Source organism: Anolis sagrei, chromosome 3, assembly GCF_037176765.1.
Source record: "Anolis sagrei isolate rAnoSag1 chromosome 3, rAnoSag1.mat, whole genome shotgun sequence".
Lineage (NCBI taxonomy): Eukaryota > Metazoa > Chordata > Lepidosauria > Squamata > Dactyloidae > Anolis > Anolis sagrei.
This window is the reverse complement of record NC_090023.1, coordinates 61179313-61323491: the sequence shown is the minus strand read 5'-3', so window position 1 is coordinate 61323491 and position 144179 is coordinate 61179313. Positions and strand designations below refer to the sequence as shown.

The 144179-nt window shown below is 39.4% G+C and overlaps 1 protein-coding gene across 5 annotated transcripts; it reads left to right on the top strand.

Moving 5' to 3' along the window:
* Positions 1–29448: 29448 nt before the first annotated feature.
* Positions 29449–137138, top strand: SAMSN1 (SAM domain, SH3 domain and nuclear localization signals 1). 5 transcript variants are annotated; one of them, XM_060770506.2, is made up of 16 exons: positions 29449–29661; positions 39421–39558; positions 54754–54794; positions 57347–57384; positions 59771–59857; positions 61969–62045; positions 67262–67324; positions 75047–75173; positions 75694–76073; positions 111716–111787; positions 112640–112795; positions 118066–118204; positions 121761–121912; positions 124952–125158; positions 126895–127045; positions 135705–137138. In XM_060770506.2, exons 1-16 carry the CDS (start codon positions 29470–29472, stop codon positions 135902–135904), a joined length of 2220 nt encoding a protein of 739 aa, XP_060626489.2. In that variant the 5' UTR covers positions 29449–29469; the 3' UTR covers positions 135905–137138. The 5 variants fall into 5 exon arrangements, with proteins under 5 accessions (XP_060626489.2, XP_060626490.2, XP_060626491.2 ...); XM_060770507.2 differs by lacking the exon at positions 59771–59857 and having other exon boundaries at positions 29451–29661; XM_060770508.2 differs by lacking the exons at positions 29449–29661; positions 54754–54794; positions 57347–57384; positions 59771–59857 and having other exon boundaries at positions 39518–39558.
* Positions 137139–144179: the final 7041 nt, after the last annotated feature.

The following is a 144179-nucleotide window of genomic DNA, read 5'->3' as shown; positions in this document are numbered from 1 at the left end:
ATTTAGAAAAACAGTTTAGGCATTCAAAGAAAAAGTGAAGACAATATTACCAAGGGATAATGATCACAAAGAATAAGTGTTGTAGGGTGAACAAATAGCCCCCAGTGGCACAGTGGGTCAAACTGCTGAGATGTTGAACTTGGGGACCAAAAGGTTAGCAGTTCAAATCTGGGGAGCAGAGTGAGCTCCTGCTGTAAGCCTCAGCTTCTGCCAACCTAGCAGTTTGAAAACATGCAAATATTAGTAGATCAATAGGTACTGCTTCAGTGGGAAGGTAACGGTGCTCCATGTAGTCATGCTGGCCACATGAACTTGGAGGCATCTATAGACAACGCTGACTCTTCGGCTTAGAAATGGAGATGAGCACCACCTCCCAGAGACAGATACAACTAGACTTAATGTCAGGAGAAAAACTTTATCTTAGGGGTAAACAAATTTCACTGTTTTACTCTCATACAATACTAAAAACCTGAGAATTCCAGAAAAATGTGGAGTGAAGAATTTTTATTTTGAAGACAATATTTTCATTCACCTTTGCCATGGCTATATTCCTGCATTTCACTAATTCCACCTATGGCGTTATGCTCACATAAACTTTGCACAGTCACAGGAGATGGTTGCAGAATTTCTCAAGAAGCAGTTATGCAATCAATTGCAGAACCAGTTTTGAAGCTGGAGTCTGCCTTGGGATCACCAGGACAAATGTGCTACCATTTGCACAGCTGGGAAAACCAACAGAATTAAGCCAGTTCACAAATGATTCACTGCATGTAGGCCCAAGAGTAAAAAAAAAAAAAAAAGCTAATGCCAAAAACTTAGGAGTTTCTAAGATGCCAAAAGAATGTCACAAGTTATTTTGTCATGGGCTAAATATGTAAATGTCTCAGGTGTAGCTGTATATCCAAAAAAGTGCTTTGTCCAGATTATATCTGATTAGAAGTAAATGAAAAAGGAATTCATTTCATAGGTGAGTAACTCAAGCCATTTTTTTTCATTCCACTCAAGTGTGTAGGAAAAATGAAAATTTAAAACTGCTGATCAAAGGTTTATATGGGGTGAGGCAAACACTGGTGAATGATGGAACAGTAATGGCACAGAAGTGTGGGAGGGTAAAAAAATATATAGCTTGTTTTACAGGATCTCCATGAAACAATGAACTAATGTATCTCAGAGAAATCCAGCTATGAATATGACTGATTAATTGCATTTATCTCATGCACTCAGCAGCTTTTAAACTAGAGAACTTTAAAATAATGAACCCTATATTTTGCTTTCGAAACAGAATATTATATAAATAAAGGGGCACAGCAGACTGGATCTCCTAAAAACTGATAAATGCAGAGTGAAGATGGGAATCATGTAGACAAGGAATACTCCATTCTATAATGTGAAGAGACAGACCTTAGAAAAAAATGTATCATGAATTTTGAACCCATCAACCAGCCCAGCAAGTGACCAATGGCCCAATCTTGTTTTCCTATGTTTCCCCAGTTTTATTTATCTCTAAGGTTCTCCTGTCTCCATGGATCCATTCATGATGCTCAGTTATATCTCTATGGTTCAGATGTAACTCTCATGGCAACACCCTATGGAAAGTTTAATTCTGCAGTTTGCTGAGGCACTAGACCTCTCTAGGCAGAGAATTCACAGCACCCTATCCTAAATTACAAATCTCAATATTTCATAAGGTGAAAGCATGGCAGCTAAAGTCAAATTATAGTGCTACAATTGTGTGGTACTAAAAGCTCCCTTCCCCACCCACCCACTTTCCAGATACTGGCATTTTTATTGAGTTCATCTGCATTGTTTCCATGTTAGCAAATATAAGTTGAGTTTCCTTTATCCAAAATGCTTGGGACCAGAAGTATTTTGGATTTCAGATTTTTTCAGATGTATATTTGCTTACATGTACATAATGAGTCCTCTTGGAGAAGAGACTCAAATATAAACACAAAATTATTTATGATTTAGGTATATCCTAAACACATAGTCTGAATGTGTGTGTGTGTGTGTGTGTAGAGAGGGATGGGGGGATGTGAAACAAAGTCTGTGGATATTACACCATCAGAAAGCTAAGGTGTTAGCATCATAGGATGCTTTCACCTCAGTTGAGCCATATAGCCCCATGCCACCCATCAGATGATGCAGGCATAATTTTAGTAGGGCTCCGTGGCTCAACTGGGATGCAAGCATCTTACAAGGCTTCACCAGGGACACAGGATATTTCCCATGTTCCATTGCAAATGACAGGGCCGCAGGGGGAAGCCGCTTGGCAACGCTTTCACACATGTGATGGGGAATTGTTGCTGTGGGAGAGGCGGGACCCGTGGTGCTGCGTTTGCCCCTCTGCCATGCTGATTTGCCACAGAGACTGGTGAACTGCCTCAAGGGACCTCATTAAGGTGATATGGTCCAATATCAGCCACCTATCTGAACTATTTTGGATTTCAGAGTATTATGGATTTTAGAATGATAAAACTTTGCTCATCACTAAAAGGGGGCAGAATGTTGCCATTCCCAGTAATCATACTCTTGCAGCCTCTCCTGTCTTGCATATTCTTCCTCAGTAATAGCGTTTGCCATTTTAAGCCACATTGTGATCTTGCTTAGACACACATGTCCTGGTTTTGATCTGTGAAATCTTGTAGGATATACTTTAATAGCATGAGAACACTTGTATGTTGCTATCAAGAAACATTATAGGAAGAAGCTGAGTTGTGATGGCTTCCAAATTCTAAATTTAACACCAAAAAGAATACAACCATAGAAGGACTCGTGAAAGATCAGAGGGCATTAACTAATTACTTAGGAATGCCAGCAGAATTTCACTGGTTCACATTTCTGAAGCTGTTTTATACAGAAGTGCAAGATAATCCATAAATGTTTTTTTGAAATTTCATCCAGTATCTAATAAAACATCCTGTTGAAGTACAAGGTTCTTCCACCTCTGGCCTTAGATGAGTTGCAGAGGTCTTAGAATACCTGAAGAAGAAGAAACATTAAACTGCCCTCAGAAATTTAGTTTGGACAATCTCCAATTTTTTGACCTCGCTGTCACCGCATAATTTTATACCATAAAGCATTTGTCCTTGTACTTGAATTTTAATAACAAGGAGCACAAATGGGGTTGAAGTTTTGCGCCATGCTTTCATACAGCTCAAAATGTTGGTACAGAATATGAAGAACATTTGTTCTGCTATAGTTGGGGAAATATTTTCCCTCAAGACTACAACTAGAGTTGACCTCTTCACATATTAGGTGCATAAAAGATGTTATAGAATTGTCAGAAATCAAAGTTGCAGTCAGGATGCAGTAATTCACTTTCTGAAGCACAACATAGATTTAGGAAAATGGAAATTTAAAATGAAGTGGGACCCTACGTTATAAGGGATCCAGCTCTCGCGGCAACCAGTTCATGTACTACAACCATGTATATAGGCTTCATCTTCTTTCAGACATCCATGCAGCAAAATGTGAATTAGACTGACTGTCTTAATCAGGCCCATAGCCAGGATTTCGATTCGGGGGGGGGGGGCTGAGATTTTTTTCAGGGGGGGTTGGGGGGGCTGAGTTTCGGGGGGGGGCTGAGTCTGAGTGAAAGAGGGTCTACCCTAGCAAACCTTTGGTATCATTACCCCAATACCCCCATGCATATGGGATATATTGAGTATTGTGATCAGATCATGATATGAAGAAACACAACAGTTTAAATAATGCACCAGTAAGGCCTTTTCGCGAACCACCATGAGAATTTGGGGGGGGGGGGGCTGAAGCCCCTCAAGCCCCCCCCCCCCCCCGCAGCTATATGCCTGGTCTTAATTGACTATTTCTGCATTTGACTCAGTTTAATGTAGAAGTTTGTGAATAAAATATTGGTGTATCACATAATTGGGACCATGCAACAAAATACTGCATGTGTTATTTGAATCTTCTGGTCAAAAAGAATGAGAATACAGACAGACCCTGTTATAATTTGAAAGTGAAAACATTAATGGTTTAAATCCAACTTTTCATCTCAACTAGACCCACTAAACCAAGGGGAATGTGATAAATCAGCATATGTGTAATTTTAATGCAATTAATATGTCTGCTATAGTAAGAAAAAACTATTGGATTTAGACCTCTGTGTATCTGTGGTTCTAAATATAATTTGAAAAGAAACAAAATGATAACCATGGTTTCTTGATGCAAGTTAATGACACAAGCTGATTCTTCATACTAGAATTTGTCCTTGAATGTAACCTAATACAACAATTTGAATAAACATTTGTGGATATATGGTTTCATCAAGGACAGTTAGGTTAAATGATATCCTAATATTTTAGTTTCATGTACAGAAAAAGTAATTTTATTTCCTTTGTAGATGTGGTTCCATCGAAAGTCATACATTAAGATTGTGTTTAAAAGATGTGTTCAACTTATTTTAATAGAATATTATCAAGAGACCATGGAAAAGTTTGCACTGAGTGAGGGATCCTGCTAGTCTCAGGGCCCTATCATACTATACTTTGGTAGCAGTATCGTCCTACTTTAACTGACATGGCAACATCTTGTAGTATTCCGGCGTTTATAGTTTAGTCAGGCCCAAGAGTTTTCTGGATGATAATTTTAAATGCTCCTCCCTAAATTACAAATCCCAGAATTCTAAAGGATATTGCTATGACAGTTAAAGTGGAATGATGCTGCTAGAATAGTGTAGTGTGATATGATCATTAGGGGCATGTCTCCACAGATCACTTATGTCAGTTTGGAACTGGTTTGGGAGGGACAGTTAGATTGACACTGGTTTAAGAAAGCTCATTACATTAACCACAGAACCTGGCCCCAAATTGCTCTGCAGGATCTATTCCCCATTTCAGGAAATGTAAAGATATGCGTCAGTGCTCCAGAGGTCTAGGAGATGGAAAAAAATTGGGAAAGTGAAAGTTAGGAGTGGAGGCAATTAATTAGTCCTCCCAATGGGTTAATTAGCCCCTGCTAGCCAGCCTTTCCCTTAGGGCACTTTTTGGCAGTTCCCTTATGAAAGGCACTGCAGACTACTCCAACCAGAGAAATCAGCCATAGCAGAGCACCTGATGAACCAACCAGGACACAGCATTTTATTTGAGAACACAAAAATGCTGGACCACTCTCACAACCACCATGTCAGACTACACAGAGAAGCTATTGAAATCCACAAACATGTGGACAATTTCAACAGAAAGGAAGAAACCATGAAAATGAACAAAATCTGGCTACCAGTATTAAAAAATTCTAAAATTGCAACAGCAAAAACAGCAGAGAGAAAAACAGGCAGGGACATCTAATCACCTTTCAAGAAGAGTTTGCTCCAGGCACAGTCAGCCCATTGTATGCTAATCAAGGTGGTCAGTTGAAAGATTCACACCTAGCCCAACTTACAAAAGCCTTTTGTCTCACCCTGGTCATTCCACAGATATATAAACCCCTTTTTTCCCAGCTCCAGCAGACCTCACCTCTGAGGAAGCTTGCCATAGATGCAGGCGAAACGTCAGGAGAAATGCCTCTAGAACATGGCCATATAGCCCGAAAAAAACCCACAAGAACTGAGTTCCCTTATTGTTGTATTCTACATTCTACAAAGTGCTTAAGTGAAGGTGGGTGTCTACAATGCACTCTGCATTTTGTAGAGCTGATTATGCTCTGTGATCTGGAATATATTGGAATCTTCTGTATGAAAGGGCTTATCTCGGACGTTCCTATGACTATTTAGTACACTGTTACTTTTTTATCCATGGATTAGTGGCATGTATTGTAAAGCCACCACCGTTTTAAGTAGTCTGGAAACTGGTGACCTTATCAGAAAGGCCAGATGAAGCAGCACACTTCATTCGGCTTCTGGTGGGGAAAGAGGGAGCAGCAGGGTTAATCTGTCACTTCGTGCACTGCTCACTCTCGCGACACTTTACCCATCACATGGGAAAAGCATTACTCTCATGTGGAAGCCCTGTGCTGGTTCCATTGGAGCCAGCACAACACGAGAAGCTTTCCGTGTTGGGGTGAAAGCATCACCCATTTGGGGGTTGAGCCTACTCCAGAAGTCACACAATGTCGTGTGATGTCCTGTGTCAGCCTCTGTCCTCCAGGTGGGGTGAAAGTGTCATAGGACGCTGATTTCACCCTGTCTGATGAGGTTGTGAATTAAGTCACAAATACATCATATGCCTCACCTATGGTATTCGTGATATTTTTATCACAAATTGTTGGTTTTTGCAACACACACTCTTCCAGTTGGCCTGCCTTTATTCTGGAATTTTCTCTAACTCTCCTCCACATTTGAGGAATACATGTTACATGATATTTCACCATGAAATGTTATGAAAGCATTAGTATCAATAAGAAAACCTAACAGGAGTGGGACATTTTTTCCACATACATCCTCAAAATCAACTACAGGCTATACCACACATGTGGAAGCTGGAAATGGGGGGAAAGGAAAAGAGAAAGGGAAAATGGAACTGGAAGTTGCCATGGAAAACTGTTTTATTTTTTATTTTTATTTTTATTTTGGTGATGTTTGGGGAAAAAGAAAGTTCAATAAATATTGCACTTTTGTTTTAAGGAGAACCATCACTTCTAGTAGCTTACAGGAGTAGACAAAACAATTGTATGAAAAAAAATAATTTGTGTGTGGGGTGTGTGTGTGAAGATGGTACAAAGATGCTCTGGATCTACAAAATAAGACTATAAGTTCCATGTATCCTTCAGAGAGTAAATTGTCCACCACAGCATAATGGTGTGATTCTCCAATCAAACACACTTGCCAGCAGCATCATGAGTTTTTGTATATTGTTCAACAAGTATTTGAAATTAGATGGAAAGAAAATGCCCCAGTTTCATAGTTGACTGGAGGTGTCAGCCAGGTATGAGTGGTCAGAATCTTTCCTTGAAATCCTATACACATTTACTCTAAAGGAAGTCCCACTGTGCATACCTTCAAAAGTATGCACAGTTTTAAAGTGCAATTAAAAGATTCCCTCCAGCTGCATTTCTTGGCATTAACAAAGTAGTTTCCAAATAATGAATGATTATCTCTGAGTTTGCAACGTGGGTTTTCTGAAAACAAAGTGATTAGTTTGGCTTAGCGTTGCCTTCCAATCAATGTTTATGATGCCCCATTTTCTCGAAAGCTTCCATCTATCTCTTGACTACAACAGTTTTATTTGCTTAGGCTTTCTTAAGCATTTTACCTTTTTGCAATATATTAAATATATACAGTGGTGTTAAATTATTGAGGCTTTAAAATATGAAATTATGCCCACAAGTGTACTGTGGCATGTAGTAATTCACTGCGCTGGGCTCAGGAGCACAGATGGGAATGTGCAGAAAGAGGATTAAAGCTGCTTTCCATATCCTAAATGTTATCAGGGATAACAGAGGAAACTGTGTCATTCATTACTGCCCCAGGAGTTGTCAAGTGTTAACAATTTATCTTGCTTATACATTATAGAAGATGGAAAGTGAGGAACATTTTTTATTAGCAATAATAGACTATAGCTAAAATGAAAGTAAATTGTTACATTGCCAGTATTTTGCTAATACAAATCAAGTCAAACATCATGAACTAGTCTACTGCAAATGAAACTGTAACTTCTAATGCAACTGCTGGTCCTGAAAGATTTTGGAACGGAGCAGACATTTTAGGGTAAAGCTCCTTTAAAAGATAATTTATGCTTCACCATTTTGATTTATCTGGGTGTTTATGCCAGTTTTACAGCATAAAAAATAATGAACACATCATTTCCCATCAACCTGACTTTCACTTATAATGTGTTCAGTGAGAGTTAGGGTTGCATCAGGTCACACACTGCTGAACAATTCAAAAATACTTCAAAGCACAGAAATGACCAGTTAAGGTGAAAGTCACCTTCACTCCTCTCTTCATTTTGCCCAGGGTGCTCTCACTTAAATACCTAATCAGTTCCAAGCTGATCCACCAGCCAGTCCTGTCAAAACAACATGGGTATTAGTTGATTTGGAACCACTGGACTGTATTGGAAGCCCAGTTCTATCAGTTTCTTATTCTACCCCTGAAGGCATTTGCATTGGTTATTCTCCTTGGAGCTTCCATAGCCCCTTATGTGTAATATGAAAGGCAGCTTTCTCCCTATAAGTCCCTTCTTTATTTTGCAATTGTACTTTTCAAAAAAGGTAAATGAAGATGTAGGAAATTCATTGGATATAGTGACAAATGGAGGTTCATCCTGAACATGGAGCCTCCCGTGGCACAATGGGTTAAACCCTTGTGCTGGCAGTACTGAAGACTGACAGGTCGCAGGTTCATGGATGAGCTCCCTCTGTCAGCTCCAGCTCTCCATACGGTGACATGAGAGAAGCCTCCCACAAGGATAGTAAAACATCAAAACATCTGGGCGTCCCTGGGCTACATCCTTGCAGACGGCCAATTCTCTCACAACAGAAATGACTTGCAGTTTCTCAAGTCACTCCTGACATGAAAAAAAATCCTGACATGATTCCTGAGTGGACTCACTAGCCTCCCATGCACATTATGCTCCGTTCCTGCTCACTGCATTATGGCACTAAGCACTGATGCATTGACACTCTTGCTGGTGCCCTTGCTAGAGTTACTCCTTTCGTATTGTTATTGGGTGCTTTCAATTAATTTCAAGCTTCTAGCCACTCTATCACAAGGTTTTCTTGGGAATATTTAGAGTAGGGTTATCTTTCCCTTTCTTTGAGGCTCGAAGAAAGTTACTTACCCATGGTCACCCACTGGATGTCCTTGGCTGAGCAGAATTGATCCCTGGTCTCCAGAGTTGTGATTCAACATTCAAACTATTACACCATCCTGTCTCCCCTAAGATACAGGAAGGAAAATTCAGTGTTGTAATTCATTGATTCCAAGAATGCTATCAGCAGTACCATGTTCTGGGATGCAGTTTTTTTAAAATAGAAGTCTATCAAAATGAAGAATATGGAATACTGGGTGTAGGACCAACCCTGAGAAAACCTGCAGAACTAAGCATCTTACCAAAACTTTCTGTGGAAGAGGTTCACAAGAATTCTGTTCCTGCATCACTGCAACATTCAAACCTCAGTAGATTGCCCTTCTGACTCTGCAGAAGGGCAATCTCAGGCTGTTTTACAATGTGGTAAAGTACCCTTCTGAACCACAGCACATCTCGAGACCACTATAGCCAGTACATGAGGGTTAGATTATATAGGAAACATAATATATTCAAAATAGAACTAAGCTTTAGACTGAGTAGCCTATCAATAGGGTGGGTTTCAATAATTAAAGCCATGACTGATAATCCAGACTTTGCCTTCTGGATCCAATGTGCTTCTGTAAACTGCTCCAGAGCAAGGGGGCTACAATTCTCTCTCTCTGTGGCTGGAACTAATGTAGACCTCAATTTAGCCTTTTATTGGATCCAGTTTAGGAACAGATAGTCTATGTATTCTATCTTTTAAAGGTAAATAGATTTTTCAGGCTTGTTGTGTATGCTGATTTGTGCTGCATCATTTAATGCTGCTGCTTGATGCTTCTTGTCACCACTTGTCATTTCCCTGTCCAAACACTTGATTTTTAAAAGAAAAAAAAAACCCTGATACTAAATACAGCACCATTCAGGTCATTTGTGGGAGTGCTTTTGAAGTGAGTTGTGATGTAGGAAATTCTCCTGCCCTTAACTCTCACCATTTTGTGTCTAGATGTGCTTCCACTCTGTGGTCCTCATTCTTTTCTTTCTGCTTGATATGTGTTGCTTCAGTGAAAGGTGAAACATAGGGAAGTGGGCTTTGTGTATGAAAATATGTACATATGGATGGATAGGCACATACAGATTTTGCCAGATAGTTGTTTCCTTAGACACTATATACTAAGTATATACATATATATACTATATATATATATACTATATACTATATATATACTATATACTAAGTATATACATATATATACTATATACTAAGTATGTCATATAATATGACAACATCATATTAACTGCAGTTACAGCAACAATCATATCATCAACACCGTCATTTGATGCATATTTGAATCACCCCTCTATATCTATGGAATGCATGCACAGATGCATGACTTGAAAGTATTCCCACCCAACACCCATGTCTTTTTTTGCTATATTATTATATGTAATGGGACTTGAGAGCCCAGAGATTTGATGTCCACATGTGTGTATGTGTGTGTTCCTGAAACCAAATCCCAGTGGATACTAAAGGACCATTGTTTCTTCAGTTCTTTAAAACTCAGGCTTCATTTGCATTTTATAGCAAGCCATTTATTGAATTGTTGAAGGAATAAGAGGGATGCAATGTACTTATAAGTTCACTTTGGGGTATGGTGACTCTATATTAGGGGTTTCTTGGCAAGATTTATTTAGTGGAAGTTTTCTATTGCCCCCCCCCCCCTTTGAGAGAATAAGATTTGCCCAAAGTCACACAGTGAGGGTCTATAGCTGACAGAGGATTAGCACCCTGGTTTTCTGTGGTCATAGTCCAACATTCTAACATTATGCTATGCTGGCCCTGGATAATAGTAGAAAAAAATGTTCTTGTTGTCCTTCCTCTAGTCAACTCTGAGTAAAAGTGCTATGAAGCTGATCCATACCAAGAAAAGAGAGCACCATGAGAAATTGTCTTTGTAGCTTTCCTCATGGGCATTCCCTTCCTCTGTGATTTGCACGGGGGGGGGGGGGGGTTGCCAATGAGCCTGTGCAGTTGATGATTTTTTTCTTCTGCCCTACTATCTTTCCAGCTCCTGCCTCATGCTTTCCTTCTAGTGGACTAAAGTCATAGAATCATTGGGAGAGACCCATTTTAGTCCAACCCCCTGCCATGCAGGAAAATTCCGTAAGAATCTTTCTCTTCAGCGCCAAAGTATTACAGTACTTTATAGCTAAAACACTAAGGAAGTTAAAACATAGCTTTTTAAAATAAACTTGGTGGGAGATACTAGCAAAGGACTGTAAAGTAGAAATATACCAAGTTTACAATGGAAAGCAGGGAGCAGGGTCAGGCAGAGCCACAAACACCATTTAAACTCACATTACAAACACAGCCGCTACTGACCTAAATGGTGCTAGTTTAATATCTTTGAAAATAAAACCTTAGCTTTTTGATAGGTACTGTCCATCCTTCCCTCCCTATATTCTTTGCTCCTCACTCCATATCAAAGGAAAATAGAGAATTTGGCTGGAATTATCCCACAATTATTAAAATGTTGTTGGCATCTCAAAAAGCTTTGATCCTTTAGCAACAAAACTACGATGTTGCAATATATTGGTCCAGCCTGGATGAGGCCTAAGATGTATATATTGATGTGTATTTCTATTACCTGTATGGTCTATAAACACCTATTTCAAATAAGCAGGTATTTATATGGTGGGAAGCCACATTAATCACATTTGTTTCTATGTTTAACCTCAACTGGAATTTCAGTGCAGTCATATTTAACCACTAAATATGACTGTTCTGAGAAATGTGTAGAAGACCTCTGCTTCACAAAGCTAAAATGGATGTGTTCCTTATGCCCTTCTAAAATGATCGTTGAGAGTTATTTATGGACATCTCTCTCTGCTTGAACTGGTATTTTCTTTGTTACATTTAAACTACATAGGTTTGGGGTCACATATTGATTTCATAGAGTTGAGAAAAATGTTGGCAGTTTTTGGTTATCCAGGATAAAAAATGTCATATTATTCCAATGAGCTCAGCTTTGAAGGCTTATGGCAAAATAAGAGTAAAGGGAGAGGGGGGTCACCCTTTGATGTAAAGTCTTTGATCTAATGTGCCTTAGCTGTCTACTGCTTTTAAAGATCTCAGTAATCTTGTCCCACTTCTCCCTCCAGAGCTGTTTTTCTCTTTCTTTTTTCTGAGTTTAGGTTGGAGCATTATGGTACAAGACACTATGGAAATCTGCTGGGTACATTTTTAATTCACGAATGGACTTAACTACTTTTAACTCCATGTTGGACTGTGGCCAAGAAACACATTTTCCTTGACTTGTGCAGTGAACTTTTGTCACCCAAAGCCTGACAATGCACTGCTTTTATTATGCTAACGTTATTTTAGTGTGAAGGTTCCAAAGTGTTTTACTAAGGAGACCTATCCATGAACCTTTGACATTGAGGTAATTCACACAACCATTTTGTGCATGTTGTTTTCTTCCAATAAGTGTTGCCTGTCATAAAGAGTAACTTTTTAAAAAAACATATTTAATATTTAGAATGGACTGAAGATAAATTTGCAGATAATGCTACTACAGACAGTCACGGTGTAGACGCACTTGGAATAGTTTGTACAATTCTGCTTATCCCATCTTATCCCATCTTAAAAACTATATACTATTTGAAGGGCAACTGACTGTGCCTGGAAGAAAAAGAATAAGTTTGTGCCAGACTTTTGTGCCAGAAACAAGCCTGTGTTGCTGGAAGTGAACCTAGGGAGACCACTGAGCATTTCATCAGGGACTGCCCTTCAGCCAAAGAAACCTGGCAAAATGTGGTCATCATCTTTGACTGGCTGGACTTGGAACTCCAACCTTGGGAGTCAGTCCAGATACATACATTTATCACCTGTTATCATTTTATTCAGCTAATTGACTCTTATTGTAATGTGAGAAATGTCACTCCCAGGGAGGGAAAACCAGAACTTTCATGTCTTCAAGTCCTGCAAACAAGGACATACCCATAAAGCTCTAACCTATTTAGAGGTATATATAAGCCTTATATGATGAGGGAAGAGAAGTAAGCCTTCTTGCAAAGTAGATTGGAATACCTCCAAACACCTTTCAAATTTCTGTTTTTAAACACTTTCTCAAGACCTGGCTAAATACTGGATTAAAATGACAGGTGCCTGTTGTCTAATCTCAGCTGTGGCTGCGAGTGGGTGTTTTAGGGGGTTATTAAACTGATGCTCTTGATGGTTTCATTCAAAAAGTAAAGCATGTTATTACCAATAAGAAAAAAGCTTGCATATACGAAGGTGGCAAATTTCTTGCATCAAATGTTTGCAAAACTGTCTGGCTCTTTGAGGTCTGGCAGCCCATTACTGAACAGAAATGCATGAACTATGTGATTAAGAGAATGCTAAGTAGTAAGTGCAGAAATCAATTCTGTTTAGTGAGGATGCAAATCCCCTTGAGGCTTTAAAATGTTTTTTAAGGTCTGATGAGGTGGGGAGTTGACATGTCTTCTATAAATGCCCAGAATTACTGAGCACAGGGGATTTATTTAACCAGGAAACTTGCATTATTGAGATTAGACATCTCGTTTTCAAGGTGCTCCTGGAAGATAATGATGGCTATACCCATAATTCATGGCAGACATCAGTTTTGTCAGGTAATATATAAATAGGACCGAAGATGGAACTTAGCCACTTTCACTCTGTATTGAAAAACAAAATGATGGGCCAAATTCCATGGCATTTCACGATACCAGCAGAGAAAAAGTGATTTTATGACTTTAATAGTTTATGTTTTTAATACTTTTTAATTTTGTATGTGTGCATGCCTTCAGGTTTATGACTTATGGAAATCCTAAGGCAAACTTGTCATGAAGTTTACTTGGGAAGATTAGTGGGAGGCAGGATGTTCCATTATTTTCCTCTGAGGCTGAGAAAGTGTGACTTGTCCAAGGTCACTCAGTGCTTTCCATAATTAACTGGCAAATCAAACCTTGGTTTCCCAGAAGACCAGGTCAGCATTCATACCTCTATACCACACTGATTTTAATTTTATTGTGGTTTCGATGATTTTTACAGCTTTGTATACTGTTATTTTTAACTATGGAAAGTTTTCTTGAATTCCAAATTGGGGAAAAGGCAGGATTTTGTTGTTTGCACAGAGTGTGTTCTAACATGCCTGCTTTTCATTAATTTGATTATAAAAAATGAACACACTGTGCTTGGGATTTTTCTAGTTTTTTCCAGTATTTGAACTGAGACCCCTCCCCCAGTGTGTGTGTGTCCCACTTTTAAAGGGGCAGGCAACTGTGGCCTTTCTTTTACTTTCCTAGCTAGTGACGATTGGACATATAATCAAATAAAATTACTGCCCACCCTTGCATTAATGGGCTATTTTGTTTAGAAGTTACATGTCAATGTTATTTATTTTGTTGATATTTAATATTGTCCATATATTATATATTTAAAAACACAGTACCTCTGTCCCTTTAAGATGTGAAAACATTAAATATTGCCCAGTTTAGTCTTCTCCCTCATTATAATTTTATGATGTTGATGAAGATGGCAAAATCTTGGAAAATAGGTCAGTAGCAAAAAGCCTCAAAAATCTGCTTCAGGCTTTGGTTTTAAAGGATCAATAGAATGAATGAAGAGGAAAGGTCAGAAGATGCCCACAAGGCCTAACTATGATAGAGCCATGATGAAGAAAGACTCCACAGTTAGACATGAGAAAATGCTATAAAGCTTTAAAAATTTCAAGTTATGTCAAACATGTACAAGGTATTCTGAGCCGTGTTCCTAAACATCTTGACACGTTCTGCTGATAATGATACCAGATGGAACTCCTATGAGATAAACAAAAAAAGTGTCATGTCTAATTTGGAAATGGTGCTTGCTCATGATTGGTGAAGATGTAGCCTTTTGTTGTTCAATTTCTGTCACTACATGATTTTGTGAGAATTCGGTATAAAGTTTGGACCTCATCTACATGGGCTGTTTAATCAGTGGTCGGTCCAGACCAAAAATGCTCTGTACTGACTCCAGAGGTGGCCATACACACTATCCTGAGCAATGATGGGACACAGTCCATATGAGAAAAGCTCAATGGCCATCAAAGCTCCTGGCCATCAAAGGCATTCAGAAAAGGTGCAGAAGACGGAGGAGGAAATCTATCCTCTTTTCCTGCACTAATGATGGTGGTTAGCCATGTAAAGAATAGACCAGTACACATCTGACCTGATCCTGATGTCCACTCCATAATGAAGCTGTGGAGTTGCTCTGGAGTTTCAGCCAAGTTCCACAGTATCACCTGATTTTTCTAAATATGAAACTAAAGGTGAGTTAATCCTGTGATAAGTGCTGGAAGTTGGAGAACATCACAGGGCTATCAAGTGAATATGGGTTATTAAACTTGTGTAGATGAAGCCTTGGTGCAACTGCCTGGTAGTTAGTGAACCAGTGTATGTCTATAAGACTCTGCTTAGTGCAGCACCCACTTAAATAAATTTCTAACCTACAACTGTTGTGGTCCATATCCTTGAACTTTGAGGGGTTAATTTTTCACAACAATTGAATGAATCATGTGGAAGTTCTTTTTTGGTCTCTGTTCCCAACACACACATTGATAGGAGAACTTTAAACATTACTTTTCTTAAAATGATACTCTCAGGCCCCTTCCACCCAACTGAATAAAATCTCACATTATCTGCTTTGAACTGGAATATATGGCAGTGTAGACTGAGATAACCCAGTTGAAAGCTCAGGCATTGGCAGTAGCTGCGAGTGCCTTTGCACAATTGAAGCTCATGCGCCAGCTGCGACCATACCTCATAAAGTCGGATTTGACCATGGTGGTCCACACCTTAGTTACCTCTAGATTGAAGTATTGCAATGCACTCTATGTGGGACTGCCCTTGAAGATGGCCCAGAAATTCCAACAGGTCCAACGAGTGGCAGCCAGACTACTAACTGGTGCGAGTTACAGGGAGCAGCCAACCCCCTGTTTAAGGACTTCCACTGGCTGCCATTTATTTTCCGGTCCCAATTCAAGGTCCAGGTTTTGACCTACAAAGCCCTAAAAGGTTTGGGACCCGCCTACCTGCGCAACTGCATTTCCATCTATGAACCCACACAACCTCTTTGATCTTCCGGAGAGGCCCTTCTCTTGCTCCCGCCCTCATTGCAAGTGCAACTTGTGGGAATGAGAGAGAGGGCCTTCTCTGTGGTGGCCCCTCAGCTCTGGAATTCGCTCCCCAGAGATATTAGGCAAGCTCCCACCCTGGAAATTTTTAGGAGAAGCCTGAAAACATGGTTGTTCCAATGTGCCTTCAATGACTGAATGTATGATAATCCCTGACCAAACTCTGCATAAAATGTCCTCAGAAGCACTTTATTCTCTGGTTTGTGCAATGAAGTCCTTCTTTATCCCCTGGATCCCCTTCCTGATATTTTTACACTGCCCTATCTCCCAGTGTTTTAAAATTTTAATCTTTGAATTTGGCCCTGCCCACTGTGATCATTTTTAGTGTTTTAATGTTTTGATTTTATATTGTTGTGTTGCCTATTTACATTGGTTTTGCATTTTATGTTATTTTATTTTCTGATTTTCTGTTGTGTTTTTGCGTTATATTTTGTTTTCTGTATTGATGGGTGTGGCCTCATGTAAGCTGCCCCGAGTCTCCACGGGGAGATGGTGGCGGGGTATAAATAAAGTTTTATTATTATTATATTTTGGAATTTTCTGCCTTGATATTATGGGTTATATGGCTGTGCAGAAGGGCCTTTAAGAGTCTCGAGGCCAGCATAGTTGCTGGCTATGCTTCATGGAAGTATCTCAAAGTTGAAGTCCAAGACAGCAACTTTCCCATGCCTTGTCTTATTAATCTCTATATCATAAAGCATACAACTGGTTCTTGCATGTCAGTTTGGAAATTATTTGGTTTCTCAAGATCTCACACAGAAACAATATGCCTCTGCTTCTGCATTAAAATCTCTATCTGTACCTGATAGTAATTGAAATTCAGGACAAGTAAGTTAATTCTCTGGTCACCAGAAAATGTCTGACCTAAGAAACTGACAAAATTACTATCTGCCAGCTTACTGGGATCTCCACGCATTATTCACCGATGCATCACACAGTCCTAGACACTTGGGAAGTGTCCGACCTGTGATCCAATACAACAGCCAGCAGAGTGAACTTGTTTGCTGTTGACTCATCTTGTTGTGTTTCAAATAAATAAATAATAATAATAATAATAATAATAATAATAATAATAATAATAATAATGGGTAATATGTGCTATAGTCAAAAGAAGACAATAACAAACCACCCCCGAATAGATCTTGTCTAAGAGGAAACTGTTGAATTCATGGGGTCACTAAAAGTTGTCATATGATTTGAAGACATAAGCTATAACCATAGCTGAATGCTCATAATATTTTTTTCCCCAAAAGTGTCAAATTGATCACAGCAACAATTCAGTGAGTGTCTTCTACCATGGCAAAAATAATTTCCTGCATAAGGAAAATTTCAGCAAAGCAGCTACTCAAACCTGGGGTCAAGTGACAGGAGGAAAAACAACACATACATAAATCTCTTGCAGAATAGTAACTACATGAATTTTCTTAGATTGTTTCATCTTGTGAAATTATGCCTTTGTTTAAACTGAAGAAGTAGCATGGCTTTTTTTCAATTAACTAGTAGCTGTCCTAGGATGGAGACACAGAAAACATCTATTAGCAGAACTGTAAACTATTTAAATGCTATGTGAAATATTTTCAGAAAGAAGTTATTGAAATGGTCCTGAAGTATGCTGAGTAGGAGAAGGATTCTTTTTTTTTTTAAAAAAAACCCCTGTTTAAATGGAAATAGATGCTTTCAACAACAAAAATCAATAGCATTTAAGACGTATACTTTTGTGAGTCCTTTCCAAATGATATAGCACTGTGTAACTCATGGCAGCCGACTGTTCACTTGTACTCTGGAACAAAATGTTCCAAAACCTCTGACCTTATACTTTCAATTCCAGAAGTGGAAATGGACTAATATAATAACCTAGGCATTGATTATTGGGTGTCCCATACACTGAGTGATCAGTGCAAGAGAGAAACATAAGTTTGTGCTTCAGATGTCAAAATTCCTTCTAAAACTGTGCTGCCAGAAACCATGAAGATTATAAATATAGCATTATAAATTACAGGTGCCAGATCTCTAAAACATATGTGTGTTTGCCCCTTGGTTACTCTGAATTTGTTGGTCATGTTGAGTGCCAGTACCGACTATACTGAAACTATATAGAAACGTAAGTTGCCAATGTTCCCCTAAACCATTACAAGCATTGTATGTTTGTCATGGCAAAAAAAAAAAAAAGAAGTTCCCCAGCGTTTTGATGTAGCTCTTATAATTTTTAAGGATGCCATTATATTTTTTAAAGTTTCTTTAAACTTTCTGTCAACCCCCCAAAAGAAGACACAAGACAACAGTTATGGGTTTAAATTTGGGCAACTTTATTAACTGTTACCTAATTAAAGCTAAACTTATAGACCATATTCAGAAATAGCATGAAGGTGTTGTCCATAAAGCCGAGGTTGTGTCCCAACCCGTACTACACCTCGGCTGGAAGGGCGAAGCACCCAGGTTCCCGGGTGACATAATCCAGGGTAACCTTAAATAGCCTAAATGTGTTGGAGGCATCTTCCTCAAGGATATTGAGGTAAGACCCTCCCCATTTTAAGCCATTTATCTTATACACTTGGTACAGTGTAAGAACCATCGATGTTTTATATTAATGGCCTTTTCCCCAACAAGGGGGTGCCTTGGGTGCACACCAAATCTGTATTTTTTCTAGCTGTTTTCCGCTGACCCTATTTAACATACCACTGATCTGATCTGCCCTCTAGTAACAGTATAGAGTAGGCGAAAAAACCCTCTTAGATGTTTAGAGGGGAAAAAATTCCTACCCGGCTCTCTAAAGCAACCTTGAATATACTGTTAACGGGCGGGTTGTGGTGGGTCGACGTCAGGAGAAGACTGAACTGGAGGAAGGCTAGTCATCTCCAGGCTCCTCCCCCCAAAGTAGTTCCGGCCGGAACTACTTTGGGATGTTTTCTTCTTTGTGAGGAGAAGGCAATGCCCTTTCACCTCTCCATCTGCGATTGGATCGGGGAAAGGTGATTGCCTGTCAACCCCCAAAAGAAGACACAAGACAACAGTTATGGGTTTAAATTTGGGCAACTTTATTAACTGTTACCTAATTAAAGCTAAACTTATAGACCATATTCAGAAATAGCATGAAGGTGTTGTCCATAAAGCCGAGGTTGTGTCCCAACCCGTACTACACCTCGGCTGGAAGGGTGAAGCACCCAGGTTCCCGGGTGACATAATCCAGGGTAACCTTAAATAGCCTAAATGTGTTGGAGGCATCTTCCTCAAGGATATTGAGGTAAGACCCTCCCCATTTTAAGCCATTTATCTTATACACTTGGTACAGTGTAAGAACCGTCGATGTTTTATATTAATGGCCTTTTCCCCAACAAGGGGGTGCCTTGGGTGCACACCAAATCTGTATTTTTTCTAGCTGTTTTCCGCCACAGGATGCGGACAAGTGTCTACTTAGTCCCATCCCCCCACACCTAAAACAGCTTGTATTAACCTGCTAACCTGTAGTCCCAAAAGTTGCCCAACGCGTGAATATAATTGTTCTAATGTGCGTGACAATATGTTCTTGATTTATTATTAATGCATAGCAGAAGCAAGGTGCCGGCAACATAATGGCATAGATTGTATTTGATCAACAGCCTTTGGTCAATAGCATTGTACAAGTGTATAGGTTTATCACTGAGCCGAGGCTGGGGTTAACCTCAGTCCTTGACCGATAGTATTTCACATCACACAGTGGACTGTACATAACGTCCTTGCCACATCAGTTTGCGACAAGCTTCGACCCTTTGTCATCGGATCTGCCATAGCATGAGCCTGATCAACCTCCTCGTTGATGGCGATGTATGCGGCTGAAACGTTGCACAGCCTCCCAGCCATGTCTCCATTGTTTGTCCCCGCGACTGGGGGTCGCTGCACCACGTGTTAAACCGGCTGGGGCTGTCAACTCAAACAGAAAGATAGAAAAACACACAGGGAAGGGGGTGCCACACCCCTCTTCCCCAAAAAGCTGTATATCGAACGGCGGGACCCCCTGATAATTGACCCCACGATACCTTGTCATCAGGGCCCCCCATCGTGATTCACATGGCACTCCGTTGCGGCGTTTCAACAGATCGCATCTGGGTAACGTGTATGCTAGGGTGCTGTTGCTATCACCTCATCGTAATTGTATGATGATGGTAACCTCTGTCCGTGGCCTTATAAACTATCTATCGTGGTTGCAAATGGTAGGTTGTGATAACACTAGGCACCCTAGTCCCTGGTTATATTAACTAGTCTTGTTGTAAACATTTATCATTTATTCTTTTATTTATTTATTTATTATATATATATACATACACACACACACACACACACACACACACACACACACACATATATATATATATATATATATATATATATATAATATACATATATATGGGGGCTGCATGTCCCACTGTTGGGGAGAGGTGGTTCCAAATGTACCCCCCTTGTAATTGGCCGGAGGTTTGAACTGGGTGACCTGCAGTCTCTTTTTATCCTTTGCTTGTATTGTTTTCAATTGCAAGCTGTTGTTGGCGCTAGATGGTCTAATAAGGCTGGGTTAATGTTTAGGATAGTGCGTGGAAACTTTTGAGTCTGGTTACCGTCCCAACTTTAGCATTAATGCCCGTAAAATGTAAAGCTAAGAATATCTTGTTTGGCAATAACTTGTTAACATTTTATTATGGTATAACAATTTTTTTTTTTACATTTTGTAATATTTCAACATTATGTGGCGCACAGATCCTTGTGGCCCGTCGAGAATAAGCCACTTTAACTAATAACATGAACAGCACTATCAAGTGAATAGAAACCTAGATCTAAATAATCCCATGGTTATGTAATGATTAACGTAAGGGTGTATATGTGTGACATGATTAATCTGTCATGTTGCCTGTGCATGGCCCGTCAATGAACCTTGTAAGGCTGAGAAAACTGTATGAACTTAAACTTATCTTAAGGTTTGACAACCTTGATATAATGTGGGGCCATAGCTTCTCTAGTTCCGCTTTAAGCTTTGTTTGAGGTGAATCTTGTATTTAGAAATCAAACCCTGTTGGTATCAGGCCTCGGGATTCGTCCTTAGGGCTGTGGGATTCGTGGAACGGGCTTTGATATTTTAGCTTGGGCCGACATCGAAATCAGCCCCCCCCTCTCTCTTTTTTTTTTTTGTCTCTAACCTTATAAGAACATTGTTGTGTATAGGCATCCCCATACGCCCCAGACCAGTCTAAGGGTATTGGGTAGCATGGTCTGATGCCTCTCAGGCAACCCTTGGAGTAACCCGGTAAAGGGGGAAGGAGAAAACTTGGAAATGATGCCCCCTGTGAACTTAGGGAAAAAACAGGGAGGGGCAGGGGATGTGCCCTTATATAGCAAGTCTTGAATCTGTCTTAACCCCTCTCAGAATTATAGCCATCGTTCTATTGGCCTATTCCTCATTTGTCGGCCAATAATGGTATAGTAAGGTCTCTTCCTTGTCCCTGATGTTGAAGCTCACTGAATTTCCCCTGTTTTAAATGTATGGCAAAGAACCCCCCTTTCCATATACATATACATATGGATACCCACACACAAACATATCTATCTATATGTATATACACATATATATATCATTATTATCGTTAAATAACTATAATGGCCCAAGTGTTAACCTGGGCTAATCGGGACGGTTGTAACCTTGTGGGTTGATTCTATTTCCATGTTGGCTGGGGTTCCGTCTGGGAACAAAAATTAACGAACTGAAGCCTGCAACTCTCCCATTGGAGCATGGTGATCGACTAGTGTCGCTGCATGGCAGTTGGCCAAGGAATGTGACCATGTCTACCGAGCCCAATTTAACTCAACCTAGGGCTGTAATAGTAACCAGTTGGAGCCAGGTTTGGGACACAAAACCACCTTTAAACATTAACGCTCAACTTTAACTTTATATAGTCACATTTAAGGATGGGTGTTAACTGGGAAAGGGGGAGGGGCTTGTATTGATTGATTTGTCCCCCTATCTCTTAATTAAAGTCTGGTCTTGGTGGTAACTTAAACTGGTTTGAGATAGTGATGTGAGCTGGCGGGAAACTGGCTAACTTTTTCCTGCGCAGGCTAAACCTCAGGAGAGGTGTTATTGTCCCTTTGGCCGATATATGGGGATATCGCCAGCCTCCAAAGTTGACCATCTATCAGATCCCAGCGCAATGCGGGGTCCATTGACGCCTTTTGATGGAACAGTTTATCATATCGAATCCAAGCGTCACCTGGAAAACTAAAGTATGCCTCCCGAATGATATCAAGGTATTTAAAGAGCGAAAGAGCCCGTGTCGGGTACTGGTGTATTAACACGCTAGCGTAAATCATGAAGCAGCTGAACCAGTTGGCCCAGCAGGGATCTATCCCTCCAAAATGTGCGATTGTTCGCAGTGGCTCCTCACTATCACCATGGGTGCCCCTCTGACGCCCAGCATATAACGTAAATAGTTCCACGTATTCATTGCTCAGAATGGAACGCACCGTCTCTCGTGACAGGTGTGAACCCAGAGGTGAAGGGGAAATCGGCCCTGTCGGAGCAGTTAAATTTGTAGGTCCCCCAACAGCTTGATCAATGGCAGCACTGGCCAGAGCCATATTGTTTATTGTAGCTGGCCTCTGAGAGTCTCTAGGTAACCCATACGGGCAAGTGATTGCTAAGTGTCTTCCCTTAGACTCCCAGCCTTTTTGGTTTGTTTGTTGTGTTGACGTGCCCTCTCCGGGGCCTGTCGGCAAGACGGGGTTACCTGGCGAGGCAATTGTGGTGCTGGCGACCTCTGATCTCCTCCGAGCCCCGTCGACCGTACTGGTCTCAGCGACCGCCGATGAATGTGACGCTGGTAGCGCTGATTCTTCCTGGGAATGTATCTGGTCGCTATCCATCTGTAATGGTTCGGCATAGTGTTCAGGTTCCCCCTCATCTATGAATGTTAGAGAGAAATCACAGGAAAAGGGGGGCTCAGGCAGAGGAGCCTCGCTCGTGCCTTCGGTTAGGTGTGAGGCACGCACTGGAGGCAAATCGTAAATCTCTGCTTCTACTGCCTCGATGCGTGCCAGGATGGTATGGAATACTTCCTGAGATAGATTGTCATCTGGAGCTGGGGTGGTGTGTGACCGATGGCGCCTAGACGGCCTAACTCTGGCTGGGCCCTTGCCTTTCCGGCCTCCAATATTCTTTCTAGGTAACATTCTGTGAACAAAATATTAGTAGCATATTAGCATCACAAACATATTCTGTTGAACTGTTTTCTCGATTTGGGTAGGGGATTTTATCGCTAATCATTTGGCCGTTCGTTTGTATGGAGTCTGTGGTTGGTAATAAGACATCGCCGTAAATATGTCCTCAACGTATTTCTGTAACTATGAATAAGCTCTCTTCTCATATGCTTACGTATGTGTATAAAACAGCCCCATAGTTATGTTTTATTGTGTGTAATAGCTGTTGAATTTGTCTAGCTATTTGTCACAATCTTAGGGCTAATTGTCATGGCAACTCTCACGTTTAGCCTGGATGGGACTGATCTATCGTACCACGATATCACAGAAAGTGAAGAATGATTAGTGTATCGATATCTTGTATTCCTGGACTGTAAGTCCGCATGGTTGGCTCAGTCTAGACCCTTAAACTGGCTCTAGTCTAAATAATTAATTGATGTTGGTGTTGTTGTTTATATCTATCTATCTATCTATCTATCCATCTATATAGATATATCCCTATCCGTATATATATTAGGGCATATAGGGTTAACAAAGGTGGGTGTGAGTTCTTATTCTTTTTTATTATTATTATTATTATTATTATTATTATTATTTATATTTATATATCTCTGAGGGGAGCTGGAACTGATGGAGGGGGGCTCACCGCGCTCTGTCTGGTGTGAAACCGAGCCCTGGGGCCCCACAACCACTACTGGAAATAATGTCCATATATATATCCGATGGTAATAAGTCTAATAAACGCCCCTCCTTGTTTTTTTTTTAATTATTTTATATATATATATATATATATATATATATGTATGTATGTATATGTATATATGCATGCATGAATGCATACATATATCTGATTTTGTGCATATGAATGCTTTGAATGAAGTGTATATATAAAACACACATATCTATATGCATCGACATGTGACTCATATGCGAAAACCGGATGAGCTCTCTGAGAAGAGTGGAAATGGCCGCCCGACTCTCAACAAGCATGGCTGTAAGCGCCCACAAAATGGCGCCGGCCACGAGGAGAAATGAAAATGGCTGCCACCTTGTATCCTCGTGACCATCTACATTTGATTGTTGTAATGGAAAGAGAGAACGATCCTTGCGGCAAAAAACCATTACACAAAACCCAATCGCTACGTTGATGCAGCGTAAGAATGCTGGGGAAATTGCACTATGGCTATCAGTTTAAATCTTTAAAATTAAATCCCATGGTAAAAATGGAGGGGGGGATGTGAAGAAGAAAAACTCGCGCCATCCCACCACACACCTAAGCAGATCGATAAAGCGCTGTAGGTCCTGGTGTGTCTCCGGGCGGGAAAAAACGACTATTTTATGAATTTCCGACACATTGAAAAATTATAATAGCAGCACCTAAAGGATATCTCCCCCAGTTTCCGCTAGGAATGACTGTTTTCCGAGCGAAGGCTGTCCCTAATCGCCTAACAACCCGATTATTGTTATTATTAATATTATTATTAGCATTATTATGTTATAAATCTCTATATGTACATGTATATATACACATATATAAATATATATAGATATATACACACACACCACATACAGACACATAAATATACAAAGAAGGAGAACCAGGGGGGAATGGAGACCTAATCCGCAAAGCGCCAATCCGTCCCCCGCAACTCGCCGGACCAAGCGCTCCGGGCAGAAGCGAAGCTCCGAGAGCCGCTCTAACGCCCGCAACAAACTTCGGCCTCCGATGGTGGGTAATCAGGCCCGGCGTCGAGGCAGGGGCAAGGCCCCGCCGCCAGGCCCAGACTCACCGTACCGACCTGTGGTGTGCTGTAAGTCCGACCTCCTCGACGTCAGGAGAAGACTGAACTGGAGGAAGGCTAGTCATCTCCAGGCTCCTCCCCCCAAAGTAGTTCCGGCCGGAACTACTTTGGGATGTTTTCTTCTTTGTGAGGAGAAGGCAATGCCCTTTCACCTCTCCATCTGCGATTGGATCGGGGAAAGATGATTATATTTTTTAAAGTTTCTTTACTTTGAAAAGATACACATGAACAGCATGTTATTGGTAGCTATTTTTAAAAAATGTAATTAAGAATACCCAAACTGGGCTGCAAATTATTCGCCAAGCAAAGCCTTATAGTAGGATTGTGTGTGGAACTGTTTTTCTTCATTTCATCCATTCTTTTGTTGCCTTCAGGAACACATAACAGGAAGGCCCCTCCTGGTACAAAAATCACACAAAAGCAAGCAAGAGCCAATCCTGGATCCTCATCTGCTTTTCATAAGCAGCCTCCTTGCCTTGGAAAAAGTGTGTGTGTGGCATACAGGCAGGGCCGGCCCTAGGTAATTTTCAATGGTAAGCAAACATTATTTTGGCGCCCCCCCCCCCCCCCAAAAAAAACCAATCACTGGAAAAAAAAGGTAGAGGTGAATAAAGAGTTACCTTAAAACCAGAAGGTTACTTACATTATGTTCATATAGTTACATTACATAGAATTAACACAAATTAATGTTTTTTAAATGCAAATATTTTTGTTATTTTTGATCTACAAGTACGACACAAAGGTTTCACAGAAAATACAAGATCTTTGCATTATGACAATTCCGCTGAGACAATTGAAGACAGAACAGCCCTTAATACATATACATACATATACATACACACATACATGCACACAGACACACACACATATATATTATTTTATTTGGAATTGCAAATTGCAATACATTCCATCACACACACATTTAAATAAATATTGTGTGTTTACGGAACGAACGGCTTCCTTTCTGCAAGGACTTCTTCTAGAATGCATAGCAATTCCAAAGAAAATAAAATATTTTGGACTACAACAAGTAAGTCCACTGAGATGACTAAAGATAGAATAACCTTATCTATATAAATAAAAATATAATGTTCGTTTGTGGGATTAACATAACTCAAAACCCGCTGGACAAATTGGCACCAAATTTGGCAGCAAAACACATACTAATCCAATCTATGTCTGTCAAACAAACAAAAAATCTCTGGCTGCTTCTCATTACTTTATTTTGCATACCACCACACTACCCCAGGGTGCTGCTGCTATTATTATTATTATTATTATTATTATTATTGAGAGTCTAAATGGCCATCTATCAGGAGTGTTTTAATTGTGCTTTTCGCTTATGCCAGAAGGAAGTTGGATTGGATGGACCTTGGAGGTCTCCCTACTTTATGATTCTATTACTATTATTAATAATAGTATTATTATTAAGCAGAGTCTCTATGGCCATCTGTTAGGAGTGCTTGGATTGTGTTTTTCCCTTATGGCAGAAGGAGGTTGGACTGGATGGCCCTTGGAGGTCTCCCTACTTTATGATTCTATTACTTTTATTAATAATAGTATTATTATTAAGCAGAGTCTCTATGGCCATCTGTTAGGAGTGCTTGGATTGTGTTTTTCCCTTATGGCAGAAGGAGGTTGGACTGGATGGCCCTTGGAGGTCTCTTGTAACAATAGGATCCTATTACTGTGAATTCCTCCCAAACCCCTCCAGTGTTTTCTGCTGGTCATGGAGGTTCTGTGTGCCAAGTTTGGTTCAGATCTGTCATTAATGGGAGTTTTAATGGTCTGTGGAAGTCTGAGCTGAATCAGTTAAAGGTACTCCAAATCCCATCAGCTTGATTAGCATTCAATGGCCTTGCAGACAAGAGTCAATCAAGGCCAGCTAATACGTCTCAACAATGGATTCCCCCGGGCAGGAAGCAGCCAGGCTTTGAAGCTGCAAGGTTATTTGCTGCATCAGAAGCAAACCAAGGGTAAATTTGTAATGTATATAGAAAACACAGTTTAAAAACTTGGCATCCAGCTGCAAGGTCATTCAGTGCTAATCAAGGTGGCCAATGTCAACACTCACACTTGCCTCAAGCAGGCAAGAATTCTTCCCACCTTGGACATCATTCCACAGGGATATATATAAACCCCACTTGCCTAGTTTCCAACAGAGTTCCCAACCTCTGAAGATGTCTGCCATTTATAACACATAACAATCTAATAAATATAAATAATTCATGATAAAAATAATAACATAATAATTGTAAATAGAATAATAAATATAATAAAATATAATAATAATAGTAATAATTCCAAAGCTGAGAAGGAAATGGGGGAGAGTCAGTTTCCAACAGACCTCCCAATCTCTGATGTGGGTGAAACGTCAGGAGAGAATGCTGCTGGCACATTTTGAGCCTTCCAGGCGAAGCAGAGGCTTCAAAGGGCAGAGAGAAGAGCACGGAGTGGGGCAACAGCAGCAGCGAGGTCTTCCCCCCTTCTCCTCCAGGGTCTTCCTCCTCCTCCTCTCCATTTGGAGGTGTCTAAACGGAGAGGAGGAGGAAGAAGAGCCCAGAGGAGAAGGAGATGGCCAAGCCTCGCTGCTGTCCCACACTCCTCTCGCCGCTCTACAAGGTGCACGGGGCATGAGGGGAGGGAAAGGCGTGCATCTTTCTCTTCTCCCTCGCACGCCTTTCCTGCCTCTGCCGCCAAGAAAAGCACATGCAGGGCGAGAGGGGAAGGACAGAGGCACGCGCCTTTCCCTTCCCCCATGCCGCATGCGCGGCTTTTCTGCTTCCTCCCGCTGCTGCCCCCGCCACCGGCGCTGCTCATGGGACGAGGCCCAATTGGAGGGAGGGGCATTTAAGGAGGCGCGTGAGCACCCCTGGGACAAACAAAGTATTCCGCGGTCGCTTACTTCGCGTAATGGAAACGCCGCCCCTGCATACAGGCCCAGAAAGTGTGCATGCCTGCCTGTAGCTGAGAGCCTCCTCTGAAACAGAACTTGCCTCCTTGCCTTGAAAAGAGTGTGTGTGTGTGGTGTGCGTACAGGCCCAGAAAGCATGTGTACCTTCCTGCAGCCGAGCACCTCTTCTAGAGTAAGAATGAAATGGAACTTGTCTCCTTACCTTGGAAAGAGTGTGCGCTGGCCCAAAAAGCACACGCACCCACCTGCAGCTGATCAACTCAACTAGAGTAAGAAACAGAACTTTTCTCCTTGCCTTGGAAAGTGTATGTGTGTGGCGTGCAGGCCCAGAAAGCACACATGTGCTTGTCTGCAGCCGACCGCCTGTTCTCTGGAGCAGAGAAACAGGTAAGAAGTCTTCTTAAAACATGCACCTGCATGCAGTTGAGCACCTCTATTCTCAAGTAGAGAAACAGGTAAGAAGCCTCCTTAAAGCACGCATTAGCCTGCATTTGCATGCCTCTCCTCTGGAGTAAAAACACTACCAGCTTAAATGCCTGAAATGAAAGATAGGGGAGTCTGGTGATCCCCTCCCCCACAATGGGCTGATAGAAAATGAAAAAAACCAAATATCTGCCCTCCCAATTTTGGAAGGCTCCCCAAAAACCAGGACACAAAGCAAGTCAAGGTTTACTTGGATTGCACAACTGTACCTTATAGTAATGGGTAATATTACTTCTTATTAGAACACTTACAATAGCAATACTCTTCCTTATATTAAAGAGAGAAGAGGAAATAATGAGTAATGGCTAACTGTATTTACAACAAATTATTTGAACTATGGATGAAATAAAGGGCATTCCTTTTCCCACCAGAGACATTAGACTGGGACAGATTTTAAGAGCTGCTTCAGATCTGTCTCAAATTTATAGCAATCACCTATTTAATGTAGATCAGATGTCTTCCAAATGTTTTCAGTGTCAGCTCCTATGATTCCCCATAATTGCCCACATTAACTGGACCAATGGAAGTCATAGGGTAAAATATATGAGTCACCAAGGTTACAGAATATGAATAAGTCCAATCCTTTTATATGCAGTATTTTTTCAATACTGATTAGCATCTTTCCTCAGCAGAATTGCTTCTCCATTTGATTTAAATTATAAGGCATGCAAAAACAACAATAGATGCCAGTTTCCATAGCATGAATGTACATTTATATTTACATTTGCATTACATTATTTCTATCCCGCCCATATCAGCCCGAAGGCCACGCAGGGTGGCATATACAGTCAGCACAATTCGATGCCATAAAAAATACATATATTGGTAAAGCAAAAAAAGAAACATTATAGTACATTTAAACATAAAGACAGTGCATAATAACAATTTAAAAAACATATGACATATGTAGAATGTTTGTCTTATTTGAACCCCTCTTAAAGGAAAGGCAACACATTTAAAATGTATCTATTGGTCATGGCATTGTAGCACACTCAACAGAGCTAAATCCGACTTACTTATGAATTACGAACTGTACCATTTGGAGAAAATAAAAAAAAGACCAGACTTTTGTTAGCTTCCCTTTATGGTCTGCTCTTGTTGGTGAGCATTATTCATTAATTTAGGGAACTGCCTGTGCTGGCCCAGGCAATCCTGTGTCTCATTTGATAATGGGCTGGGAATCCAGTGGATTATTGCAGGGATTTTATCTTGCCCTAATCTCTTGGGAGAAATGTTCAAACAGCTGGGAAGGACAAGAAGGAGCTGCATTCAGTGACCGGAATTCCTTGAAACAGGATAATATTCATAAATGCCGTAGAATTTGCCTTTACAGCAAAATGAATCTTTTCTGTTTTTCACTGGTAAGTTTTTCTTTAGTCTTCCAGACTGTTACTGAGTTTGTAAATGTAAGCTTCAGTCAGGTGACAGAGATTAAAGGGGTTAGAAAAAGAACAGCAAGGATACAGTGTGAAACCGTCTATCTGGACTAGTGAAGGAGGCAGCAATAAGTCTTAAAAGCTATAAAGGAAGCAGGTCATTGGGAAAAAAATAAAACTGGTGGGGGTTTGTTGGACGGATATCATGTAGTGCTTATGAACTGCTGTTTTATTGATAAGGTGGAGTCCTTTTTCTTCGTCATCATGATTTATCTTTGTAGCATGTATAAAGAGAAGAATTTGAATTCAGTTTCTTACACAATGTTTTGGAAATATTGACATTTATATGTTTGCATCATGATTGAGTAAAACCTTTCTTAGTGTTCATTATATTCATCTCATAAGCTTTTAAAACCCAGATTGGACACTTACACTCTGAAATGTAATGAAGCCCTTGCCTTGGATATCTTTCATTCTATGCTCAGTTTATGGTTGAAAGACTGCATGCATTTTGATATGCAGAAAGTAAAATGAAATTATTTAAAAAAGAATGAATGCTCTTTTGTCTTTATGCAAAATCATATTACTACCCTGTCAGTGTTTATTGAATATGTGGTCTTTATTGAAAAATACAGAAAGTCAGTAGTGTTTTGATTTAGTGCAAGACATCCAAGTATTTTGTTGCTCTTTATTTTTAGGTATATCATCAGCTATTCAGCTCTCAAAGTGTCTCTTACCATAAATAAATATAAACAGCAACGACAAGAGCATTTAACAAGGCAATAGTCCATTAAGAATACAAAGAAGTCAGATCAACAATCAGGTCATACACATTAACATGGCTTCTAACCCTCAAAATCCTGTGGATGAGATCGGTGTTAATGATTTTTTTAAAAAATCTATCAAGAACTTTGATGCAGTTCCCCTGACTGTAATATTATAAAGAAAGCATTGCAGAAAGCTTGACATTGCATATGTGAGAAATTATATAATTATAAAAGAGGTGTATGCAATTGTAATATTGGGGACAATACTACAGGCCATTTCTGCCAGTGGCTGTACATACATGACCCACGTGTTGTATAAGCCATATTTTGTAAACCATTTGTTCCTTTTCTATCATCCTATTTTATTTTGGAAAAGGGATTAGAGGTTCAGACAAACTGAATGACCAAAATCTCTGTGTTTAAATGAGTCATCCTCTTTAAATAAAGCATTCGTCTCATCTTAGCTTGCATTTTTTATTTTGTCCAGAAATTTAATTTTAAGAGGAACGAATACAGAAGCTGTTTATGACTGAGAAGTGGTAAAAGGATGGTATTGATTCTGTGATTGATGGTTTCAGCATATAATTATATATATTGTTCTCAAAAGTAACTTTTCTAAGTCCTGATTTTTAAACAAAAAATCCCCCTGATCCTTTGCCGTTATCTGTATGTATACTGCCCCAGGACAGAGGCAAACAAGTGGAAGAAAAATTAAAATTTAAAAAATGCAAAATTGCACATGCATTTGCAATTCAAGTCTTCCATTACACTATGTGACACTGCAAGCCACTGTAGTTTACACATCATTTGGGACACGTGCTGCTTTGCTGGTATCCCCAAAATAATATTGCCCAAACTGGGAATCCCTAGGCCATTTTTCTTCCTTTTTTAATTTCTATCCCACCTTTCTCCCAAAATCAGGATGCAAAGCACCTTACAATTTAAAAAAAGATAAACAGGCAGCATTAAAATAGGATTAAATTGTTGTCAATATTACAATTATTTAAAATTAAACTTAAAAAGACAAAATATCATTAAAATAGCAATTAAAGTAGATTTGTCTAAAAAAACAATACAGTATTCTAAATCCATTGTTTAAAAACTTTCCATTTTTTAATTTTTATTCTATTGGACAGTACTTATACACTGCTCATTGAGCCCCCAGGGGTGCAATGAGTTAAACCACCGAGCTACTGAACTTGCTGACCAAAAGTTAGCTGGTTTGAATTCAGGGAGCAGGCTGAGCTCCCACTGTCAGCCCCAGCTTCTGCCAACCTAGCAGTTCAAAAACATGCAAATGTGAATAGATCATTAGGTACTGCTCCAGTGGGAAGGTAACAGCGTTCCATGCAGTCATGACCTTGGAGGTGTCTTCGGACAACACTGGCTCTTTGACTTAGAAATGTAGATGAGCACCAGCCCCCAGAGTCAGGCATGAATGCACTTAATGTCAGAAGAAATCTTTACCTTTACCTATATACTACTCAGCAGAATAAAGTCACATTTAAAACAGTAGAAAAAGAAAATAGGACATTAAGTATAGCAGTGTCAGAATCCAGAAAAACCTTATGTAAATAAATGTGTATTAATGCTTTCCACATTGTTTGTCTGTTAAACCATCTGTGAAAGGATAGTCCAGATGACCCACTGCTGTTGAGGCCTCAATTCAGGAGAAATACATGGCCACAACCTAGCAAGGACTCAGTTGAAGGTTGATTGGGTATCTCAAGGGGATAGTGGCAAGCTAGGTACGCCTGTCCCATCTCATTGGGACTTGAAATGTCAATAAGATAAGGCTATAATATGTAAACAACTCATGAGATGAAATGATGGAAAAGATGATAATGCTGAGTAAGTAAGTTAAAGAAGAAGACCACAACACAAATCAAAAGACTCAGGGCCCGTCCAGACAGGCCCATATCCTGAGACCTGTCTTGGTTTTACCGGAGTTTTTAAACTAATTCTCCAGTAGAAAAGCATTAATTCAGAACAAACCAAGGTTTCCCTTGTTTGTTCACAATTGATTTGATGCCCCATTAGATCCAGGCCTTCCTGAAAGACCGGAATCTAATGGGGTATTGGGCCTGTGATGACTCATGTGTAATCCTGGGACTACCCAAGGGTGAGTGCCCATTGGTATCTCTCACCTTTTGGGCTCTTGTAGCCCAAAGGTGTGGGATGGTACCCACCCTCTCCCCCAGGCCCCAAATATCCCCTAAAAGTAAAGTAAAAAAAATACCTGGCTGCCATAAGATTTCTCCTTTCACCTTCCTGGTGCAACAAAATGATGTGCCAGGAGAGGTGTCTATGCCAAAGTTTTTCAGATTGCCTTTAAGCCCATCTTTAAATCTCTTTTCCAGTCCAGTAACATTCCGTTTTCCATTCTTGACTTGGGAGTATAGTAACTGCTTTGGGAGATGGTGATTGGGCATTCAGACAACATGGCCAGTCCAGCAGAATTGATGGCATAGGAGCATCACTTCAATGCTGGTGGTCTTTGCTTCTTCCAGCATGCTGACATTTGTGCGCCTGTCTTCCCAAGAGGTTTTCAGGATTTTTCAGAGGCAACACTAATGGAATTGTTCCAGGAGTTGCATGTGATGTCTGTAGACAGTCCACATTTAGCAGGTGTATAGCATAGTTGGGAGGACAGTAGCTTTATAAACAAGCACCTTGGTATCCTTACAGATGTCCCGGTTCTCAAACACTCTCTGCTTCATTCAGAAAAATACTGCACTCGCAGAGCTCAGGCAGTATTGTATTTCAGTGTCAATGTTGACTTTTGTAGAGGGGTGGCTGTCAAGATAGTTGAAATGATCAACATTTTCTAATTTTACATCATTAAGCTATATTTCTGGCATTGCAGAGGGATTGGCTGGTGACTGCTGGAAGAGCACTTTGGTTTTCTCAATGTTCAATGAGGCCAAGCTTTTCCTATGCTTCTGCAAAGGTGTTTAGAGTGGCTTGTGGGTCTTCTTCTGAATGCGCACAGACAATTTTATCATCAGCATATTGGAGTTCTATAACAGAAATTGTTGTGACCTTGGCTTTGGCTTTCAGTCTGCTGAGGTTAAATAGCTTGCCATCTGTCCGATGGATGATTTCTATTCCAGTGGGATGCTTTCCATCAACAAGATTAAGCATCATCGCGATAAAAATGGATAATAAGGTTGGGGCAATAACACATCCCTGTTTCACACCTGATTCCACCTTAAATGGGACACTTTGGGAGCCATTGCTCTCCAAAAAAGAATACATACATAAAAGATGCACAAAGGAAATGTGCATATTTCAAATTTACACATGCTACAGAAGAAGAAGAAGAAGAAGAAGAAGAAGAAGAAGAAGAAGAAGAAGAAGAAGAAGAAGAAGAAGAAGAAGAATGGATTATTGATGTCGCCATACCTGGTGACAGTCGCATTGAGGAAAAACAACAGGAAAATCTCAGCCGTTATCAGGGCCTCAAAATCGAACTGCAAGGCTCTGGCATAAACCAGGACAGGTGGTTGCAGTGGTCATCGGTACACTGGGTCCCGTGCCAAAAGACCTCAGACAATTTTGGAAACAATAAACATTGACAAAATCACAATCTGTCAACTGCAAAAGGCCACCTTACTTGGATCTGCGTGCATCATTCAAAAATACATCACACAGTCCTAGACGCTTGGGAAATGTTCAACTTGTGATTTTGTAATATGAAATCCAGCATATATATCTCATTTGCTGTGATAGTGGAAGAATAAAAATGCAGTATGAACACAATAAAAACTAATGATACACTTTCTAGACATTAGGAGAAATGTACTCAGTCAATCATGCATACAAACATAGACACATTAGAAAAACTAAGCAATAATAATAACAATAATAATCAAATACTGAAATGGATTTTCTCACAAGGGCATAGTGATAAAACTGGGTGAAGCCTGGAAATGGACATGGGACAAAATGTCAAGAATGGATATGGACTTTACACGTGTGCATATCCCTTTCAGGAACACAAAGCTGATTTTTTGGTGGTTGAGATGCAGGATGTTGGTCAATCCTATTGCCCTTAAACAGTCAAGGTTTCCGTAGGATGGTTAAACAATATACAATTATACATCCATGTAAAAAATGTGAAGCACAGTGAAGGCTTCACAGTACATCTGATATAAAAATATTATTCAAGGACAAAAATGGGGTGCATCACTGTAGAATTAATGCAGTTTGACACCACTTTTTTGTAGTTTGTAGTTTGATGAGGGATGTACCCTTTTTGGCAGAGAAACTTAAAACCTTGTAAAAGTACAGTTCCCATAGCATTGAGCCATGGCAGTTAAAGTAGTGTCATACTGCATTTACTCTACAGTGTAGATGTACCCACGGTAATATTATTCACACTATAGCAAACTGTGTTTATAGCTTGTTTAAACCTGAAGAGAGGGATGTTCTTTTTAAGTCCTACAGAAAAGATACACAGTCTGTTTTCATCATCTGGAAACTGGAAAGAATTAACCCAAATAAGATTTCTTTCATTTCTCCATATGTTAGCTCTTAATTTTACTGGTAAATCCTAATATTAAATACAGTGTGGCAGCTTAATCGTCTTAGTGACTTTCTGAGACATTGAGCCACTTTTGCATTTTATCAGTACTGTGTTTGGTCCAGCAAATCTGGAGGGGGTAATAACAACGTCCAAAAATATTCTTGCACTTTATAATAATTTTAAATTAAAGCAACAATGTTACTAAAAAGTAAGTGACTCACGGTAAAATGGAATGCTTGATCATTGTGTCTTGTATAATGTTATAGGAAATTTTATTTTTGGTTAGGATTAAGCCAAGGGTTCGCAAACTTTTTAAACAGAGGACTGGAACATAGTCCATCAGACTTGGGGGGGGGGGGGCTTAGTAGTATTTCAATTGGAAGTGCGTACCTGCTTTTGATGATAGTCAAGTTAATTAGCATTATTGTTATTTTGTGCTTTCAAGTCACTTCAGACTTAAGGCAACTTAAGTCTAAAGCTTAGGGCAGGGACTAGATAAATGACCTTGGAGGGCCACAGCTGGCCTGTGAACCTTAGTTTTGGGATCCCTGCATTAGGAGTATCTTCATTTGTTTCCATTTGTTCAAAATATCAACCAATATCTGCAGGTTGAAATGAGACTGTCTGCTTCAGTATCTCAAACTTATGTCAGTCTGTTCTGCTCCATGTAGAAGCTGGACCAGGCTCTAAGTTAGATACCAGAATTGAATTCCCATTCTGAAATAAAGAGACCAGATATAAGAACATAGAGCTAAAGGGCCATTTTTATTTATTTATTTCCTAGAAAGGAGGAAAAAACTGTAAACTAGGTTAACCTGTCAGAGAAAAGAACTTGTAAGTTACAACCATTTTGTTGTCAGCCATCTGGTGGGAAACATCCTTCAGCCAGATGTCACTTCCATTGATCACCCCCAAAGAATATCCTTGTACTAGCCCCATAGATCCCGAGGGCCATTCCAAATTTTCTTGCTGCACACCTCGGCAGATCTTAAGTAGAACACCATCTTGAGGGTGCTCTTCCCCAAACCTCAGAGTTTTTGAAGAGTGAGACATCCTCATTCCAGCTCCAATGGAACCCACTATTCACAGCCCTCAAGCCACAGAACCTAGAGAGACTTTTAAGGTAATCAACCTTTCACCCCCAAAGGTGGGTGCCATGGTATCTTCCAGGATTCTGAAGCCAAAGGGGACAGGCATCCGCCTAGTTCCTTTTACCCACCAGACTGGCCATTATATCCTTGAATCCTTCCTAAATACTCCAAGAACAACTAATTTCCTTCCTCTGATAAATATGTTTTGGTTTTTGGATTATTTTGGATTCTGGAATACCTGAATATACCATAACGAGATCTCTTGGGGATTGGAACCAAATGTAATCATGATATTTATTGATTTTTCATATACACCTAACACCATACAACTCTTCCTCTCCCCTTCTGTCACTGAGCCAATTACATGAAACACATCTACTTCCAGCTGGACTCTGTCGTGAAAGGGGAGAATAAGCAACATGAGAAGCTTCCCTTGTTGCCCTTGAAACAATGGGGGGAAGCCAGGCAGTGGACACTTCTACCCTTGGGATGTGGCCAGTGGTGATTCGGGCGATGCAAGACATGGGACATGTTCTCCATGCCCCCCGCTGATGTGTGGTAAATGCAATAGCCAATGAGATAAGGTCCTTATACACAAAGCCTAAAGGCAATTTTATGCATAATATTTACTTTTGTGTATGAAACAAAACAAATTTTGATTTTGTAAATCCAGATAAGGGATACTCAATCTGCATTAAACCTTTACCTCTCATATGTTAGTTTACTAGAGATCTCCAAACTTTGGACTACAACTCCTACTTCCCAGCCAGGGTGTATGTCTATTATCTGGGGATTATGAGAGTGATAGTTTAACACACAAGATGTGTGTCAGGCTGAAAAATGTTACCTTACTCCAGAGTTTGAAGGAGTAGTGTCCAGGGTGCTGGGACTTCCATCCAATTCTTCATTCTGGATCATGTAGAGTATGCAGTGTTTGGGGTGTCAGCTGGAGAAGATTTGCTGGACCAAATATTTTGCTCCCTCCCTGATGAGATTCAGAGATTACTAGGTGTGTGAATGTTTGTGTGAGAGAAGGAATGAGCTCAATAAAACCTGCTACCATTCTCTTGGAACCAGCAGCAAAATTACTTTTTCTCAGTAATCAGACCCATCAGTCTCCACTGAGTATCAGGAGCAGACATGGATTATATAACTGGTGAACAGGTTTATCTAAAGGCTCTTTGCTATTGTTTTCTCTAGAGCAGTTACTGTTTTGTTTTGGGCTACAATTTCCTGACATCTTCCATGCTGGCTCATGGATTTTGAGAGCTTTAAAAGTAGCCGTCAATGTTTTGGTTTTCTCTTATCTCCCTTTAGCTCCCAGGTATTCAAAGTAGCAAAAAGGGCAGGCAAAATTCATCATGTTCAGGGATAACAGTCAGGAAGTTCCTCTACAGATACAAAATGAAAATATTGATTTTAGTTAACATGGCCATGTATTTCTCTCTAAAACTAATATATTTGTCCACATTCATAACTTAAATTATGTATATATACATTTCTGTTTTTCTGAAGAACCCACATACCCAAAATGCACATTATTTTGGCATTTCATTAATATTAAATAACATGAAAGACTATCAATCTCTCAAATATGAAAATCTCATAATAAAGAACATATGTAAGGGACAAACTTTCTGGCATTCAAATAAGGGACAACCCTTATAGCAAGAAACTAATGTCAACTCTACCTCACTTCAACTTCTGCTGTGTTTGAAGGAGAGGGTGAAAACCAGTAATTTTCCTGTTCTTCCTGCCTCTTTTTGTGATATTCTATAGGAAATTTATTGGGAGCCCAGGGATCATTGCTAATAAAATTGTCTGAAGTGTTTTCTTTTGCTATTGCCTTTTGTAACCTTTTTAGAGCTTATAAAGTTTTCTTTGATTTAATGGGATAGACATTATAATGCCTGAAATAATGCTGAGGAATATTTGTGATCTTATCAAATTTTCATTTAGCAATTACCATTGCTGTTTGCCACCTAAAGAATATTTTGCATGCAGCGTAGATCAGATCCACCTTAGACATTTGAAGCTTTGCTTTTGATAGCAAGACTGAAGTTTGCATGGTCATGTAATAGAACTGTAAAGGACGGTGTCACTGGAGGTCAAGACCAAACAAAAACAAATGCTGTGCATGCCATTCATCCCATTCTTTCTATGCCAGTCTCAATCTATACCATTCAAGAATTTAAGTTTGCTAGTATGGCTCATCCTATAAGGTTAGAAATAGAAAGCTCACTTGATGAACCAAGGATTATTTCATTGCCGTAAGAGAAAACTGTGTCAATAGCAGGGGAAGAGAGAAATAATGGTGACTGAGAGACAACACTATAAAAATATAGGATACTTCTGAAATTAAATAATGAAGTTACAAACACCCTACACATGGGTAGAAGATGTAAACTAATGAAGACACAGATTGATAGTGGTTTACCATAGCATACCTTTCCAGTCAAAATGGCTTTTTGCTTTAATGTCCCAGACCTGCTTCAAAAGGCCCTTTGTAGGTTTTGAATTACCCAAATTCTCATACACTGGAATCTCAGAATCAGTTCTGATTCATATCATATTTGATTCATATGCACATGTCACCTTTTCAGCAATCCAAAAATTATTATATCCTTCATAAACCAAATAAATAAAAATAACTAGCTAATCTGAACTGCCTGATAACTGTTTCCAGGATCTCAGGTGTCCTCTTTCTTATGACCTGCTACCTGATTGTTTTAACAGGATGTTCTTGGGATTGAACTTGAGACCTTAACACACATAAGAAATGCACTCCACTCTTGAACTATAGTTCTTCCCCTTGATGTACACAGATATAATTTCATTATGAAGAAATCCTTTAAAGAAATGCAGAAATGTTCATATTCAATACAGATTTATAAAATACTTCTGTGCATAGCCAAATGTTGAAAAACAAAAATAGCTAGAAAATGAAACCACTGCACAGGGAATGATACCTTCTACATAACAACCTTCTTTCTTTGATATCATACAAAGTTAATGGAAGAACACTCTCATGCCTACCTCTTTTGTGTCTTGTCCCTGGGCTAAGGCCTTGTTGTGAGTGTGATATACAAACTAGATGAATGGAATATACCAGTGAGAATGCTGTGAATGGCCTTGACTGTGGTCCAAAATGAGAAGGTAAGTCTCTTAGAAAGATGCCGCAGTTTCAAAACACGAATTGCAACATTTCCCTAGAAATGTCATTGAAGACCTTTGATGGAATAACTACTTGGAGTGCTATTTCTTGAACTAGAAATTTTATAGAAAGAGCTGACTCATTTCCTCCATCAGAAATGTGACAGAGTCCTGTGTGGTTAACAGAAATGTTCTTGTATTTCAGGAGGGCTCTATGGACAGCTTATATGAACCAGTTAAGGAAAATCAAGACCCACAAGAAAGAATTTGCCTAACTAGCAGGGCTAACACCCCAGTAAGTGTTGCTACGAAATTTGGACCACCAGAAAGATCTCAGTCTTTGGTGAGTGATACTAAATCATTGTTGTCATTTCATATATCAAGTGCAATATATTTGTTTGGATTATTGTTAAGTGAAATAATTTTAACTGGATTAAAGGTAAAACAAATCTATTTATTTTAAACTTTTTGGCCATCCCAATGTCTTTTGGGATGGCCAAAGCAGAAACAAGTTATGGCCAATGACAAAGAACTGTGGTAGTTATTCTACAGGTCTAAAGATTTCACTTTCCTGCTTTATAACTCTGAAAACAGAAAGAGTAGCATGTTTATACATGACAAGACATTCTGTTGTCTCTTAAGAAATGAATCAATTCCAACATAAAATGTCCTTGCTGAAAAGTCAACAGATGTGGCCATAACTTGTTTCTGCTTGAAACGCATTTTCTATTTAACTTCTGCACCTAGGAATCTTTCACACTACACAATCATCACACTGCAGGATTGCCTACGTGGAAGAAAAACCTCTGGACTCATCTTGAATCCAGTGCTGACTGTCTATACAATGTGCAGGACTTCCAGTGAGTATCCTAGGTTTTCTGCCTTTAACCCAACTTTGCCCTGTTTTGGTCAAAGTTTAAGGGTACTTTGGAGTTTGCAGAAAATTCAGGAGTATTTAGGGCCTTGCAACTACCTGAAGAGTTGATTTGGTTCATTTCAGCCCAAAGCACTGCCCAGATGGACACTGCTGCCATCACCCTTTTCATGCTCTGATCAGCACAGGGAAAGGGCTCATCACCATGTCACCTCTATTGCTACTCCTCACTGGCTATAAAGTTCCCTGTGAGTACCCGGCCTTCATGATTACACCTACTGATGTCAGAAAGGGCGACTGCATGACAAGCAAGGAGGAAGTTGCTCTATCATCTTCTTGCTGATTGCACAAGTGCTCTATTCTGGCAACAGCAGATTTTGATAGGTGATGGTCAGGCATTTGCAGGGATTTCTGTGACTGGATGACAGAAGCAATGGCAGCATGAGGACAAAGGGATGGGTTGTACTGTCTGGACACTGGTCCTGCATTCAGCAGGTACCTGGTGGATTGGGGATATCTCTGGGGCAGAAATATCCAGGAGTACCCTGCCTGGTGTAGACACATCCTCTGATTCCACTTTGATTGCAATGATTATATCCTATGAAATGATGGGACTGGCAGTTTATAAATAATTAGAATTCTCAGTCAGAGAATTATACTTCCTTACCAAACTACAAACAATAAGTTTCCACAGGAAGTCACCTAAGTTACAGTGGAATCATAGTGTTATAACTATCAAGGAATTCTTAGAGTAGTGATGTCCTGACTTTAGGGCACCCTGTGGACACAAATGGATGTATATAATTTAATCAGAAACTGCATAGTTCCAATTCTGTTCTAATACATTCTTCAAGTTAATGTAAAACAAAAATAATCCCCAAATATATGTCATTTGCAGTCACAGATCAGTTGTGCTTTTTAATCATTTCTTCTAAGCTTTGATAAGAGCATTAGAGATTTTTTTCTACTTTTTGATTCAGGTGTTTTCTGATAATGGGTAGGATTATAAAAATCGTTATATTATTGATGTGTGCAATAATATGTGCAGCTCTGTAAATCACTTTCAACAAATCTTAATGTTAGGATTGGATGTAATGGTGAAATTTCTACTCATGCACCTTTTGAATGGGAGAATGGACAATGAGTATGAATGGATTATGCAGGGAAAAGATACTTGCTGTCCCATTATGTTGCTGTTAACCATCCAAACATGAGATTTTGTCTGTGGTTATAAACATGTTTATACTACGGAATAAGCTCTATTGAACACAATATAATATGTTTCTGTGTAATCATCTATGAGGTTACACTATTGATTTGTTGGTCCCATAGAAAATGGAGCAAGTTTGACTGTATCTTTTTCTGTTCTAGGAATTGTCTGTGAAATACATGACATATAATTAGACTACTCAGTTGTATATGTTTTCATTTTACAGCAAATGCTCTGCCGTCACTTTTTCCTGACTGTCAAAAATGACAGCTTTCTGTTTCTTTTGACTAAACGTGGAGTGCAGAGAGGCAGCCGCCTGCCCACATGGAGTTTTTCTATGAGACCTGCCTATTGAGCCAATCAGAACAGACGAAAGTCATGATGTGTCTTTTAGAGAAGCTGGGCTTCCATTTTTCTGTTGCAAGCAGGCTTTGAGAGAGACAGATCAGTGCTCTAAATTCTCAGTGCCATTTGCAGCTCTGCATGGCTTGGCTTGCTTTTTGACTCAAATAGCTATAAACCAGCAGTTTACTTTCTACACACTTAAGAAACTGCCACTGATGGTGCCCTTCACATGCGGCAAGCTTCAAATGTGGGATAGAGGGTGTATCTTACCATTTCTAAAGCTGCCATAAAATGAGCAGGTAATTTATATCACTTTTTAAGAATGGCTAATGCTCCTTCAGGTGGTGTGGCTCCCACTGAAATAAGTAATTAAAAAGGATGCCTCTCTTAATTCAGCTTCATTGAAATGATGTTGATTGAGGACAAAAGATTCCAAAAAGGATGGTTTCTTACAACAGCTTAAAGAGGCTTCCACCCATGTGATGAGGGGGAAGCTGGGATGGTGTGAGCTGCCTCTGGCAATATGAAACCCAAGCTGAGGAATGAGGAGAGTGTGGAGGGAGAAATATCCAAGTTTCCCTTAAAACCTGAATCCAGCCGGCATGAGGCTTAAAGAAAGAAATAGCCAGGTCTCCCTTAAAACCTGAACCCAGGGTTCTTCCACACAGCCACATAACCCAGAATATGGTTTCCGGTTCCGGTTATGGCGGTCAGCAGCGGCAACGCTGAGCTGCGCTAACGAAGGAACAAAATCCTAGGAAATCCTAGGGAATCCCCCCTCCTCGGACCACCAAATTAAGGAGGGTGAGATCAACACCCAGCACGGGTGCGTTGAGCCCGAAAGTCGAAAAAACTGGAGAACCAAGGAGCCGAGAAGAGGGGACCAAGAGGAGGAGGCGAAGGTAGGAAGGGAGTGCCGCCATTGCAACGCGGCTGGTTTCCCTTTAAGAAAACCTACCAGCAGTGCTGACCCTCCGGCGAGGACTGGCCGACTGTCTGGTCGAGCTGCCGTGTCCAGCTCTGGCGCTGGGCCTCCGCAGCCACCTGGGTCACCGCCGCCGGCCGGCCGGGCCTATGCGAGATCCGTCGCGGCCGCCATCTTGCCGAGCTGCTTGGACCCTGCCGTCTTGCTGTTGCGGCTGAGGGGAGACGCACCGCGGGGGAGACGCGCTGCGGGAGATGCGCAGCAGCCGGTTTCCCCCCTGAGAAAGGACTCCCCAGCATTGTGAACCCTCCAGGGAGTACTTGGTCGGCTGCCTGGCTGGGCCTCCGTTGCCGCCTGGGCCGCCGCCGCCGGCCGACCGAGCCGAGGCGAGACTTGCCGCGACCACCATCTTGCAGCGCTGCTCGGGCCCCGCCGCTTGCTGTTGCAGCCGAGGGGGAGACGCGCCGTGGAGGAGTCACGCCGCGAGAGACGCGCCGCGGCCGCCATCTTGCCGTGCTGGTTGGTCCCTGCCGCTTGCAGTTGCTGTGGCATAGGAAGGCTGCTGGAGGAGGCCGCTGGCGCAAGAAGCAGCTGGGAGACCAAGAGGCGAGGAGGCCGACATTCTACAGCCGCGGAGGAGTGAGTTGGGACCCTGCAGTGGCCGGAGCCGCGAATTGTTCGTCGGGCTGGGCCTCCATTGCGGGGACCCCGCCGGGTGGACCGCCACACTGCGGGAGCTGCACGGGCCAGGCCCTGGCCATTAGGCCTTACGACCCCAACATCTGGGCCTGTTTCTTCCCTCCCTCCCATCGCTGGGCCGCTGGCCTTCGTTGTTAGACCCTGGTCTTCTAGGCCTTGCGACCCTATCATCTGTGCCTGCTCTTTCCCCTGCCTCGCTGCTGGGCCGGCTAGACTTCGGCCACCTAGGCCCATTAAACAACCTCACCGCCAGGCCCAACCCCGCCTGAGCCTTCACCAACCTCGCCTATCCGCCTAGGCCTTACTTCCTTCATCATCTGGGCCCTCACCATCGGGCAAGCCGCGGATAGCTCTTCTCTGGTGCTGACTTTTATTGTGTTGTTGTGTAGACCTTGTGTTGATCGATATTGTGCAGACCGATATTGTGTAGATCTTGTTGTGTAGACCGCTTTTTGTGTTGACCGACAGTGTGTTGCCTATTGTGCAACTTAACTGGACATAGACCAACTGGGCTGACCGCCGCCGTGTTGACCATCTCCGGAGGACTAAGTGATCCATCCGCTATCTTGACATCAGTCGTCTATAGTTTACATCTGAATCACAGCATTTTTACCAACCGCTAATCTCTTTCATTACTGTGTTTACATACTGCGAACATTGCACGTTACAGTTCCTTCTTTACCTTTGCTGCTAATTGGTAATAAGAGCGTAATATAGCACTTAAGGCGCCTGCCTCTGCTGCTAACTGTTTTGCACTTGCCCCTTCCCCGATCCCTCCTGCCGCACTTTAGTAGTATTGAGGGCCAGTTTCTAGGTTTTTGTCGCACTTTAAGATCCTGCACCTTATGAATCGCCCTAGTGGCCCATAGTCGTGAAGTTTACTATTGTTGCACTTTAAGACTCTAGCACTTTAGGTATCATCCTACTTTCGTGGCTAAACGTTTACTACTGTATCACTACCATCCTACTGAAGGGTACTGTTTTCACCCATGTGGTCCCCCACTCTCCTATGCATACTGTCTCTGATATTGCTGACTAGTGAAAGGGGCAAGGGAGGAAGTGGGCTGGAGCCCGTGAAGAACAATGAGGAGGGGAGGGGGGATAAAGAAAATCAAGGTAATTGGCAAGAAAAAATGCCAACAATACAAACAACTAACAAAACAGAGGTTAAGACCTTGGCCATGGACTGCGGCACGGAGGAAGGGAGGTGTTCCACTAGCCGAGGGGCCCCCATAGAGGTCGTGGTGGGAAGGAGGAGATGCGGAAGAAGGAGACCTCAAATTCGGCTTAATTCGGACCGTTCATCTACATTAACAATTCCAAACTGGTCTCCTAGGGTAAATTGGTGTAACCAGGTTGGTGGGCCCTCCAGATTGAAGGTGGTGCTGCTGAACGCCAGATCTGTCAACGGAAAAACGACCTTTATCCAGGACTTAATCCTGGATGAGCGGGCAGATCTGGCGTGCATCACGGAGACCTGGCTGGATGAAGCCGGAGGAGTAAATCTGACCCAGCTTTGTCCTCCAGGCTTCTCCGTGCAACACCAACCGAGATCTGGAGGTCGGGGAGGCGGGGTCGCAGTGGTCTATAGAGATTCCATCCATCTGACCAGGTGCCCCATCCCGCAGACCACAAATATTGAATGCGTCTACCTGAGGGTGGGTGACCGGGACAGAATAGGGATTCTGTTAGTGTACCGTCCACCTCGCTGCACTACAATCTCCCTACCTGAGCTAGCGGGGGTGGTCTCGAGCCTGGCGTTGGAGTCTCAACAGCTTCTTGTGCTGGGAGACTTCAATATCCATGCCGAGGCGACCCTCACAGGTGCGGCTCAGGACTTCATGTCTGCCATGGCAACCATGGGGCTGTCCCAACAAATATCTGGCCCCACTCACTGTGCTGGACACACATTGGACTTGGTTTTCTGCCAGGGATGGGAACAGGGTGGCGGTGTGGAGGAGTTGTCTATCTCTCCGTTGCCATGGACCGACCACTTCCTGATCAGATTTAGGCTCACTGCGCCCCGTAACCTCTGCAAAGGTGGAGGACCCATTAAGATGTTCCGCCCCAGGAGGCTGATGGATCCGAATGGATTCCTGAGGGCTCTTGGGGATTTTCCCGCCACCTCGGTAGGTGACCATGTCGAGGCCTTGGTCGCTCTCTGGAATGGGGAGATGGCCAGGGCAATTGACATGATCGCTCCGGAGCGTCCCCTCTCAAGTAGCCGAGCTAAACCAGCTCCTTGGTCTACTGAGGAGCTGGCAGTGATGAAGCGAAGGAAAAGGGAACTAGAGAGCGTGTGGCGTTCTGATCCGAGCGAGTCAAATCGAGCACGGTTTGTGTCCTTTCTTAGGGCATATGCCGCGGCAATAAAAGCCGCAAAGAAAACTTTCTTTGCGGCCACTATTGCGTCTGCAAAGAACCGTCCGGCGGAGTTGTTTCGGATTGTCAGAGGTCTTTTAACTCCTGCCACCTCAGGCGGGAGCCCTGACAATTCGGTCACACGCTGTGAAGCATTTGCTCGGTTCTTTGCAGACAAAGTCGCCTTGATCCGTTCTGAGCTGGACGCCGCGTTAAATGCAGTCTCTGAGGATGTAACAAGAGCACCTGCTTGTCCTATTTTGATGGATTCTTTTCAGTTTGTGAAACCCGAGGATGTGGACAAGATACTTGGAGGAATGAGGCCCACCACGTCCATCCTAGACCCCTGCCCATCCTGGCTTCTGAGGGAGGCCAGAGGGGGATTGGCTGAGTGGGTAACAGTGGTGGTTAATGCCTCCCTTCGGGAAGGCAAGATTCCAGCGAGCCTAAAACAGGCTATTATAAAGCCGCTGTTGAAGAAACCATCACTAGACCCCACTAAATTGGACAACTTTCGGCCTGTTTCCAATCTCCCCTTTTTGGGCAAAGTCATGGAAAGCGTGGTGGCCTCACAACTCCAGGTATTCTTGAGAGACACGGATAATCTGGATTCGGCACAGTCTGGCTTCAGACCGGGACATGGTACCGAGACGGTCTTGGTCGCCTTAGTGGATGATCTGCGCCGGGAGCTAGACAGGGGGAGTGTGTCCCTGTTGGTGCTCCTGGACCTCTCAGCGGCCTTCGATACCGTCGACCACGGTATCCTTCTGGGGCGCCTTGCGGAAATGGGCCTTGGGGGCACTGCTTTGCAGTGGCTCCAGTCATTCCTGGAGGGCCGCACCCAGAAGGTGTTATTGGGGGACTCCTGTTCTACACCACAACCTTTGTCTTGTGGGGTTCCACAGGGTTCCATACTGTCCCCCATGCTGTTTAATATCTACATGAAGCCGCTGGGTGAGATCATCCGGAGTTTCGGGGTGCGGTGTCATCTGTACGCAGATGATGTCCAACTCTGTCACTCCTTTCCACCTGCTACTAAGGAGGCTGTCGAGGTCCTGAACCGGTGTCTGGCCACTGTAACGGTCTGGATGAGGGCGAACAAACTGAAACTAAATCCAGACAAGACAGAGGTACTCCTAGTCAGTCGCAAGGCCGAACGGGGTATAGGGTTACAGCCTGTGCTGGATGGGGTCGCACTCCCCTTGAAGGCACAGGTTCGCAGCTTGGGTGTGACCCTGGACTCATCGTTGAGCCTGGATCTCCAGGTTTCAGCGGTGACCAGGGGAGCATTTGCACAGCTCAGGCTCGTGCGCCAGCTGTGCCCGTATCTCGGGAAGTCTGACTTGGCCACGGTGGTACACGCTCTGGTCACATCCCGTCTTGACTACTGCAACGCTCTCTACGTGGGGCTGCCCTTGAAGACGGCCCGGAAGCTTCAGCTGGTTCAGTGTGCGGCAGCCATGTTACTAACTGGAGCGGGATGCACGGAGCACACAACACCCTTGTTGTCCCAGCTCCACTGGCTGCCGATCTGCTACCGGGCCCAATTTAAGGTGCTGGTTTTGGCCTACAAAGCCCTAAATGGCTCCGGCCCAAAATACCTTTCGAACCGCATCTTGGCCTATGAGCCCACGAGGACCTTGAGATCGTCTGGGGAGGCCCTTCTCTCGATCCCGCCTGCCTCACAGGCACATCTGACGGGGACGAGAGAGAGGGCCTTCTCGGTGGTGGCCCCCCGGCTGTGGAACACTCTCCCTGCAGACATCAGACAGGCGCCCTCCCTCATGTCCTTCCGAAAAAGCCTTAAGACGTGGCTGTTCGAGAAGGCATTTAATTAAGCGCTAATAATGTGGTAAAGATGACTGGAATGGAACAAGGAATATGAGATTGGTTATGATTCCACTATGAGACGAAGCGGATTATTTAGTGTAACTTTATAATTGTTGTATTGTTAATATGTTGTTCTGTAATTGCCTTTTGTAAATTGCCTTTTTATGTATGTTGTACACCGCCATGAGTCGCCCTAAAGGGCTGAGAATGGCGGTTAACAAATGCACCAAATAAATAAATAAATAAATAAATAATATCAAGGCAGAAAATCCTACAATATCTGCTTTGAACTAAGTTATCTGAGTCCACACTGCCATATAGTCCAGTTCAAAGCAGATAATCTGGGATTCCGGTTTAAAGCAGAAAATGTGGGATTTTATTCAACTTTGTGGAAGGGGCCCCAGTCAGCTTGAGGCTTGAAGCAGCTTAGGAAAGAAGGGTGAGTGAAGGAGAAATAGCCGGGACTCCCTTTTTAAAGCCTGAACCCAGCTGGCTTGTTGAGGCTTAAGCTTCCCTCCATGGATAAGGGTGAAGCCTGCATGGTGTGGGGTGCAGGGTGTGGGACGCAGGGCGGGCACCACCGATGGCACATGTGAAGATGTCCAAGAAGAAATTGGAGCCTTGTAAATTCCCCATTGCTTCCAATGGGCCAGATCTTTCTGGATCTTTTGGTTGCCGGAATGAAAAACTGATTTTTTTCCTGATCAAATTTGGGAGGCTCCTGAAAAATGGATCTGGGGGTCCACCAAAATCCGGATACCAAAAACAGAATGGGATTTAAATGAATTGCACACGTCTAGTACCCAGACAATGGCATGGTTTCTTGTGACCCCCCCCCCCTCCATTAGTTGAATCCCATAAAGGCCTTGAATGTATCTTAACTTGAAAGATAAGAACCATAAGGAGATGATAAAATAGTTAAGGAAAAAGGAAAGGAGTGAATGATTTCATTGTAGTCATTTACAGCAAACCAGAATATGCATCCCAAGTAACATCAAAAGCCTGGACAGGTGGGCTGAGATGATTAACACAGTATAGATGTGTTTCCAGATCAGTTGTACACACAAAAGCATTCTGCTCCTAAAGGTGTCAGCTCTGTGTGCAAAATGTTTGCTAGATTGGGCCAATAATCTCAACAATAAAACTAGGAAAAAAAATGGACAAAGATGCAAGCATCAGGAGGAGGGGAAATCAATATTAATTCCATAATTTAGTCCCATTCATGTTTGTCATTGAAGATATTTCTATCTAATTTTGATAAAACCTTAACTCCAAGCCATCTGTGCAATCTTTAGCAGCAATATTGTTTTAAAGAAAAAGAGGATGCAAGATCTTAGTTGAAGACAGTATGAATCAACAGATGTTATTTTCAAATACAGGGTGGTATTACTATGAACCTATTTCAGTTATCTCTTGGAAATCAGGTCACCATGTTAATGTATGTTGCTAAAATTAAAATCGTAGCATAAGAGACAGTCAAATAGTCACAAAGGGCAGCCAGATATGACAGACTGCTTAGAGTAGATTTAGATTTGCTGCAGTTTTCTGAATGAGCTTTTATCAAGCACTGTTTATCATGGAAGAACAACCGTAGAACACCAACTTTAAACTAGGATGCTAAAAGGGCAATACACAAGGGTCATGTATATCCCATCTTAATAAAAATCAGTTACCTTAAATCCAGATTGGTATTTTGCTTCTTGTCCTTTCTTCTTTCTTATTTTGTGTGTGTGCTATATCTTTAGAGATCATATAGACTGGTGATTTATGCCACACTGCTGCACAATTTAATGTAGTCTGTTGACACTTATTGTCTCTCTATTAATATTTTCTTCATTTTTTTTAAAAAAAAACTTAATGAAAAGCCATTATTGCATGTCTTGCTTTGCAAAGTTAGATGATGGTGTGCCTAAAGCCCTCACATCTCTATTTTATTCTTATCGCCTCATCACATTGGGGGTTTTTTTGGGCCCTTTTCCCTCTTCTGGACAGGGTTGGCTGAGCACCTTTAGATGATGCTGGTTTTACCCCACCCCCATTCCTCCTGAAGTGGAGGGGAAGCATCACAAGACGCTTCCTCTACCACGGTGGAGAGGTAAGTGTGTTTTGGGTAACTCCAATGGAGCTACCCACAATCTTTTGCCCTTTTCTCCATCTGATAGGGACAGGGTGGCAACACGTTTTGTCCCATTCCCACCATGGGATGGGGGAAAGAACGAGGGTGCACAGGACACCACAAGGTGAAACGACAGGCCCCAGGGGCTGTGTGAAAAAATCCGTAGATTTGTTTGCAAATGTGTTACCATCTTGACACATTTTCCTTTGTCTCCTATGTATCAATATTTTTTTAAATATTGTAATGCTTTAGAATTTTCTATACACTATGTATTGTTATTTTACCCATTCCAGAACTTCAGCAGCACTGCTATAATCATCTATTGCTGTGTTCTTTGATTCCCTTAATTCACAATGTATAAGAATTATCCATTACACCTCTCATATTCTGTCATTTGCAGTCGCTCTCTCTTACATTCATGCCTTATCCTGCTTTGAAGCTCTTGCTTCAGATTTCTTTTCTGACTCTAAAATGATTCTGCTGAAATAACAAATACTGAGGGGGTTTTATGTTCACACTCAAGTTTTCATCTTTGACCTTTTGGACTTCTTTAGATCCCTTCTCTGTACCTACATCCTTCATAATTTCGTTATGCACTACATCCTGGCTGGAATTTCCACAGCAGTCTTGTTAGGCAATATATTCAAGCTTAATCTAAAGTATAAGCATACTTATTTGGAATTAAGTTGGATTTAAAGAGAAAAAAATTCTAAATAAATGTAATTGGAAATTTGGCTGCTGTATTTGATCATCATAAAAATCTGGTTAAACAATCCACCTTTAAAACTCTATAGTATATATTTTCTTGTACTCTTATTGTGGTTTCTTTGATGTGCAAATCCAATGATGGTGTAAGGCCTTTCCCTGTTAGGAGAAGGTCTCACCCTGCAACCAGAGAATATTTTCAACTATGCCAAACATAGAATGTGAAACCAGCATGGAAAAAACTATATATTTTTACCACAGATTTAAAGCTCCTTCTTTGTTTCATGTCAATTGGCATGAACCAAGGGTGAACAAAGTACATTCTTGGGATCACAAAAAAACCCCATATAACCCCCACCAGGCTGTGGTAACTACTATGTATGCAAAAATGGGGGCCCTGGCTCACTAAGTAAGATTTGTGACCTCCAAATGAAAGCCAGAGCTTGAGTCTAGTCAAACACCACAGAAACAAAATAGAGTGAGCTGAACATTTTATAAAACGATAAGTACAATATGAAAAAACAGTGAATAGTTTAAATCTTTTATCAATGGAAGTCTGCAAAATCTTGAGGATTTCTTGTTCTTATTTTTTCTTGTTTTTATTTTTCATTGTCATCTTCTGTTTCCTGCATTGATTAATATAATAGCCCTCCATGTCCCTGCTCACTGGTCAGTGAACAGTAACCTGAGTGCAAATAGTTGTCAAAGGCATTTTAAAAAAACTTCTGTGAGCCACTCCTCCTCCCTCCTGGTCTGATTGATCAGGAAGGCAGGCAGTGAAAGGGCCTACCATTGAAGAGGAAGCCCTGTCTCTTCACCAGCATTGCACCGTTTTCATGGGACGTCCAAGCTGGGTTGAAGAAAGGGAAAAAATACTGTGGATCGACATTGAATAATAGAGATTTCCCTAGAAGCCGAGCTAACTAAACTGCAATTATCATAGTATTTATCATGAGAGAAAATATTAAGTAATGTGTAAGGCAGCAGGACAAGAAGAAGTCTGCATTCCAGTTGGAGAGACTCAATCGAGGGAGCAAAGTCCCTGACTCTGCAAGTCAGAAGCAGGGCTATTGATGATATAGTGAGTTGGATCTCTTTCATTCATTGGTTTGCAATGTGATGGCAGTTAAAAACATCATTGATTAATACCATGCAAAAACTTACAAGATCTTTTTGATGTTTCTTGTTTAGTTGTGAAGTGTCTAACTTTTGCTAGACAGACATAAATCTTTGTGTTCAAAGAATCTCCCGACTGTCCAGCCATGTTGCTATAAATCTGGCACCCAACTTTTAATTAAAGATAGATGCTTTGGCTTTAAAAGTGCAGAGAAAAGTGTGATGAAACAAAGAGCAAGAACTTATAACAATATACATCATAATAATAAAACATATTTGCATGAAAGTAAAAAAAAGTAAAAAGCAAATCTAAACATTATTCTCATTCGCTAGTGGAGCTATAACATTGATGTACAACAAAAAACAAAATAATAAAATGTTATTAGTCTTTTAACACAAAACATTTTAAAATAAGGTTTGACTGCTGTATTTATTCCATGTTATTCTATAGTGAGAGAGACAATTAAGACAGAAACACTCAGTTTTGGAGTAGGGCTTGAATATTTTCCAGTGCAGGTGTTGTCTTAATTTCAGAAAAATTTCATTAGCCCATCTGTAAAGTAGTGACATGTTCTTCTGTGGCTGTCTTCCAATCTTATGTCCTATATTTCATCCTGAAAGCAGGCTCTGTCCTCTGTGTTCAGCATAATGGTAGAGATCCATCATGTGTTTGCTAACCAAAGTTTTCTGGGCCACATTGTTTCCTCACTTGATATGGTCAGCCTTTAGGCCTCAATTTTTGTTTTCATGGGTCTGGGTCATAGAACGTATAGTTTCATTCATTTCCTTCTGGTAGATTGTCCATTGGAATTGGTTGATCATAAAGTAGATTGAGAGATTGAACTAAAGAGGTCTGTAGTGTTACTCTTCATTGATTTCCCCCCCCCCCTCTTTATATATATATGTGTGTGTGTGTGTGTGTGTGTGTGTGTGTGTGTAAAAATTAGTCCAAAGAACTAGCACATGTGAGAGTACACAATTTATGCCAATCTTCACCCCATACCTCCTTCAGCACACCACATAATTTCTCAATTGTTTGTCTAGGAATGTCCCAGCAATTTTCAGGACCTCATCTCATGAGGGTGTTATGTTCTGTTGTGCTAGAATACACATTGTAACATTTCCAGGATTCATCACACATTGTTTCTTGCCTTTTCAGATTTATCACACAAGCGAGTGCTTGGGGGCATTTTTTTTTTATTTTAGGGGATTTAATGGGGGAGTTCATCCTTCCAAGATCTCTTGAGTATTAGTGGTCCACAGTTCCCATCCCAGCCTTAACACCTCACTGCTTTCCCCATCTTCTCAGTTGGCCAGAGTGAAAACTGGACAGGATTCATGTATATTTAATGGTTATGCAGAACAAGAAATTTCAACATACACTCCATGTTACCTGACTGGAAGGCAACTAACTCATCTTGAATTATAGCCCTTTACAAAACCATAAAATGTATAGGAGAGCTCTCCAGTTTTCAGCCTGGCAATCCTAAGAGATTCCTATCATTTGAGGGTACTTTCACACTCCACAATTGTAGCACTGTATTCAACTTTAACTGCCATTATGGCATCCCATGGAATCTCAGGATTTGCAATCTTGTGAGGTACTAGATCTAGAAAATCCTAAATGGTAAATTCCAGGGTTCCACAGGATGTTGTCATGGAAACTATAGTAGAATCATAGTATTATAATTATGTAGTGCAGATGAATCCTGAGTTAGCTGACTTGTTCTGCTGATACCAGCAGTTTGAATCCACGGTACCCCCTATGAGACCATCTGTGATCATTTAAGTGCACTCTGCATCAGTAACAGAAGGATGTCAAATTAAGATTAAAGTTGTTTCATTATTTTAGCACAGAGTTGTGATTTAACTTTGTGTAGCACACAGTTCCCTGTCAGGTTTTATTTTTAATTGGGGCCAATGAAGGGGGCAAGTGACAGTTTATCCTTATCAGACACCTGGACAACTTGATCTGGAAAATAGCATTATAGCTTTCCAGTTTTTCAACGCTACAGAAGGAAATTTCCTAGAACAACACATACACACACTATAGAAATGTGCAGTAGTAAACAAAGCAATTCATCACTTCATTTCTCATTCATTGTTACCACACACTTCATGCCAGTGAAAATGATTTTTTTCTTTATAATGTTGATCTTTCTCTTTTTTTCAAAAAAGGCAAATGTATCACTAATTAAAACTTTTCTTCAGTTTTCTTTAAGGCATGCTAAATTAATTAAACTGCCTGCCTTCAACCAGTTTTAATGAGATATATCTTTCTGGATCTCTGTATTTTTGTTTTAAGGAATGTTTAGTATATTAGTTAACTAATAATAACGGCTCAATGCTGTGTCACACTGTAGCTGCAGAATCAATATGGTTATTTATAAAATAGTCCCTAGAAATGGAAAACAAGATTAGTGGTGACGTCTCAGCAATGCAGCCTGTGGAAAAATGCTACTTGGGCCAGAGCAAAATGTGTAATCTCCTCTCTGCTATTTCCAGTCTGAGAGATATTCGGCCTGCAACTTATATGCAGCCCTAAGCTTATTAGTCAGGCCTACTTGTACTCATTTTGAATGTTCTCAGTAGCCATCTGAACATTGTCACTTCATGCTTTCCAGGGCGTCCAAATGTACTGGAAAAGAAACAGGGGACTTGCCTACCTGGTCAAAATAAATCGTGTTCATCTTGTAGCTGACTTGATCCAGACATGGGACCCCTTTAACAGTGAAAGCACTTCTTCAGGCTTTGTGCCAAAACTCACTTCTTGTTCCACAGTTGCAAGGAAGATCCAGTTTGTTGCTGTGTTTTGCTAAATGCATACAATCCAGATTGGGGTGGTTTTGGAGGAAGAGGATAGGACAAATCATTAGGTGGCAAGTGTTGCTCTTTTTTGTACAGGTCCAATGCTACTTGCTGGGATGTATGCTTTCTGACATTAAATATCTATTTACTTTTGCACTGGGAAGTGGTGGAGTGGGAGGGAGACAATAGCAAACAACTTCATTCAAAGAGATTTGCCATTGCCTTCCTCTATTTATTTTTTTTGTTAGGAAGCAATTAAGAGGGGGAAGGGAGATACCTAAGTACTCCCTTCTGATCAGGTCCACCACTGCCACTGCTTTCCTGGTGAGACAATATCCTGGCAGAGCTCTACTTGTTGTTTGCTCAGAGTGAGGTGTCCAGTCCAGTGTCCTTCAGATTTGACAGTTGCCCGAAGTAGGGCATTTTTGAATGGAGTGCAAGGGCAAGTGACCTCTATGCCCCATTTCACACTTGTAAATAACTAGAAATATGCTTATCTTTTTTTCAAGAAGTGAAAATAACCTGTTTTCCTCTTTTTGTTCCCCAAAGGAATTTTCTGATATTGAAAATACATTAATGAAAAAAAGAAAGTAAGTGTAAATCTTTAAGCTTTCACCTGTGTACTGTTCCTATTTTTTATCTTTTAACAGGTTTTTGCCGAAAGTTAGGCATCTTTTATCTGAAATTTCAAAATACTCAAAAATCCAAAATAGTCCACATGGTTAGCTGAAATAGTGAGACCTTCGTTTTCCAACTGTTCAATGTACACAATTTTTTTTCATGCACCAAATTACTTGATATACTGTATAAGATTACCTTCAAGGTCAGCATATAAGATTTGTATGAAACATAAATGATTTTTGTGTTAAGACTTGAGTCCCATCTCTGAAATATCTCATTATGTATTCCAAAATCTCTCTCCCTCTCCTCTCTCTTAAATACTTCTGGCCCAAAACATTTGGGACAAAGGATACTTAACCTGTATTATCCGTGTACTGTACTTGTCCCATGAACGGAAGGCTGAAAGTATAGTCCAAATATAAAACACGTGTAAACTTAATTCCTTCAATTTTATTCACCATTTTGTTTATAGTAGCAAGCATTTCTCTCTGCATAACTAAAGGAGAGACATCAAAAGTCAGATGTAGCTACTGACCATTAATCTGTGCTTGGTTTAACCATATGTGCATCTTTCTGAAAGACTGAAACGGTAACCTATTTCAGAACATGTTTGTACCATTGACCTGATAATCTTCTGGTAAGTTTTTCACACACACACACACACACACACCCCTCTTTATCCCAATACAAATTAGTTTGCAAAATGATTGGGATTAACTCAGCCACAGTGCATTTTATCTTTCCTGTGACAGCAGTTTAGTTGCACTAAGATGCATGTGAGTCAATCTAGTGTTGATTGACCAGTAACATTCCCTTTTTTCAAGAGAGGAATTAGATCAAAAGAGTGTGATCAATATTTTTTTGTGTGTGACACTTTTATAGAATCATAGAATCATAGAATCAAAGAGTTGGAAGAGACCTCATGGGCCATCCAGTCCAACCCCCTGCCAAGAAGCAGGAATATTGCATTCAATTTTGTCTTTTTCCACTCTATTCTTGTTCTGAAATGTGATCCAGTGGATGATCAAAAGCAGATCATGACCTAATTGTAACCATAGTTCCAACTAGAATAAAGCAATTTAATCAATCATATTTATATATGTGTTGCCTTACCATTCAACAGTTAGTTCAGTGGGGCAACTCAGGCTGGGATTAACCAACAGGATTTATGTCACTCTCTGTTTATTATTCATTTACTACGTTTCTGGTCCACTTTTCTTTCATAAGACACCCAAAGTGTCTCAAACCCTATATTAATATAATGCAACTGAAAAAAATCCAAAATGTTATCATTAAGAAAGCATTAAATAGAAATCTCTTAAAACATTTGTTTAAAACAATTAAAAGCACTTTTTTTGCATGTCAGGAGCAACTTGAGAAACTGCAAGTTGCTTCTGGTGAGAGAGAATTGGCTTTCTGCAGGGACATTGCCCAGGGGACACCCGGATGTTTGTTGATGTTTTACCATCTTTGTGGGAGGCTTCTCTCATGTCCCCAGATTTGAGAGCTGGAGCTGACAGAGGGAGCTCACCCACACTCTTCCTGGATTCGAACCTGTGACCTGTCGGTGTTCAGTTCTGCCAGTACAAGGGTTTAAACCATTGCTCCACCAGGGGCGCACTCACCCAACCAGTTAAAAACTGAAGGCCTGTTTAAATAAGATAGTTTTGGCTTACTGATCAATCCTCCCTTGATAAAGAGTTCCACAGCCTGAGAGCAGCCACTGAGAAGGCTGTCCCCCAGGTCTTTCCCAGATGTACCCGTGAAGGTGGTAAGACAAAGAGAAAGACCCCCAACTGAATTCTAACAAAGGAAGCAGACAGGACATCTAATCAATAGCACTGGCGTCATGGGCATTGGAGAAAAGTTCATGGAATGCTTCAACAAGGGATTAGATTGTTTATACAGAAACACAGAAGAAAAATAGAGCTATTGCTCCCATAGAATCCTAAAACAAGCATTCAGTTTCACTACCGCTGACACCATCTTGTGCTGGTAGGAAAAATCATCTCAAAGAAGTGAGAGAGATTTTGATGGATACAGAAAGGTCATCCTCACCTCATACAGTGGAGTGCTTTTTCAGCAATCAAAATCCTTTGGATTTGTACATTTAATAATTGACTTCGATGACCATGCACTCATCACATATCATGAATAATGTAAGTCAATTATTTGTGAATGATGTAGAACCTAAATGAGCCCCCTTCCCTCTGCGCACAACTATTTGGTAAATGCTTAGCAATGAATAATAGATGGGAAGAAAATTAGACTCTTGCTGAAAATAATTCACTCATCCAAAGTAAGGTCAGCTTTACAACAATGAGCTTTGGCACACCAAAGCAAATTTTGCTATGCATTTTTCTAAGGAAGAGCTTATTTTCTCACAAAGTTCTGTGATGGTAAGAGAGTGTACAAGTGCCATTTAAAGATAGCATTTGAAAATTCTTGTTCAGTCTTTGGAAGAATAAGGAACAAATTATTATTAATGGATTATACTCTGCATTCCTTTATCTTTTCCTAGATCCATCCAGAAGTCAATGTCAGAAAGTGAAGCATTTGGTTAGTAATTTAAATTATGATTCATTTTGGCTATTGTAAGGTTTCTTATCATGCAAATATAAATATAATAGATCATGAGTTCTTTTTTGGGGGGGGGAGCAAAACCAATAATTATGAAAACATCTCATATTTCATGGAAGGTAATACTTTTTGCACTGATTAGAATAAATTATAAATTTTCTTTGTTGGTTTATCCATTTATATGATGTTTACTTTCTTTTTGTTAAAATAGCCATTTTCTCTGGTTTTCCCAAGCTACAGACTGAATATAAGCAGTTTTCTGTTATGAAATTTCTGGAACTCTTGATAAAAGTTAATTGTTTCAACATTTTGCGGTGGTAGTCAAAATATCCTAATCTGAACAATTCAATTTTTTTTAAAATAAAATAACTATTTCTATCTATGCCAAATTGTATAACTGATTTATCCATAATTTATATATATATATATATATATATATATATATATATATATATAGTTTTGGTTGAATATGAAAATAAACAAAAACATACCAATCCATCATAAAGAACTTATCGACTTCTCAGTAGATTTTGCAATTCAGCGGCATTTGCATTCATTTATATTCACAGATACAATGATAGTGGATAGCATTTACATTAGTGATGTCTTCCAAAGGTACAATTAGGATGTACACATTTCATTATACCGTGTTGGTATATATATATATATATATATATATATATATATAGTCATAATGTCTCAAAACCAATTTCTGTTATGTTTCTAAAAACCAATAATAACAAAAACAGCAACAGCAACAGCAACAACTTTATTCTTGTATCCCGCCACCATCTCCCCAAAGGGTCTTGGGGTGGCATACACATGGTACAAGATGCCCAAAAACAGAACATAAAATGAAACACAATATAAAAATACAACTGAATAAAACATATAGGCATATAAAACAACAACTTAAGACTCAGTTTAAAACAACACTCATCAACCAATGGCGGTAAACTTCTGTAAACGTGGCCAAGCATTTAATACAATGCAAAAAAAAAAAAAGCCCCAAATAAACCTAAATCAAACTTTACAATTGTTTATAAGAAGATTCCAAAAACTATAATTTTGACTCCACAATAGAGATGAAGCCATATTTCTACAAGTGTGGTTCTATTTCCAGTAGAGAGCTTGATGTTTCCATGTGATATACTTAACACAAACCAATGGATAATTCACCTCACAGAATTCCCTGGGGATGTTCAAGTTGACATGTGGTCAATGGGAGTGAACTGCATCCTAGCTTCTAGCCCAGACCAAGTCAGTATTTAAATATGTTTGCCAGTTTTACAGATTTAGCGTATAAGGTAGGGCACCCCTTTCTAGGTCAGATGCTCCCATATCAGTTCCTAACCAATTACTCATAGGAAATAAGGCACACAAGTCTTTGCAAGCAGATCATAAAAATGTGCATACATCTCATTCAACTTGTGGCTGATGGCTTCCATCTGTGGCCCCTTCTACATGTCATATAATCCAGATTATCAAAACAGATAATCCACATTATCTGCTTTGAACTGGATTATATGAGTGTACACTACCATATAATCCAGTTCAAAGCAGATAATCTGGATTTTATATTGCAGTGTAGAAGGGGCCTGTGTGGATTTTAGGTTTTGAACTTTAATGGAGTTGTCCAGGGTAATGAGACTATTAGAGGGACAAGTTCCAATATTTTGCTTGGCTCCTTTAAAGTTTACACTAAACTCAAACTGGATTCACTATTTCATTGAGATAGAAACCAACAGGTTGGCACTGCATTTCACCCCTCTATCCTATGTACATGTTTTAAATATTCAGTAGAATTGTTTATGCATTATTTATGCAACAGGATGATTTGCTAGTAGGCCTCAACATTTCCAGTTTATCCTTTTTGCCTGACCTCCCACCTTCCATGCAAGACAACAACAAATCCAAAATACAGTGCCAGATACAGTCAGATTTGGTATAGTGTCCTGGTCAAGCAGGCTCCTAAATCATATAAATTTCTAATCATGCGTAGGACAGATTCCTGCAAACTGCTTTACTGGGTATCACCTGCATGAGAGATAGAGGTCCATTCTTTTTAAATACATTTTTTCACATATTGGTGGTGGTGTACAAGCATGGTGTAGAGCCACGTTAGACCCCTTGGAATGCACAAATACCCCATAGTCAAAATGTATTTGCAATAGAAATCTGAGTATTGGGCTGTAACTATTGTGCTAGTTGGTCAAAACATTTTTCTACTCTGAAAGCTTTCTCAAGGAAATTACCCATTCAAATTGGTTGATATGCATTCCCAATGCTAATTATGTAAAGTTTTCAGTTTCTTCCCTAATTGGATATGAATGCAGAAAACTGAATTTCTATGCTTCACGTTTAGATAGAAAAAATGTGAATGGCACATTTGGGCAGATTCCCAAGAAGCAGGAAAATGATTTGTACCTCGGAAGGCACTGTCAGTCTGAAGGTAATTGCAAAATGCATTTCAGCTGATTTTGCATTTTCCACAAAACATTTTAAAGGGCATCGAGGAAAACAGTGAAATAATTTGTCAAGGCCTCTTGTGGGGAGGGTTGACTCTTCCCCAAGGGAGAAATAGGCACTTTAAATAAAAAGGAAAGTTGAAGTAAGGAATTGCAGTGCTTGTATTAAATGCTCCCTGTAGCTTATAGATCAGTAGAAGACTCATGTGTGGCTGCTGGGTTATTGAGCCATAATGGTCGATTAGTATGGTGCTGCCTGTCATATATTGGCAACACAGCAGATGTTAGGTGAAGGCATAGAGAGACTGTTTTCTAAGAGGAACATTCCAGTAGATAAAAGGAAAAATCCACCATAGTGCTGAGCATTTCTGTCACTCTAGATGAAAGTCTCAATAATACCCTTTAGCCTTACTTCTGGTTTTGCATTTTTGGGAACTAATCACATCACCATCTTTATAGGTAAACTCATGCCTCTTTCATTGCTTTGTAAGGGGAAAATAACCTAAAACCACATAAAGCAGGACTGGGAATAATGTTTCCTCCAGGTCTTGTACCACTGCAGTTCTCCACATCCTTAACCACTCACCATGCTGAGTTGTAGTTCAACAACATCTGGATAAAACTGACCCATGGAATTAATTTCTAGCTTGGCTCATAAGTTGTGTGTAAGTTCCAGGGAAACTTTATTAGAGATGAATGTTGTTTCTGTTCCTATAAATCTCTTATACACTCCTTTCAGGCTTCCTTCCATCTTTTAAAAAAACTTTTAGTGAGATCTAAAGGAACATTTTGGAGTTACCACAGTCTATCAGAAAGACAAATAAATGACTGAAAATTAGGCATGGATACTCCCTAGAAGTCAAAATTACCACACTAAAGCTATCATACTTTGGCTGTATCATGAGATGACATGTAAGAAAATGTGGTCAAGCTTTCTAAAGTGGAGGACAGTAAGAAAAGAGGAAGAATATCCTGCAGGTTGAAAGATTCTTTCAAGGAAGTCAAGCTTGGCCTTGACCTTGTAAAGCCTTTGCAGAGCTGCTGGTGAGTGGGTGTCTTGGAGGACTCTTGTGCATAGGGTTTTCATAAGTCAAAACCAAGTTGACAATAATTTAAAGCAACAGAAAGAGAGCCAATATGAAACACAAGCCCTCTCCTTGTGGGCACAACCAAGTAGCTTGAAAAAAAAACACCAGCTGATTTTTTTTATGATATTTCCCAAAATCTAGCTTATGTAGTTTAGGTGAGGCAGTTGACAAAAGATCATGGCAAGTCTTGTCTCATAATGCAACAAAAAATCCTAATTACTTTGAACACACTGGGAAGTGGAGCAAGCTCCCCCTTTTCTCCCTTTTCTTTCCTTGGCCTTCTTTTTCAAAGACAATTGGTGTGAGGATTAAGTGCCTGACCCCACAGAACACTAGAACCTGATGAATGAAACCTTAAACCATAAGCTTAACATTAAGCCCCCTAAAGCCATCGATTTTAAATAGGCTATTCAAGAGCTTATTTTTAGCTTTCAACATTTCCTTAACTATTTCATTGCCCATGGAACACAGGAAAAGAAGTCTGTTCTGCTCATGACTGGAGTATTGGTAGACGAAGTTGCAGCACCACTTGTTGGGTGGAAGGGGTTGAAGCATCATCCACACAAGCCCCAATCTCCAGCAGAATGGACCTTCTCTCAGAGCAGCTGATGCCCAGTAAAGTACATTGCAAGGATCTGGCTGGGGTGTGTTACTTAGTTACACAAATGTAATTAAGGGTGTATTAAAGTGTAGAATTAGTGCAATTTGTCACTGCTTTACCTGCCATGGCTTAATGTTATGGAAAACTGGAATATATAGTTAGTGAGGCACTAGCAGTCTTTGCCAAAAAGGGCTAAAGGACTTGTGAAACTACAACTCCCATGATTCCATGGCATTGAGCCATAGTATTTAAAATGGTGTAAAACTGCATTAATTCTACAGTGTAGATTTACTCTAAGAAATCATGTCAAATATCAGGCCTATTGTTTTAATGTTTAAAACAATCTGGTTTAATCATGACAGTAATAACTGTAATTTTCTAATCCATGTTCTTCATTATTGTACAGAAATAAATGAAGATATTGTCATTGGTGAAAGGTTCCATTTGCTACAAGAAACAAGAATAGAAGAAACAACATGTCAGGTAATTTTGACTGTAATCCTTGAAAGTTTAAAGTAATACATTTCTTCATTGTTGAAATGCCACAAGGCTTCATGTGGCTGCTACAGCAGACCAACATGGCTACTTCTGGTGCATTGAAACCGTAGTCCAAGTAAGGCAGTAGCACCATGTGTCTTAGGGTCCATCCAGACAGTACCTTTATCCCAGGAGCTTCAGCAAACAGGAGGGTGATCAGAAGCCATTCCAATCAAACATAGAAGCAATAGCTACATAAGGCAAAAACCACATGTTATCCAGGTGCAGGAATATCACAGTTTTGAGCTGAATAGCCTCATCTTTGAATGTCTATATGTCCCTGCAATCGAAATTCACGGGATTTTTTTAAATCTAGGTTTGTTCCTGAGTTTTAGATGTTTGTTCCTGATTGGTTGGTTCCCAAAAAGGTGACACTTGAGTAGAAGGCAAAACTTTTTTTGTGTGCCAGAAACTTCATGAAACATATGGAGGGCACAGTTTTATTGGCCAAGACAAAGAATGGAACTTTTGCAATGATCCTCGTATCCAGATCTCCACCTATCTGCATATACACACCTCAGGGATTTTTAAAAAAAACCTGCCAAGGTTTCTGGCAGAAGTCCTATGGTGGCCATCTTGGGAGCCTCTAAATCTTGCAGCAAAACATCAAGTCTGGACAACAGAGGAAGAAATTCAGGAACCAACAGATCTGTATGTGGACCTCTTCTGAAGTCCTGGGATTTTTTGCCCCTGTTTAACACCCGTGATTTAGTGCTGTCTGGAAGTGCCCCCAGATTCATAGATTGAGATGTTCATATAACTTTCCATTTTATGAGTTGGCTGTTATTTCCATTATCACTATGCTAGAAGACTTCACAAAATTATATCAGTTTTACACTGTTTGACTACCATAGTTCCATCCTACATTACCTTGGAGTGTGGAGTTTGGTGTTGCTGGCAAACTCTTGTGCTGTAATACAGAGTCCTAATTGTTTCACCCAGGTAGGATTCTGTAGGAAGGAGCCATGGCCATTAAACTACTATGCAGTGTACCTACATTTTTCACAAGAGAAATGGATCAGTAAGAAGGTTGCATTGTTGTCGTTTACCTATGTTGTGGAGACAAGTAATGTTCCCAAAGCCAGAAGTCCACTTAAAATGGGGATAGGACAGAGACATATGCATCAAATTGTACTGAGAAATGTAGTGGGCTATTCCTGGATGCACAGAACTAACACTGTACTTCTAGCACCCTATTCTGAGTCAGTCAATAGCATTCTTGGTTTGTGAGGAAGCAAAGTTACCCATTACCATTGCAAAAATAGAAGATGGAGAACTATTTGCATAAGACTGTTTCAGAAGTTTCCTTCCATGCACTCTGAAAATGTACTACTGCTTGCACAACCAGTGCTAGTGTGCATGTGCTGCCACCACTGGATGCTAATCATTTTGTATTTTGCAAAGCATCTTAAGTATTTTATCTTTTTTAATTAACTTGTTCTTATTTAGCAAGATACCACCTTTCTTCTGTGTGACCACATGCACTGAATACTTTGTAGCTCTCTCTCTCTCTCTCTCTCTCTCTCTCTCTATATATATATATATATATATATTGTGTGTGTGCCATTGAATTAGGATGTTGGGAATCTATCTGACACAAGCCTGTATTAAGTGCTCTAATCAATATAGAAACTTCAGCTTTGGCATATGTGTCCAGAATACTTCTCAATTTTATAAACATATACGATGTCTCCAGGTAGTCCTCTACAGAAGACTACATTAATTAACCCACTAACATGAGCAATTAAGGAAGCCTGACCTTTGGGCCTGTGCATAATAATATAAAAGTAATTAATGATTCATCAGTTGCTGAATATCCAGGAATAGGAAGACACAGCAGAAATAGGTGTTGCTAATCACGCTGTGGTTATTGATGACTCTGAAATCAGTGGCAGGATTTTTTTTAAAATGAAGATGATGTTCCTCTTTCTCATCAATGTTTGTCTTTTCTTAAGCCAAGAGTTGGTCTGTTATATATTGCCTTAACAATATTGGAAGTGAAGATTTCCTTCATTGAATAATTCCTTTGTGATATTTAGGAGGGTCCCTGTTCAAACCTTTGGAGCCATCTCTTTCCCATATCATAGTCATAGAATTATAGAGTTGGAAGAGGCCACAAGGAACATCGAGTTCAACCCTACCATGCAGGGACATACAATCAAGGCGCTTCTGACAGATAGCAACCTAACATCTGTTTGAAAACATGTCATTTTAGTCCTCAGTAGTGATGGCTCTTCCTCCTTAGGACTCCTGGCTGCTCATTTGCCATAAGAAATGGTGGGTCTCCTGTCAGGACTAGTAGCTTCTCTTTTTTCCTGCTACTACCATTCCTCTGCTGTGCAACTCTTTGGACAAGAAGGAAAGGGTGGATGAATGAGCAAGTGTAAACAATGACAAGTGGTTCCAGGCTGCTTTGTGCAGTAGACACCTTCAAATTTAGGGGCTGTGCACAGGCAGGAAGTACTCAACCATGATCACACCTTTCATTCTCTCACTTCGATCCCTGAACTACAAAATTTGCTGCAAAATGTTTTATGGTTTGTATTTATATTGGAATATTTGAAATTGCAAAAGACCACGTGTGATGCTGTAGTTTACTCTGGGAAACTAGGGTTCAAGTCCCTGGCCAGCCATAGAAATCCACTGAGTGACCTCATATAAATCATACTCTTTCAGTCTCAGAGGAAGGCAATGGGAAACTTCCTTTGATTAAAGCAAAATGCAGATAGCAACAAAGGTAAAATAACTCCAAAAGTGACTACACTTTGCTGTATATTGTACAGTGGGGCCATTTGACCTCCTCGTGGATACCAAAGTCCTATTATGTACTATGGATTAATAAGATAGCATGCCTTATATATAATGACAACTCAATTGAGTGCCAGAAAGTGAATGAGAATGTCGCAACACAGACGCCTTAAAGAGCCACACACAGTAAAAGTTCCAAAGTAAAGTTTATTGCAGCACAAATAAAAGCTCAGAAAACACTTAACTTCAGTGCTTCTGCCCCAAAAACTCAAAAGTAACCAACTTTGGTTAAAAAAGGAGCAAAACAGAATATAATCCAGATTAACCAGAGAAAAAACCCAGATTAAAATGCAGTACTCAAGCAGCGAGCAAACAATGCAGCACACAAACAGTTAACAGCAAGCAGGAAGTGCCAAGTGTGTAAACAAAGCCAGTCAAAGTCCAGGAGCCGAAGTAGAAGTAGAAGCGGTTTTCAAAAGCGTCCTCACAAAGTCCGTCAAACCGCCACCGCGGCTTCCAAACAATCCAAGATTCAGGAAGGGAGAAGTCCACACTCACGAGAAGTCAGTCCAAGTAGAATCACAAAGGAACTCCAGGCTGCAGAACCCGAACCCAAGCCCAACAGGAAAACAGGCAGAGACAAACCCACAGGATACACGAACGTAGTCGACACTTTGCCTTCTGCAAAGGTCTCCCATTTCAGAGCCCACTTATATCTTTATTATCTATACATCATCATCCGAAGATGAACTAGCCTCCGCCCTGTCATTAGTTCTTACAGCTGTTCTTGTCCTCACACGTGAACCTGTGTTACCATTCCTCCAGTTCCTCCATCTTCTGTCAAGACTTAGATCTCCCCAAGACTCAGACGTGTTACCTGTTTGCCAATCCTCATTACCAGAGAAACCCATGAACGTGTCACTAGACGTTGGCTCTGCACACACATCTTGCACCTCCTTAACCTTTGTCCAGTTTAGTGTGTCCTCCTCCTCCCGATCACTTACAGACCCATCACTTCCCGAGAAACCCATAAATGATTCTTCATCTGTGGGAGCATTAAGTATATCACGGATCCTCTTCCTTTCACGCTTCTCATCCGATTCCTGCTCCCGAGTAGACCTTTTCAAACCTCTATTCCCATCCACAGTATCTCCTTCCTCCCCCTCACTCATTGACCCTTCGTCACCAGAAAACTCCTCGAACGTGTCTTCGGCAGTAGGATCCATAAGTATCTCCCAGATCCTCTTCCTTTGTTGTTCTTCATCGGACTCCCTTCTGACCCTCTTACTAACACTTGCAACATTACTTACAGGCTCCACTGTAATAGAGAATATGTGAAATTATAAGAAGATACAGTAGAATATATCTGTATCAAGGTGTTCTTTTTGGAATTTTTGGGAATATTTTCAAGCGGTTATTAGTTGAATCTATGGATGCAGAGTTCATGGATAAGAAGGGCTCACTGTGATATATAGATTAAATGTAGGCATAGAACTAAGTACAGAAATTCAGGAAAATAATTACTTTTCATTTCCTAACATGGAGGGGGGGGGGGGGCAGCTGACTATTGCAGACACAGAAAAGTTTAACAGTTTAGTTTAAGTGAGGAAATATACTAGGACAAATTTGCAGGGAAATTCAAAGTACTCAGATACAGAAAAAGGATTGCTTCCATGGGGTATGTTCTAAAATGGTAAATTTTCAGTGATTTAAAAGCTGCTTAGCTTAGTGTAAATGTGTATGCCTCCGAAGGCCACTCAAGTTACTACTGAATAAATCCTTAAGATTTTGTCTATTGTTAATGATGTACTACAGCACACATTTAAGAAAGATTACATATATAAGGGCTGTTGACATTTCTTATTTAAACTAGACTTGTAGCAGCCTTGTGTTAGATCAACTCATAAACCTAAACAAGTAATAATAGCCTGTGGGGAAATACTTGAGGCAGAGAATTTTAATTTTGGCTTCCTTGTTCTTTCTTGTAGTTCTCTACAAGTCCTTAACCTGACAATTCAGTTATTGTGCAGAATGTAGGAGAAATTATATTGTGTCCTTGAAAGGCAATTCAGGAAACATAAAAGAGTACTCTAGATATATTTTTTTGCCTTTCTAATTTATTTTCAGTCTTACCATTCTTTGTAAAGTTTCTTCAGTGTTTATATCTTTAGATGTATAAATAACAACAGATTTGAGTAAGGTTCTTAGCATCAAAGAAACTGATAAGACTAAACAAATTCGTATAATCGGTGTATTTTAATTGAATTCTACATAGCCCAATTAATTTTACAATACATACCCTCACTGGTCTTCTTTACCTCTTTCCTACCTTTCTTCCTCTTTTCTCTTTTCTTTTTCTCACATTTAAAAACTGATATTCCTTATACATTTTGTTTACTCTTTTGTGGTTCAAGGTAATGACTTTTGGACAATGGATTCCACCGCAGAATCATACTCCAAAGACATCCAGTGATATGGTAAGATATTACATCTTAAATTCTTTTTAATTTTTCTTCTACACATTTTTGTATGGTAGCCTTCCCCAATCGGCTGCCCTTCAAATGATTTGGGAAGGCTGATGTTAAATTGCATCTCTGTATTAGGCTTGTGCACAGATTAGGAGTGGTTGGTTCCCTTTGGCCAATCTGGCTTGTTTGGCTTGGTCAGATGGGTGTAATGGCAAGAACCCAGCCATCACATTTTCCCATCCAAAATGAGACCATATGGCAGGCAATCACACCCCCCCCCCCCCCAAAAAAAAATTTGGCATACAGTTGCATCCTGATTTCAGTAAATTTTTTGGCTCAGCTTCTGGCTTGGCCTCTTTCTTGAATCTTTTTGATTTTCCTTTATTTTCTTGATTTTTTTCAAAATCAAGATGGGTGTGTGTGGTACGTGTGTGCATTTGGGGCCTTGGAGAGTCACCCTTTTATCTTCTTTTTCTCCTTCCCTCCTCTCCTTCAGAAAATACTTTTAAAAGATAATAATAATTAATAATAGTAATTCCAGAAAACAAAAAGAAAAGCTTCCTTCTCAAAAAAAGTAGAAACAGTTTTAAGGAAGCATTAAGGCCAAAGCAGAAAGGCATGAGGGGGGAAAAGGTACCACTCCAGGAAGGGCCTGCAGTGCCTAGGGTAGGATAGCTCCAGGTCATTGTTCTTCCTTCCCTGGGAAGAACTGGGAAGCCTCCTTAAAATGCCTTGGAAAGCTGCATGCAGGGAGAGAGTGTGCATGCCCGCAGCTCATGTAAGCACCTGTCTCCTCTCAAGTAGAAACAGCTTTAACAAAGCATTAAATCCAAGTCTCCCCTACAGACCAAAAAGAAAGGATAGCAGAAAGAATGGTATTCTAAGCCCTTTCTTTAAACCCCGGTGTCTTCTACAGACTAAAGGGGAAAGGATTGCAGAAACAGTGATATCTTAACTCTGATACTTTTTAATCCAGAAAAACAAAAGGACAAACAATGCCATTGCCTAAAAATGGCGGCAAGAGGAACCTGGAGAGGTTCCCCAATTGCCGCCAATGAGTCAGATCTAGTCATATTTTCCAGGTGCAGTACAAAAATGCTTATCTGGCTACCCGCCTGCTTTTGGGATGTGTGCGAAAAAGGATATGGGGGGAGGGTCTACTGGTATTCAACCAGCATAAATTGATCGAGGTTTAGCTAAAATGCACAAGTCTACTTTGTAGAGCACCACATCGTGGAAACTTACCATGTAATTTATGAGAGTCAATGCACTGAAGTCTACCTATCCTGAGTTCAACACACAGGATCTGAAATTCATTCCTCCATCCTATGAAATCCACAATCTTATGCACATTGAACAAGTCCCACACAGTGGACCATATGACAGAGAAGATATGCATAAGATTGTATTGTCAAACAAAAGGTGGCAATAACATTCAGGTTAGACTAATATTTTATTTGTTGACCATTTCATGATTTGATCTGTTTTCTTCCTTGGGACATTGTGAAGCTCTATTTTTTTTCTTTTTTGCACAAGATTGTTCATTTGGTCAAGCTTCATGGAAACTTGGCAGTATTTGCATATGAAAGTTATCAGAGTTTTCCTTGTAATTTATTTATGCAAACTATATTGCTGCATTTATTATTTTGCGTCTCACTTTGGCTCAACACAAAATTTACCTCCTCTGCACATGAATTGCTTTTAAAACAAAGAGGATTACCCATCATCCATTAGTAAAATTGGTTGAGTAGATTATATGTTGTTCTACTTTCAGATGCCCTCTCAATTAAAATACAAGTTCAGACCTCTATGACCAAAATTCATGAGTATGGTACTCCCCATTAATAATTGCAGCTATGCTATTTGACTGTTAAACATTACCTAATTGGATTCCTAGCATTTACAATCACTTGATGCATATTTTGCAAAACTGATTTCACAGGCATCACACCCGGGGAAAATCATTGTCCATATGTCTAAAGTCATCCAAATAAAAGTCCCCTATCTTCATTTGGGATCAAGGTTGGAAGGCAAGAGTATTAACAATTTGAATATCATCAAAGTGGCTTTGTGCATATGTTTTGATGCACTATATGTGTTATTTTGGCAGGGTTGTTTCGAGCTATAATATGTTGATATTTACATCTGCATGTCTTGAAAAATCTCAATTTACATTATTACCAATTTACAAATTTCACATTTAAAATATTTCTTTAGCAATTTATTTATTTATTTATTTATTTATTTATTCATTGTGTCAGGGCAGCCAGTGAATTATATTACATTTCTAACAGAACAAAGCAAACAAACAGAGAAAATACAAAATGTGTGAGTTTGGTAGTTGATTAAATGTCCTTTGACCAGTATCTGGCCACTTGGAGTGCTTCTGGTGTTGCTGCAAGAAGGTCCTCCATTGTGCATGTGGCTGGGCTCAGGTTGCATTGCAGAAGGTGGTCTGTGGTTTGCTCCTCTCCACACTCGCATGTCGAGGATTCCATTTTGTAGCCCCATTTCTGAAGGTTGGCTCTGCATCTCGTGGTGCCAGAGCGCAGTCTGTTCAGTGCCTTCCAAGTCGCCCAGTTCTCTGTGTGCCCAGGGGGGAGTCTCTCATTTGGTATCAGCCATTGGTTGAGGTTCTGGGTTTGAGCCTGCCACTTTTGGACTCTTGCTAGCTGAGGTGTTCCAGCAAGTGTGTCTCTGTAGATCTTAGAAAACTATGTCTGGATTTAGCAATATATGAAATCCCAGGACACTATATAGCCTTTTGTCTAAGTAGTTAAGCAAGGTAAAAGAACAGAAAGTGAGGATGATGAGTTGAGCTGATGTTTTGTATAATAAATGCTGATGGAACAAGTTTTCTTTTATCTGACTAAAAAGGTAAAGGTAGTCCCCTGACAATAAGTCCAGTCATGTCTGACTCTGGGGGGTGGTGCTCATCTCCATTTCTAAGCTGAAGAGCCAGCGTTGTCCGTATACACCTCCAAGGTCATGTGGCCGGCATGACTGCATGGAGCGCCGTTACCTTCCCGCCAGAGCGGTACCTATTGATCTACTCACATTTGCATGTTTTCTAACTGCTAGGTTGGCAGAAGCTAGGGCTGACAGCGGAAGCTCACGCCGCTCCCCAGAATTGAACCTGTGACCTTTCGATCAACAAGCTCAGTCTAAGTCTAGAAAATGTGAAAGGAACAAAAATGACTGTGGTCTTGGCATTGCTAGAAGAAGAGGTTTTCTGTCTGCCGGTACTTCTACTCTTATATAGGAATTGTGAAAGATTGTATTATCGAAGGCTTTCATGGCTGGAATCACTCAGTTCTTGTGGGTTTTTTCGGGCTATATGGCCATGTTCTAGAGGCATTTCTCCTGACGTTTCGCCTGCATCTATGGCAAGCATCCTCAGAGGTGAGGTCTGCTGGAACTGGGAAAAAGGGCGTTTATATATCTGTGGAATGACCAGGGTGAGAAAAAGGGCTTTTGTAAGTTGGGCTAGGTGTGAATCTTTCAACTGACCACCTTGATTAGCATACAATGGGCTGACTGTGCCTGGAGCAAACTCTTCTTGAAAGGTGATTAGATGTCCCTGCCTGTTTTTCTCTCTGCTGTTTTTGCTGTTGCAATTTTAGAATTTTTTAATACTGGTAGCCAGATTTTGTTCATTTTCATGGTTTCTTCCTTTCTGTTGAAATTGTCCACATGTTTGTGGATTTCAATGGCTTCTCTGTGTAGTCTGACATGGTGGTTGTGAGAGTGGTCCAGCATTTTTGTGTTCTCAAATAAAATGCTGTGTCCAGGTTGGTTCATCAGGTGCTCTGCTATGGCTGATTTCTCTGGTTGGAGTAGTCTGCAGTGCCTTTCATGTTCCTGGATTCTTGTTTGGGCGCTGCGTTTGGTGGTCCCTATGTAGACTTGTCCACAGCTGCATGGTATACGGTAGATTCCTGCAGAACACCTTTCCTCTGGATGGATCTTCATCTTGACTCTCGTGGCTTGTTCTTGGTCTTGCAGCTCTTCTGATGTTTGAGGTGGAATATCCATTGGCCTGTAGAGCCCAGTTGAGGTGGTTCAGTTCATCTTGGAGGAGGTGGGGTTCATAGATTCTTTTTGCACGGTCTGCCAAGGCTTTAATGGTGCTTCTTTTTTGACTTGGGTGATGGTTGGAGTTTTTATGTAGATATCTATCTCTGTGTGTGGGTTTTCTGTAAACGGTGTGACCCAATTGTTGAACTGGTTTACGGATGACTAGGACATCTAGGCAAGGCAGTCTTCCTTCCTTTTCTTTTTCCATAGTGAACTGGATGTTTGGGTGGATGCTGTTAAGATGTTCCAGGAACCTGTTGAGTTCTTCTTCTCCATGGCTCCAAATGGTGAAAGTGTCATCCACATGTCTGAACCATATAGTGGGCTTTTTGGTTGCTGTTTCAAGAGCTTGTTTTTCAAAGTGTTCCATGTAGAAGTTAGCTATGACTGGGCTGAGAGGGCTCCCCATAGCTACTCCATCTTTCTGTTGTGAAAGATTATTGCCAATGGATTCAAGAACAGAAGCAGATTTCATTTATAGAGGGGAAATCTTCCCATTCACATTGAACCTTCTGTTCAAAGAATGGTATTAAAATTTGACACATGCCTCACCCAGAATCATAGAATAATAGAGTTGGAAGAGACCACATGGGCCATCTAGCCCAACCCCCTGCCATGCAGGAGGAACACAATCAAAACACACCCTACAGATTGCCATTCCCTCCCTAGGGATATTAGATCAGCTACCTCCCTCCTGACCTTGCATAAAAGAGTAAAAATGTAGCTTTTTGATCAAGTCATTGGAGATCGTGTGAAATAGATAAATATGGATTTATGTGCAATGACAATTGGAATGGTCCAGACTTTAGATATTGTGGTTAACAGTGAAGGCATTGTTTTATATATTTAAATGTTTTAAGATATTTTATAATTCTATTTAAATGTTTATCTTAACTAGTGTAAATTGCTTTTGAAGGCATCAAATAGTTGCCTAAGTGTAAGCCACCTTGAGTCTGTAGTTTATTCTGAGGGACCATTTGTTTCACAATTCTTACATCTTACAGATAACCAATAATAATAATAATAATAATAATAATAATAATAATAATAATAATAACAACAACAACAACAACAACAACTTTATTTTGTAACCCCCACCATCTCCCCAAAGGGACACAAGCCCAGACAAAGAGAGATTGAACTATAACACCATAAAATTGCAGAGACAAACATCATGAAACATAAACCATCAAGAACAGGGCCATTTCTGTGGTGGACCCACCCCCCCCCCCACCTCTGGAACACCCTCCCCAAAGATCTTAGACAGGCCCCTACTGTTGGGGTTCAGCCTGAGTTTGAACTTGAACCTAATTCTCTGTTTGTTCCTCCTGATGCTAATGAAAGTATATTTACTGATGCTAGTGGAAATGTACCTTTTGATGCCAATGCTCCTGAAATTAGTGAGGAAGAAACTGCTGTAGGTTTGGAAAATGCCAATGTTCCTGAAATTAGTGAGGAAGGAACTTCTGTAGATTTGGAAAATGAAAGTACCAGTGTTCCTGAGAATGTTTCAGAGGGAGACCTTGAACTTTCCCTCCCTTCTGCACCTGTTAACTGTAATGACAACAGAAGGGGCCAAATTTGGGAAGACAGAAGTAAAACACTCAGTTTGCGTCGATCCTCCCGAATTCAAGAATTAAAAACATTGGCTTCAAAACAGAAGGGCGGTTCACGGAACCGATTCTTGAGTTTTAATTGCAATATGCCAGGCTGATTGCCTCAGTTCAGGCATCGTTTCAGAATTGATGAAGACCTTGGCAGTTCTCCCGGTTCCCTGGTCATAGTTTGGGAAGATTTCTAGGATATCAAGTACGGTTAGTGGATTGCTAACAGATTCCAGTATTTTCCCAGTGAGGCTTTTGGTTTTGCTTTGTCCATTTAAATTCATGTTTGCTGATTTTTCTGTAGCTTTTGACTTGCATTTTTCCTTTATTTTGTAACCATTTTTCTTCAATAAAAAAGGATTGTTTTTCACAGCCAAGTGTGGTGGATAGTTATCTTAGGGCTTCGTTCCCTGCTCTGGATTGCAACACCTACATTGGCAGTCTTTAGAAAGAACTTGAAAACCTGGCTGTTCTGATGTGCCATCCCAGAATAGGAAAACTCCATAATAAGTCCCAAAGTCACTTTAGTAGAATTAAGATTGCTGAACACTGCACACTGCACTTACCCTATAATCCTTACATATCACCTGTCACATCAGCACTTTTAAATCTGTACCCATTACTCTGGCCCGGCCCAGTTTTATTGTGTCTTGGTGTATTGTTTATTGCTTGTTGTTTAATATTGCTTTAATTGTTTTTAATTTGCTTTAGGTTTCTGTATCGTTATGTTGTGTTTTGAGGCCTTGGCCTTTGTAAGCCGTATCGAGTCCTTCAGGAGATGCTAGCGGGGTACAAATAAAGTAAATAACAACAACAACAACAACCAGCAACCGAACATAGTGGCCACATACTAACTAGAGGCAAGGCAGGGACTTGTGCAATACAACTGCAAGGACAAGGTTGATTTAAAAAGTGCAGAAGCCAGATGATAAGTTTGGGCTAGAAGGGCCAAGTCAATTAGTGCAGTACAACTGTAGGGGAAGGGACAATGGTAAAGTGCAAGAGCTAGATATTAAATTATGGCTAGAAAGGCCAGCATTATCTAGTGAACTGAATTAATTTTAAAAAACCATTGGAACATCCATGTTTTTAGATCTTTGCAGAAATAGTACAGGCTGGGTGCTAATCTAACCTCCCAGGGGAGAAAGTTCCAGAGTCAGGGGGCCACCATCTATAAGGTCCTTTCCCTCGTCCCCACCAACCACGCTTATGATGGAGATGGGAGCATTACTATCATATCCATCTTCTGAACTTCAGTGAGACACCAGGTAGATAGTAGGAGAGGAAAAGATACAGTAATAAATATTATAAGTCCAATTTTTTTTGTTTCCAATTCTGGGCATCACAGAGATAATGACAAGCTGGAAGGTGTCCAGAAGAGGGTGACTAAAATGATCAAAGCCCTATGAGGAGCATCTTAAAGAACTGAGTTTGTTTAGCCTGCAGAAGAGAAGATTGAGAGAAGACATGATAACCATGTATAAATATTTGAAAGGACGTCACAAGGAAGAGGGAGCAGGTTCCTTATGTCGTTAGATCATTATTTGCAGTGAAATAAATGTGCTGCAAGTAGTAGAGCATTCTTCCACATTTTTCTTTATCTAAATCACCTGCTCAAGATCCTTCTAAGCTGACAATACCTTCTCTGGGACAAAGGTTGAGCATCCCCTATGCTTATCATTGATCCTTTTTCAAAGCCATACTTGAAAATTAGGGTGTTATGCTGTTTGAAATGTGATAAGAGTCTGTAGCCAAACCATGCACATCCCTAGTGGAAGCTTTCACAGTAGTGAATCACTATGATGTTCAGAAGGCCAGAAGAATGCACATAAACTTATAGAATCTCTAACTTTTCCCATGTCATGTTGCTCTTTGAGAAGTATTGTTTTCCACAATCCTGTTGCTATTACAACAGTGAGCATGCTGCTTTAATTAATAATTTGTGAAGCCTCTCTGATCATCTGATAAATAAAACTATGTTTTCTTTCTCTCAAAACAATGGAAAATACTCCCCCCATGTTTATTTTTATCCTATTCTTTGTTACTTTAGGTTACAGAGTCAAATGAAAGCAAAGCTGAAACAATGGGAACTTTAAAGCGTTTGCAAAAATTAGTCCAAACTAAGAAGGCCAGTGTACATAGCTTAGACGACATCAAGCATGTTTTGGTACCCCTCAGTAAGTAAACCTTATTTTAATCTGTATTATGTGTGCAAATTATTTAATATTTCAGCATAGGTTCAGAGTAAATATATATGTATTGTAATTCTACAGCAAAAATAACACTGTTTTATATAGTACTTATACAAATATGCACCAGCTAATCTATAGTATCCTCCAAGTAAGCTTAAAGAACACATGAATGTTAAAATCCACAAACACAACATTCTGCTTTAACTGAATAATATATGTGAAATAGTTCAGACTAGACAAGGTCATTTTTTGGATTATACTTCCCACAGTCTCCCACATGTGGCCAATTTTTGCTAATTCTTGTTCAGACAAAGGATGATACAGTCATTTCCTTCCACTGTATAGAGAAGACCTACCTCCCTTGCCTCCAATGTCCTCAGCCACCAATTGTAAATACATAAAATCTCAAGGTAGTCACATATACATCAACCATAATTTTGCATACTTGTGTTTTGGGGAGGAAATACTTCATTATTTTAAACAATCTTTCAAAATCTTTTTAAAGGTCCAGCACCACAAGATGTTTTTCTCTCTGAAGATGAAGATGAAGCACCAACATCGTGTATGAAACTAACCAAATCTCAGGACAAAAAAGGTTCAAAAGAAAACACAAGACGAAAGGAAGAAACTGACAATAGAACAGACCTTATCTCTGCTTCCTTGGGCAGATCCTATACTACTAGGTTGAACAATATAGGCAATATTTCTATCCGTTCAGAAACTGAATATCAGCTGTGGAGTGATTGGAAGCCTTTTCCAGATAACCAACTATGCCCTTGCGATTTTTTGATCACAAAGATAGAAGAATGGGAAAAATGTCCTTGTTGCTCTCACGAGCCACGTCTTACTGGTTCTCTCACAGATGTGGATCTCCCAAGTTCATGGGTAAGCTACTTTTTTCCTGGCTAAACTGCTTAGATATTGACATTTCTTTAGATTCCATTTTCCCTCCCTCCCTCTTCTTTCTTTCTTTCTTTCTTTCTTTCTTTCTTTCTTTCATGACTAGCACTATCCAAATTCACTAGTCAGTCCACTAGAGAATTCTCAGTATTCTTGTTAGAAACAGGCAATTTTTTTTCAAGCGCTAGATGATTTCATCCATTCAGGCTTTACACATACACATACTAGACCAGAGGTCAGTCCACTACATCACCAGTGGAACCTCACTCTGTGAAGACTGTGTGTTGATCAGTTGTGCACTGACCTCCACACATTAAAAAAACCCACGCACAGGCGTCTTCCAAGAAAAAAAACAAACCAACCAAAGCCCCATGGCGATCAGCGAGTGGCGACGGGGGCAGGACTGTGAAATCTGGAAGCCCCTAGTCACAGACTGGCACATGGGCGGTGGGTACGGACTCAGTCGTTCTACCTCAAGGTCCGAGGCAGTTGAGTAGTTCGGCAGCTGTATCCGCGACTGAGCAGCCCTTTTGAGGACCCACTCTGCTCACCCCACATGGGGAGGGGGCTAGAAAAGGTGCCCTAAACATAGTCTGCCTCACTCATCCCTGACTGGACTGCCGCGTCCAGTGGGGTCACCACCCTGCGGCCAAAAAAGGAAAATGAACTTCGGTACGTGGAACGTACGGACTCTGATGGACAACAGTGGCAGTGAACGCCCCGAACGCAGAACTGCCATCATTGCAAGGGAGCTGGGACGCTTCAACATCGACATAGCAGCCCTTCAGGAGACCCGGAGAGCAGGAGAGGGACAGCTGAAGGAAGAAAAAGGAGGCTACACCTTCTTCTGGAAGGGACTGCCCGAAGAAGACCAAAGACTGCACGGAGTTGGCTTTGCTATCAGGAATGATCTGGTGAAACATCTGACCGAAGCGCCCACTGGCATCAACGAACGACTCTCAACCCTCCGAATCGATCTTGCCAAAAACCAACGGGCAACCATCATAAGTGCCTATGCACCAACACTAGATGCTGACGAAGACATCAAGGAGAAATTCTACTGTCAGCTGGACACCGTCCTATCGGGGATACCTAAGGAGGACAAAATCATCCTCCTGGGGGACTTCAATGCAAGAGTCGGGCGAGACTTCGACCTGTGGCCAGGCACCATAGGAAAAGATGGGGTTGGAAACAGCAACTCAAATGGCATCCTGCTTCTCACCAAATGTGCGGAGCACAACCTTGTCATCACCAACACGCTCTTCCGCCAGAAAAACAAGTTCAAGACATCATGGAAGCACTCCCGGTCAAAGCATTGGCACCTCTTAGACTATGTAATTACACGCGCCAGAGACCGCCGTGACGTGCTCCTCACAAGAGCCATGACAGGTGCTGACGACTGCTGGACTGACCACAGGCTAATTCGATCCTCGATGGCTATCAAGATCGCTCCCAAGCGCAGACTCCAAGGAAGGAAGGCAAGGCGCAAAATGAACACCCAAGCCCTTCAGGAACCCTCCAGGCGAGCCCATCTCCAAACAGCACTCAAGAACCATCTACCCACAGTACACCCCAAAAATGTCGAGGAACATTGGAACAAACTGAAGACCTCCATCATTCAAGCCTGCGAAGAAACTATTGGATACCAAGCCAAGAAACATCAAGACTGGTTTGATGAAAATGACATCAAGATCCAACAGCTAATTGACAAGAAAAGGAAAGCCTTCCAAGCATGGCAGAGAGACATCAACTGTGCTGCTAAGAAAAAGATCTATGCCAGTGCAAAAGCTGAGGTCCAAAGAAGGACAAGAGAACTCAAGAACATCTGGTGGACAAAGAAGGCTGAAGAAATCCAACACCTGGCAGATACCCATAATGCTCAGGGATTTTTCAAAGCCACAAAGGTCATCTACGGACCAAGAAACCATGGCATACAGCCTCTACGCTCATCAGATGGAACCAAACTCCTGAAGGACCAAAACTCAATTGCACTACGTTGGAAAGAACACTACCAAAGCCTCCTGAACCGCAGCTCCAATGTGGCCGAAGAGGTCCTCTCACAAATCCCACAACAACAAACCAGGGATGAGCTTGCAGCACTGCCTAGTTTGGAAGAAGTGAGCAATGCCATCAACCAACAAAAGAATAACAAAGCCAGTGGACCAGATGGGATCCCTGCTGAAATCTTTAAAGAGGGAGGACCTGAGCTGACACACCAACTCCACCAGCTCATAGAAAAAGTGTGGGTGACCGAGAAAATCCCAGCAGACTTCAAGGATGCCACCATCATCACCCTCTTCAAAAAAGGGGAAAGAACAGATTGCGGAAACTATCGAGGTATCTCCCTTCTAACCTCCGCTGGGAAAATCCTCGCAAGAATCCTTGCAAACCGCCTTCTGCCCCTCTCAGAAGACACCCTCCCAGAATCCCAGAATGGCTTCCGCCCCTCCAGAGGAACAGTGGACATGATCTTCACTGCACGACAGCTCCAAGAAAAATGCAGAGAACAAAACCAACCTCTGTACATGGCATTCATCGACCTTGCAAAGGCATTCGACACAGTGAATCGCAGCGCTCTCTGGACCATCCTCCACAAAATCGGGTGCCCAAACAAATTTGTGAACATCCTGCGGCTCCTCCATGATGACATGATGGCAACAGTCTTGGACAGCAGTGGCTCCCAAAGTGACCCATTTAAGGTGGAATCCGGTGTCAAACAGGGATGTGTTATTGCCCCAACTCTATTCTCCATCTTCATCGCTATGATACTTCACCTTGTTGACGGGAGGCTTCCCACCGGAGTGGAAATAATCTATCGGACAGATGGCAAGCTATTCAACCTCAGCAGACTGAAAGCCAAAACCAAGGTTACAACAACAGCTGTTATAGAACTCCAGTATGCTGATGACAATGTCGTCTTTGCGCATTCAGAAGAAGATCTACAAGCCACTCTAAACACCTTCGCAGAAGCATATGAGAAGCTCGGCCTGTCACTGAACATTGAGAAAACCAAGGTGCTGTTCCAGCAGTCACCAGCCCATCCCTCTCCAATGCCAGTAATACAGCTTAATGGTGTAACATTAGAAAATGTGGACCATTTCCGCTACCTTGGCAGCCACCTCTCCACCAAAGTCAACATCGACACTGAAATACAACACCGCCTGAGCTCTGCAAGTGCAGCATTTTCCAGAATGAAGCAGAGAGTGTTTGAGGACCGGGACATCCGTAGGGAGACCAAGGTGCTTGTCTATAAAGCTATTGTCCTCCCAACCCTGCTCTATGCCTGTGAGACGTGGACTGTCTACAGACGTCACATGCAGCTCCTGGAACGTTTCCATCAGCGCTGCCTCCGGAAAATCCTGCAAATCTCCTGGGAAGACAAGCGGACAAACGTCAGTGTGCTGGAAGAAGCAAAGACCACCAGCATTGAAGCGATGGTCCTCCAACATCAACTCCGCTGGGCCGGCCACGTTGTCCGGATGCCTGACCACCGTCTCCCAAAGCAGTTGCTCTACTCCGAACTTAAGAACGGAAAACGGAACGTTGGTGGACAGGAAAAGAGATTTAAAGATGGGCTCAAAGCCAACCTTAAAAACTCTGGCATAGACACTGAGAACTGGGAAGCCCTGGCCCTTGAGCGCTCCAGCTGGAGGACAGCTGTGACCAGCAGTGCTGCAGAATTTGAGGAGGCACGAGTGGAGGGTGAAAGAGAGAAACGTGCCAGGAGGAAAGCGCGTCAAGCCAACCCCGACCGGGACCGCCTTCCACCTGGAAACCAATGCCCTCGCTGCGGAAGAAGATGCAGAGCAAGAATAGGGCTCCACAGCCACATACGGACCCACAAGGAAACCCATGATGGAAGACCATCTTACTCGTCCAACGAGGGATCGCCTAAGTGAAGTGAGACCAGAGGTCCTCAAACTAAGGACCGGGGGCTGGATACGGCCCTCCAAGGTCATTTACCCGGCCCTCCCTCAGGGTCAACCTAAGTCTGAAATGACTTGAAAGCACACCACAACAACAATCCTATCTCAACAGCCAAAAGCAGGCCTACACTTCCCTTTGGAATACTAATAAGTTTATATTTGTTAAAATTGTTCTTCATTTTAATTATTGTATTGTTTTTAAGTGTTTTTTGCACTACAAATAAGATATGTGCAGTGTGCATAGAAATTCATTCATTTTTTTTTCAAATTATAATCCGGCCCTCCAACAGTTTGAGGGACTGTGACCGGGCCTTCTGTTTAAAAAGTTTGTGGACCCCTGTACTAGACCATAGGAATTGCCTTTGTCATTCTGCTGGCTACATCTCCTTCACCAAGTGGACAGAACAGGAACATAAGTTAGAGGCTCTACACCAGTGGTTCTCAACCTGTGGGTCCCCAGATGTTTTGGCCTTCAACTCCCATAAATCCTAACAGCTGGTAAACTCCCTTATTGCCTGACCATGTGTCCCAGTTTTTATTGTGGAAAGTTGGATTGACTGGCTGCTCTATGGTTGGGCTTCCAAATTAATACAACATGTGTTCTATTGTCCCTCCATCTCTTTTTTTTCTCACTCTGCTCTCTGTTTTCAATATGGCAGGGTAGAGTTGTAGAAGTGAATGATAAGGAAACTGTAACTAGGCCAGGTTTGTAGAGGATTTGAAACATGAGCATTTCATGTCCATGTTGAAACAGAAAACAGAAGATAGGATAGGATAAGATAGACAGAAGAAAAACTACAGGCCTCATTAAACGGTTGTGCATACTTATGATGACTCCAGCCTGAAAGCCCTATTTCTAGCAGTAGGCTACACAGAGTTTAGACTTGAGTGCATATGTTCTTCTAAGGCAGCATTTCTCAACCTGGGGATCGGGACCCCTGGGGGGGGGGGGTCATGAGGGGATGTCAAAGGAGTAATCAAAAACCATCAAAAACACAGTATTTTCTGTTGGTCATGGGGTTCTGTGTGGGAAGTTTGGCCCAATTCTATTGTTGGTGGGGTTTAGAATGCTCTTTGATTGTAGGTGAACTATAAATCCCAGCAACTACAACTCCCAAATGTCAAATCTATCCAGCCAATCCAAACAAGACGAATTGGCCAAAGGGAACTGACCACTCTGAATCCATGCACAAGTCTAATATCCATCATGGAGACATGTCACATAAATGTTAACCAACTCAGTGGATAGCTGGATTGGGTTACAAAACAGTACTTGGTGTTTTTGAAACCAGAAACAGATCTGGCAAAATGAGCCAGGCAATGTTTCCTTCATGTGTTTAAACCTTGTTTATGACTGTTTATGATCTAGTATGCCCACATCAATTTTCACTTGTTCTTAACTTATTATCCTTGATATGGCATTTTGCTTATGTATTGCTTAGCTTTCATGAGGATAAAATTCATTTGACTTCAATAACAAAATTTCTCATTTTTTCACTTAACAAGTCAAACCCCCTCTAAAAAGATCTTGCTACCCCCCCCCCCCCAACCCCCAGTGTTGTTTTAAGATCACCATAATTCAGAAATGACTTAAAGGCACATAACAGCAAATGGTGTTTCTACTTCTTATGCATTTTCTGCTACATTAAAACCACAAAGTATTTTAGCTGATTCATCAAATCTAGAAATAGCTAAAATATATTTCATATTGAAACTAGAATCAGAAGACTGCTATTTTTATACATTCTGTTTTATCACAAACATTTTTAAAACATATAAAACAGGCTCAGGAAGCCTTAAAACCTTTCATTTTATAATTAAGGGTACATTTCTTACCTCCCTTAAATGCATTTTCAAATAGTTTTGTTGCTCTTGGCATTGGAGTGTCCACAAAACATTTAGAAAAACATTGTTACATATATACAAGGAACTTGGCAACTGATACTTTAGAAATAATAATTAAAATAATTAAAATAACTAGCAAAAAAGCAGAAAAATACCCCTAAAGTTGTAATGTATATGCTTATTTAAAGCAGTATGAGAGAAAGCGGTGGTAAATTCCTAGCATTAAAACACCAATCAATATTAAAACTGTGACGGTTCACCAATGTGACACACACTGACATGAAGAAATAAATTCAATATACAATATTTACAAGTAGAAGGTGGCTGTGGTAGAAGAGAGATTCCTAATAGCAAAAATGTTTTAACGTTTATCAGAATAGACAATTGTTCATCTTGTTTTCAATCAGAGATATGCAGACAAGTGCTTTCACACTTGCAACATGAAAAACCATCTAATACATATTCGTGATCCGTAGAGTAGTTTTTCAAAAGAATGAAGCCTTTTAGTTCTAGACCTTCCACCTCACCTCCACAAGAAAGTGCATTGAGCATGTTGTCGATTCTATGAGAACAGAGGGCTTTGTTTATCTTCTCATTAAATATTGTTGTCTCAGCTTGTAGAAACATTTTTCACCATCTGATCTTTTCCTAAAAGCTTTTGAGAACAAATCTTGTATTTAAAGGTCCCCAAGTGCTGAGGTGACTGAGTGGCATTCTACACATGCAGTAAAACCTGAAATATCCGGGGGGGGGGGGGGTGGTGGTGGTTAGACATTTGGGAAAAATGCGGGTGGAATTGGGTTAACAGCTGAAAAGCACATGTTAAAAAGGTGTGCTTTAAACCCTATTCTGTCCAAAAAAAAATGTGCACTTTCTCATGACTGTATATCTCTGCGGTCATGGAAAACACGTGACTTCCTTCATATCCCCCTGTGTGGACTGCTCCAGTGCACATGCACATTTTAAAAGCAAAAAAACAACTAATTGGGCTGCCAAAATGGAGCCATGGACACAGCGGTGGCTAAAGAGAAATACAATTAGAACTCTCTGCAACCAATACTTACTTTCTTATAATTTTAAATAGAATTTTAATTAACACTTGAGTGAAGAGAGAGATAAGAAATCTGCTTGTATTTACATTGGGATCTCCACATGTACACATTTGTGGTCCGGTGCATCTTAGAGATAATTTAAAAAATTCCTGCGGGTATCCCACATCCACCCTCCATCTTGATCTGCTCCAAAGGAAGATGTGAGGATGGCGGGGGACTATTTCCTGGGACTGAGATGTTTGTGTGTGAACTTGCCTTAAGATCCTGGCATTATTTTGCCCCACTTTTAAAACCTGCAGTTTAACGCTTTCTAGAAGTGCGCTGGGATATGAGGTATGTGTGCACACTTGTGAACATTTTGTCCTTAGCATTTCAAATGTGAGGATGGGCAAAACTTTGACCTAACTCTAGTCAGAGAAAAATATATTGACACTGTGAACCACTGGTCTAATTTGATAGTGGGCTCTTTCATACAATGCAGTGCCTGAATCAAAAGTTTTAATTTAAGGTGAAGACAGCTGCATTGATCATATATGCTTGGTGATCTCTTTTGAAGCCATTTTATGGGTGATTGTATTTATTTATTTATTTATTTATTTACTGTATTTGTATACCACCTTTCTCAGCCAATTGGCAACTCAAGGCGGTTTCCAACAAATCAGTATACATAAACATAATAGATAAAAAAACATTAAACAGTATAAGACATCACAAAATGTCTTGATTAAGACATATTGCAGATAAATATCCATATCATATTTACTCAAGTCTAATACACCACTGAATCTAAAATGTACCTCAATTTTCTAAACCCTGAAAACAAAAAAAGTATTTGCTGGCAAATGTAATGCACATAGTGATGGGAAGGCATGGTGAAAAATGGAAAAATTTAGGGAAAATGGGGAAGAACTGAAAAATGGGGGGAACCCTATTTTCCACTCCTTTTTCTGTTTTTTCTTCTTCTAGGCCTTCTTATCTCTAAATGCACAGCAGCAAAAAGTGTACTCCTTGTAATTTGGTGAAAAAAGGTGCACATTAGGGGTGCCATTTTTCACAACGGGGTCTGGATAATCTGGCATTTTGGGGTGCTGATTTATCTGTAGAAGCATTTTTTCAGCTGCAATAAAACATGCGGCAGCTGATAATGGCTGCTTTTGATTTCTTTCGGCCACACATGAAGTACAGAGTGGCAGCCACGAATACACACAGGTTTTCCCTGTGAGCCCTGCTGCATGAGCCAATCAGAAGAAGACAGCCCAGCTGCTGCTCCTATCCTGTCACTGTGGAGAAATTTCAGGGGATACTCTTTGGGTTTGTTTTAAAGGACATTTTGTTTCTAGAATCTTTTAGAATTTCCTAAACATTAGTGGATGAGTGAAACATTCTGAATCTTGGGGAGCTTGCAGTGGTAAATGTGTCCTCCAAGAGTGCCCACTTTCATCTTGATAGCACTAAAATTATGGAAAAGGGACCCTGGGAAGTCACCCCTTTGCTACCAATGGCAGGATCACAACCGGAAGTTATGGCTGCTAGCCCCAAAAAATGGCATTTTGCCTCTCCCAATATTGGGGAGTTCCCAGAAAACAGAATGGGGGTCTTCCAAAAAATGGCACCAAAATTTAGAAGGATTTTTTTTCTGAATTGCACGCCCCATTGGCTGCCTGATTAGAATTCCTTCTTTGAAAAGTGTTTAAAAAATGAAGCTTCCAGAAAAGGAAAAGGAAACCTTGCAGTACAACTATGCTGTAGAATGACCTTGATTATGATTGCAGATAGCGTGGTTTTATAGTAACTGTAATGTTTTAAAAATGTATTAATGTATTTCAATTTTGATCTTAATTTAATTTAAATGTTTGTTTTAATTGTACAATGCTGTTAAGGCATTGAATTGTTGCCTATCTGTAAGCCACCTTGAGTCCCCCTCAGGGTCGAAAAAGGTGGAATATAAATATGGTAAAATAGAATGAATCTACTTTTACTCTTCCACTTTTGCTTTGGCTCAGCACTAAGGTTACCATATTAATGAATCTAATGTGTACCCTAATTTTAGAAAGGTATTTAGCCAAAAAAGATGAGCGTTAGATTCGAGTAAATATGGTATTGGGGGGGGGGGGGGTTGCTTGCTTCTTTGCTTACTTAACTGATTTATTGGTTGAATGATTACCCGCCCCCTTCTTCTAGGAGTTGAGATATAAAGCCACGTATAGAAACAACATGTCTTAATAAGATGAAATATGTAATCTTCCCTCACAATGAATGCTATTACTGACATATAGCAACGAGACCATTCTGAGTCATTTCAGCTGTGATGGTGTTTTCACCAGTCTAGGCCACCACTCAGTCTTAATTGCAGAATAGTGACTGTGCATGTGTAGCTTTGCATGTAGGATGTTTGCTGCAGCATGCAAAAATTCAGATTCTGTTAATGGTATGCTTATCCCAATAGGAGTTGGGAAGATGAACTAAAGGCAGAATTCTTTGGGAGCAGTGAGACTCATGAGAATGTACAGATACAATGGAAACTGTGCCCATACAAAGCTAAAATTAACTTTTTTTCAATAAGCTAAACAGAACACAGTGCTCTATGAAGTTTTCCTTTGTAAAACCAAATCATAAAAAGGAATTTGACAGTGTAGCATATAGTTCAATGAGCCCTGGTATATGTCCAACTGTGATCAGGTATTTGACGAGCCGGGACATTGCGTGCTTCATAGTCCCTATAGATTGTACATGAAAGAGAAAAAGTGTAGTTGCATAGCCGTAAGTAGGTCGTTGTGAGATGGGATACATTTGCCTCCCTGGTTGTAAATCTTTGATATAAAAACCTGCTTAAGCATTAACAATTATAGTATTTGTAAAACTACCACCACTAAATCTCTTTAGATTTATTACACGTTGGATTTTGCTTTCTTAATTTCACAGTTTTGAAAACTACTTAGTACAAAATCTTCTTTCAAGAAGTTGTGATTATGAAGTCAGCACCTGTTCGCTTGATTCTGGGGAACACTTGTGATTTTCAGCCAATATGTGCTCATTTCCAACAGTGCTCTGATGGAATAAACCAAGCCTGCACCTGCCAATTGCCACCTGCTGAGCAGCTTTAGCTCCCAGTTATCATCTCTTGAAAAGCTGATGTTGTATTTGGATGCTTGAAACCAATGTGTGATGCACATGGTTGCTGGCAAGCGGATGGTTGGCAGCATGACTGGAAGCCAGTATAAATGAAACCAGATCAGAGTCAGATCCTGGACAGCACCAGGAAATGTTCAGAATAATGTTATTAAGCACAAAGAATTGGTGGGTAATGAGACAATTTTTCAGGAACTTCCAGTTGAAATTGTATATTGTAATTCATTAACCATATCTCAAATCTCTATCTCATAAGCCTTTGATATTGCCAAAATACTGTTAGGCATATACTCATGTAAAAATGGTTTCAGAATTGGTTATGCATCCTGAGAATTTATGTCAGTGCAGTCCATTGTGGGTGCTAATTATTTCCTAGTACACACATCCCTCCCTGCACTTACCTTTGACTTGGTGGATGAAAGTTAATTGACTGTACTGAAACATGTAAACTCACCACCATGACACTTGCTTAACAATGGGTTGTGTATATCAGAATCCAGCAGAATTACACTGGTGTATATTAACTTGTGCCAAGGTGTCGAAGATCTTGTGAGAATATGGTAGTCTATATAATGCAACTATATTGTGCAACTGACTGTTGCTGTAAATTATAGGTCACTGTATTGTATATAATCTGGTATAATACAACTACACAACAGCCAGTGTGTTGTCTTCACATATTGGTCACATTTCTCTTGATTCATTTTTTGGTAGACAGACCACATATTGTCTGAAAGTCCTGGTGCCACACAGAAGGATGGCTTTATAATGACCTCCAGAATTGTGTGTGTACTAAGTTTTAGCATATATATTTTTCTGTGTGTCAGCTCCTGGACACTGGAACTTTCATCTGCCAATCTTACCTGGTAATCAAGTGCCTCATCTTTTTTACTGAATGACATACTGAATGGTTTAGCTGTGCCGTTTAATGAACATAGACCAGAACATTATATATGCAATGCACATACAGCTTTGTATTGGTTGGAAGGCTCAAGAGAAAAATATGTTGCAACATTCTAGGATTCAGAAGCCCCTTGAACAAGCCAGTCCATGTATGCTTTAAGCAACCAATTTATATGTGTGTGTGTATATACACATACACATATGCAAAGTCACTTCAAATAAACACAAATTGGTGTTTTGGCTACTAAAATGACTTCTAATACAGGTGATATTTATGGAATCTGAAATCAGCATTCTTGCTCTGTCGTGGTGCTATTTCCACCTAACTGAATCCTACTTGCATGGGGTCTTGGTATAGAGCTTTTCCAGTGAATCCAACTTAGCAGCTAATCTACATAAGGATTCTGGCATAGATAAACTATGTACACAAAGAAAGGAAGAGAAGAAAAAGAAGGAAGAACATTGGAACTTTGTTGACTCAGGTTGAAATTCAGTGTTACCATGCAATGTCTAACATCCCACATCTCTTCAAAATATTTATCAAAAGCTAAAAAAAATTACTGGTGGCTTATTTTTAAGTCTTCACCACCTCACCTATGAATATTAGTGATCTATAGAAAATGAAAGCCATTTCAACTTGATTATATAGTCTAAAGATACACATGGATCTAACGTAATGGAGTGGTGCAGAGGAAAAAATCTCACATATAGGTCAATAAATCCCTTATCAAATATGGCATTCCCTATTCAGATTACTTGTATGAACAGGAAGGAATTCTGTAGCATTAATTATATGCTTGTTAAAGAATGAAAAAGCAACTGTGAGGGATGTTCATGTCATTTACAATCAGTCATTAAATCTGTTTTCACATACAATCATACACATAGACACACACACACACTCACATGCTCCCTATTCTCTGACCAATGCTGCACATTCAATTCTTCATATTAAAAACCATTTGAGAATTAAAAAGATAAAAATCTCAGACTACATTAGCTCTCCAGACATTAGCATTCATCCAAGACTCCTACTTAACTAAATTATGTGCTTGTAATGTTACTGATGTCAGTCTTTTCCTCTGTTTGGTATTTTCTATAACTAGTGCTAGGGTCAAACTTTCAAGGACAAAGAGATAATCAGGTCAGCCTTCAAGCCACTATAATTTTTCTGATGCATGAAGAGAGGAAATAGATATGGGTGGGCACTATATCTCCTGAAATGGTCTCTTTCTTCCTGTTTAACGATAAATATTCCAGTGAAAGGAAGCTCATATATTACCCTACATATGCATTCTCTTTTTATTAATCACACAGACGTTAACAGTGGGCAGAAAAGGGATTAATATTTGAATTATCAGGATGGTTTCATTTCTTCTTAAAGGTCTATGTTCTGCTTTTAGGGTAGCAGGAATGGGCTGTAACAAATTTATAACTGGATGAATTGGTGTTGTAATTACTGTAAAGCACAGAATGTGCCTCACCAGATTATGTGATAGATGTGTAACTGGGTAGATTGTGTTCTTGTATTTGTCCTCATATAATTTCATTGTTAGTTGGGTCAGATTTCTACATTGACATTTCAGTTACCATCATCAGCTGCATGAGGATGAAGTGATTTGCCCTTCCATGTATTTCATTGTTGACCTCATTTCAAGAATACAGGACATGTTATCATCACTGATTTAACACAAGTCAAACTACTCAAAAACCTACTCAAAACTTTGTTGAGTATAGGGTCCAATCCACAGGGAACATCTTTAGATAATGTCCCAAATATTTAGATAATATTTTGATTAACAAGCTGATTAAATGTAGAATAGATGAGAACACTGTCAAATGGATCCATAATTGGTTGAAGAATAATGCTCAAAGAGTTTTTGTCAATGGCTGCACTTCAAACTGAAAGGAGATGTCAACTCAAGTATCTCAGGGTTCTGTCCTAGGACTATTATCCTTCATCATTTCAATCAATAGCATATGGTGGGAATTTGCAGATTACACAAAACTGGGAGCAGTAGCTAACACACTGGAGGACAGAAACAGAATTCCAAAGAACCTAGTTAAACTAGAACACTAGAAAGAATTCAATACACTGATATTCATTAGAGAAAAAAAAAACAAATGTCTACATTTTTGCCAGAAAACCCAAATGCCCAGGAATAGGATAGAGAAAATATGTGGCTCAGCAGTACTACATTCGAAAATGATCTTGGGGTTATTGGTCATAAATTGAACATGAGTCAGCAGTGTGGTGCTGCAACAAAGAAGGTGATTACTATTCTTGCATTAATAGAAGCAAAGTTGCCAGAGTGAGAGAAGTAATATGTTCTGAGCTATTTATTTATCATATAAGGAGCGAACCAACGGTACAATTTGTGATGTATTTGAGAAAACACAAAGTTTAACACAAAACATTCTATTAAATGTCCTTTGACCAGTAGCTGGCCACTTGGAGTGCCTTTGGTATTCCTATTTAAAAAGTCCTTGATTGTGCATGTGGCAGGGCTCAGGCTGCATTGTAATATGTGATCTGTGGTTTTCTCTTCTACACACTCACATGTCGTGGACCCCACTTTGTGGCCCCATTTCTTAAGGTTGGCTCTGCATCTCATGGTGCCAGAGTGCAGACTGTTCAGTGCCTTCCAAGTTGCCCAGTCTTCTATGTGCCCAGGAGGGAGTCTCTCATTTGGTATCAGCTATGGATTGAGGTGCTGGGTTTTAGCTTGCCAATTTTGTACTCTCGCTTGCTGAGATGTTCCTGAGAGGATCTCTGTAGATCTTAGAAAACTATTTCTTGATTTAAGGCATTGGCATGCTGGCTGGTATCTGAAGAGGGGATGGGCCAGAGATGTCACTTCCTTGGTCCTTTCATTATTGGCTGCTACTTCCCAGCAGATGTCAGGTGGTGAAATACCAGCTAAACAGTATACTTTATCCAGTGGTGTAGGACGTAGACATCCTGTAGCAATGCGACGTGTCTCATTAAGAGCCACATCCACTGTTTTAGCATGGTGAGATGTGTTCCACACTGGGCATGTGTACACAACAGCAGAATAGCAAAGTGCAAGGGCAGATGTCTTCACTGTATCTGGTTGTGATCCCCAGGTTGTGCCAGTCAAGTTTCGTATTATATTGTTTCTAGCACACACCTTTTGCTTGGCAGTGCTTTTTGTAGGTCAGAGAACATTCCAGGATAACTCGCAGGTATTTGGGTGTGCAGCAATGCTACAGCGGGATTCCTTCCCAGGTAATCCTCAGAGCTTGAGATGCTTGTCTGTTCTTAAGATGAACAGCATATGTCTGTGTTTTAGATGGATTAGGAATCAGCTGGTTTTGCCTGTAATAGGCAGTAAGAGCACCTAAAGCTTTGGGGAACTTCTGTTCAACCATCTCAAAGCTATACAAATTTTGGAGCAGGTTCAAAGAAGAGCAACAAAAATGATAAGAAGCATGGAAATTTGAACATATGGACAAAAGTAGAAGGAGCTTAGTGTACTCAGCTTGGTGAAGAGAAGGTGAAACCAATTGTTTAGAGATGTAGTGAGGTGTCCTCTAGATATCTTTAAAAAAAGTCTGGACAGCTACTTGGTGGTAATGCTTTAGTTAAAGATCCTGCACTGAGCAAGGGGTGGGCCCTATGGCCTATTTAGCTGCTTCTGATTTTATGATTCTATGAAAGAAATGGAATTGTACTTGGGGCACTGGTCCCATTTTTTATATATACAGCAGGTTGCATTCTCACTGAATTGTAACCATAAATGCCTTCTTAAAAACTTATCCAAGCATCTGACAGAAAATAGTTGCAAGACCTTTATAAATGACTGATGTTGCCTCTACAACCTTTCTTTGTTGGGCAGCCAACCCATTTTACTCATAATCTCTGAACATAATATTGCTTCTTGAGATTTGCATAAATATATGTAGTGACTAGAATAATAAAATTAGAAAGGTAACTCATCTCAACAGTGATGTATAGGCATCAAACACCTTACTCTGGAATATTTATTGCTAACTCCAGAAAGGTAGAGGCCATTTCCAAAGATATAGTACTTATCTATTCTTCCTCCTTCATGCATCACAGGGGGTGGGGGTGAGGGGATAAAAAAAGATTGTACATAATAAGGAAAGTTGTTATATTTTTGTCATTTTTGCCCATTTTTTAAATTTCTCCTTTAGTTATAAAATATAATATCATGAGTTAAGCAATGTGCATAACTAATGTGCACTGGACAAACAGATTTGTCTGCTTGGTTCGGTTCTAGTGTTCCCTAAGGCAAAGCATGCTTCCCTCCAAACATATCCAACTTGGAAACAGACTTTCCTTGGAATTTCAGGGAACAAACAAAGCAAAACTTTGCCTTTTAGAATTCATACAGTAGGGTAGGGAGAAAGAGAAGGAGTCACTGAAAGGTCCATGTTCTAAATCTGGGGCAGATTTGACAAGGATCCTTCAACTGAATTTTGGGAGAAAGAGTGATCAGTTCATAAGCATACAAGTTATTTCCCCTTTTTCAGCTGCTGAATTGTTCTGTAATAACCAATGCATGTTTCAAATGTTCAAATTTCTAAGGTGGAGAGGTTTGCGTTATTTCAAATTACTTCCTCTTTATAATTTCATCAAATTCTTTTCTCATCAATATAAAAGTTTGATTGACCAGTATAGGCATAACTCTTTGGTAGGTTTAGATGGATGTAGCTACATTGCCGGTATGGCTACCCCTGAATGTGCTTCCTGGATTTGAAAAGACTTATTTAGCTGCAACAGGGAAATCTTAAAGAAGAGGAAGCTCAAGAGTAGAATTTAATTCTTTTGGTTTCTACTTTCTATAAATGTAAAACTTTTTCATTTAGACTATAATTGGCAAGTTTTACATTAAAGCTTTACCAGATGCAGCACTACACAGACTTTTCTAAAAATTCAAGCTTTTCTGCCTAAGAACCATGACTACACAGAAACTGGAAATAGCCTGGATCCCATGAGAAGTTACTTTACTGCAGCTAATAGAGTTTAAATTTTACTGTCCTTTGTCTCAGTTCATGACCAAGAAGTAGGGTGTTCTCATCTTGAATTGAGACCCCTTTAGAAAAATGAAACATGAACAAAACAATATCTGATATAAAATCTAGACTTGTGATCTCATCAGACGATCTTTGGGCTTAGGAAGAGGAACCTCACAAAGTCTCACAGAGGCCATCAATCGACATGGGGGCACTTCTAGTGGAACTCTGCGGAACTCTACTTCCTAGTCACATGGAAACATAGCCCAAAGACTGTTTTCAGGAGTTGGGTATTACCTTACTCCAAGCAGCAGAATGCAGGAAGAAGTATGGGAGAGACAGGGGAAAGTGCAGTAAACATATGTGTCTGATGAGGTCCTATATCAACCTCTCTGAAGAGGGTGTTCCACAAATCTGATGACAGCCCAAAAAAGGTTCTCTTCTTTGTTTGAGTAACTTGAGGAAGGTCCTTGAATAATGATAAATAAAATCCTGTTTTGGGTAAGGCTTTTAAATGTTCAAACCAACACTTGAGTTTGGCTCTGAAATGGGCTTGTAGCTAATTCATTTTTTAGGCATTGGAATGATACAATCTCAGCACTGTTTCTTTGAAAGCTACCTTGAAATAAATGTAAAGGAGAAAATTAAAGTAGTGCTTGATGAGTTATACCCAGAGCTTCCTTTCTTTTCTTTTTTTGGGCCAGTTTTTTCTCTTTTCTTTACGTCTTCCTTCCTCTGTATATTTCAGTGAGATTTAGCAGAGAGATAGTGAAGTCACATCCTTAGCAGAATAAGGAAGTTTTAGTTTGCTGATGTGAGCTCTGTGTATCATTTACTGTTACATGTTGGCTGAGAAAAACTGAAAAATTCTGTCTTGTAAGGCTAGTTCTAAAGTATTCTGAATTACAATATGCTGAAACGAAAACCCTCCAATGCTTCGGAGAAGGAAAAATCACAAAAACCAAAGGTAAGAAAAGTTAACATTTTAAAATTACTTTTAAGACGAATAAGCAGCAAAATCTTGTTGTTTAAAAGCAATCTAGGCTATTCAGCAACAAATTTATAGGATTAACTTTTTCAGCCCACTTGACTTAGTTTATTAGAACTGAGGACCACTTGATATGCTAATTGCTGAAACTCTCTATGGCAGTAATTTTTCACAAACAGCCTTTTGTATTAAAATGTAAAGCCCTGTGTAAACATTATTGCCCCCAATGCAGAGCTGTCCTCTACCCATATTCAGCAGGAAAAAATGTGTTCTTAAAACAGTTTTCAACATGCTATCCTAAGCAATTTCCAGGTGCAGTTTAAGGAAATTCCATCTCCTTAATCCCTATAATCATACCCTATAATTCACAGAGATATGTGTATTCTGATTGGCTTAACTCAATACCTATAGTAATAGAAGATATGGTTAAATATTTTCCACAAAAATTTGGGTTGCAAGAAAATGGCTGTGCAAAGAAATTAAATAACCTATGTTAGGATAGTTTGTGTAAATTAGCTATAATTTATCCAGGAGCATTGCAATTACAGCAGATCTAGCTTGTGTGTTTGTGTGTGTCTTCAAGTCATCTCTCAATTTATAGAGATCTCATGAATTTCATAGGGCTTTGTTAGGCAAGGGATCCTCTGAGGCAGGCATGTAGCCGGGGGGGGGGGGGGGTTGAGGGGCTTCACACCCCCCCCCCCCCGAAATTCTCATTGTGGTTCGTGAAAAGGCCTTACTGGTGCATTATTTAAACTGTTATATTTATTCATATCGTGATCTGATCACCATATTCAATATATCCCATATGCATGGGGGTATTGGGGTAACGATACAAAAGGTTTGCTAGGGTAGACCCTCTTTCACTCAGACTCAGCCCCCCCCCCCCGGAACAAACTCACCCCCCCCCCCCCCCGGAATCGAAATCCTGGCTACGGGCCTGCTTTGAGGTGGTCTTCTCATTTCTTTCCTCTGTAATATACCCTCCATCACCTGGCATTTGTTGATGGCCTCCTTTCCAAATACTAATTAAGACCGACTCTGTTTACTTCCCAAGATCAGTCAGGCCATTACCTGATTATTTGTCTATAAACTCAGTAATGTTTCTACATATTTTAAAAGAAACATTTGTAAGAATCTGGAAAGTAGGTTTCCCCCCGAGAAATAATACTGTGAGTTTTTTTTTTTGTTTTCTTAACATAACTAGATTATGGATATCTTAAATCTGAATTGGCAAGCAGTTTTTATTGGTATATCTTTGCTGGTAGATTCTGTTTCTCATATGGCTTTGTATCACTGGCTTTCAACCTTCATATATTATGATAAAAAGACTTGCATTGAATATTTATGTTTGTTTATTATGGTCGATGACCAGCACAAAAAAATAAACAAATGCCAGAATAGGGACAGACTTGCATTGTATGGTTTATGGAGTATTTCTAATCTCCATGAGAATTCCACTGTATAAAAATGCCCCATGTCCAAGCAGTACTTTGTCCAGAACCAGGTATAATGCTGTTCAACCACATAGAAGACACAAGTCAGAATAAATATAAAATAAATTCAGATAAAACAATATGTATACTTGGGATATTTCCTAACTCTGCTGAATTCTAACAACTTTCCTCCCTTTACTTGAATGGCACCATCTTACTGTTTCACTGTCTCATGATCCACCAAAAAGAGCATGGAGCCTTTTTATATTGCTTGGGACAAAAAATCGCCCATTGTGAACATTCACTAGATTTACTTCAAAGAAGTTTTATCCCAGTCTTTTTATGTGTCAGGAGCAAAATGGCGAAAGAAGGTGGTTCCTTTTATACAAATTACCAATGTACATGTTTTGTTTTCATTTATAAGGTAACCTAAGTTAGGTTAGGCCCAATGAATGTAGTCAAATATTTGTCTGTCATTTTGGGGATGGAAAAATCCTAAGATATTCTGGTGTATGCTAACTAGTACCAAGTTTCTCTCTTCATGGTTTTAATGGTCTCACACTATTTTTACATCAGTTTTGATGTTATTTGTATGCCTTCAAATTGTCTCCAAGTTATAGCAACACTGGGCCATTTTTTTCTGGGCAACATTTGTTCACAAGGGGCTTGTCATTGCCCATCTCTGAGACTGAGAGAGCATGATTTGCCCAAGAGAATTTCCATGGTTGAGTGGGATTTAAACTGAGGTCTCCAGAGTTGTAGTCCAACATCCAAACAACTATACCATGCTAACTCATATACATTCCATCCATATACATGTCAAATCCAAAAGAAAAATTAGGTGATTACATAAACCTATAATACCAATTAGGTTTTTGACATCAGGAATGGAAAAAAAAAACCCGAACTAAAACTAATCCTCTATTTGTCACATGCTGAATTTTGCAACTTGCTTCCTCAAAGCAACACAGTTGGCAAATTTACCATATGGTTGAGAAATGTTTAAAGAATACTTCTATAGTTGCAAAGGCACTGGTACAATTTCACAACTAAGCTCCTTGCATGTCTTCTTCACTAGCCAGACTCTTAAGAAAGCAACATTAAGAAAGCAACAATGAGTGTATTTAAGTTATTTCTATAATAATTGAATAGGAACTTACAGTTGTTTCAGTTCTGTAAGGTATAGATATAACTATTCTGTGTCTGTCTCTGTGTGTAAAGTTACATTTTTTAAAAAAAATTCAGAACAGTAGACTACACTATATGCATGAATATAACAGATAATTTATTCTCAGGGCACTCTAATCTACAGATTTCTCTTTTTTTCTCATTGTTGCATATAACACACACAAACATATACCTTTATAACAAGTGTTTTATTTTAAAGTTTGACATCCGACTTCTTTTCTGACTTGTCTAATCTCTAATGGCACTATATTGTGTATGGCTGAATACACAAGTAGTTTGAACCTTACCCTTCACTGTAGACTTAGGAAAAAGCAAAGTTTTACAGCATTGTCCAGTTTGTGTTCTTCTTCGTGCACAGCTTTTGCTCTCTTGATTTTAAAAGAGGCACCCATTAAATTTACTTTGAACTTAAATGGTTGACTTACATGGGAATTCAGCAACAAGTCATTGATGACATTATTCAATTCAATTATTTAGGCACGGGCAAGTTGGAAATGAGGGTAGTCTTCCTTGTACTCAAGTGGTATCTCAATGTGTTCTGAAATTGGGGCTCTTCAACTGTTCTAGGAAACTCGATTTTGAAGTCCTGAAGCCCAAGACTTTTCCTGGGAATCATTAAAGAAAGGGGGATTAAAATAATTGAAATTAGAAAGGGGGAGGAGGCAGGGGGGAGGATTTTTGCTGAGTGGTGAAGAACCTCTTCAACCTTCAAATTTATGCCCCTGTTTCTTCTCTAGACAGAGACTGAATGTAGAAAAATCATGGACTGTATTTTTCAGTTTTATTCTTTAAAGGTTTGATGCAGTTAAGTTCAATTTAATTAACTTGCATTTAAGTACCAATTGAAAATAAACCTAATGTATTTCTCCTCTTTAAATGCAACTGCAATTTCATTATTTTTAGTATATTAATTCTTAAGTAAATGCATTAACCCTTTCCCACCAACATTCCTATATCTGCATACACTACATATCTAGAGTGTTGGATATTATTTTAGCTGTCATTGAAGGATGTGGTTTCTAGTTTGAAGAAGTATAGTGTTTTTGGCCAGGGAAAGAGTGTATTGTATCATGAACATGTACTGTTGGACAAGGGCATAACATGAATTTTAAACTAGTAATGTGATCTGTTATAAATGTATAGAATTGAAATTCCTATGGAACAGACGGTTTCTTTTTAATTTTATGCAATAGGTCCTCTGTATTACAGCATACAATGTTCCTGTCATAACCAACACTCAATATTATTAGAATTTCAGGGGCACGTTTAGAAGGCCAGGATGTCCACTGTGAAGGAGGTATACAGTTAATGAATATTAAGTCTCAGTATAATTTTCTAACATTAGCCTTGCCAGCAGCCAAAGGATTTGACTGGGGGCAAGGAATTGAAGCCCCTGTGCAGAGACCAGTATTAACTGGTGTTTTACATCAGTCTCAGCAAGTCAGAGGTGCCTGGATAGAAGATTAAGCAGCTGGCCCCTCCCTCCTGCTTCAGTTCCTTATCCAGTGACCGGCCCACCCACCCTCGGCTGGATAGGATTTTTTCCCTCCCCTAAAGGGAGGGATTTTTTTTTGGCCTAACCCAAATTATGTCATTGGAAGAAGGAATTTGTTCGAGTGGCATTACTATTTAAGTTTCCAGTGGCAGGAAGTGGGAGGAAGAACATTGTTGGTGGTCATCTTGGCACCCTATATATGGGGTGGCCCCGACAAGTTTTGGAGCTTGGGGGCATTTGGGGATTTCCCCTTGAGGCTGGTGGAGTGTTCTCTCTATAAGAGTTCTGGAGCCTGGGAGGGAGTTCCCCTGGAAGGGCCTTCCAGTAATAACCATCTGGGCCAGCAAGCCATTACGTGGATTGCCGCTGGGGTCAGGTGTTCACCAAGACGAGGAAGAAGGGGTAGTCATTGTGTGACACCTGGCCTCCATCATAACCTATTTCTTTGTTGCTCCCTCCAGGTTAGTTTTTATTGTCTCAATTGCACTTTAACGAGGTCAGTAAATGACCCTTTGTTCCATATTTTGTTGTCCAGTCTCTTATTTCACAATGTTACTTCAATTTCAAAGGCATTTCAGAGGATCAGCTTTAAAATAAAAAAATGTTGGATTCATTAAGGAAGAAAGTGTCTTTAATTAACATGATACTCTTGAGTATCACAACAACTTGCTTTTGTACTTTATTTATTTTGCAGACACATTTTCCCTATTTGCATTTTTTTTAACAATAATTAGGGGTGATGAGCTGATGATGAACTGTGTTCTTCCAACTTCCAACTGGGTAAATGTATGCTTAGAGGCAAAGATGGCACATAGATCTGTAATGAAAGATCCTCAGCAGACGTTTTCAAGAAAGCAACTGTCAGGGCATTTGCAGCTTCTGCAAATCCACCCCAAACAGACAACATCTGGCTGTGATGATTTGTGTGGAAAATACCTGTGAGCTTTATCAGATGGAGATTTGCATGTATAATTCTCTGGAAACATGTCTTTGTATGTCAAATGAAAAAAAGAACTGTAGGTGTCATTACAGATAAGGTTTTCTTGTTTCCTGCAGGGCTAAATTAAACTAGGTCAGAGCTAACAATTGTGTCTTTGCCACATGTGTTTGTGTGATCTGTTTCTGCAGCCAACACTGCTACTGAGTTTCTTGCATTTCTACACAAATGCTAAGGTTGGAAACTGCTAAAACTAGCCAAATCCCAGTTGTTAGATATGACAACAGAACTTGGAATCTGCATAAATAAAATAAACTTAGTAAGTTGACTTACTAAGTTTATTTTATTTATGCAGATTCATTCTAGGACTAACAATTGGATTTGTGTCATTTGGTTGTTCCCATGTACAGGCAGTCCTCAGTTTATGAACAAGATGGGTTCTGTAAGTTTGTTCTTAAATTGAAATTGTATGTAAGTCAGAACAGGTACATTTTTAAGTGTAACTCCAGATATATAAAAGTCTTGGGAAGCACAGGGAAAGTTTAAAACCCTTGTGGTGTTTGTTTCCCTGTCAGTGACTCTGTTCAAAAGATTTCACTTCACTTTCTGTCCCTGTGATAATTACATTTTTTAAAAAAATAATTGGCTGGTTGTGGAAAGAAGGATTGGTGATAAAGCTTCAGTTGAGACACCTTTCCCCCATGATAACGCTTTCCGAAGTGAATTTTCTTTCCTCTCACTTCCTTTCATTCTTAACTATGAGTCATTTGTAAATTAGTTGTTTGTAACTCGGTGACTGCCTGTGTTTGGAAATGAACTTAATACCTTATATTCTCATTAATAATGTGTTAGTGCTTTTGACTATATCAACTTTCCCCATGAAATTATTTTCATTCACATTTCCCTTGCTCTTATTAATATAAAGTTTGTATTTATATACAGTATTTTAATATTCTGCCCCCTCCCTTCACTTCCAAAATCTTAAATGTAATTTAAGAGGTTGTGATATTTAATGTTTCTTATAATAAATTGTGAATATTTTAAAGAAAAACTTCACTCAAGTTAAAACATTAGAGAAAGTGAATATATCTTTAGAGTCAATTTTATTTCATGTTTCCTTGTAACTGTAAACATCAAATGTGTTATGATTCATCTGATCTATTTAAAGTTAGATTTTTAAAATGTAGGGGTATTTTGGATATTGTTTTTTCAGCTAAATATTAGTGGCGAGTGTTTATAAGAAAACTAACATTTAAAAAGTTGCAAGGCAGGAGGAAAAACAAAGGATGTGGTTAAAGCTCCTTTTTGTATAGTGATAAAAATCTGCCAGTAAACCATATCATATGATTCTAATCTACTAACCACATTTTTTTAAAAAAATAGACAACAAAGCATAAACACTCAAATACCCCTATCACATACACACACTATAATATGGATAAATAGCATCCGAAAGTATGGAGACTTTCCAGTTCCTTTTTGTTTTGATTTTTTCTTCATATTCATAATTTTGGATTCAAACTCTTTCTTGAAATATACCTGTTTTTCTTCATTCTTCCCTCTCCTGTGTTCTTCGCAGTCCCTTTCCAACTGTTAGTGTGTTAAATTCAGGCAAGTTTTCAGAAATTGACTTTCTCCAATTTCCATTAAGCCCTTTTGAATTATTATTCAGAATGTATTGTTAAGGTATCAACATGCAGTACAGGTTGACTATCCCTTATTTAAAATTAATTTTGGATTTCAGTTTTTTAATTTATTTATTGAATTTTAGAATACCTTTATGAAAAGTCCTTAATAATGGCAGACGTTCTGTAGAAAAACTTTGAAGTGGAAAGATGTCATGTAGATCTGCAGAATAATATTGTTTTGTGCAGGAGCAAAACCTGGGACTTTCAGAGACTTTGTTCTGATCTACAGATGATCTATATTGATTATTTTGCACTGTCAATTCCCCAATTTCCCAGCATAATATATGGTTGCTTGCAAACACTGCAACATCTTGAAACATTGACCAATGTAGTTCTGTTTTACTTATTCTCCATCTGCTCTAAATATTAGTGATCGATGGGAAATAAATATACAATCTGTAATTATGAATTAGTTCAAAATTTTAAAAGCTTGTTAGGTATGATAGGCTTTGAAGGATTATATGAATTTTAATTATTTTTGGTTGTTTGCTCTGTGAAAGAATCATAGTTGAGTGGGCTCTTGTGCCACAAATTATCCCCTAGTTAAAGATGTATTGTTCCTTATTGAGTATTTATTTGTTGGATGTGTATCCTGTTATTCTAAAAATGGACACAATATAGTCTCAATTATGTTTAATATCAGCTATCTGTTATATTAATCCTTTATCCAGATTTGCCTCCATTATAGAAATATAAGCGTCACATGTAGAACTCTAAATATTTAGGATTCAGCTATGGAAATGCGCATGCCTAATGCAAAGATATCAAAGCAAAAGGAAAGTTGTACAGTTTTTGCTGATCTTTGAGATATTTTCATGAAGGAGACTTCAGTTGTTTTACAATTCCATGAACATTAGAATAAAGATGCAAGGAACAGAAATCAATTAAACATACCATTTTAATGTCCTGAAAGTATATGAAATTAATTCTTTTTATTATCTTGTGCAATAATGGAGTTAAAATAATGCAACGAAACAGGATGCTGTGACTTCTTAATTTAAGCTGCAAATAGCCCTGTCATTTGAAATCTTATATTGTCTTTTTATGTAAGAATTCAGTAGTACAGTTCCAGGATCCACCGTAGATAGGGAAAAAACCCCAGATGATTATGTTCCATATTAGTAAATTGTGGCAATATGAATGTGTCATTTCAGCATGTCCCCGTGGATATCACAATTATTTATTAACATGGGTTGTAATGATCTGAGCGTGGATGATTATGATCTTTACCCTACTTTATCTCTCTAAAAGAGACTCAAACCAACTAACAATAAAAAGCAATACAATCAATAACTTAGAACCTAAAAACATTAGATGTAAACAGAAATATTAAAATTACACAGTATAGTATTATTATGGATCCGACCAAATGTATTAGGATGCTGTTTTGGTCACCCTTAACAATCCTTGGTAAGCACATGTTGTCTGAAATACATGTTTGGTATCTGATAAATGAATTGAATTTTCTCAACCACTATTCTAATTACACTTAGTGGCCTAGTTTCCCACAAAATTGACTCCATCATCCTTTATTGTGCCCTAGTGAACCACCTGTGATAAGAAAAATGTCATGGTCATAATATTGGGAAGGAGGGATACATCTAGTAAGTGCATATATAAAGATTTCTGTACTGGACATGAGAGAGATCTGACTTTTCAGATCAAAGAATTCCCCTTTGGACAAAAAAGTTAATTGGTATCAAGGAAACACAATCAAAAACGTTGGTTTCAGTTCAATCTCACCATGTTTAAGGTATATCCCTGAAGCTGGTTCATCCATATCCTTGAGAATAAGATTTTTCATTTAGTTGGTCAAGGAACAGCTGAGCCAAACACTAGAACAGATGGAACTATGCTTTCATGTTTAAAGGTGCTGAAAATTGCATAGCACTACCCAACTTTGTGTGGCCTAATTTTCTGATGGTACCATGGCTATGTCTCAATGATTTTGGATCTGGTATAACTCCTGTCTTGCCCTGGTTCTTCTCCGTCACCTTTTTGGCTCTTCTGTAAGCAGATCTTTGTAAGTGGTTCAACTGGCAGACATCTGTTAGCAGATTATCTATCAGAAGAGGTTTATATCTAATCCTAACTCCTTACATTTTGGCAATTTGTAAATTAAGACTGCACTATACTTCTTCACACAGCCAGGCATTTGTACAGATGTGCTACCTAAAATGGACATTGCTTGCAAGATTTTGCCACTGCATTTGCAGTAGACCACTGACACCTGAAAAGGGAAAGCCAGAGGCAAAATGAGGAAACCCTTCTATTTGTGCATCTCTAAATTTTGATATATATGCAAAACGTTGTACTTTGATATAAAATAATTTCCACTGTGAAAAAAGTACAGAATTTCCCCTATTCAAATTGGATGTTCTTATTTTAGCCTATATAATTTCAGCCTATATAATTCTGCTTCAATTCAGTTCAGGTGTGCCTGTAAAATGAATGCCCACCTGATGTTGTTTCCACTTAAGATATTCTTCAGTATTAAGTGTCTGGTTATGTTTTGATGTTATTTTTCTTTATTTCTGTAAGGATGCTTCAGTTTTGATCATTTGTCAGACAGTCACTTTGCTCTCTCCCTGCTTATTTCCAAACCTCAGTGCAAAAAGAACTACAAACAAATTGATCAACTATGTGTTTACTTTACATTTTAAAACTCCTGGTATTGATTTACAGTTGGGAGTATAAGTGAATTAGTGGCAGAGTGATGCAAACATATTTGGAATACATTCTCAAGGCATGAAGCTATGGTGGAATCCTCTACACAAAGTCATTCACTAGACATTTTTCTTCCTAAGCACTAGCCTGGGGTAGGTGACCTGAAGTATCAGCATTTATATTCGTTAGGCTCACAAAATTTCTCCTCCAAAGTTCCTGAGAAACAATCTCTTCCTTTTTACTCATTTAGGATTATGTATGGCAAGTTTGTGCTGCATAAAACTATTGCTGACACACACACAACCCTTTAAGGTGTAAGTTCCCAAACTCTAGTGTGGGTTTGAGGCTGTATGGGGATGAGGTTGTTTATAAGCCCTGCTGTATTCACTGCAGCACCCAACCCCAGGTGATATAAAGCATGCAAAACAGAACTTTCTGTCAGTTTTATTATTTCTAAAAAGGTTCCCCTTGAAGGAGAAGAGTGACCTTGTTCTGCTGAGCTGACATGTGCCATTGAATTAATGGCTGAGCTTTGCTTTAGGGAAGCTTGCAGAAACATTACAACCCTCATGGCTGAGTTTGCTGTGCACATTAATCAGGTAAACCAAAATGATGCATCAAACACTCATTTAAAAGTAGTAAAATCCCTCCTTCCTCTCTACACACTTTTTAAAAAATCTTCCTAAGAATTAGTGTACTGTTGGTCATTGCTTATGGTCAAGGGCGTTGCTCCATGGAGACAGTAAAACATAACAATGGTGTTGAATCGTTTGTTTATCTCCATCCACTAAACAGGATTAAGAAGAAAGTTAGATATAATGGATTAGGTTAAGACCTTTATTTAATACAAACTTTATCTCCTAGAACATATTTGCTCTAATTCTCATGACCATAAAAATTGTTTGGCATTGTGATTCATAACAGTGTGTTATCATTGATAACAAGGAAGTAAAGCACTTGATCACGCTGTTGAAGAAGTCAAGGATGTAGTTTTCACCATTAATTTAATGGAAACTCTGATCAATGGATTCAGACTAGACAACAAGTTTTTCTCACGTTGATTTTTGCCATGATCTTTTAATGAAGCCAGCGTAGAATTTAATGGAACATAATGGCCTGATACACCTTTTCCTTCTGGGTCATTTGGCAGCTATCATTACCTAAAGGCAGCATTTCTCAGAAAGTCTCAAAACTAAGTTGGTGGTAGAGTTCATATTCATGTATCTGCATAGAATCCATGCAGATACATGAATATGAAGATCCAACTCTGGATCTCAATAACCCTTAATCATGAAATAGCTTATAATAGATATTCCCCCCCCCCCCAAAAAAAAAAAAGAAAAGAAAAAGAAAAGAACTGGCATCTTTCAGAGGTTTAGAACTGCTATCTACAGCTCTTTCATATGGTGGGGGGGGGGGGGCGTGAACTGGTAAAATCTATAACATGTTGGCACTGAAGTAGGCTTAGTTTTGCAAGCTTTCATGACTTCTTAAATGGATGGCTAAGCCAGGGTCTATGTACAAAGGGTATGAAGACAATAAAACAAATTGTCTCAAAAAGATAGCACCACTTTGTATATTTATTAGGAATATTCCAAATTTATTCTCCGTTAGTTATTTTTTTAAAAAAATACACTGATGTCTAGAACAGGATTTAAGGGCTAATTAAAACCAAGTATTTTTGTTTTGTGCCTCCATGTCATTTCTGAAAAATGACCTTGAGACAAGCCTGCCATGTGATTTTCTTGGCAAGATTTGTTCAAAGGAAGTTTATCAGCTTCTCAGTTTGTCCAAGGTTAGCCAGTGGGTTTCCATGGCTGAGCAGGAATTCAAACCCTCTTCTCCAGAGCTATAGTCCAACACTAAACCACTATACCACGAGGGCTGACATAAATATATTTTTAAAAAATAATTGCAGTCACACTAAGAGGTACAGTATGCAGCAATATTATCCAGCCTTTGTTGTTGTTTGTTGTTTATTCATTCAGTTGCTTCTGACTCTTCGTGACCTCATGAACCAGTCCACATCAGAACTCCCTGTTGGCCATCACCACTCCCAGCTCCTTCAAGGTCAAGCCAGTCACTTCAGGATAACATCCACCCATCTTGCCCTTGGTCGGCCCCTCTTGCTTTTTCCTTCTATTTCCTCCAGCTTCATTATCTCCAAGTTTTCTATTTTCTCCTATCTTAAAATTACTAATTAAAATGACTAATCGGAAGGGTTGGAAAACTCTCTGGAGCAGGTTTTGATGCCAGGATGGGTCAAACATGGAAGCTTTCCACAAGCATTTGTTTTAGACTCATGACTGTTTGGCAATTAATAATAATTGCATTTTGAAAACAAATGTTGAAGTTTATGTCATCCCTTTCCCATTCTTTCTGGGAGGAAATATTTGTCTTGTATATTTAATCCCTTAAGTAGAATGTAAACAATAATCCCAAATTGAATTGGTGCTGTGCCAGTTCCAACTGTATGTGCTCACAATGCCTTCCGACAATGGGCTAGGCTGGGGAGATTATATCTCAGTGGTGTTGTGAATCAAGCCTTTCAAAGAGCTACCCAAGGTCTTAAATCTATTCTGGGGTGCAAAATTCAGCACCTTGGTTAGCTCCTTTACAGTCCAGAATAAAGCCCAAAATAGGTTCACCACACCACTGACATAGAAACCACTGCTTAGTCCTTTTACTCAAAGTAAATGCCACTGGATTCAGACCCTGGGGAATGAGCATATGATTACGCCCTCCGTATCATTTGACCTCCCTCCCCCACAACCTAGACACATTCAATAAAATAGAAAGAGTCTGCTTTATTGGATGAAATGTTTCTTGCAGTGAATGTCTGGTGTACTGGAGCCAGACAGTTTTGCAAGGCAACGAAGGCATGTGTAAGGTGTGCACAATGAATCAAGATGTGAACAATTAACTAACATATTGAAACAGTTAACATGCTAGCTTAGTTCTAAAGGAGCCCTTATGATGATGAAACAGGTTATGAACATTTGGGGGTAAGATTGCACTTGGCAGAAATAAAAGCCATTCCTCCTCCTCCCCCCCTCCTCCCTTCAAAAGGCCAACACAATCTCCTACCTGCTTTACCTTTGATTTGATAGTATACAAAACTTTACACTGAAGAGAGCTGAGAGCCATTTTTCTTTTGCAATGAATATTTGTCAGAGGTACAATCTAAATAAGCATAGGTCTCATATAGGTCCCATTCATTTCAGTTAAGCTTTTTTTTAATATGTGTTTTTATTGACGACACAGGTAGAATAATATCACAATCCATCACCATTTCCAAATACATATCAGATATTGTGTTCATAGTTTTCTTATCCTTACCTATTCCACCTTTATCTCCCACTTGTGTCTATCAATTTTACACCCCTCTTCCCCTCCCCCCACTCCCAGTACTTGTCTTCATTCAAATATTATTTTAATTGAACAATCGTGGAAAGAGAATGGTTCAGCTCTTTATATCTTTCTTTTCCTTTGACTTTATCTATCAACCCAGGTCTTCTTGATTCAGCATGATATATATTCTGTGGTCTTTCCACCCCAAGGCCACTGTTGCTTGTTCTCCCAAGCTTTGATGTTTTCATTTTTGTCTAATTTTTGTGTGAAAAATTCTTTTTTATTCAAAACCAATTTATGCCCTATTAATTCTTCCATTTCCTTCTTAACTTTATTATAAAAATCTTGTACTCTGTCACATTCCCACCACATATGTATATAGGAGCCAATTTTTCCACATCTATGCCAACATAATTTTGTGGTTGTTTTAGTTATGTGCACTAGTTTAATTGGGGTTCTGTACCATTTAGTCAGTATTTTCCTTTGTGTTTCTCTAGTCATTATATACTTGATATTTTCGATTGAATTGATCCAGTGTTCAGTGTCTGAATCATTGTTATCTAGATCCTATTTACATATCTCTACCAATGTTTGTTTCAAATTATATTGAATTCCAACTAATTTCTTGTATATGAACCCCATCAGACCTTTCTCCTTTTCTAATTTCCACTTTAAAATTTGATCAAAATCTGTTTCTAGGCCTTCCTTTTTCCTCCACTTCATGATTCTTTGTTTCAATCTGTTCCAAAGAAGCCAGTTACACTGACCACATTTATCCTTTATTGTCTCTCAATCCTTAATTGTCCCATCTGGGTTTAGGAGATTTTTATCAATTTCATTCAATTTTCTTTTCAAATTTATTATCACTTTGCCAAATATCTGTTCCTTTTTATTGTCTAGAAACCTCAATCTATTTGCTAGTCTCAACTAAAACAGAAAATACAGAATCAGTGCAAAACTGGTAAATCCAAAGTAAAGTAAATTCCAAAAAAAAAAATCAATAAAAGGCATTGGTTGGGACTAGGATTGAAATCTATTATATATCTTTTGTAGAAGACAGTGCTCTGCTTGAAGGACTGTTAAAGGACCTGCCTCTATTTAAGAGCATCCTCATGCAATGCTTTACGAAATGGTGCTTTTCAAAGAAGATACATCAAATGGGCTTAAAGTAGAGTAGAATCTTGATTTACAAACGTCCAAGTTTCAAGCTTTTTGAGTTTCAAGCCATTGCTTGCCCTATTTTTGGATTCAACATGAGAGTGAGATGTAAATTATGAGCCCCTTCCAAGATGGTGGCCATTCCAGGAGACTGAGGAGGAGAGAGAAGTGTCAACAGCTCCATCCTCCCACCAAGGAGCTCTCCCATCACTTGTGTCAGGAGCAGGCAATGCAAGGCGAGCGAGAGAGCTTGAGGGGAGCCTCCATAGTGGCAAGAAGAGTATGAGACAGCCTCAAAGACAGGTCAAGCTCACAGGGAGAGAGGGAAGAGGCAGCAAGGGAGGGAGAAAGGAAAGGAGAGAGAGAGGGAGGGGCCTTACAATCCTCTTCCAAGATGGTGGCCATGCCAGGAGACTGAGGCAGAGAGAGAACAGCCAGAGTGTCAACAGCTTCATCCTCCCACCAAGGGACTCCACCATCGCTTGTGCCAGGAGCAGGTGATGCAAGGCCAACGAATGAGCTTTAGGTGAGAAGAGAAAGCCTCAAAGGCAGACTAAGCCCACAGGTAGAGAAGGAACAGGGAGGGATGGAGAGAGAAAGGAAGGGAGGGAGGGAGGGAGGGAGGGAGGGAGGGAGGGAGGAAGGGGCCATGGCACAGGTGACTGGAGGCCTTTCTCTCCGTCTCTGCCTCTGAAGGATGGACAGTGGCAGGGAAGCCAAAAGGTAGCCAAGGGAGCCACTCAGGGAGGGAGGAAGGAAGGAAGGAAGGAAGGACTGGCTGAAGCCCCTGAACCACGCAGGGCCTTGGAAAATGGGTTTAATTGTTCTGTGACCAAGCTCTGGAATAGATTAAAAGCATTTCAATTCATGAAGAAATTTGTCTTGACATACAAGCAAATTGAGTTATGAGTTTGGTCATAGAAGAAATTAAACGCGTATGTCAAGGTATAACTATACAGTATTTGTTTCTAAATGTTTATCTATACATACAGCATTATGGAAATAGAAGGGAGAACTGAAACAAATTCTGGAACAGCTTTTTGATACTAGTCTATAATCAAAATGCTGCTTCTATACAAATTGCCTAGTACAATACATTGAGCACAAAGTAACTCCCTCCAGCTCCTCTCCTGCCCCAACAAATCATCCAATCAGAAAGACCTAGGGATTAAAGGGAATGTTTTGGCCCTCTAAGGTCTTGCTGCTTCCTAATGGGCACAAGCAAGCCTTCCCCCTCTGCAGCACATTTTGTGTTTGGGGAGGTTAATTTGCTTAATGTAGCCATTCTGCCAAAAGGAATCACTTAGTTTTATGGGATTCTGAATAGCAGTGTCAAAATCAATGGCCCATTCTCTTCCAAGAGACTTGCATTTGCTCTAAAAGCTTTCCTAAAACTGGAAATAAGGCTTGTGCATTAGACCAATGGCTTCCCCAAGCAGAAACATGCTGCAACTAATGTGGTGGGTAATATGCATGCAAGAAAGAGTGACCCCCCCCCCCCACATCTGTTTTCCTATCCTGTTGTCTGGGGTTGAATGCACTTTAAAAGGTGGCAGCTGTATTGATTATTTAACAGGGGGAGGGGAACGTTAGGATGGAGAATTGCTGAAGTAGCCCTGCTTAATGCTTTCCTCTGAAACAAAACCCATTATCTGGAATAGTGGAAACTATCCTGCAATCCTTATTAATGTTTAATAAGGATGGAGGTACATGAGGGTACATGACAAAATAGCCAAGGTCTCTGTTTAGATAGGATATAAGATTGTTGTGAGGCTCTGAAGGAATAACTGATTTCCCTGAGCTCTGACTGTTTATGAGAACAGCAACGATAAGCATTATTTCCCCTCTGCTCCTCAGTGCCTCACTATTACACTAGCCCTTCAATAATAGCAATTCATCGTGGGCATTGTGAGCGCTACAGAAAAGCACTGGATGTTCAATTTGTATCATGGCACGAACCTGTTCCCCATTTAACCAAAACTGTTGAGCAACTGCGGTATTTCTCTGTCCTCCCCAGTCTTCCATCTTCCCACAGTGCTGCCTGTGGGGCACGTTCAGCAGGAATGAAAAGTCAGCAAAAGGTGTTAATCCTGCTTGATAGACCCATAATTCTCAGGGCTGTGTGTTTTATCACTTGTCAGGATATTGTTCACAGAGTTAATATAAGAAAATCTTTAAATAAAATGTTAACTGTATAGGCCAAAGGGTTTAATCTGTAGCTATTAGCTTATATATCAAAAGCAGACTCGATGTTAAAAACGTGTAAGTACTAGTGTGCTGTACTTCAATTTTTTTACATTTGTGAGGTAACATTGGGACCATGGCATACAGAAAGGGCTTCCTATGGATCTTTTACCAATATAAGCTTTCTTTACAGACCAATTGTAGTTTGGGAAAATTGATTTTAGTTTAAGTGTAGGGAGGAACAGATTAAACTATTTCTATTGATATGGTATTAGTAATATATCTGTGGCCTCATTTCAGTAATACTGGTGGCTTACTGAATTGAAAAAAAATATCAAGTCCATAAGCGCATTGTCTTTTGTATAGTTTAGTGAACCAATGAAAAAAAGAGATAATGAAAAATAAAGAACAAGTATGGATACCAACTGTTCATGACTCAAGTAGATCAACTGAAATCCATAGGAAAAGTTTGATTGAATTATCATATGCATAGATAGAATTGCTTGTTTATAAGTTTAATGTAAAACTATAAATTCATAAGACAACATGGTATGGTCTTTATTACTATGTCCCACGAATTTTCCCAGCATTTTTAGAACACCTAGGACATGCAAATTCTAGGCATACAGATTAAAAAGTATAGCGCTCCCTCTCCCCCCCTCCCTCTCCCCTCTCTCTCTTTTTAAGATGAATGACTAACATATTGGATAATACCCAACCAAACAAACAGACAAACTGGGACCTAGTAAAAGATTATTTTCAGCAATTAAAATTAAAATTAAGAATATAGTAGAGGAGAAGTAAACATTAGAAGAAAGGCTTTTTCAAGATACCTGAGTATCAGTCTCAGGATGGTAAAGGAATATAAAAATGCTAAAAATATGAAGACTAAACTGAATACCAAGGAGTAGATGGAAATCACAGAACATTTTTTATTATTATTCTTATGTATTTTCATTTGTATACTTTTTTCTATTCTTTTTTCTATTTTTCTTACTTCTCTCTTTTCTCACTCATTTATTTTAAATATATTGTTCTCCCACTTTCTATGTAATCTTATATTATCAATACAAAATTTATTATTTTTAAAAAAGATGAATGTCCATTCAAATGCCTTGTTAGTCCATAAGTTCGTTTATAGAGAGGTGGGCTGAAAAGCTAAGTATCATAGTAATTAGATTACAAATTTGTAAAAAAGGAAAATCTTGGCTTCAATCTTATTTCAGCCATAAACCGATTGGGTGGCCTTGGACAATTCCCTTAATTTAAATAAATAAACTAACAAACAAAGTTGTATTTTACAAACAGGAATTATACTTCCCAAACCTTTTTGAATATTATGCTGATGATAAATAACAGTGCTAATTCTGTGGAAGTTTGAAGTCACTCTCACTGAATTACTTTGGATTTACTCACTAGTAAGATAAGGATTTACTTCTAGCCTTTTCTGTGCCTTAGAGATTAATATGGGCTATAAAATGAAATAAACACACAAAACCAAAGTGTAGCTATCAAGATTTTTCTGCAAGTGATTGTCTGCTAGTCATCAAAATATTAATGTTATGCTGTCCGCAAACTGTTTTATTGCTGTTGCAATGATCATTTTACATTTTAAGGGCGTGCCAGAGAAATAGAACCTAACATAGATAGTAAATTTGTGATTTATGGTTAGGATCATAATAAGATGAAACAGCTTCCAGAGTAAAAATTTTCAAAGGAAGCTGTTTTGTGAAGTGCAGAGTTAATGTAAATTGAATGATTATTCTTAGAATTATCATTGTTGAACTTGAATGCACACAACGGTTGGGAATATCTGATTTTGAATGTTAAGACTGATTTTCAACTGTGCATAATACATTGTGAGGACCAACCAATAAGACAATCTAACCCTTGAGATTCCAGGATTACAGGATTCATTGATACAAAACGTTTATCATGCATAGCATTTGGTTTTGCCCACCCACTACCTCTACCAGGACATAATCTTTGTCCCTTCCATAGCTTCGCACATTCACATGAAGAGATCCTCCCTTACACACACAACACAACACAAAACTATATATAAAAACAGTCCTACCATAAAAAATTGAGGGGGGGGGCTTCTTGATTGGGATAGATCTGATTGGGATAGATCTTAGACGTAACAAATTGGTGGCAGAGGAAAGATAGTCACTATTGATCTCTTTGTCTGATTTATCCCCATTCCAACAATGAGTATGTTTGAAAGAAGAAACTGTATTGCAGTGTATTGTCAAAGGCTTTCATGACCGGAATCACCAGGTTGTTTTAAGTCTTTTGGGCTGTATGGCCATGTTCCAGAATGATTATCGCCTGATGTTTTGCCTGCATCTGTGGCAGGCATTGTCAGAGGTTGTGAGGCATTGCATTGTTTTTAGCACTATCTGTCATTTTGAGCTTTTAAGAGAGGAAAAGCAGCAAATAAATAAATAAATAAATAAATAAATAAGAAGCATTTCCTAGCTCCTCCAGTGAGACTCTATGCTAACTTCTGCGGAGGCTGTTCATTTCAATAGGATTTGTTATTATCCACATTTTCCCATTTACATGGTAAGTTCAGGAATTATGGGGATATGGGTTTTGTATTATATTTCATTCAATTGAAGCAACTAATAAGAGGTGCTTATATTTTATGAGTAAACATTGCTTTTCTTTTTGTAGCGTGCAAGTAGCTTTGGAAAGTTTGACCATCACAGACATCACTCAACATCGAAACCAGATGATTCATCTGAGGTTTGTATATTGCACAATCTAGTTCTTTTAGGCTGTATCTTTGTAACTTTTGTAAAGGCCCAAAGCACGCTGCAAAACATAATGAAGTTTTCTACAACTGATTGAACAGCTGTTGAGTTGAGCACAACTCTTAATTTTTTTATTCATTTTGAATATTCATACCTTCCAAAAGTAAAAGAACAGCATTGTTCCCTCAGTTTATTTTGTTCAAACTACTTGCTATTCCTAGGGAGATGTAACTGTCATAGTAACCTTTCACCTAGTGCCTATGTCAATAATGGCACATCAATGCATCATGCTTTTAGAAGTTTGCATTGGCATGACAAAATGGAAACTGGTGATTCCTGTTGAACAGGGATCCACAAATCTTGTCCTGACAGCCAGCCAGAAAGAGATGATGGAATCTTCTGGTGCTCGTTGAACCACAGAAGGGGAAGGTATCCTTACTTTCTGCACAGCTTGAGAGGGAAACAAGATCTTATCCTCATTACGTTAATGATTAGACACTGACAAAGCAGTAAGACCCATCACACAAGGTTGGTGCTGGGAACACTGTGCAATTGGTAATGCTTGATGGGACTTGCCTGTCCATAACAAGGAATAGATTAATCACATGGAGGAGACAGAGCAGCGGTTTGGTGCTTCAATGCTCCTTTGTGCAAGGTGGTGATGAATAAGTAACTGTATTTGTTGAGCTTTCCCATAATTCATTTGCCACAGACAATCTACAGTATGAGAGGGATAACAGCAGCTGGCCATCTGAACCACTTCTATGAGTGAACTGTTCCACATAGACTCTTAATCTGCTAATTCATTATGAAATGTTTTTGACATGCTTTTCATTTCAAATAGCCATGTGAAGTGGATACTGTAAGTGATGGTGGAGAACCAGGACACAACAAAACACCACATAATGGAGGAAGCCTTGGGAAGAAAATGCGGGCCATTTCCATGACCATGAAGAAAAAGATGGGGAAAAAATATATCAAGGCACTTTCGGAAGATATGGTAAGTGCAGCACTCAGATTTGTGATTGCCTAAGGTTTTGAATGGTTTTAATTCCAGCATATGAACTCTGTTTTGCAAAGCATTATGTTACTTCATACTCTGCTGTATAACACAAAGCCAAATGGTGTCAGTCACTGTATCAGCAAAACATCACCAACATTGCAAACAGTGGCATTGCGAACAAAAGGTTGAACCATGTTTCCCAAGCATTTTTAACATTAATACAATGTAGAAGGCTACCTACAGTAAATCCTCAATCTCTTCAAACCTGGTGTGTGCTCAAAGAAAATTGCATATTATATGATAGTACTTATCTCAATACTAGAATCTGTTTTAAGTCTTGTTCTTTATGTAATGCCTGATGGAGAAGTGGGGATCAGCTGTTTCTTTGGTTTCTTTTGAGTTATGCTTGTGCTGCCTCTGTAAACAACTAGGTAAGATTCATAGCAGTTACTTTAGTCCTCTTTGCAGATTCAATAATTTTATTTGTTATTATTAGACTCACTCTAAAGAGCTGGCTGCTGCATGCCTCATTGGGCTATCTGATGCTGAGCACTGCATTCTGGGAAATGTAGTTTATGGCAGGGCCTTTTAAATTGTTGGCCATAACTTCATTTGACTTATGAGGAGTAACGATAATTTCCCACACCCCTAATGTATGTATGTGTGCGTGTATATAAGCTTTGGATAGCATTGGGAAGTGGAATATGTTTTGCTGTCTGTGCCCCTGTTCAAAACAAAAATCACTTCACTTTCTGTCCCTGTGATAATTGGATTTTGAAAAATGTGACTTGTTGAGAAAACAAGGATTGGTGATAAAGCTTCAGTGGATTAACCTTTTCCCCATAATACCTCTTTCAGGAATGATTTTTCCTTCCTAGGGGTAGATTTCTCTCACTTCCTGTTACCTCACTCCTGTTCTTAACTTGTGAGTCAGATGTTGTAACTCAGGGACTCCCTGTATTTTTAAACATTCTTTCCACCCCTGTGCAATAGCTGATTGTGATTAAATGGAGCAGAATTACACATTATATATGTGCCTTGAATTGCCTTCGGGCTGAGAAAGACAGGATAAAAATGCTGTAAATAGATAATAAATAAATAAACAAACAGGAATCAATGGTGGAGATGGGAACAAGAGGAGATGTGGATTTTTCCTTGCTTGATGCTTTTTCGGTTCTCAAAACCACCACTTTAATTCCTTTTTGTATTATAAGAGTAAACATATCTATGGATCTCTGCAGGAGGATGGAGTCAGCTCAGAGGGCAGATTACAGTAGTAGAGAAGTGGTCACCTTGATTCTAGCTTTTCTCACACTCCCCACACTTCTTACATGTGCATCTATGGGGCTGTTTATGTTGTCCTCAGTGGTGATGACACTGCATATAGCATATGCTCAACAAACCCTTCTTAATATTAGGGGCAATAGGAGGGGGGCAGTATAAATGACTGAGACCTGAAAATCTGAGAAGTCTCATTATGTTGTCTATTTTTGTTGTCTTTCTCAGTAATATTATTACTTGCCTTTAGAGAGGTAAAACGAGCCCCTGGTAGCACAGCAGGTTAAGCCACTGAGCTGCTGAACTTGCTGACTGAAAGATCAGTGGTTCAAATTCAGGGAGCAGGGTGAGCTCCTGCTGTAAAGCCTAGCTTCCACCAAACTAGCAGTTTGAAAACGTGCAGATGTGAGTAGATCAATAGGCACTATTTTGGTAGGAAGGTAACTGTGCTCCATGCAGTCATGCTGGCCACATGATCTTGGAGGCATCTACAGACAATGCTGGCTCCTTGGCTTAGAAATGGAGATGAGCTCCACCCCTCAGAGTCAGACAGGACTAGACTTAATGTCAAGGGGAAACCTTTACGTTTACATTACTAGAGAAGTAAAAGCCAATATAAAAATCATGAATTTCAAAGCATATATTCAGTGAAGGATTTCTCCTTACAAACAGACATTTAAGCTGAAGCTGAGTTCTTTTCCAAATCGAATGTTGGCTAAATTAAAGATAGTAAGAAAAGCAACTCTTTCAGATTAAAGATATGTTCAGTAAATGGTTCAGTAATTTATATTGTGACTATAAAATAATTAATGCTCTCAAAAGTGTAAGGCTGAGAAAAGTGAAGTGGCACAATTTGAAGAATGTATAAAGTGGGCTTTGAAGAATTAGAAGAGGATCTCAAAGCCCAAGGAAATGGGAAACAAAAGAGCAGCTGAATATATATTAAAGCAAAGAAATGCAGGTTGGAGAGAAAATAGCCCAATTCTACTTACTTACACATTGTTAGGCACTGAAAAAGCTATTACTGCCAAAGAAAAGAATTATGGAGTCACTGTGCATACTTTCTGCAAATGTCAGTGAGGCCACTGAAATCTTCAAAAAGCAAACAATGCGAGTGATTATTATTTAAGGAATAGAGAATAATATATCATAATTGCCTTTATAAGTAAACAGTGTATTCAGATATCTCATTCCACATGTAGTATGTAGCCACAGAAAGGTATTAAAAGAAGATAACTTGAAAATTTTAGGACACAGATTTTTTTACATGCAATAGAGTTTTCAATGGTTAAATGTGATTGTCCCATGTAGGTTTACTTGGGGAAAAGTCATATTAGTCTCTGGTGATCGTGCGTAGAATAGCAATCCTTAAACCAATGGTTCTCTACCTGTGGGCCCCCAGGTGTTCTGGCCTACAACTCCCAGAATTCCCAGTCTGTATACCAGCTGTTAGGATTTCTGGGAGTTGAAGGCCAAAACATCTGAGGACCCACAGGTTGAGAACCACTGCCATAAACAGTTACAGTAGGGACAGCAGACATGAGATAGCATTTCTGAATGCTTGTCCACAAAAAATCATCTTTAATTTACACCATAAGAGAAAAAGTTTTAAGCCAAATGTACTCGTGATTTTCTTAGCCTATTTTTACAAAGTAGTTTCTTAACTTTTAAAAAATCTTGAATCTATAGCCTGAGAAGGCATCACTTTATTCTGCTGCATGTGTAGACTAAGTTACAGAAGTTCATATTTAATATGGTAATTTGTAATGAGGTGGTGTGTGGAGGGAGAGATTAAAAGTTGGTTGAAAGATGAACTAGAATGTATCCAATGATAATGGTAAGTTTCACATAGACGGAATGCACACTTTCCCCATGTAATGTATAATTATAGAACCTAAAGGTGGTCAAATAACTGGAAAACAAAAAGAATCAGCGCCAGAAGATGTGATATAGTTTGACAAAGGCGGTTCACACATTTACTGCTGAGTCAATTTGCAATGTGATGTCAAAAGCTATGCAAACACATGTGAATTAGCCCAAAGTAATTACTAATAAATGTCAGACAGTAAGACTCTGTAGAAGAGGTTTCCTGGGGAAATTTACTGGGAGATTCATCCTGCAGGTAGCTGTTTAAATCAGGTTTTTGAGCTTCAAGGTTTGGTCCATCTAAAGCCCTACTAAGGCAAAGGACACTATTTTCTCAGTCATCTAATTAATTTATCCCATTACGCAAGATTGATAACTTGTGGGGCAACTTTGTACATAATATCAAAATGTCGCAGTAATACAGTGGTTAGAAAATTTAAAATGGGAAGCCCAGCTTCAAGTGATCACTGAGTCATGAAACTCACTGGAGTCACACTAGGCCAGTCTCTCTCCTTCTGCTTGACCTAGGGTTATAATGATTGCCTTGATCTTATTGGAATAAAGCAGGACAAAATGTAACAGAGCTAAACTTTTTCCAGATCAATAAAGCCTCGCATTCTCCTGAATTCATTGCAGTCTTTCAAGGAAGGCAGTATCTCTTAATTGGCATGCCTATGATGCAGCCGTAGTATAATGCAATACTGGGAAGATATTGCTTCTTCGGGTTCCTCTTTTTTGTCAAAGCTATTATTGCTTAATTGTTTAACGTGCGTAGAGACATAGAATGACACATACCAAGTGGGCTTGCTGTTGCCATGCCTACTCTTTTTTGGGAAAAATATATTTGCTCTTATAAGTGCATCAGGTCATGAAGAAGATGTATCATTCTGTAAAGCTTTAGAAGCATCCAGTTCCCCATTCAAAGAGCAGTTTGTTCCCCTGTCCCCTTTTTTGCCTATTACTGTCCACAATAAAATGTTTCCAGGGCCCAGAATTATTAGGAACATTTAAAAAAAGTTAATGGAGGGCAAGAATTAAAGCTTTTTTTTTAAAAAAAAAGTTGCTGCTATATTATGTGAAAGCTTATCATTAAAGCTTTCACACACATGTATATTTATTGTTCACTTGAATTCTGAAAAGAGAACTATTCTAAAATTAACAGCTGTTCTGCAAAGTATTGGCAGAGAGAAGTGAACTGTTGCTCCAGTTGTTAAGAATTGTATCTTCCATGGCAAGATTGCTCTAGTTTCAGGCAACTGTATTCTACTTTGTCTTTGTATTTTGTTTTGTCATATTTTGAACAGGAAAAGTGTGGTTATGGACTGGTTTCCATAGTTCCACAGCAGACCATTGGTTTCCCTCTCCAAGGAACAAACTTCTTAGGGTGCTTCTACAGAGCCATCTACTCTGATTTAAGTGATCTGATTTGCTTTGTAGTGCCTATACAACCATCCCAAAAATAGCTGCAAGCTCCCACAGAGTCCACACAGCTGCAATGATCTGGATCTATCCAAAGCCAAGAATATTTTTTATTGGCTTCTTGAAAACAGTGTTTGTTTGCAGATGAGCCTGGCAATAGAGAGCAATTTAGCACTTCCATGGGAACTGTAGGGGTGCAATTGTAAGCCGCCTTGAGTTCCCCTCGGGGTAGAGAAAGGTGGGATATAAATAAGGTAAATAAATAATCTCTGTGCAAGCATTCCTAGGAAAAGGTGTTTTTCTTTCACCTGGGCAAAGCTTTCTTCCCAACTGTTCATCTGGGTTCCATCTGGAACTCCTGAGCTTTTGTGTTGTCCTGACAAGTGCTCCAAATGCATCTTCCAGTGATCAACTTTGTGTTTCCTATTGCTTGATCCAGAATTTCTGTTGAGGTTTTTTTATCACACAGTTTCAGGTTGGATACATATTTCAGGTTGCATTGGAGGTTAATGTTTCCTAGACACCCCAGCCTTGAACCAGCTTCCAGACAGATTATAGTGTGTGTGTGTAAGTAGAGCCTTAATATTTTACTTCCTCCACCTAGGAGAAGATCTGAAAGCTACCTAGGGAAGTAGGATTCTTCTTCAATGGTTTTATTTCCTTAATATTGAAACTGACCTTTTCATTTCTTTTTTCCCTTTCAGGATGAAGAAGGAAAAGAATATTCTTGTTCTAACAGAGACAGTGACCCTGGTGGAGGGTTACACACAGAGAAGGTCTCTCTGAAGACTAGTGATTCTATGGATAGCCTTTATAGTCTTAACAGTGGACAGAGTTCATCAAGTAAGCATAGGCTGAGAAATATTTTGAATGGTTGGAAAGCATCCTAAGTCTAGGAAGGGGATGACTTTTTTTCACCTAATCTTCTCTCAATTCTTTTCTACATTGCTCATATGCCATATAAACAAATTAATCACCGCTTTATTCATTTAACACTTGGGGAAGGGGATCTCATTTGCCACGAGGAAAAGTAATTGATGCTAAACGATTACCAACTCTTCCAGAGCCAACTATGTTGGGGTTGGATGGGCATTTTTCAAAGGTAGTTTTAATTCCTGTTGTTGAACATTTCTTGAGTCTTAAATCAAATTGTATGACACATGCAATTATAAAATGAAATGCTTTATAACATTACAACATTGAAATAGGGAATTAATAGCCACAATTCAACACCAAGTTAAGCATGCTTGCAGTGGGTTGAAGTGTACCCTAAGGGTCAAGCTATACATGATGCTAAATATATCATTAGGAATTGCGTCAGTTTTTTTTAAAAAAAAATACTGGATAACAGGTGCAGGAGGTAATTTTCATCAGCCTGGGTTAACTCTATCTGCAGCTGTAATCCTGACAAAACACACACACACAGTGTGTGGCTGTGAAGTTTAGGGATGGGGAAAAGCTTATATGAATACTTTCTACATTTCCTATCATCAATGCCATCAGTTTTCATAACAATACATTCATCTGAAACATTTCATTATGGTTTTTTTCTAGTGAAAATTGATTTTAAGGAATTTTTGAAAGATATATTTTATTACCATCATTTTAAAAATAAATAAATTAGACTTGGTTATGCTTAGCTCAATCTTCTATTCTTACTATCATACATGCAAATGGGAAGGTAACATGGAAACAGCTGTGCTAAAGATAAAATAAGAGTGAGAGGCTAAGGCAATATTGTCAATGGTTTGGATAGGATGTGCCTTGTGGTCTCTTCCAACTCTATGATTCTAAGGAGAAGTTAGTAGCACAATCCCGTGCCTACTCGACAGTAATTTTCATTGTATTCAGTAGGCTCTCTAGTCTCTATTATATTCAGTAGACTAGATCTCTAGTCAGCAATTGCCAAGACTGAGCTAAACAGGAAATAAACAGAAACAGTCTTATCTAGTAACAGAGGAGAAAGATGGCCAGCAGATTTTATGCCTCAGATGCCAAAAAATAACTCACTCAGTCTATAGTACTGTGTATCATCAAAGAGACCATAATTTGCTGCTCTAACTCAGGATGCAAAATGTTATGATCTAGCAAATGGATATAATTGTAGCCTAAATGTTTTCTTTCTGCCTTTACATCAATAAAAAGTATGTCCTAGGATATGTTCAACCTGATTGTCAATACATATAAAAATTATGGATGAGCTGTAATCTGATGAGATACCGTGTTCAAATCGCAAGCACCAATACAGATTTTTCTACCATATGCTTTCACTGAGACATCCTTATATAAGCTTTTATATTGTCATTCTGTCTAGTCGAATTGATTAATGATGTTAAAGCATCCCATCTCAGCCTTTTGAGCTAAAGCATAACTCCACTGTAAAACAGAATTGTTCATTGACATATCAGTTCCATTTCACATCCAGGGTCTGGGTTAACTATGTTTTCAAAGAGACATGGCTCCTGTCAATTCTATCAATTTAAGAGCTCAATTGCAGAGCAATATCTTTAGGTTCTGTTCTCTGTCAGAAATGCAACAGTAAGGTTATATAGAGAATTAACTTACCCTGGTGTGAGCTCCATCAGTCAGTGTAGTCTAGATATTTCTACTTTACTTTTCCATTTACTTTTTAATTTTTTGCCAGAAAACATGACCCTTGAGAAAGCTCACAACATATGAAACAATAGTTAAAAACAATATGGAGCCAATGCCTGTTTAAATTACTTAAACTTAAGTTTAAGCTCTTTATGTGATATTAACAGCACATCACATAAATAGATTGCAGAGGTGGTTGGCCTCCTCTCTGTTTTCTTTCAGTTATCCAGCAAACACGTTTTATTTATGAAGGCCTTTGGCTCTTGCCTTTTTGTGGCTGAAGGTGTTTTTGATGCAGAATGCATGCCTTTATCTTATTGTGTTTAGATGTGTTCAACTATTTAACTTTGTGTTTCTAATTTAAAAAGCTGAGAGACCCTTACTACTAGAAATTACCAGCATTACTTGCTACACATGAAAAAGCTCATATAGGGAGATACAGTCTTTCAGATACTCTGAACCTAAGTTGTATAGGACTTTAAGGATCATAATCAGCACTCTGAATTCTACCTAGAAATAGATAGATAGCCAATGTTACAATAAGGGATTTATATGTTTCCTATAACACCTCAGTGATGATTCTGAACAGTTTCCAAAGTGCTACACTACTCCCAATTGGACATGATAAAGGTATTTTTCATCTTAGTCAGACCAGATATCACAAGAGATAAACATAGCTAATGCACCAGTTGTGCAAACACACACCAAAATTACATGAATACCCTAATACCTAAGGAATTTTGGCAGGAAATAAAATAGAAACTTTATACAATTATCATACAATAACAAGCAATTAAGTAGCACATTCTTTCATGACATCCTGTCAACTGCCTGAGCCAGTCTCACTCTGCCCAGTGGCAGGGATAGCCCTGATTTTGTGGGTGTGGACATTGTTTGTTGAAAGAAAATAGAGGGTCTCTTTCAGAATGTTCACAGAATCCATATTTATTCTTTTGCACTTAAGCAACTGCATCATGAAAATCATTTTATTGTTCCATTATCTCTTTCAAGGTCTTGTGGTTGCTATCTTAGGCTGGATCTACACTGCCCCATAATCCAGAATCTGATCCCAGATTATCTGCTTTGAACTAGATTATATGAGTCTACACTGCCAGATAATCCGGGATCAGATCCTCGGATATATGTCAGTGTGGTTCCAGCCTAAAGCATATTTGAATGGAGTATTGCAGCACTTGCTCGAATGTGCTGATGTGAGATTGTTTAGCTGTAACAAAATGACAGAAATCTAAACCCAATACTTTCCTCTCTGCAGTGTGTGATTTTTCGGAAACAATGCTGCTAGTGTACTACTCAAAGACACCTATGGTGAATTATATTTCTCTTCACCTGAATGAAGATGAAACATTCAATGAGATATTATTTAAATAGTACTTTGACAGTTATCATTATTACTTTTAATATTTGAGGGAAATCTAAACTCAAGTTATCACCACAGAAGTCTGCTAATGCAGCCTTTGAACAGTTTATGAGCACTTGTTCTGTTTTAGGACTTTGAGAATCTGTTAGAACATTATCTCAAGTAAAGATTATCCTGCAGCATGTTAATTAATTACATGGGAATAATCCAACCATAGCTAAGTGCTCTTAAGTCCTAAAGATTTCAATGTAATGGGACCAAGAAATGCTTAACTTTGGCCAAATCCCACCACCCTCCTCTGCCAGCTCTAAGTGGAGAACTTCAAATAATTGTCTGGAACTAACCATATCTTTCCAACAGATTCTTGTCTTTGCATGGTATCCATCTTTGATTCTATGTAAGACTGATCATTCTTATTTCTTTCAGGTGGAGTAACAAGTTGCTCAGATGGAACAAGCAACAGGGACAGCCTGAGGCTTGATGATGAAGTCCCTTACACTGGCCCATTCTGTGGCAAAGCCAAAGTGCACACAGACTTCACACCAAGTCCTTATGACACAGACTCTCTCAAGATCAAGGTGAGACAGCTCTCAGCTTTGCTTTAAAATGTGTTTATATCCTAAAGCTTTGCATGTCAGTCCAAAAATGATGTGACTAATAATCACCTGGCAGTTTCTGTCCTAGTCTGACTTTGCAGGGTGCTGCCAAACATTCTGCGGTAGTGTGACATGAGTTACAGTTGAGGAAGGTGGTGTGAGAAGCCATGTTTCACTTTTCCATATTAACTAAGACAAGATGATGTCTCGTGCTCATCTTTCTGCAATGTGGGGTATGATTAAGTGCTGCTTCACTACTGACTGAGAACTCTGAAGTGATAATTTCACCCCGGGAGGAAAGAGGGTCTGCCTAAGTTGTCAGTTTTTACCAGAGCATAACAATGATGAGCACTTTGTTAAGGTGGATGAAGGGGAAACCTCAGCTATTCTAAAAAACCTCAATAATTTAATGCAAATATTCAGAAAATAGGAATTATGACCAAAAAAACATTTGGATCAAACATATTCCTTAATACCCAATATAGTATTATTTTGGTTTGGATGCAAATATGTAAGTAGAAAGGTACTTCTGCTATTGGGAAGTGTGAATTTCCCCTATCCTACCTTCTTTGTCTCTGGGATTTTCTCCAACCCCAAAGGTTAGATTGTAAGGGATCACAGTAATCTGCAACAAGGGCTAAGAGAGCGAACATTGTTCATTAAGTAGAACTTCCTTTTGGGAGTTGTGAACTAGTGACTACAGAGGAATGTCACAAAGAACTTAAAATTAGCACATTAGGCTATTTGAGGGACAAAAAAGCAGTGTATAAATTATGCATGGTGTGGCTAAAGTGGATAGAAAATAGGGCCATCCAATGGATGTATATGATAGGAGATGGAAAAGGAAGTATGGGTGTTTAAATGCAATGTATAGGTGAGAAATTGCCAAGGAAGTTCAATATAATTACATTTTAGCTCAAAAGAGGAAACCTCTCTAAAATAAAGGAATTAGTAAAAAGGAAGTTGAAAAAGGACACATTTCTGCAGAATGATTGAGGATTGCTAAAAAAAAAAAAGGAGCTAAGCAACAATGTACACGTTGCACAAGTTTTCAGAGGTTACCAGCAATAATAATAATAATAATAATAACAAAAACAGTATCAAGAAAGCTTTCACAGTTTTGAGGGAAGGGGAAGAGTTTTCATCATAAGGATGGGGCTATTGCCCAGATTAGGAAAATAGGAAAGGAGATTAATTTCACAAACAAAATGCAAGAAGATCTTAAATAACTTTTAAAGGATATAATGGAGCATGTGATTATCATATGTTGAGCAGTAAGAAGACCAGGTTTGTTGAAAAACTTCAAATTATTTAGAATAGTTAAAACAAAAAAGCATTGCAAAGACCACCAAGGAATCCTTCCAATTTTAAGTGAGTATATAAATTGGGAATGTGGCTTACACAAATGTCAAGTGATGCCAATTGTGACAAAATAACCATAAACTGGGAGTCTCAAGTCACAGTAAGTTAATTTAGTAAAAAGGTGATTTTGTGTTTGTGGTAGGCATCAGCAATAAGCAGCCTTGGATTTCACTGAGTTAAAGGCAGGATATAAATTCAATAAATCAAACAACAACAACAACAATAAATAAGCATATTTTCAATTATTTCATCCTTGCATCAAAGGGTACTTAATTTCCAGTTATTTCCATTATAGCTTTTGACCAGAAAATTATTCTGCAAAAAAATACACTTAGGTTTTGTGTGTTGAAACCCTGTTTCTGAAGAAAAAATTGTGTGCAAAACTATTGTGGAAGGCTTTCATGGCCAGAATCACTGGGTGGTTGTAGGTTTTTTGGGTTTTGATCTCACAACCTCTGAGGATGCCTGCCATAGATACAGGCGAACGTCAGAAGAGAATGCTTCTAGGACATTGCCATACAGCCCAAAAAACCTATAACAACCCTGTGTGCAAAACTGTATTTTTGTAATGAAAACACCTAATTGGAGTACTTAGGAATGTCTCACAAAATGAGATTTTATTGTGGCTCTTTTGTTTCTTTATTATTGCTTGATAAAGCAATGAAAGAGCCAAGAAAATGTTCAAGAGAAAAAGCTATGGGTACTTTTCCTTAGCATTTATTTGGAACTTTAAGTTTCCTGTTTCATAGTTTTAAATAACTTGGCGTTTCTCTCATCTTCCTCTGCCTCTTCCATTTTGTTGCCTCCCTAATGGATATTTTTGGATCTGATCATTTTAAAGATATTGATTCAATATGGGAGGAAACCAATCCTCCCTGTTCACTATCATTGCATTTTATGCACAGAGGCTCTGTATCAACAGAGAGCTCTAGAAAAGCAGGTATCTAACTTATGTCGAGGGTTTCCATTGATAGCAGAGGCATGTCTCTAGATTACTCTCCTCAATGTGTAGAAAATAATGTAACTGGCAATGGAGGAGCAGAGCTAATATTTTCCATTTCCTCATATGGTGAGTAAAACACAATGAGTTGACATCAAAGTCTTGTTTAGGAAGCGCTTTTTTTTGCACCTTGTTTAAATTACTCTACTGAATAATTTCCTATGTGTCAGTGCTAGCATTCCTTTTCACGAATACCAATATGCAACAAACTTAATTACAGTTTAAAGTGCTTTATCCTAGAGGATAGATGACACTGAAAAATAATAAGTATGCTATATCCTGTTGCCATGACTTCCTTTCCAGTTTTACTGGACTGTAGTAGGACATTTGGGTTTCCCCAGTTTAGTGCATCCAAATGCATTGAACTATAGCTCTGATCATCCCAGTGGACTGGGAGTGATGGCTATTGTAATCCAATACATCTGGAAAGTGTGAAGATAGGGAAAGTTGATATGACATATCAACTGGGTTACATTTGTGCATTTTATTTAATTTTCAAAATATTTGTTTGGTATAACAAGCTTAGCAAATATTCATACACACATGTGGATACTCTAATGTAACTTAGTTTTGGAATAACATGTGGAAATATGGTCTTCTTATACACAATTAATCTATACTCCTTTCAGAGAACCATTTTGTTTTTCTCCTCTTTCCAGAAAGGAGACATAATTGACATCATCTGTAAGACTCCAATGGGCATGTGGACAGGATTGCTAAACAACAAAGTGGGAAATTTCAAATTTATTTATGTGGATCTTATTGAAGAAGAGAATTCCACACCCAGAACCAGAAAGCCACACAAGAAGAGTAAAAGAGCCAAACCTAATTCTTTGCAAGAACTCCTAGAGCGACTTAATCTCCAGGTTAGTTAAAAACTGCTCCTTTTGGTTATGCATCTTTAGCATATTTTATTGTTTTCCTATATATTCAGGATTTGGACTCTCTGACTTGCAATTTGTAGTCAAAATTGCCATTTTGAATGTAAATATATTCAGTATTGTGTTGTCAAAGGCTTTCATAGCCGGAATCACTGGGTTGCATGGCCATGTTCCAGAAGCATTGTCTCCTGGTGTTTCACTCACATCTATGGCAGGTATCCTCAGAGGTTGTGTATAATTATCCTCACTGTATATTTTTTTCAGAAATCTTCAGGATTTGCACTCTTAAGTTTCTCTTTTATATGACAGTAACTCTGTAAAGGCTTGCTTTGAATTAACTTGTTAGCCATTTGCTACCAACATCCTGCCTCCTGTTTTTTTTTAAAAAAAAAGAAGAGCATGGTTTAACACAGAAAATCCTTTTCATGAGTTTGGCAGTTTTATTTACTGTTTAGTTAATAAAATCCTTCACTTCATTTTCTTTATGTACTGAAACAGTTTGTAGCTGATTTAAATGTAGTTCCTAGGGTGTATAAAACTTCAGTATTTGCTATTTTTGTCAACTTATGAGAAAATATTGCAACATTGATCTAAAATGACATAAGCAGTATATATAGAGTGCTTAACAATTACAATACCAATTCCAAATGCTAATTATTGTGTTTAAACTAGAACTGCTAAGTAAAAAAAGATACAATTCTATCACATACACAAGTTTCAGACATACAAGCCTATAAATATGCACCAAACAGCAAAGTCAAATGTCTGTGCTGCCATGCTTTATGTTGTGTGCAGCAATGACACAGTTATAAATTACCCTGTTTGCATTGTTTTCCCTACAAACTAGATATAAATATTTCTTTGCATAACAGTCAAGTATGGTTTGATGAAGCAATATAGCAAATCAATACAGAGGGTCTTAGAGTCCAGAATTTGTCCAACTCTAGATTCAGAAATCTTTTGCTGAAAATGTAAAACAGTGAATAAAGGAAACCTAAAGTTAGAGGTGCAATTTTGAATTTTAAGAATTGTTTAGCCTCCATGGCACAAATGGACCTCCTGTCATGCAATAGAAATCTCTCAATTACTGCCCCATCCCACCCACCCACCCCCAACTACATCTGGCATCATCCCAATATTTTCTGCAAGATCCCTAACCCAATAGGACATTCTGGGGACAGAGGGGCACCAGTGGCACAATAACACCAGTAGGGATTATACAATCATAGAGCTGGAATAGGGCACAAGGACCATCCAGTAACTTCTGAAGGATGATGCATTTCATAGCTTCCATTCCATCATAGGAAAACACTAGTTGACTATCACTCTTGGACACAACATTGCAAAAGTTATGCAATTCCAACAAAGCAGTTTCATACCTGTACACACTAAAGCAATTCTCCTTTGATATGCTGCCAGTTAAATGTGTAGAATTGCACTCCCAATTCCACTGGTATCAGTAGAAAAGATAAGCTAGATGATTCAGTAAGATTTCAAAGGCATTAATGTTTCTCTGATCATGGCCTGCACTGTATATCTGAACATGGCTTTTCTTACAAGAAACAAAAGGCATACATATTGTACATTGATTTGGTTCATTCATTTTGGTTTCAATACACTAGATGATACTGTTTGCTATACTACGTAATCCTATTGATTCAGTGAAGCTATCAGTGTACAAATGTCTGTTATTGTAACGGGAATTTAATTTGTTTTCTCAGGACTATGCTTCAACCCTCTTGCTAAATGGCTATGAGACTCTGGAAGATTTGAAAGATCTAAAAGAAAGTCATTTAATTGAACTTAACATTGAAGGTCCAGAAGACAGAACAAGGTTACTGACTGCTATTGAGAATCTGCAGGACTATGAAAGTATGTGCTGAGCTTCTTCTTGATATTTTATTTTATTAAATTACATCTTAGTCCATTAAATCATTAAAATATAGAATGGAACGATGACGGTAATGTTTAATGAACCTTAGTGAGTTTCATGTATCAGAAAATTATCAGTACTTCTGTGTTGTTGTGTCAATCCAGTCAATGTCACGCCATGTGATAAGAGGTGGATACTAGCCATGTCGGATCAAGAGTCTACCACTATGATAAGAACAGGAGGGGAATGGTAAGGATGGCTGCTCAGTAGTCTGACTGGATGGTCAATATTCCTTCCTGCCTTTGCAGTAGCCCAAGGTCTAGTAGTAAATATCCTCTCCTGCCTCTGCATCAGCCCAGGAGCTGGTAGTAAAAACCATATCAGGGACAATCCTGAATTTAACATTTTGGATCAGCGTCAAGAGTGGAGCTGCGGTGGTGCAATGGGTTAAATCCTTGTGCCAGCTGAACTGCTGATCTGAATGTTGTGGTTCAAATCCGCAAGAAGGGGTGAGCTCCCATCTGTCAGCTCCAGCTTCCCATTTGGAGACATGAGTGAAGCCTCCCAAGGAAGGTAAATCCCCTGGGCAATGTCCCTGCAGTCAGCCAATTCTCTCACACCAGACGCAACTTGCAGTTGCTTCTGACATGATAAAAAAAGTGTCAAGATAAAGTGACTATATAGAACAGCCTATGGATACTAACACAGACTAAAGAAACAGATAAAAATTCCCAGCATCCCTAAATGTAGTATTTGCTTTCTTGAGTCGTCATAACAATGTTTTTACAATAGTAGAAATTGTGAATAGTGAGGTGACTAAAACTGATAATACAAACCAGTATATGTTTGTTTATATACACTGGGTCCTTTAGCAGAAAAAATTGTGGAGTATAAATTGAATAAATAATTCAGATAAATAAAGCATATGAATAAATAAATATAATAAGCCCCACTGAATATAATACACATTATTTTTGTATGAAATCCTGTGGTATTCTAGCCTAAAGGAATGCAATAATAACCTGGCTGTGACTCAGTTAAATCTTTATTGTTAAAAGGAGGACTACACTGTTTGTACAAAGCAGAAGAGTGTGTGGTATATGTGATTCAAACTTATGTATTGCATAATACATTGTGATTCACTCATGCCCTTAATAGCCCCGGCAGGGATTGTGCACACTGATACATACACATATATAATATCTGAATAGCAAAAGTTGATGTGGGTTGCAGTGGCAAATTATCTTTCCCATTTAGTATAAAATGTAGTATTTTTCACCAATGTACATCAGTCATGCAGATGGTAAAATAAAATATCATAAGTATGCAATGGGATATAATAGGTCATTCAGTCAAGTAATTATAATGAAAGAATGGGAGCCAGTGTGATCCTGAGGTCAACTCTTAGCAGAGTAACTAATTCTGCATGACCTTGGCTAAACCATTGTGCTTAAGTCAACCCAAGTGGAAAATTGGGTTGAAAAAGCTGAACATCATTGTTGTAACTAAATATTGCATTTGAAATCAACTTTGCAAGGTCAATATTTTTTTCTTAAAGAGGCATGACTCTGCCTAGTATAAATGATTTCCTAATTAAAATTGATTATCTGTACTGCTTAGAAGTGAGAAGCATAATTACCCAATTGTACAAGAGACTCTAGTTACTGACTCCAGAAATTGCATTGGAAATAACCAAAATACAAGCCAAGTCATCACCTAGATGAAAAAAATGCAATTTTGTTTTAGCCGCCTGGGGCTGGAGGGAAATCTAGTGGTTTAGTTTGGACGTAATTTCTCTTCAACAAACATCTGCATTACTGCAGCTTTTCTACTGCAACTTCGAATCAAAATCGAGATGATTGGTTCCCATAGGCATCATATGTGACTTTTTGCTGTTCTTAATATTCAAAAACATTGACCCTCAGGCAATAAATGTAGCAAAATTAGGATACTTGTAAAAGTAGTAATATACTTGATCCTTCTAGGATTGCCTGATGAAAAACTGATCAGGACTCTTAAATGGTTGTGCAGAAGAAGGGATATCATCAAGTCAAGTTTGTGCATTTTTAGTGAGTTCTGTTTTTGGAAGATTGACAAAGGATATAGTCACTGGGTTTTCTGCCTGTCCATAAACATTAGCTACACTATAACTGCATATATATATATATAGTACTTTACAGCTCATACTTAACTGTTTCAGTTTCAATGTACTTGACTTTTGGGGTTTGCTGGGGGATGCCTTCTGTACAAGGCATCATATAGTCTAGAGTGAGTTAGGATGCCAACAGGAAGATCTCAATCTCTCTCTTTCTCTCTCTTCCTGAGAGCAGGACCCTTTCTCCATACTTAGTGTTGTTTTTGGAGGAGGAGAAGCAACTACACCCCACTGTTATGAGCATCATCTTATAGCTTCTAGAAGGTTTGTCCTCTATGGTATAACCACTATCTGGGAGTCATGGACCCCAGAATGGTGAGGTGGTCATGCATAGTCCTCCCACCTACGAAGATGAAGTTAAGCATCCTAGAATCATAGAATCATAGAGTTGGAAGGGGCCTCATGGGCCATCCAGTCCAACCCCCTTCCAAGAAGCAGGAATATTGCATTCAAATCACCCCTGACAGATGGCCATCCAGCCTCTTTTTAAAAGCTCCCAAAGAAGGAGCCTCCACCACACTCCGGGGCAGAGAGTTCCATTGCTGAACAGCTCTCACAGTCAGGAAGTTCTTCCTCATGTTCAGATGGAATCTCCTCTCTTGTAGTTTGAAGCCATTGTTCCACATCCTAGTCTCCAGGGAAGCCGAAAACAAGCTTGCTCCCTCCTCCCTGTGGCTTCCTCTCACATATTTATTCATGGCTATCATATCTCCTCTCAGCCTTCTCTTCTTCAGGCTAAACATGCCCAGCTCCTTAAGCCGCTCCTCAGAGGGCTTGTTCTCCAGACCCTTGATCATTTAATCGCTCTCCTCTGGACACATTCCAGCTTGTCAATCTCTCTCTTCAATTGTGGTGCCCAGAATTGGACACAGTATTCCAGGTGTGGTCTAATCAAGGCAGAATAGAGGGGTAGCATTACTTCCCTGGATCTAGACACTATGCTCCTATTGATGCAGGCCAAAATCCCATTGGCGTTTCTTGCCGCCACATCACATTGTTGGCTCATGTTTAACTTGTTGTCTACAAGAACTCCAAGATCTTTTTCACACATACTGCTCTCAAGCCAGGCGTATCTTTACATTTCATTTTTTTTGCCTTAGTGGAGTATCTTGCATTTTCACTGTTGAACTTCATTTTGTTAATTTTGGCCCATCTCTCTAATCTGTCAAGATCGTTTTGAATCCTGCTCCTGTCCTCTGGAGTATTGGCTATCTCTCCCAATTTGGTGTTGTCTGCGAACTTGATGATCATGCCTTCTAACCTACATCTAAGTCATTAATAAATCCTCAAGAATTATCAGTCAAAAAAATCATGTGCCAATAAGTAGCCATGTATAAGTCAATCTTGTGTATAAGTCGAGGACAGCTTTTAGATTTTGGATTTTGAATGTATGAATTTTGATGTGATCTGTGGTTATGTTGATGGCCATTGCACAGAGAGGGAAAAGCACCACTGTTGACTCTTGAGTCTAGCTGCCCCTACAGTTGCTGCCATTTTCTTACTCAAGCTTTGAAAAAGATCAAAGCAGTGGGGATTTATCCCTTTTTAAAGATGAACAAATCTCTTGTAGTTTGCCACTCTACTCAGAGAAGGGAATAGTTGGAGTTTTTTTATTAGAGTTATCCATGCTGACCCATGGATAAGCTCATCCAGTTTTTGGGGGGATGATTTTTGACTAAAATTTCTAGACATATACATGAGTATATAGGGTAATTGTCGAAGAACTAATGCCCCTTTCTAACTGAGCTTATACTATGAAGTCATCTTTCATTTATTCAAGAACAATTATTAAACTCAAACACTCTTTTTAGACCATATATGTTTTTTTCTTGTCCCATTGAAGTTAATAGGGACAAGTTAACTGCACTAATTTGTTCAATTGATTTCAATAAGCAACCAGCTTGCTATGGGCTGGGTCCACATTCAAATTTCATGACAATCGTTCTTGCTTCTACCTTTTTTAAGATATATTATTATGTAATCAAATTTAGATGTGTGTGATACTAGGGTCACTACAAGCATGGCTTTTTAGGAACATATTTAGAAAGGTCCTATCTCAGCTGATGACCTCACATGAGCTGAGTAAATGTTCTTCATAACTGTGACTTCCTTTTCATTAGAGGACATCTACTATATTTTCCTAATTTCCTGTCAGGTCTTTGAGTTTTGGTTGAACCAAACTTGTAGAAAAGAAAAACCACATTTCTCTGTTCTGAAGAAAAGACTTGTCCTCAGAAGTATAGAAAGTGACACCTCTAAAACCAAAAGTGTATTTTTACAACAGTTAATTGTGTTCTTCATCATATTTTATCTGCATATTACCTTCATATACCAAAGCATCAAAATAAGTAATGCAAACCACTGAAATGTGTTGTGAAAAAAAAGAACTAAATGATCAGCATACAATAATGCAGGCTGCTGGTACATTAAATTTCTGTCCACAGAAAACCAGTACATCAAGAACAAGCTGGTACTGGAAATGTATCCCTCTTGTGCTACTTTTCTCTGTGTGTGTGTGCACGTGTGTGTGTGTGTGTGGGGGGGGGGCTCTTTTTATATAAGAAAACTTCTGAACAAACTTCTTCTTGAAATTTCCCAAGTATTATTGGACTCTGTCTTCCATAATATATCTCTATTGGTCATGCTATCTAGAGAGGTCATACTGAATTACAGTCCAACAATACCTGGAAGGCCAAATGTTATTCACCCATACAACACTATTTAGATGACCCTGTGATTCAACTGGTACACAAATATAGAGTTTTACTAAAGTCAGGAGAAGATGACCTCATTTATGCAAAAAGTAATCTCAAAACAAGGTTCCTGATAATGTCTTTATGTCATGAGCCATATTCTTACATTAGTGCAAGCGGGACACCCGTACCTTTATGGAAACAAGCTCCAAGGGCAACACAAGGGCAAAAATGCAGATAATGAATATTTATAACACAGCTCTTGTCAGAGTATATGCACTAGCCTTATATTTCTTCAGTATCCATGGCCTAATCCTATGGACTAAAGGAGTATCAGAATATACATGTCAAAATGATGCATATCTCAGACTCAGCTAACCCTATCTTAGACAACTCTGACTGAAAACCATTTATCTTTTATGAAACTGCTATACTTTAGGAAAATTACATGACTTGTCATGGCTGATAAGATAGTACATTTCACAAATTCGCCAACATTTAGCAGTGCCCTTTGCAAAGTCTATTTCTATGTCTTTAATATTTTAGAGATGAACCAACATCTGCTTTATTAGTAAACAGAACCCTCCAATTCCAGGGTTCAACTATTGGTCTCAGTGCTTAACCCTTCTCTTCTGGGTCCCAAAAGGAGAAAAGGATCCTCAGGGCAAGAGTAGTCTCTTGAAAATATTTTTTCTGTCTTATTTTGGTCCCTGCTCTTCCTCCTGTGTTGCAGTTGCAGTCAACTCTTTAGCTGACCCCTCTGCCCCTTCGTCTCTTCCCTCCTCTCAGCTCAAAATGCAATGAAATCCCAAATGTACAAGATATATTTGTTCGGCCTAGGAAAAAATTAGAAAGCACACATCTGCTAAATTTTAAATTGCAAGGATAAGGATCTCATCACATGGAGAAATTTCCCTGTCGTAGGACACTTCAACCACTTCGACAATACATCTTCAGTCACTTTTCAAGCATGGAGAGGCATGGAGCCCATCGCATGACATTTAAGCATTTCCAGCCATCATGTGTAGCTCATTGTCCTTGAAATGAAGCTGAAGTGTCCTGAGCTCTGAACACAGGGGGAGCAGTCATGTTCTGAACTCCTAGTGTGCATCAGATCCATAATTCCAGCTAGAAAACATGGTGATGTTTTGCAGAGCATTCCAATGGGCAGTCTTTTTTTTGGAGAGGGAGAGGGGTGTCTTAAGAATGGGGATTGGGAAGGAAAACAGCCCATAGAAGTGTCTGTCTCCCTCTCTCTCTCTTCATGAAACTAAACATACCAGGAATAAAATGCACACAAAATCAATAATCTAAAGTTCCTCAAAGTGGACAAGAGCATAGAGGAAAGCAATCTCCCAAAGCAGACAAGAGCACATGGCACAAGAGACATTTATTTATTATTTTATTTAAAACATTTAAATGCCGCCCTTCTCACCCCGAAGGGGACTCAGGGCGGAACACAGCATATATATGGCAAACATTCAATGCACAGATTCACATCTATAATATAAATCTGTAAGGGGCGTCGTACGGAGCCGTATAACTCCACAACCCCCCAACGAAACTGAACCAGAATTGCCATGCCCCTAGGACAACCCACTCGGTACAAACTAATGTACTCCAAATTAAAAAAAAAACACCACAACAACGACAAAAACACCGCAAAACAACTGAACATGCGCACTGCCGCAAACTCCCCGGCACGCGCGCACGCACGGCCCCTCCCCCCTCCCCCCGCGCGGCACACACACACGTGCGCGGTGCAAACTCCCCGCCACGCGCGCACGCGCCGCCCCTCACCCCCCCCCCGCGTGGCACACACAAAGGGGTGGGGTGAAGGGAGGGGGCGTGTCTAACCGGAGAGGGAGGGAGGAGGGAAGGAGTGAGTCACGGAGGAAAGGGGTGGGGCGAAGAGAGGAGGCGTGTCTTCAAATTCGCCCCCTCCCTTCTCCCCACCCCTTCCCTCCCTGAGTCACTCCTTCCCTCCTCCCCCCCCTCCGGAAAGACACGCCCCCTCCCTTCGCCCCACCCCTTCCCTCCCTGATTGACTCCTGGAAGGAAAGGGGTGGGGCGAAGGGAGGGGGCGTGTCTTTCCGGAGGGGGTGGGAGGAGGGAAGGAGTGACTCAGGGAGGGAAGGGGTGGGGAGAAGGGAGGAGGCATGTCTTCAAATTCGCCCCCTCCCTTCTCCCCACCCCTTCCCTCCCTGAGTCACTCCTTCCCTCCTCCCATCCCCTCCGGAAAGACACGCCCCCTCCCTTCGCCCCACCCCTTCCCTCCCTGAGTCACTCCTTCCCTCCTCCAACCCCCTCCGGAAAGACACGCCCCCTCCCTTCGCCCCACCCCTTCCCTCCCTGAGTCACTCCTTCCCTCCTCCCATCCCCTCCGGAAAGACACGCCCCCTCCCTTCGCCCCACCCCTTTCCTTCCAGGAGTCAATCAGGAAGAGAAGAGGTGGGGCGAAGGGAGGGGGCGTGTCTTTCCGGAGGGGGGGGAGGAGGGAAGGAGTGACTCAGGGAGGGAAGGGGTGGGGAGAAGGGAGGGGGCGACTTGGAAGACAACAATGATGGATCCGGACCAAAGCATTCAATACGCCCTAATATCCACACAGATGGAGTTTGAGGGAAATAGACCTTGACATTTGGGAGTTGTAGTCACTGGGATTCAGAGTTTACCAAAACTCAAAGAGCATCCTGAACCCCACCAACGACAGAATTGGGGCAAACATGCCACACTGAACCCCCATGACCAACAGAAGGTACTCAAGTTTACACACAAGCATAAAGAAGGGGGAGGACGGAGGGATGCCAGAGAGAGAGAGAGAGGGAGAGAGAGAGAGAGAGAGAAAGAGGGCAAAGGAAGGAGTGTGAGAGAGAGAAAGAGGGAAAGAGGGCGAGTGAAGGAAGGAAGAGAGGCCAGGCACAGACTTCAAAACTCTTACTAAAAGCCACAGCAACGCGTGGCAGGGCACAGCTAGTATAATATATAAACATTAAAAAAACATTTATCAAAATATGGAGGCTGCGCCCTTGAATCCCTAAAGCCCTGTACACTCACACTAGCACTCCCTCTCATTCTAGTTCTTAACTCAAAATGCTGCTCATATGTTAAAGCGAAACCAGGGCCAAACAATGCCTCTTAACTAAAATGCCCTTGAGTAAGGACACTCTTAAGTCAAGGTTCCACTGTATTAAGAAAATGCTTTAGCATACAAGTCATTCTGAGTAATCTTGTGATGATAAAATTGAATCTTTGAAATATTTCTATTTATATTTAATTTCCTTTACAAATTTAGTACCTTTCAAAAATCAGCACTGGACCTGTGTGAAGTGTGTGCCCAGGTGGCTGCCTTGTTGGCCTAATGATAGTATAGGCTGTGCTCACATTTTCAATTAACTTGATGTGTCCAGTGCAACATATTTCCCCAAATATTCTGGACAATAATTCTCATCATCCATAGTCATCATCATCTGTGGTCACAGGTTATGGAATTTGTAGTCCAAATTCTTTGTCACACACTGGGATGTGGGAAGGTAGTGATATGTATGGGTTTAATGTGTCATTTGTGTATACCATTTAGAAAAGGCATATTTTTGAAAACTGACCTGTAGCATCGGTTAAGGTGAGTGATGAAGATTACCTTCTGTGATCTTCATGAATGATTTGGGGTTTGAATCCAAATGTCCTTTATTCTGGCACCCAACACTTGATTCATTATTATATAAATGCTTTGTAAATTACCCTGTGCTTTTCCTGCAAATCTTGCACATAACTATCAAGGGGATTAAATAACATATTGCTTCAATTTTGCAGATGAACAAGACCAGGAAACACAGGAAGTGTCACAGACCTCAAGCCCTGACCTCAACTGTAACAAGTCTCAACTAAATGACTGCCCAAGAGACTCAGGTTGTTACATCTCACCAGAAAATTCAGATAACAGCAAAGAAGATCTAGATACAGAGAACCTATCTGACATGATAAAGACAATTACCATCAAGGAATCAAACTGAATCAGATTACTGTTCCTGCCAAATTATTAGAACTGGATCTGGAATCATCTGTTAGCATGAGAATGCAGCAACGAACATTAAAATCCATCTTAAGACTGGACATGCTATCTGATTTCCAACTTCAAACAGATTATAAAAGCAAGAATGTGTCTCTCGAACAATCTCCTGTGCTTTGATTTGTAATTTTCCTAAAGACAAAATAATCACATTTTTATACTTTTTCTATCATACGACTATTTAATGGTTTATAATTCTAAGAGTATTCAGCTTCAAAAAGAAACATTCTGAATATTGTAAACATTGTACATAATTGTTATTTTGTGAGGCAAAGACTATTGTACTTACCCAGTCCTTTTAAAAATGTAATCTAATGATCCATTTCTTTGGATTTAAACATAGCCAGCCAATTTTTAATATGAATCTTTCTGGGCTTCATTTAATTATTACAATGTGCAGAGTTAACTCTAATTATCTCTTTAAACAATTTATATTGCCATAAATGAAAATGGATTATTAATACACCTAGAAATTAGACTATTTATCATCTATGTGCATTCTGAATACTCTCTTCATGTGTACTCTAATTCATGTGCACATTTTTTTATAAAGGATTCCCTCCTTCCTTGCATTGTTTCCTTTGCAAACACTGTGAAAGGAAGCTTACTAGTCACAAGTGATTTTCATAGGTCTCTGCACAAACCCTTCTTCTATGTGCATGATATGAAGACAATAGAATTATGACGTATCTATTTATTAGTGAACAGTTAATTAAAATTTATAAAAATGAGTATATACTATTGTCCATCCCTTTGTGAATTGTCATGTTTGGATATATTTTACAAGGGTGGGTCATTCGCTCACATTTTTTCTTAATATACTTCCCTTCAAAATAAACGTGTGTCACTAAGTTTCTGTCTTTTTCATGTTCAAAAGTGCAGTACTGTGAGTTATATTAAATATATTATGGCATGTTTTTATTTTGTATGGTTACAAGTTATGTCAGATCAATAGCTCATACTTAGAAAATATGCCCTCCCATTCCAAAAGTAATTGTCTTTAGGTGCTATTTGGAATACATTCCGGTTTAGAAGAAACAAAGCAAAATATATTAATTAGAAATGAAATTGTGCACTTTTTTCAGAACGGTGTTGAAGCCTATCCCAAACCTCAATATATCATTGAATATAAAGCATACTGAAACAACATGTAATAAAGAAATCATACTAACTTTGCCCCTCTGTCTCCATTTTACCCATCTTTTCAAGCCCTCCTGATTCTGTCCAGAAGAGATTTGGCTATGGGTGCTCTCCATATAGCTGGGAACTTGTGGTGGATGCCTTCCTATTCAGACCCATTATTCACCATGTAAAGAGATCAGCAGAATGGAAGATAGAAGGCATGGGGAAAGCTCACTTCTGTCTTCATATGTAGAGTTAACACACTGTAAATAATTGAAAGGAACTTGCTCAAATTAGAAATAGTGAAATATACTAAAATAGGGAACTGCAACAGTTCTCTTGGTCACAGTGGCACTTTACAATCTGCTACAACAACGGGTGTCCTTGTTTTATATATTGGCATGTGGTTTCTGATTCATATTGTTTGTGTGTGGGGAGGGGGTGAACCCTCTTACCATGAAGCCAATACATCAAGAAAATTTTGCAAGAGACCAAACTGAAGTAGTCCTGAAAGGGTGTATTACTATTGTTCTGGTGTTACAGGAAAGCAAAATTGGATGGATGTTCAGGACCTTTTAGTCAATCGCCATTACTTTAAAAAAGAAGAGGAAAAGATGGGTGTGAGGGATCACTGTTTGCACTTCCCATAATTACCAAGATATTTATTTATTTTTATTTACAACATTTATATGCCGCCCTTCTCACCCCGAAGGGGACTCAGTGTGGCTTACAAGATATATATATACACACACATACACACACACATACACACACATACACACACACACATACACACAAAATATATGTACAATATGCAACTGCAAACAAAGTAAGCTTGATAAACAGAAGATGCTCTCCTGGATTGACAGTCTATTTAGCCCAGCATCTTCTTTCTCACATTTGGAAACCAAATGACTATGGAAAGCTCAAGACATGAGGGCCATACAGCTAACTCAGAGCCTTTCTACACTTATCACATAATGCAGTTTGAACTTAACTTGAGACTGCAGTGGTCATAAAAGGCACGTCAGTAAGATGAGCTGCAGCACACATCTAAGGCTATACAAGACACTTTTAAAGGTCTCAGGGAAGTCCAAGTTAAGTAGAAAAAATGTGCTGCAGCAGATGCTAATGTATCCCATATCTAGGGCAAAATTGGCTCTGCAAAATGTGGAGCACATTACAATAAAGAATCTGAAATGGAAGTTGCCAAAAATGCACAAAGGAAATGACTGGGCAGCAGGGGGTTAATTGGCCCCCTGCGAGAGGAAATTGACTACCAACTCTGCTGTTACTTTCCTTTTTCCCCACCACTATGTCTCTGGCACACTGATTATCATCTCTCCAGAAAATCGGCAGGAGATGATGACTGCAAAGCAGTTTTAGGACAGGTTCTAAGGTCAATGGAACTTTAGTCTTTAAAGGCAGTGTATCTGGCCTTGGAGGCAGTATAAAACCTTCATAACTAGTAGTCATTTATAGTTTAATTCTCCAGGAATTTTTATAAAGCCATCTAAACTGGTAGCTATTCCAGATAAAGAATAGAGATCATGAGGGACAGTATAAATCCAGTTTACTTTATTAGATTAGTCATTTGTTACTCAAATTCATCTGTTGCGAAAAAATTTAAATGTTAATCATGCTGACATTAATATTTTGGAATGATTGTACAGTTATTGAGATATTACTTGCTAATGAAATTCTGCCAAAGGTCATGAAGAAAGATTGGGCATCATGTAATGTGCTGGTGCCAGATTTTCAAGGCAACATCATCACAATACCAGATTCTCTCATTTCAACAAAATGTGTTGAAATGCAGATTTATGCCTATGAAAAATATTGTGTTACTTTTGGACAGGATGAATTATGATTCAAAAAGATGAAAAAAGAGAAGGCAGGGGAAACACATGTTGCATATAAAAGTTTGTATAAGGCACACCTTATAGAAATATATATATTATTTTTGCATCTTTTTTACTCCGCCAAATTTGTTAACTTTAATTGCCAAAAAAATCAGTTTTAACCTCTGGTGACCCTATGAATGTGTGCCTTGATCACTAACAACTCCTTTCTCCTTTGATTGAATCATTTTCTTCCATTTTTTTCCTCTCTTCAGCATTCATAAACATACATGGAAAGCAGAAATAACATTCTAAGTTGTAATTTTTCAATGTCTCTACAAAAGTGTCAATTTTGATTTATGATTTATATTGATCCAAGTTTTTGGGGTTGATTTTCTTTTTCTAAATTTTATGGACTTATCCATGTGCATACAGGACATGTAAATAATCTGTAGTCATTATTTTTGTTTTCTTAGTAAAAATCTGTAAACATCTGTATTTTTTCTTAACTTTCATCTGTAAGTCATTCTAAGTACTTACTATATTCTGCTAACATGGGGGAGGGATGGCAGAAAGAGCACTGTATGATACAGCAAATTGAAGTAATTAATATGCTGATATAAGTATGGGTTAGATTATGTTTTATTTGTACATCACTAACCACAAATCAAGCTTCAGTTTACCATTAATAATTTATTCATGGCAAATGCCCATATCATGTGAACTTTGTTTTGCTAAAGATATTTATGATAGAACTTCAATCAATGTCAAAAAGTGGGTCCCATTCTTTTTAACCTATCATATATTCTCATGTATAGGTTGACCTCAAGTTGAGATCAGGTTCTGGAGCCAAAATTATGGATTTTTATATAACCCATAGATAAGTCAAGGTTCATTCTGTACAAAGTGCAAAGTACCTATGCTATTTCCAGGGACCAGCTACCTTAGTCACTACAATTTCTTCATTCAGGCATTCAAAAAGGCCAGAAGTGGTGCTGGAACAGATGTAGAGTGTTGGTGCTTCATTTATATTCCCCCAGTGTGGACTAAGTGTTGGTTCCTTTTAAAATAAAAGTTTAGGTACAATACTTACACTGACCTGTGCATAAGTCAACCCAGTTTTGGTGGGTTAGTTTTTTGACTAAAATATTACCTAGAGTGAAGAACATAATAGTACCACTCTATTTTGCTTTGATCAGACCTCACTTGGAATTCTATTTTCAGTTTTAGGCAGTACCATTTAAGAAGAATATTGGCTAGTTGGAATATGTCCACAGAAGGGCAATCAAAAGGATCAAAGGTAAAGAAATGAAGGCTTAGAATGACCAACCTAGGAGCTGAGTGTATTTATCTTTGAGAAAAAAAAACTGATTGGGAGGTGACTTTTTAAAAAAAAATCTGTAGGGATGTCATGTGGAGGATGGAACAAGCTTGTTTTCTTTTGCTCCAGAGACCAGAACACAAACCCATGGGGTGAAAGAAGAAAAATCAATCTAAACATTTGGAAGATTTTTTTTTTTAAAAAAGGTAAGAGTTGTTTGATAGTAGAATAGATTGCTTAAGAATGTGGTGCACTTCCAAGAGACTTATCTGATCATAGCCCAATATTAATGACACTAAATTACAAGAAGGGAACAAAGAAATGGCGATTAAATGAAAACCTATTGAAATCAGAGGAAGATATTAAGAGAAATAAGGAGAAAACAAAAGAATATTTTTAACTAAACAACAAAGAAGAGACCAAGATCCAGATAGTATGGGACGCATATAAAGCGGTTATGAGAGGTCATCTAATACAGCAGAACTCAATTAGAAATAAAATTAAAAATGTACCAAAAAAACCTAATTAAAGAGAGGATTGAAAAAATAGAAAAAGACCTGAAAGAAGACCCAGAAAACCAAGATTTGAAAGGAAAATTAGAAATACTAAAAAAAAGAAAAGAAAAGAAAAGCATAGTATGGAACTGGAACAATACATAAAACAATCGGAATTCGAAAACGCAAATAAAATAGGAAAATTGTTAACATGGAGAATTAGAAAAAAGAAACAATCTCAACAAATTACAAAAATCAAAGTAGATGACAAAATATTGATAAAGGATAAGGAAATAATGAAAGAATTCCAGAGATTCTTCCAACAATTATATGCAAAAGATATGATCAACAAGGAAAAAATAGTAAGGTGTTTGAATAAGCAAAAAATAATCAAAATAACGGATGAACGAAAATATAACTTAAATAGAGAAATATCAATGGAAGAAATCAAAAAAGCAATTAAAAGCCTTCAAAATAATAAAGCTCCAGGGCCGGATGGTTACTCGGCATGATTTTACAAAACAATGCAGGATGAAATTTTGAAGACCTTAAGCAAGATTATGAACAAGGCATTAGGAGAAGGAGAAATTCCAGATTCATGGCCTCCTGGACCTGCAATCATATTACGACTCATGTGTTCTAACATGGGTTCGGGACTGGACTAAATTAACTAAAATTAAGATATTGGCTATAGAAGGATTTGATCTACGTAAAGGATGGCACTCATACCTTTGGTATGAAGGAACCAGGAAGGAAAAGAACTTCGGAAACCATTTCATAAGGTCGGCATTAATAAAGGTGTGGGAACGACATAAGAAATATCTGTTTAACAAAACCCCATTATGGGTTTCGCCGCTTGAGGCAAACCAGAGAAGACTGTTGGACTGGATACAATGGCCGACATACAAAGATATCTTAATTAAAAGAAATGGATCAATGGAATTGAAAAATCAGAAGGACATCTCAGACCAATACAGAAATGTATCCTGGTTTCAATACGCACAAATTAAGGAGTGTTATAAGGAGGATAAGAAATTAGGCTTTGGTGTAAAGGATGATTTTTGGGAAAAGGTACAAAAGAGTGAAAAGAAAACAATAACAATTTTATATAATAAACTAATTGATTTGGCTATGGAAACTGAGGTGATTAAAAACTCAATGATTCAGTGGGCCAAAAATATAGGTAGAACCATCCACCTGAGTGAATGGGAAATAATATGGACGAAATTATTAAAATATACATACACCTCAGATCTTAGGGAGAATTGGCTCAAGATGTTACACTGTTGGTATTTAACACCTCAAAAATTGGCGAAAATGTATAAGAATTTAGATAAGTGTTGGAAATGTAAATCTTAAGAAGATTCTTTTTATCATGTTTGGTGGTCTTGTCCCAAAACAAGAGAATATTGGAAGATGATCCACTTAGAATGTAAAAAAAATCTTAAATTTGAATTTTCCCATGTGTCCAGAATTTTATTTCTTAGGAATGTATGATGTAAATATTTTCAACAATAATAATGCGGAAAAGTTGTTTACTTTTCTTTCTACAGCTGCTAGACTGTCTTTTGCCAGACTCTGGAAGCAAGACCCGACTCCCTCAAGAGTACAATGGTTGGAGAAAATAATAGACATCAAAGAAATGGACGAATTGACCTATTGGCTTAGGCAAAATAATGGAAAAGGGACAGAAAGGACTGATTGGAACACTTTTGAAAACTACATTGAAAAGGAACTCTAATGGGACAAAATGGATAATGATTTCAGGAAAGGAGAGAGAACGAATGTAATTGAAGGGATCAAGAAAAAAATTGGGGGAAGCGAAGGAAGAAGAGTGGAAGTCGGTTTTAGATATATGGTGCCTTGGGTTTTTTTCCCCCCTTTATTCTTTTTCTCTGTTTGTTTTTGTTGTGTACTCCAAGTGTCAATTGAATGTATGTCTGTTTGTTGAATGTTTTTCTTATTGTAAAATCAATAAAAATTTGAACGCAAAAAAAGAAGAATGTGGTGGACTTTGAAGGCCTTTAAACAGAGGCTGAATGAACGTCTTTTGTGGGGGAGGGGAGTTGTGTACAAATCTATATGGTAGGGGGCTGAATTAGATGGCTGTTGAGGTCCTCTCAACCTCTTTGGTTTTATGATCTTTCAATCAAAGAAACAGGCAATTTGACAGATTTCTCTCTACTGGCAATCACAGTAAACAATAGTTGGATAAGTGGTCCTGGCAAAAGCTGAGAGCTAGAGTAGTGATTAAGAAACTGACTCACCAGTCAAAGAAGCACCTGATTTGAATCAGCTATTAACACTCTACTTTCTTTCAGCCTTACTTTTTCCATTTGCAATATGGGGGGTGTCATATCAACTATATTTTGGGTTGATGTCCGTGTAACGTGTAAAAAGTACTTTGATCAACTAAAAGAATAAGAAAAATGCTGTGCATTACACTGGCCAACACACATTTTGATGCCATAAATGTTAGCCTAGTTTCTGGGTTTATGTGTCCTGCTAAATCCAAAAATGGAACCAGTTTTCCCATATCAGCTCTAGCTTTTGAGATACCAAACATATGCTATTGACCAGCCACTATCTGGTTGTCCATGGACAATCATGATAACCATATCTAAAAATCTAAAGCTGATGCAGTATATCCAATGCAATTTTCTGACTCAACACCTCAAATAACCGAGGATCAGGACTAAAAACCAAGACAGCAAGATTTTTTTTGTTTGGCTGTGTTTTGATTGCCTGTTGAGGAGCACACCAACCACCTTATCACACTGAGAAATTTCCCAATCTTAGGACACTTCAGCCTCTATTCAAACATGGAGAGGCGCTGAACTCATTACATGAGTTAAACTACTTCTGGCAGTCATACATAGTCCTCAGTGGTTAAAAAGAGGCAGAAGTGTCCTGAAAGGCAGGAACTCCGGCAATTGACCTTATCACATTGAGAAATGTCCGCCTCATAGGACACTTTAGCCTGTTTCCTAGCATGGAGAGGCACAGAGCTTGAAAAGAGGCTGAAATATCCTTTAAAAGAGAGAACTCTGAACATGGGCCAGCAATTGAGTTCAGAGCTCCTCCCTCTTATCACACTTTACTCACATCTTTAAAACTGAAAAACAGGTGTGATGGGGACCATCAAAGTTTCCCATCATCGCCCAGCCATTAGCAAACTCTTGTATCCTATGGAGTTCGATGCAGAACAATAGGATCCCATGGAAAGCAATAGTTTTAACCCAGAACACTGCCTCTTGTATCCTTTGGGGTTTGGGGTAGAACAATTTTCCCATGGGAATATGAGGTTTAAAATTGGTGTCAGTTTCCTTTAATGTAAAGAGCTTTGGGCAGGGCAAGGGATGTCTTGGCTTTTTGATATTGTTGTTTCTCCTGATTAAAACCAAAAAAGTAATACTAACTTTATGATGAATGTAAAATTAA

Excerpts from the sequence above, each read along its gene's own strand:
- SAMSN1 (XM_060770506.2), top strand. The coding sequence starts at position 29,470 with ATGGGCTGGGAATCCAGTGGATTATTGCAGGGATTTTATCTTGCCCTA. Across the intron at positions 67,325-75,046 it reads CAAAGACATCCAGTGATATG|GTTACAGAGTCAAATGAAAG; the intron begins GTAAGATATTAC and ends TTGTTACTTTAG. Across the intron at positions 127,046-135,704 it reads GAATCTGCAGGACTATGAAA|ATGAACAAGACCAGGAAACA; the intron begins GTATGTGCTGAG and ends TCAATTTTGCAG.